The following is a 144179-nucleotide window of genomic DNA, read 5'->3' on the forward strand; positions in this document are numbered from 1 at the left end:
TTAAGGTAGTTGTTCAATTTATAATATATATTGTTTGACAGTTGAATAAAAAGAAAATTTGAATAATTTAGATTCTGTCATTACCTCTCCATTCTCTTCAAAGCCCACATTTATCGCACACATTTATCTGGAAGCTCGATTCTATCATTGAAATGGATGAAAATTGCTTTAAAATTACGACAAAAAAATGGTTCTCCTGCTGCGTTCAGGGAGCATTGTTTACATAAAAATCCCAGATGACAGAGAGAATGCCAGATGGGACCACTGCAATTACTTTTTTTTTTTTTTGCATGCACATGCAAAGGCATGCTCATTTAGACTATTTTTTTATTACACGGGAGGAAGTGCGGAGATCTGCTAATTTGAAGCTTTTTTGATTCCACGTCTATGCCTTTTCAGGAAGAAACCTTTCCTCTACGGCATGATTCACATCAGTGTGCTATTTTCTTTTTTCCTGCAAACTCCCATTCACCCAGCCTATTTTAAGATCCTCCTAATAATGCTGCAAAATATATATATATATATATATAAAAATCAATAAGCCGTGCTTAGTTTATCTCATTATAAACTAAAACAAAAAAAAAGGTGGAATTTCTGAATTGCAACCTTTGAAAGGTGAAGTGTTAAAGAAAAACGAGTGTTTGTTCAGATACCTGCAACAGTTCTGGGGGTTGCTATCTTGTTATTTTGATTAGCAGCAATAGTGTGTAGGAGGCAGAGCGACTCCACTATAGATGTAAACTTTCTGCCTGGAACGGCACAGTCTGCTGTGCTAATTATAAGAAAGAATGTGAATTTGTGTTTAACACTCAGGAGGAAAAAAACCTGTATAAACAGACCTTTTCATCCTGCACTAAATAAGCAGTTTGAAGCTATATTCACAAATGTATGTATGATTCAAAGGAAGGTTGAACTATACGGAAGCTTATTAGGGCCAATTTTGATGGAGAGAATAATTTTGGGAAAATCCAGAATAAAGTCCAAATGTCACGATTGATGCCGAAATTTCAAAAAATGAACTCAAAATACAATATGGTGATAAAAGTCATAGGTCTGCTAATGAAGTCAAATCTACGGAAGCTGACGAAGGCTAATTCACTATATGACAACAAACAGCAGCAGATTGTGGCCATCTACAAAATGCTGTGTATCGATGAATGTGTTATACTTCAAAGCTTGGTTTAATAACAAAGAGATTCTTTGTCTTTTAGCTCATAAACACAGAATTTTAATTTGTTTAAGGTCTTTGAGGAGATATTGTCACAAACTGAATCTGTTAGAAGGAAAAACCAGTTTGGGAGAGGTGAAGCTGCCTGTGGCTATTGAGGAGCTACGGAAACAGATTAGGGCCAGTTTGGATGGAGACTGTCGTATATAGTGAATTAGCAGTAATCCTCTTCCGTAGATTTGACTTTAATAACAAACCTTTGACTTTCATCACAATATTGTACTATGAGTTTATTTTTGAAATTTCGACTTCAACCTTGACATTATATTTCATCTTTATTCTCGAAATTTCAACTTAAATCTCAAGACTTCAACTTTATTCTCGACATTGTAACTTTATTATATATATATATATATATATATATATATATATATATTCATCAAAATTGTCCCTAATCTGCTCCCGTAGAACTAAAACCTCAATACAGAAAAATGGTAGTTTATAAATCCTAATTATAATCCACTTTAACCACTTTACTTTTTCAGTCACTAACGGCCTGTCCCAGAATTTTCATAGACTTAATGCAAATGTGGCCCCTCCCACGGCTACTGGCCCCACACGCCGGGGCGTGGCCTGTGGAAGGGGGCGGGCCCACATGACACACATTTAACTTTTCAAACTGCCAAAGTGCATCTACTGAGCAGGAAACAAGGAAATCACATTGGAATAGGGACACGGGGACTGATTTACAGCATCTGTTGGACTGATCGTGATGAAGTAGTTTTGCCAAAGCTAAAGATAGTCAGAATTAGACGATCAGCGGAAGCTTAAACCAGAGGGCTCAGGTGTATTGGAGGCTGTTTGGGAGACTCAGTATTAATTGATTATTCTGGATTCATTGTGCCAGAGCACAAAGATTTGTCTGTTTCATCTACAGCAGCCCGCCCAGTGGGCTTTCTGCGGAGAGTGATTGTATAGACTCCGGGAATTATCGCGGAAAAAAGCCACAGCAGCTTCGCTCGGACCGTGATTTTTTTTTTTTTTTTTTTTTTTCCCCCTCATCTGAGAGAGGAACGGAAATAATCCTAGACTGAGACCGCACCGGCTTTTTTTTTATCCTGTGTGTGTGTGTGTGTGTGTGCGTCCATCCCCAAAAGACGCGCAAGTCAGCCCTGGACTTCGCGCGAGGGATCCGCACGAGTCTCCTCCGCAGTCTCGGATGCGTAGTAAGCAGGGACTGGTGGGCTGGGTCGCACACGCACACGCACGCACCGTCGGCGAGAAACGCAGAAAGGTGAGGGTGAAAACAACGGCTTTATTTAAACAGAGGGACGCAGGACGAGGGGAAACCCACCACTGGGCTCCCCTGGCTCTGGATCGGACTGTCTAGTCCGGCTGCGTCTCATCATCGCAGGGATTCAAGAGATCTTCTTGTTCTTGTCTGGTTCTGAATCCTGGATTGGAGCCACACTGTTAAGATCTGATCATCAGGGGACACTGAGAGTGAATCTACTGGGATACACACAATGGAAACCGGTGCGCTGCTGCTGGTCGCCTGCGCGCTGCTGGGTAAGTGATCCACATTCACTGATCCAGGGAAGGTTTCATGGGGATAAAAAGATAATCTGTGCATGACACACCTGTGCGAGATGCGTGAATCAGTGGGAAAACTACAACAAGCCTTAGTGAGTCAAGTGAAGGTAGGGCAGCAGCACATTGGTGATCAATGCCATAATAACAGATGACCCTGAACAGTTGCGTGCGCAATGAAGTAGGTTAATGTGATATTTGGACTTTAGTCACAGATTAACCCTCTGCTGCCTGACCTGTGTTCATGTGTCCATCGTGTGCACTGAACCCCCCCCCCCCCATCACCACACACCATGCCACCTGATGAAGGCATGAGACACCCCACCAACACCCTTTGGTGATGTAGTCACCATGTTGGTGTGATGATGACAGCCATCACCTGCTTTGTTGCACTGTTGAGTCATTGCTTTAGGTGGGTGCAATGTCACACGTGTCAAATAATTTGTCAGATTTCACAAACGAACACAAGTCTATTGCATGAATCCCTTAAATCTGCAGCGATAGGCAACTTCAGTCAAAGCGAGGGTCACAAAAGTGTGATTTTTCTGACCCAAGGGCCACATGATCAACATTCATGTCAGCATTCATAGAGTAATGACCAATCTGAGCATTAGTACAGGAAAGAACAAAGGGTCCTTAGTGTGTCTTTGAGTCAATTTGTGTGTTTTTGGTTTTTATTTTGTATACTATATCTCGTTTTGTGTGTTTTTCAACTAATTTTCTGTATTTCTTTTGTCATTTTGCCTCCTTTTGTGTATTTCTATTCTCATTTTGTGTATCTCCATTGCTGCTTCATGTAATTTTTGCATATTTATTTAGTTCTCGTGTGTGTTTGGGAGTAATTTGATTGTTTGAGTTGTCATTTAGTGTATTTTTCTGTAATTTTGCACATGTTTTTAGTAGTCCTTTTGTGTGTTTTTGAAGCCATTTTGTATGTTTCCTTGGAGGGCTGCAAAAAGTTAGTCCGAGGGCCGTGTGTGGCCCCTGAGCCGCCAGTTGCCCATGTCTGCCTTGTCTCACACACTGCACACACACACACACACACACACAGGCACCACAGAGCAGGTCCTGCCAGTGAGCTGTCTCAAACAAACACCAGATGGCTTTTCTGTTTCCGGGATGGGGTGGCCCACTCACACTGCTGGGGGATGGAGAATGAGGAGGAGGAGGGTGTGGGTGTCTCTGGGTGTCGGCAGACCTCAGGGCCCCTTTGGCCAAGAGGATTTCAGATCTGTGCCTTGATTCACATCCCCTCCAACTCCAGCAAAAACACTTTCACCAGTGACCAAGATGTCCACATGTGAAATATTTTGTTCTCCACACATTAATCTATTATTATTATAATTATTTACCATAGCGTTACATAATAATCAATTCAGCCTGAATCATAGCGTCGCTGTATATAAATTCTATGCTGGTTGCGATGGTAATAAAGATATTGGGGGTTGGAAGGCTGTTGGCTGTGTGAGTAGATAATGGCTTCAAGTCCTGCTCTTAAGTGTTAACGTTTTAGTTTTAGTTTTCCTATTATACAAAGTTGATTTTATAAATGCTTTCATTTTTGGAATGAGGTCAAATCAGGGAATCATTTGGATTTTATTGTATTTGTGAGAGAAAAACTGCAAATATTTATGTATTTTCTTCCTTTGCTCAGGAAAAGTGACGTAGTGTGCACTATTTAAAGGTTATCGATTCAGGTTTCCTGATTCGTTTAAGGATATTTCACTCGTAGTATTAACTTTACTTAACTATGGAAGAGATTCTCAGAGATCTAATGCTGTTTACAAAAAAAGTAACTAACTCTTTAACTTGGTGCAGTATTAAAAATATGAATGTTTACATTAAGAATCGAGCCCACAGCACTGCATTACACATCATAAAAAAAAATACATGAAATGATAAATTTTATGAATCAATATCAAGCCATTCAAAGGAAAATCAATTCAAATTGATGGTTCAATTTTATTAACTCAGCCCTATTAAGAGGGAACTCATTTACCATATAGCTAGAATAGATAAATACTGCTGTGTTGGATGTATATTATTGTCTTTTTGATCATCTCAGTTAAATGTTGATATTTATACTCTTCGTTCCCCAGCCCAATCAATAAGAGCGCAGTTTTTCTTTAAATAAAAAATAAATGAGTAACTCCATAAGATGAATACTGTACATCTCGTATTTTTTAAAAGCAAAATTAGAGTTTTGATTCAATTTTCTTTTTTTTCAACGCACTCAAAAATTGACTACAGACATCACATATATTGTCCAAAGTGCAACTTTATTCTTGTGATTGTCGTCAAGAGTTAAAATGCATTGAACAATCCTAAAAATCATTCAACAATTTCTAGCTTTAACCCAGGTTTAAGCAAAAGTGCAACAGCGCCTTCACAGTAGCTTACATTTTCTGATTAAGAAATGAGAAAACAACATATTTTACAACATATAACATTACAATTAAAAAAAATAATAAACTCTTCCCTTAGCATCTCAGCATAGTGTGAATAAAAAATTAAACATGCCTGTGTCACACATATAGCCTACTCAAAGGGTAAACAAATGTAAACAAAGAGGGGGCTGGCTCACATCGTGCAACGGAAACCAACAAGGACGGAACGTGGAAAAGTCCAAAAAACTGTGGTGGGAAAAAATAAAATACATTTAAAAATATATAATATAAAAACTCGAATTTGCAAAATAAAAATCTTTTTTATCTACAAATTTGATAAATCGAGTTTTTTTTTGCCCAGCCCTACTGTACATTGATGCTTAATCTCAGTGGAAGTGTAAAATAACATTTGTATTCCTATGTTTGGTTACAGTGGCATGGGGGGGTTAAATCGTAACAGATTCTGACATTTTGAGATGCTTTGCCATAATGTTTACTTATTCATCCCTCCTGAGTGTGTACAAGCATCTGTGTGAAGTGAGGTGTGTGTTTGTGTGTAATCGGTTGTTTGATATACTTGCCATGTGTCAGCCTGCGCACACGTCTCCACTCGAACTTATTTGTGCAGAAAAAAAAAAAAAATAAGGAAAATGAAGGTGGGAGACAGGCGTGTTACACAGAGACCGTATCATTCGGTCGTTGTTAAACCCAGAAGTGCCACTTAGACAGTGTTTGGGCTGATTTATTTATTTATGCTGCTGAGTTTGCACCCAGGTTCAAGCGAGCTATGCGATATAAAGACTTTAAAAAACAGTCGCCTAAAGCAATGAATGTTTATTAGCTTTACAAGCAGGATGTCTTACATTCTCCCCCCACACAGAGCGAAAAGGAAGCCATAGTTTTTGTGTGTTGTAACAGCGTGGGCTTCCTTTTGGGGTGTGCCTCTGTTCAGGTTACAGTATTATAGAACCAGGGAGCCAATATCAAATACCTGAAGCATCTCCGTTTATGTTACTAAATTGATAGTGTAATATGTGTGGGGTTGGCTAGTTTAACTGTGAAATGCCTCACTGGTTTCCACTTACTGTGCTGACAGGAGAGCAGCCAGCGGTCACACAACTTCTGGTGAGCTGCCACCAGTGCTGCTAATCAGCACGATTAATAACTTGTCACATATCTCTGCAAACTTCTAAACTACCTTTTATATATAAACCGAAAAAAAGAAGTGTCAGTAAGGAGTTTGCACAAATGTGTTGAGCTGTTGCTCATTAAGAAAGTGAAGATGTCTCATACTGGGGTTTTAACAGCTACCACCTCCTCTAATTATTAATGTCATCTATATAATAACCACGTCTCACATCCTATGGAAAGTAAAAGATGCTCCATGCATCCTACAGCATGCACACCTATTTGTATCTTCCATTGCAGCTCTCCTTTTTGCGCATTATTATAATAGTGTATTTATCTTTTTCATTTGATGCTTCTTTTCCTTTAATCTCTTTTCTGACAATTACATGCTGAACTCTTTTTTTTTTTTTTTTAGTAAAGCTCATCCCAGTGCGAGAAACAATGTGTACTTTCCGAGCAAAAGGCAAAACCCCCGAATTAGTCAACGTGGAACATCAATTGTTTTTCAATTCAATGTTTCAGCATTTTTAAGGATGTTTGAAACTTCTGCTTCTGTTCAATGCAAATGATGAACGGTAAATTCAGCAACCAGAATGTTTTTTTATGTAAATCGAAATTTTTTTTAATGTAAATTGAAGCTGTAGTTCCTGTTTTCCTATCTTTTTTACAAAAGCACTACCAAAGTCAAACCAGTACATCAGTAGGTGGTAAGAAAGTCTGCCTTTTTTATTATTACAGTCTCTAGGCAGCTAAACTTTCCTAACATGCAACCACTATAAAGTTTTAGCAAGCACTGTGATAAATAACAGTCTGCTACTTTTAACCCCTCAAGACTAGTTATTATAATTGAATAAATAAATAAAAATAATAATATTACATTGCTTTTTTTTTATTTCGGAAGCCATATTTGAGTCAGTATTGTTATTATTTCAAAGTTAATACATGCATTTGTAACCTATTTCACCCCATGACGGTGTTTATTCTTTGCAATTGGTCCAATCTCAGTGCAATTAAAGCTAATTTTGGGACTATAGCAGGTTAGTCTTTTCTATCAACTTTTCCTCTTAGGGGTCTTCACAGCATTTTCTGTCTTTTACACTATTAAAGGCAACACCAATGACTTTCATATGCTTATTCACAATAACCATAACTCTACTCTTTGGTCTTTAGAGCCTCAGATTTTCCATTACAAGTTTCCCCCAATTTTGTTTCATTTCCATTTCATTGATTTTTCCCAAAACAAATGTCACTGCTGGCTTTCAAACTTCACTAAATCATTCCATACTTGCTTAATAGGAGTATTTGAATTTCATGTTTTTTATGCTTCAGATTGGTAAAGTTAACCTCGTGCTGAAATCACGCAAGATTACGAAACACAAGATTTTGTGTGAGATCTGACACGTCTGACCATTTGATAGACTTTACAGGAAGAAATATCAGGTAAATGTGTGATATTTTCCCATGAAGGTTTGGTCTGTGTGGTTTAGCTCTTTCCATTTCATGTAGTCAGGTCTGGCATTTCACCTCGCAAGATTTTGCGCAAAATTTCCATTTCCATCTCTGTGCAACGCATTCAACCAATATATACCTAATTATCTATTCTTCAAACACCCGTTGATGAGAAAAATAGCATGCAAATGCGTGATATTGTCACAAAACATGCATATGAAGTTGTGTTTTGCGTCATATTTTCATTTTCACCAGATTTTGTTGAAATAATAATAATAATTAAAAAATAGTAAATAACAATTAAAAAAAACTATTTCTATTTCAGGAGGTGGGATCTGTGATTACGTTGAATTTTCTGTGATCATGGGAGATCTGGTCTGTCTGGTGTTTTATGCTAAGAGTGCTTTTGAATTACTTGTTTCCAACCCCGTCCCTTCTTTTTTACTACCCAAAGTAGCCGTAGCATTTTCATCTCTGCCTAGTTAGCTTAGCCTCTGGTCTTTTAGATGAAGCCACTGTCTATACAAACCAAACATCTTCACCACTTACCTCAAGAAAACTCAACCAATTGCCTCAAGAAGCCCTTTCAATGTGGATTCCTTCCTTTCTGCAACACATCCTCTCTCACACATGCTTCCACCCACTCCACTCTTAATGCACGCTCTCTTCACCTCTTTTGAAAACTGTTATTTATACTTTGGATTGAAAGTATTTCAAGTTGTCAACCTTTTTTTTTTTTTTTTTTTTTACCATACCAATGTGAAGAAAGTCAAATGAACAATGACGCAAGTTATAATGAAACTAAAATCTTACTTCACTGCCATATACTGCTCAACAGGAAATGCGATATCCAGCTATACAGGTTTTTAAGAGAACGGCGGGTGGCACTGAACAAGCTACTTAGTCACTTTAAATGGTTTCAACCATATATAGTTACACTGATGTCCTCAAAGGGGACTTTGGGATTTTGTTTTACTTTGTCAGAATTCAGGGCCGCTCCTTGATGCACTTCTGTCTCTCCTCCGTCCCAAATTACAGTGGCAGCTGGTGGTCCACACCCAAGAAATCGCAAAGATTTCAGCATTCGAAGGGTCAAGCCAACGCATCCTTTCACTTAGCACTTTGAGTCAGCTGTTATAGCTCTGGGAATGCTTTTCGTGTTGGTAAGCCTCAGCTGACACACGGGAGAGTGCTGTCTAGACAGTAAGGCAGGATGCAATAACTCACTGTCTGGCTGTTTATGTAGCTGTCGCATGTCCATGGTATGGAGATTTTTAGCATGTGCGAGTGCGACTGTCCTGAGACGTCATCCTTTGCCTGTTGTCACTGCGATCAGAGGACCTACTTCTCTCTGATGGGGAAAATACAGGATGGTGCAGCTGTCTGACTGCAGCACGCTTTGCTTCACTCCACTCCTGTGTAGTTACAAGAATGCTTGTTGGAATCAAAACCATTACTCCCATCTTTGTGTTTACCCATAACTCGTTGCCTTTTGTTCCATTGTTTTCTCATATCGCAGCGTCGTTGTGTCAACCAAAGAAAAACCCCAAACAATAGATAATCAAAACAAGACGTTATCCTCCAATAATTAAATTCTTTTTTTTTGTTTTTTAAATAAACAAACTAAATATTATCGAATTTCAAGTCACGTTAGGTCAGTGTTAATTTTGACTAAAGATTTTCGTCTACCTGACAATAAACGAGACTATGTAGAATTTCATCAACTAATAAAGACTAAACTATAATTTTGTCACATGGGATGAAATCCAATCAGAACTTATGTGATCCATATGGTCTTATGCATTGATCACATCAAATCTGTCTGTGTGTTTTTACAAATAATAATACCATCCCATATCAGGTCGATAATTAGTAATCGGATCTTTGAAAACCTTAATGTAATTTATTGATTAAAGCTACACCAGAACTCAAATAGTCCTGATGACTCGATTTTGACAAAAATCTGTCAGTATATGGTGGGAACAACTGAGGGCGGGAACAAAAACAACACAAACTAATTGAGCGCTTATATCAGAGATTTTAGATGCAGTCCGATAAAATCCGATATTCGTTTATTGGCTGATATCAGACCGATATCCGATATCAATATCGGATCGGGACACCCCTATAAAATATATATCTCTGAGATATGGAAAAATTGTAAAGAAGGACACTGTTTGACTGAACTCCTTTAATAATATTAAATACTTGTATGTGATTTGTACTGTGTGATTGTATGAATAAAAACAAGTAAAAAAAAAAAGAAGATATCTATTCATAGAGGCGATATTGTCATTTTCTATAGCGCCAAAAAAGAAAACTCGATATTTCTTGAATCTCGATATATTGCCCAGCTCTAATTAGATGTACTGTTTGTATCAATAGACACAAGTCACTGGAACACGAGTTGTTTGGCTTTTCCCTTATCACGCCTTATTTTGGTACTCCTGCGTTATGGGGTACTCTAGGGGAAGCCAAATGCTTGTCATTGTCTATCACTCATCCAGCCAGTGATTTCCCTGGTACTACAGAATTCACACACTGCCCCCGAAAGTCACACACAGTTACGACTGCGGTTTTACTACAGCATCCCTCACTGCAGCCTGATTTCAGTCTGAGTGTTTTAGTGTCCTCATGGGAAAACCAGGAATAAAAAAAGTCCTCCTGATACTGTATATACAACAAAAAACTAAAACTCCCTAACACCAAACATGGGAAAAGTCAATCAATTAAGAGAAGTAAATGAAATGGGGGAAAGTTTTTTTTTTTTTTTTTACTTGTGAGGTGTGTTTTGTAGGGGTGTCCTGATTCAAATTTGATTTTTTTAATTTATGTTTTTCCAATTCATTTTTTATTTATTTTATTCAATTGTAGAATACTGTTGAAGGTTAAAATGTATGTAAGCGAATGATTAATAATAAATGGGTCAGTTTTTCTCATACCTACTGTTGCTGACTATTGTTCTCTGTTTGAGTGACATCACTTGATCAAGCCTTTTCTAACATTCCACACTAGGGGTGTCCCGATCCGATATTGATATCAGATATCGGTCCGATATTAGCCTGAAAACATATCCGGATTCTCCGATATTTTTATTTTTTTCCCCCAATTGTTTTTTATTTATTTTATTCAATTGTAGAATACTGTAGATATTATGTTGAAGGTTAAAATGTATGTAACCAATTGGTTAATAATAAATGGGTCAGTTTTTCTCACACCTACTGTTGCTGACTATTGTTCTCTGTTTAACATCACTTGATCAAGCCTTTTCTAACATTCCACTTTACAAAATAAGTAATTATAATTTTTTTATTAAAGAAAGAAAAAAAAAAGTATGTATGATTCATGCTGATATTGGATCAATATCGGTATCGGCCGATATGCAAGGCTATCAGTATCATATTGGAAATGAAAAAGTTGTATCGAGACATCCCTATTCCACTCTACAAAATAAGTATTTTTTTAATTTTTTTATTAAAGAAAAAAAAAAATACTAAAAGTATGTATGATTCATGCTGATATTGGCATTGGCCGATACGCAAGGCTGTAATATCGGTGTCATATCAGAAATGAAAAAGTCCAAGTGTTTTGTAAATGTTGAACTACTCCGTGTGGTGGTGTGGTTTTTCTCGGGTTCAGACGGGGATATGAGTGACTGGTGGGAATCAAAGTTGTTGAGGAAGACTTCCTGCCTGCCATAATGAATCAATAAAGTGGCTGAAGATAGGGACAGAGCTGAGGGAGCGTCTGCTTTGTGTCTGCCTGCCTTCTGTCGGTTGCTACTCCGCAGTAGCACATCTGTTAAAGCGACGTTTTTCTGTCATTTTTAAAGCTACACCTGCATAACTTTGCATCTCAGATTGTATCTCTTGTTTTTTTTTTTTTTAACACAGCGTATCAACTGTTCCTTTTCTTCATACCTTCTAAAGTGTTAATGTAGATTAGTTTTAATGTATGTTGTACTCCAGAGTACTGATATATCCTACTCAAGTAGAAGTACAGTTACTTGATTGAAATTGTACTCAAGTACAAGTACAAGTAAGTCAAATAGTACTCAAAAGAAAAGTTACTAGTTACTTTCAGCCCCAACGTTTATTTTTGGTCATAAATCTTGCCACAGTTCCCTTGCGTACTGTAAACATCTCATGTATAAATTTAAAAAGAAACAGACCAAATCTTGCACAATTGGAACTTCATTTATTTTCCACAAAGGCATCTGTATGAAATAAAAAGTTTGTCGAAATATACTATATATATTAAATTAAATTCAAAGTAAAAAAAATCTGAGACTAAGTATAGATACATTTGTGAACTCTAAGACAGTGCCATGCCAAATGTGCCATGTGGCATAATCGGTAGAAACCCCAACCTGAACCCAAGAAAGTGGTAAAACAACCTTGGCGCCGTGCGTTATGTTTAATCTGATTGGTCGGCTATGATGTGATGTGATGCAGTTGATTGTTGTCTGGTCATTTCATTTTTGGTAGTTTCATTTTAAAAACAAAAAAAAAATTACATTTTACTCCGTAACGGTTGGGTGTAGAAACGGAAGAAATGACTTTAGTTCTTTTAAATTGTACTTAAGTACAAGTAAAATGACTGATTTAGAAAAATATTCAACAAAGTACGCATAAAAGCTACTCAATTACAGTAACGTGAGTACCTTTGTTGTACTGAAGCTGTCCCTACCCCCACTCTTTTACAAACCATACTATGCCCAACACAAGTCCTCTTCAAAGAGAACTAATTACAAGCTGCCCTCCAATGTGATCCAAACCACATATTTTCATCTTCCCTACAGTGTTACGGGAAAGATTTGTGTTTAACAGGCTCATTTACCTACTACTGTTTACAAGCAGCACATCCTGCCCTGTAGGAAAAGGCTCGCCTGCACCCCCCCCCATTGGGAAATTCATCGGCTCCTCCCAGTCAGTTGATCCTTGTTGGTAGTCATGATGACTGGCTTCTAATCTACTCCTACACGCGCACACGGGCACTCAGAGTGCTCGGAGGGCTGTCTTTTCCAGCACTCTCCACTGCTCACTGCTTGATCCTCCACCCGAGCAGATCCCACGCTGGTGGGATGCACACCAGGCGCCGTAACTATGGCAAAAACTCCTCGCTCGCAGTGTCGATCCACACACTGTGACGCACGCTCGGCTCAGTGTGCACATTTAAAAAATTAAAACGTTCTCAACATCAAATGCCTGCCTTATACTGTTTTCCCCCCTAATACAAGTCCCTTTGCCCACCATATAAGCCCCCCCACCACCACCACCCAGCACTCTTCGCTTTTATTCTCTTAATAGACGTGCCTGCCTGTGTTTTTGTGTCTAATTTCTTATGCATGAATGCATATAAATTTCCAAACACATGTGTTCGAATGCCTGAGAGGAGATTGACAATGGCAGGAAAAAAAAAAGTCTGTTTGAAGCTTAATTAATAGTTAATTAGTTTCCTCCATGATCAGCTGCTTAATGGTTAACTGTTAGCAATATACCAGCCTTACAAAAAAAACACACACACCAACTGTACATAAACAAAGCGACAGCTGTCAGAAGTAATTGTGTTCTAGCCTTAGATGGATAATGACTCAAGATAGTGGAGTGTTTTCATGACTTTTGTTTGGTTTTTACAACAATTAACAAAAGCGTTTAACTTCACTTCGGCAGTATTTCATGATGGGATATAAAGCCCTGAGTTGTGTTTTGGGTTCTTTTTTGCCTCATCTATTCTTGTGAGGAGAACTGAGACTGCAGGGCTTTGTCATTCAGAAAGGGTGGGGGATGTGTGAGTGTTTGGGAGGAGGGGGAGTCACTCAGGATGTTTATGGCTGAGGGGGTTGGGAAGAGGAGGATAGTGGGGTAGCAGGTGTCCACATGGAGTTAATGGATTTGGGGATTGGTGTATACGGTGTATGGGCACTTAATGCAGTAAAGATGTGTTGTGTGTGTGTGTGTGTGTGTTTTTGTTATTGTGAGTAGTCCTTTTCAACTTTGTCTCTTCTTTTTGTGTCTCAATAGGATAAAAGAGTAAATGCGGTGATGTTTTTCTATATAAATATAGTCCGTTGGTTTTCACAATCAACGTAAACACACGTCTGTGTGGCACAGACTGTCCCGCTTCAAGTTTCGCTAAACACAGTCGACGCTCACTCTTGCCATCTGTCACACTGTAGATGTTTACCAAGTTCTCAAGAATCCCGTCTGCATAACCCAGGAGCATTACTTTCCAAGGAAATTATTTCACTTTAACTCAAGACTTTTTAGACTTGTGCTCGAGAACTGCAATAGAGGCAATCTAATTTACCCATGGTTCCTTTTGCTCATCTCCCTGATTCATTCAGTCATATTTCAGATTTAAGCTGCTACCACTGATAATCCTGTGTTCCTCATAGATTAATGAATCGGACGTTATTTACTCCAAAAAGAAAGGAAACAGTTGAAATGGCTGCTTGAAAGTTGGTTTTCATCTCCACTGTAAACACTCCATTTGTTGACATTTTTGCACATTGCATTGTGGGATGAGAAGTCATGGAGACGGGTGCACAGAAGTCCAAATCTAAGGTTCTTGCAAACTTCAATCTGACAATGTGCACCTCAGTGTTTGCTGAAGAGCAGCAATAGACGTCATTACATGATGGGTAGCATTATTGTGTGGCATCCATCTGGAGTCTCGACACCATGAACAGTGACTAGTGATTTAACTCACGTCTGAGCAGCATTTGTGTGCTTATAAAAACATAAAGAACAAAAGTGAAATGAATGCAGTCTTGGCTCAGGGACAATATTAAAACGGTTACTTTATAACAGAAGCCAGAGAACGGAGGATCAACTAGCATTTAGCAACGAATGCTACGACTGCGCCGTGAGTTCTCCCAATTGTTCTCTTGCCTTTCAATTAAATAAATCATTATTTTGCTTATATAAATAAAGATATTGTGCGTATTGTTGAGCCTAATGGTCCAAATGATTCCAGTGGTCTATCCAGTGTTTCTCAAATGGGGGTACGCATCCACCTAGGAATACACAATAGCACTACAGGGAGTAAAAACAAAAACATTGAAAATATGGGGATTTTAAAATGTGTATTTTTGACATGATAATCATAATAATGTTGTTGAAAATGATCTTGATTAGAACATAAACTGGAAATACAAGGGTCAGTCTTGGTCCCTCACCAGGTGGGAGATGACCAGAAAAGATAATAACCATAGAAATAAATCTAATTTTTTGATGTTACGGTTATGAAACTGAAATTTGATGACAGTGCTTTGATGTGTTCCTTTGATATCAAGAAAGTGGCTGTATTCTAAATGCGCTCTAACGAATGAGTAACTGTACCTGAATGCAGTTGCCCGGAATGAGTGTTCTAAATACATATTCTGAACACATGTGTTCAGTTACTACACAACACTGTTTTTTTATTGTTATTTTTTTTATTTATTTATGTTTTTTTTTTTTCTTTTGTTTTGTATTTTATTTTTTTCTTTTCGTTCTCTCTCTTTTACTACTTGTCATATCTTTCCATACTCCTCACAAGGATGTTTTATTCATTTTTCTCCTCTGCCCTTGTAACATAAAACAATATATACCGAATAAAAAATTGATCACACAAAAAAAAAATCTATTCATCATGAGGCACTAAATATTGTTTTGTTCCACTTATTTACAAAGTTATAGTCTTTAAAATGTGTGTTAACACTCATTCATTCCATCGTTTTGCTCTATAATTGTTTTTATTTATTATTATTCTGTGCAAAATGTGTATCTGGACAAAGGGGGTACTTCCATTCAGAACTAAGAGAACGGGGGTACTTGAGCCAAAAAAATTCGAGAACCACTGGTCTTCTGTTCCATTGCAAATGTGTGGGATGTTCTCATCCTCTCATCTAGATCTAGGTTGAGTTAGAGCAGATGTAATACAATGATGGTTGTAACATTTTCACTTTGTTTGAAAGGAAACAGTGAGCTCTCTCTGCTCTGAATCTTGCATCACATTGCAACAACTGTGAACCTCTCTCACGGCGAGATGAAAGACCAACGATTTACACCACGTCTTAAACTTTTGTCTGAGATGTCTCTCATTGCAAAAGGGGTTTTAGATGCACATTTTTAGGTTTTAATTAATTGATCTGCGGAGATGTTGCGCCAACAATGGCCGCAGTTACATGCTGTTTTTTTTAATTTGGGATTAGTTATTCTGAATTAAATCATTCAGAATTAAAGTGCTCTGCTTCGTGTTTACTTGGAAATAGTACATTTCCGAACTGAGGGTAACATGGAAAACCAGTTTATTCGGCTTTAGTTAATTCCGCTTTAGGTCTGGGGTTTGGGAAGGCTCTAATTGGACAGGGGGAGAATGTGACGCATCACGTCTATCCGGAAAAACATACAACAAACCTTTTATTGTCGGCTCTAACACAGAACACCACACACGAGAACGGTTTTCACTTTTATTTTGATTGTAGTTTTGAAAAAGCAGCTCGACAATAACACACGGTTTCAGTTTGGACCACGGAGCGGAAAGGAGATAGGAGCTAATCACTGCTAAAAAGCCCAGTAAAACTCTGGAACACAATCACCAGGAATAAATCATTGCTCTCTAGTAAAGATAGTAGCTCTAACAACTGGTAAAATGATACACTTGGTGATATTACAGCCTGTACGCGCAGTACAGGGACGCATTTACTCCGCCTCCGGGTCCTAGTGCCAGCCGTTCGGTGAAACCTGTTCCGTTTACAGAGGTCCGTGAGTGTTCGTGTGAAAGTCTGTATGTTTATGCCTCCGTCCATCCACTCTTTTCATTATATTCATGTCTTTTAGGGCTCTTATGAAATAGTCTCGGCTGGAATCCGGGCCGCCGCCATCTTGGATTAAGTCGTCACCAGCGCAAAATTAACTTAAAGCGGAATTAACCAAGTTAAAAAACAAGAAAGAGGAATTATCTAATTCGGAATTAAAATCGGAATAAACCACTTAATTCGGATTGAAGTTTATTTCGGAATTAATTCAGCATTAGGAATTAAGTGTTTACAAGGTCAGGTTGAAGAGGAATTAACTTTTATTCCGCTTTAAAGAGGAATTAAAGTGTGATATGGCGTTGGAGCAGTAACCAATTAAACCAAAATGCCTGTTGACTTCTGTGGCCGTGTTGCCAAACTAACATGCTTGAAATGTTGCGAGCTAAATTTAATATGCTTGTTGAATAGCATTTCAAAATATCAGAAGATTCATTTTGTGCTCATTAAATGCTTCAAAGACTGTTCCTGGATGGCATAATAAACCTCAAAAGCTTTTCTCCATCACGGTCCAACAGGAAGGCAAAGCAGCTGAGAGTGTAGGAGGCAGGATGAAGAGGCAGCTGTTCCACAGAGAAGGATGGCTTATGATTCTGCTCTTAGCTGTTGACTTTATCGACTTGATTAAACCTTGGAAAGAAGATGAAGAAAAATACGAGTTATTAAATTTCAGTTAAGCATGTGCACTGTAGCCTTTCTGACACAATGCACAGTGTTTTCATCTCAAACACCTACAGTGTCACATAAGGATATAAGTAAGAATTAGTCTTCAAAACCCCCTGCTGCCTCCATCCTGTTTTCTCCAGCTGTTATGAGCAACAGCGCAGGTGGGGTCATGACTGCTGTAGCCCGCGGGGGCCCATAAATTAGGAGTAGTTAGCATAGTGAGAGCAGAGGACAACATGACCCAGGTGTGATTTAAAACCGGAGTCTGAGGGAAATTTCATGCTGGAGGCTTTTTATGTAGTTTGGTGCAAGGCGGAATTGGAACTTCGTCATTCTACACCAACATTGCAGTATTAGAAGGGTGAGAGGTTAGCTTTGCAATTTTGAGAACAAATAAGGTAGTCACAGAGTTTTCAGGGAAGTACCAATATGTGATGCAGTTTAGAGTCAACTGTTTTTGTGTAAAAATGGGTGTAGCTTTATTAGCTTCACCAAGGAGGTCATACTTTCACCGGCGTTTATTTATTTATTTGTTTGTCTGTCTGTCTGTTAGCAGGGTTACGACAAAAGTACTTCGCAGATTTTGAGAAAATTTTAACCCAAGATAGAACTTACGCCATCAAAAATTCAAATACATTTTGGAGGGGATCTGGACCAATATACTGATTCTGTATCAGTTTAAAAATAATTAAATAATAAAATTCCCGATGTCTCATCATTGGCAAAATTGTCGAGTAGTCCTCTGAGTTTCATCTGGATTAGCACATCCACCTCACAGCAAGAAGGTTTTCACCGGGACTCTCCTTGTATTATTCATACAGGTGAGTAGTCTGGAAGCGCTCGCCAGGTGCTTGAGTTCTGGTAGCTGTGTGGGGCGGGAAAAAGACGCGTAGAGTAACCAATCAAACGATGAGTGGACCTGACGACAATAGCGTGACGAGCGTAGTTCTTTTTCCCTAAACGGAGCCAGCAGATAAAAACAGCGTGTAATACGGTGCAGACTTAGGGTTTTAAAACCTCTTCTTGTTGTGGTTTCAACAACATATCATGGTCTTTTAAAACAGAGCAGAGTGCAGTTTCGAACGTCTTCTCCGTGTCGACCACCGTTGTTTGTTTTGATACTGCTCCACTTTCTTACAACAAGTAAGGAAGTGGGTGTGGCTTTGCCAGGATACTGGCTTTGTCCCACAATCGAAAACTGTTAGATTGATTGGAGTCTCTAAATTGGTGGTATACTGTGAGTGAGTGGTTGTTAGTCTGTGTTGCCTTGTGATGGACTGGCCCCCCCGTCCAGGGTGGACCCCCTCTAACCCTCAATGAGACCTGGAGATAGGCACCAACAGACCCCCGTGACCCTAAAAAAAGGAACAAGCTGGTCAGAAAATGGATGGATGGATGGACTTTCATCCGGATAGAATCCGAATTGTGCATTTAATTGGGATTTTTCCAGTATGAATGATCATGATCACTGATCCAGATAACTGTGAATATCTGGCAAAGAGGATATTTAGTGGTTGGTGGAGTTTTGCGCTCCAAGGGCTCTCATTTACATCCTGGCTTGTGTTTGGTTCTGTGTCGATAAAGCACTTGAAGATTGAATTAAGACTTAAACAAGGTTTAACTTTCAAGAACAAAAGAGCAAATAAGTGATTAGCATCGTTCTTGACATAATAATTAGGAGAGACAGCTTTCAGACAATTAATTTGTAGTCTCTAGATATTTATCGACAAGCTTTTTAACAAACCACAGCAAAGTTTACAGACCACTCATCCTATTTGTCACATTCTGTTCAAAAATTAGCTGAAGTTCTGCAGATTAACGTTGTTCTGCTGTCACGCACAGTACACGTATGTGCCTGTGAATCGTCCTTGCCCTCTGGCTTTGTTTTCTTGTCTTTCATGGTTTGCAATGTCAGGGAAGCTTCTACCGAAGTTTGTTGCTGACTGTAACTGTCCTTGGCTTGAAACATTTTCATACATACTCTGATAGGAGCTGTGTGGGAGTAATGGGCAGTTGTTGTTACTGTTTTTCAGCTGTCATGGAGCCCATCCAGGATGTCTTGGTTCCCACATTCCAACAAGGAATATGCCTTATGCTGCTTATGCTGTGGAAACGACAAGGACTGGTAGATGCAGGAGAATGAAAGCTTGTATTGCAGTGTTTGATGTTGTGCAGAGCTTCTCTAAGGGCAAAATCAGGGAAAAAGCTGTGGAAAAAAAAATGAAGGAATTCTCATCAGCCAATTTCAAAGTTTTCCTTCTGATGTCATGATTATTCTGTGCAAAAAAAAAAGGTGAGAAGCCTACTTTTCTCTTTCTTTTTCAAGGACAAAATGAAAAAGGCGGCACCTCCAGCACTTAAGTGTCAGCGCGAGTTAAGGCTGCTCAGTCAAAACAGATTGCATAGAGGCATTTCTGATTTTTTTTTTTAATCCACAAAATAAACATGATGCATACATTGTGCATTGGGGAAAAAAACCTTAAGTTTGTCAGCTGGTCTGTCATGTGACTAGGGATAGGTCAAAGCCTCCTGCAACACTAAACAGGTTAATCAGGTGTCATGTTTGGCAACATTGCTAAAGGCATAGATTAACCCTCCAGTTTTTCCTCATCACATAGTTATATATTATGTTATATATTATGCTTTCTCTGGTAAAAATGGACGGGAAACAAGAAATTCACATTCTGAAACAGAGAAGTAAAGTTATCTGACCAGTTTCTTTATTTCTCTCTCTTCATTTAAAATCAGGACCCAACTTGAAACAGGAATACCTCACATGCATGTTTTGGGACAATATCATGCATTTACATGCTATTTTTCACACAGAAAAGGGTGACTGAATGTCAAGATAGTGTGATATGTCCAAGTCTGTCCAGAATACTGTTTCAAATCTTGCGTGTATTATGGTTAGACTGGTGATCATGTTATCTTGTCCTTTTAATGTGTTGTGCATGAACGAGCAGTTCAGATTATTATGAAAAAGGCACTGGTACAAAGACAAGTTTAGCTGTTGGCAGTAATTAGAGGTTTCACAAATAATGTTTTGGGACCTTATCGTGCATTTACATGGTATTTTTCTCGTAAAACGGGTAGCTGATTGCGTGACTTCACCAAAAACTTTCCTTTTTTATAACCTTTTCTGAAGCATATGAAGTGTAAAGTACTGTAATAACAGTAGTTGACTGTTATTACTGTAAACCCTGTTTAGCAAAAAGAAAACCTATATAATAAATCAGAGCCCCGAGTAATGGTGGTAAAGGTATCAAATGCTTTTGGGACACTGGAAGGAAAATGATGCAGGTGATTTTAAGAAATGGTTAAATAACGAAAACTCATCGCTGTAGTATCGTCTCTCTGTGTAGCACAGACATGCTGCACACTAGACCGTGGCTTACACTGTACTTTTACTTAGATCTGTGTCTATTTGCTCTAAACAGTCCATCATCTTTTGCGGAGCTCCCTGCTGTCATTGACTGTTTCATCTTTAGCTTCCTACCTTTCCATCTGTTTTCCTTCCCGACCAACGTGATCCCTGCTCTTTCCATTACTACTTTTGTTTGCTGAGAATCTTTAGAATTGTAGCTGCAGGATCAGCATGTCATAGCTGCTTTTCTAGTTTTATTCCTCGCTTTGCTCGTTGTAGTTCCTCCCTTTTATTTGATAGACAGATCAAATATCTATATTGGTACAATGCTGCTCAGCGGGGAATACCCCCTACATTATTCACACCCTGCTGTGTTTTAATATACACCTTTTAAAGGTGTGCAATTAGCGTATGTCCTTGTAGAGTGACGATGTGAGAAAAGGTAAAACTGTGAGTGGTCTCTTTACTAAGAATATAACACTGGCCGCAAATGATTGGATTAGTGTTTAAACCCCCCTCATCTCAACTTAATCCTCTTTGTGCGTGTGTGTGTGTGTGTGTGTTTCTATGCATCTGATATTTGACTCTAGCATTAGTCTACATTGTTGTTTCAAATGGTTAGCCAGAATACTAATGTTCAGTGGAATTCCATGGGAAGCATAAGAGCAGAAGATGAAACAAAAAAGTTAAGAAGTCCAATGGTGGGAGGAGGAAGAGAGAAGTAAAGAAAGATATTTGTGATACGCATTAGCCTCCTTGAGCATCTATTGGTGTTTGGAGGTTGAGACAATGCAACTCGAGGTAAGAAACTTGCGTGGAGTTTTTGGGGGGAACTGGATTACGATGGCAGGGTGGTTGAAAAGAGTGATCATTTGAAGGTCTGCAGGGTTTGGTATGTCATTGGTGTCTTTTATAAACAGCCAGCAGAGTGATGGGGACTTTGAAGTTTCACAGAGCTGCTTAAATCCTGTCTGAAAAGATGCAGAGAACCACTAGGCACAGGGAGAGGAGGGGAAGGGAGGTGGGGGGGGGAGAGACAGGAGTAGACCAAGAAAGAAAGGAAAAAAAAGAGGCTGGAGGGCACCAGATGGGGATGGATTGATGATGATGATGGGTAAAACATGCAGAGAGGCAGGAGAGTGATCAGGAAATAGAAGACTTGTTTCATGTGAGGATGACAGGAAAGAGACAAGTGTCGGGAAGCTTTTAGTGCACCTACGGTGTGTGTGCGAGGAGGACATTGTTTTTTTTTTGGGTGCGTATGAGTAATGCGTTTCTTAGAGCTCATGGTGAAAAGCTGCAACATGAGAAGCAGGATTGTGTCGGCTCAGCTTTGAGTTGGTCTGAGTCAGATGTGGGTAGAGCGGGCGCCACCAGATGAGCGCACGCACTGACATCACAGAGGAGAAAAATAGAAAACGTAGGTCTCTGTCAGTATTGATGTCCTCCTCTTCAACCCTCCCTCAATTTCCCATCACAGGCTCAGTCAGCTTTTGGACGCAGTCCTGAAGTAAAGACTTCTTGGCAGACTCAGGTTTTATGTTGTTTGGCGTTGGCTGGGTGTCAAATGGTTTCCTTTGTTTAAACAAGTATTTGAATGCCTGTTGAGCAGGTTATTATAAACATTAGTGACTCTGCTTGAGCCATCCTATTGTATTCATCTTCAGGATGTGAATAAAAACCACAGCTGACTGTTAGATTGTTGTGTAAGGTTTACACCAGGATGGAAAACAGACTAGAAATAGTTCACTTATGGATATGGATTTTTGAGGGCCGATGCCGACATCGATTTTTTTTCCATCAGCCTTAGCCGATGACCGATACGGACTGCTGATTTTTGAGCTCATATTTACATCATAAAAATTACACAATGATGATAACAAATGGTACAAGTCTCAATTTTTAAAAACGCGGATCGGCAAACGCAGCACCCCGCATCAGCCGATGCTGATGTACGTAAAAATCGTCCAATAATATCGGCTGGCCGATGTATCGGTGTATCACTATTTACAACATTAGGAAAGGGCCGATACAAAAGTTACGTGGCACAAAAGTAACACGGTCATTTACTCAGACCCAGCTAAATGTTCACGTCTCTAATGGCATCAATACGTAAAACATGCAAAACTCTCTTGACCCGGGAAAAATCGGGAGGTTTCATCCGCAAGAACATTTTTGCTGCCGGTGAGAAATATTAACTCAAGTGATAAACTTTTTTCATTTCAAGGTTGTGTTTCTTGTTTCGTGTGTCGTATCTATGATAATTTGACAGATTATTTGGCTTTGTGACACTTCCTGAAATGTATTGATTTGCAAACAATCTTTATATCATTGTCATGATTAACTTTTCTGTTGAGAAGCATGTAAAAAAAAAAAAAAAAAAAAAAAAAAATTAAACATAATTCAAAATAATGTATATCTTTTTTAAACTATATTTATTTAATTGAGAGTTCATGGCTTGTTGGCAAAAAAAAAGTAATATATATTTTTTTTAAACTACAGTGTATTTCATTGTCTTACTTTCATTCTGACTGAGGGACGAAAGTAACAACTTCAACTTACGCCATAGTTATTTCTCATTTATTAATGATAATAATAATAATAATAATAATAATAATAATAATAATAATAATAATAATAATAATAATGCATTGGATTCTATATAGTGCTTTTTCATAGACACTCTAAGCTCTTTACATTAATGTGCATTATTCCCTCACTCCATACACTGTGGTGGTAAGCTACTATTGTAGCCACAGCTGCCCTGGGGCAGATTGACGGAAGCGAGGCTGCCATAGTGAACCATCGGTCCCTCCGACCACCACCAACACTCACTCACACACCACATTCGTATGAGGCAATGTGGGTAATGTGCCTTGCCCAAGGACACATTGACAATGACTTGGCTAGAGCGGGATTCAAACCCCCAACCCTTTGTGGCTATTATTGGTATATTACGGCCCACTTTACCACTACCACTTTAACATAACGCTTGTTTGAAAGATTTTACTGTCGTACCGGCTCTGCCCTGTGCTATATCATAGAATAATATAAAATTCAGGTCATTAAATACAGTTGGAGCACCTAATTTATACACTAGCACATAATTACTATTGGGACATATTTGCTGTTATTTTAATAACTTGTGACCATCATTTGTCAGGCTTTCCAACAGTGATTCTGCGTCCAAACACTGGGCTAAACAGTGAGGGAGGCTAATTAGGAATTGAAGCACACCAGAGAGCCAAACAGGAGGACGCCTAATCGCTCACAGCACAGACACACTGACGTGGAGTGATGAGACAACAGGAACCTGAAGACAGATTAGTAAAAACAGCCAAACATGAGACCAGAAGTGAACCCGAACTGATAAAAAGCCCCAGCGGGCCTTTTACCCACATCCTCTCACTTAGACTATGACATCAATAGAATATTTTATAGGTGTGACTGTCAACTTGTAGACAGCAGCAGAGGTCTTTCACTTTAATTTGTTCTACTTCACTCAGGAAAATGTTTTCCTTTGTCTTTTCCTCAAGGACAATGAAGTTTCTGCAGTAATCAGTACATCAGTTAATATGCTATGATGAGTCATATGGGATTTCTCCACTAAGGGAAATCTGCCATTAGAACTGAATATTTCAGTCAGTTTTTAGTTTAATATGTCAATCTGACTGATTTCAAAGGCAGTGTACAGGATTTTGTCACATGTTAATGTTGTCCATTTGTGAGAGGGCTTTGTCTGAATCAGAAAAAAGATGATTCTAGCTGAACCTCGGCTATTAAAAAAGGTTTTAACGACACCCGTGGTTCTCAAACTTTTTTTGGCTATATCTTATTTTTGAATCCAAGTACCCCCTTATGTCCGACTAGAACATTTTGCTTTGAATTCTGTGAAAAAAAAACAACTTTAGAACATAACAATGGAATGAAAACACATTTAAAGAATCACATTTTGTAAATAAGTGAATGAAACAGTATTTAGTGCTGCCTGAATATATTTATTTCTACAGTTTTTATCATTTCATTTTGTCATCTCCCTCCTGATGTGGGACTTTTCAGTTCATTTTCTAATCTAATCTATCATTGTTTTTTGTGTTTTTGGTGTCATTTTGTGTATTTTGTTGTTGTTTGTTGTTTTTATTATTCAGTATATTCTCTTATTTTGTGTGTTGGTATTATTATCCCTCGCCACAAAGTGTGAAGGGAGATATAGGTTTGAGCTCTGTCCGTCCGAGTTAAAGGAGACAGCTTTTCTCAGAAACCTCTCAATACCTTGATGGAGTTCGAAAATGAGAAGCGCACAATTATTTTTTCTGGAGTTATTGTCCTTGTTCCGTTTTTTTTTTTACACTGTTCGAGGTATCTTCAAAGGGGACAGCTTTTCTTAGAAACTGTTTAAGATACGAAAACCAAATTCGGTGTGTGGCTTCAGGGTATCAATACCTTGATTGAGTTCGAAAATGAGAAGCGTGCAATTATTTTAGTTATTGTCCTTGTTCCGTTTTTCTTTCTCTGTTCGAGGCATCTTCAAAGGGGACATTTTTCCTTAGAAATTGTTTAAGATAGGATAACCAAATTCTGCGTGTGGCTTCAGGGTATCAATACCTTGATAGAGTTCGAAAATGAAAAGTGCGCAATTGTTTTTTCTGGAGTTATTGCTCTTGTTCCGTTTTTCTTTATTCTGTCCGAGGTATCTTCAAAGGAAACAGCTTTTCTTACAAACCATTTAAGATAGTTAGTAATGTTATGTTCTGATGTGATATAATTATTTTATGTATACATCTAAGTTCTTAGATTTAGGACATTTAGGAAAAGGTTGTAAGTTATAATGACAACCAATCTGGCGGGGGATGTTGATGACTGTCTTCTTGTTTAAATGATTCTCTCTTAGTGCGTGTATTTGGTGTCATTTTATGTATTTTGTTGTTGTTTGTCTGTTCTTTTTATCATTTAGTACATTTTTCACTTATTTTGTGTGTTTTTGTTGTCGTTTTGTGAGCTGCTGGTAATATTTAGTATAATTATAATTTTTAATTATAATTAACAATTAACATTGTAAACCCTCATAATTTTGATGCTTTCATTTATTAAATTTCCTCTCTTTTTCTCAATCTCAAGTAGCCTACCCCCTGTAGTGCCATCGCGTATCCGTACCCCATTTGAGAAACATTGAACGCCACAATACTTGACGGTAGCTCCACCAAGCTTTTCGTTTCATCGTCTTTTGTAATGCTGGGTTACTGTCCGCACCAACCAAAACGTGCCTGTTGCTTAGCAAAAACCTTTTTTTTATCCCAAAATGCCTTTACAAGCCATGTGTAGACACACTTACCCTGATGTATCAAATTCCTCACTTGAAGGAAAGACGAGGCCTATGTTGTAAAAGCGGGAAAATGTTACCACGAGAGAACTGAGGATGCTAAAGTTAAAAAGTTCTTCTACTGAATTATTAATGCCAAGCATTGTGCCCATAGACACAGTTTTAAACAGACGTTTTAACACCCCTACACACACAAACACACACACACACAGCTGCAAATCCCAGTTGCATCTACAGACAGGAAACAGAGTAATTGCTGCACTGTCTGGATAAAGGGTCTGTATGAATGCTCAGTTGTTTTGGGTCCAAAAGGGAGAGATGTTTGTAGTTGTTCTTTCAATGCTCTGTTCTCCAAATGAATGTTTGAAGTGTGTGCGTGCATTGCTTGAGACGCTGTCGCATATGCTAAATATTTAACCGTAGGCATATTGTAGTAATAATCACAAGTTTTGATTATTTCTTTATTCAATAACGCAAATGTATCAGAATCAGAATTCCTTTATTTATCCCAGGGGGAAATTGCTTTTGTTACAGCTGCTCAAGAAAATATCACAAATAAAAGAATAAATGTTAAACAAAAACGAAAGAAAGAATACACGTTAAATAAGTGTATAATTAAGTAAAAGACTGTTAAAGGATTAGATAATCATAATAATAATACAAATTTGTATACAAATATACAGATAAACAATTAAAACACACATCTAAACACATAAACATAGAACTATTTGGGTTACGTTCACACTGCTTTTTGCCTGTTTTGCCTTTTTTTTTTTTTACCTTGTCTGCATATGCTATCAAAGATTAACACTATAATAGTTTTAATCTTTAAATACTGTCACTCCGATACGTATCTGATGTTTTGCAATGCAACTGCTGACTCAACGGCCAGGTCGCATTTATCAGAACCTTACATTAAAATGCGATAAATGTCACAATTCTGCATCCCAGGAGGAGGCGAGAAAACTCCTTTTCTAACATTCTTATTATAATTAGTTGACCGTTATGGTGCCAACTGTGGTTCTACAACAACTTGTATCAGTACCACACAAGCCGCCATATTTACTTCCGTTAACACAGTGCGTGCCTACGTGGTCATGTATTACCTTAGGGCCTCTTTTGCGCATGTGGGTCACTTCAGGTTCACATTTAGTTCATTCTCTGGACTGATAGAAGTAGCATTTAATGTGTAATGTGAAAAAGCACACAAAAAATTGTATTTCTCCCAAAAAATGAAATAAAATAATCCAAATTGTGCATTAAGACATACTGTCTGTTTGTAGCTATAGAAAAACTGGCATGTGTGATCTAGCCTTAACGTCTTTTTGCTTTGCTTATTAGCTTTAAAAATACATATGCCGCTGAATAAAAAGTGTTATTATCGTTATTATTATTATTATATGTATGAGTTATTGGATATACAGTTAGCCTTCATTCCTTTGTTATAAAGTAGAAAAGAGTGACGGGATGTTTTATTCATGTCCTTCACTCAGGCAGTTTTTTGAGCTGTCACTGCTGCTGTTATGAGGCTTCAGTGCGGCAGATGTAAATATTTCCTTTTGCCATCTTTTTGGCACATTTAAATTGTTCTGTCCATTCATTGGGACTTCTGATCACTTTTTTTTTTCACATTTCCTGGCTGAAGTATGTCGTCTGTCAAAAAGCTATGTACCATTTGGAGTGGTACATGGGTGAGAACTTGGATGCCTTAACACCAATACTTGACCCTGATTTCTGGTGTTTGGAAATGTTTAGATATTAAAACACAAAGTTATTCAAGAAATATCTGGTGTTTTAAAATTCTGATAAAAAGTCAAAATCATAATTACAAACTTTGAAGAAAGCAGTGTAGTTTATGCAGCTTGCCATACTTAACATGCCCCTCAGGCGTGCGTTTCACCACTTCGAGCTGACCTTTCTGCTCACTCTCAGATGGCTTCTTTTCCTCAACACAGAAGTGCAGTAGTAGCAATGCTGCCCTTGTGGTAGAGGTTTATCATGCCAGTGTGTAACAGAGTTTTTCAAGTGGTTTTGGGGTGTACAGAACTCACATGGCTGTGTTTTGGCATCCTCACACCTCATCTCAAGTAAGCACTCCCCAGAATGCTTAGTTGCACATGACAGGCTGTTTGAAAGTTTCTTTAGAGATGTTGACGGGCGCATGAGCTCAAACAATGTTTAATATTTAAACGGCTGTTTTGTAACTTGTGTTTCTCTCTCTGCCTTCACCCCTTCCCTCTCCGTCTTCTTTTTTTGTTCCCCTTTTTCTCTATCTCCAACTGTAGCTGGTGTTGCTGTGGCTCAAAGAGTGGTAACGGTGCAAAGTGGACCTCTGGTAAGAACTGAAGGCTCCCACGTGACCATCTGGTGCAATGTAACGGGCTACAAAGAAGGGGTGGAGCAGGACTTTGAGTGGTCCATGTACCTTCCATCGATACCCGACCAGGAGATCCGCATTGTGAGCACGGCTCAGTCCAACTACGCCTATGCCGTGTATGCCCAGAGGGTGAATAGTAATGAGATCTACGTGGAGAGGCTGAGCATAGACTCCGCAGTGCTCCACATCACCAAGGTCCAAGCCAAGGACCAGGGTCTGTTTGAGTGCTACACACCCAACACCGACGGACGTTACCTTGGTTCGTACAGCGCACGTACCAACCTCACTGGTGAGTCAAAAGTTTTTAGTGTTTTGTTAATATTTCATTACTTCAAGCTCAAATTTATGTTGTATAAATCACGCTGCACACATAGCAGATTCTGTTGGAATGGACAAGACTGAATATCCTGTGCTGCATCTCTTTTCTATTGTGGCGATATAGAAAATAACAATATCGCCTATATTCATATATACATTTTTTATAGCTCATTTTGTATTAAAATATTCACTTTAGGTGTCGCTGCTTTTGCTACTTCTCAGAACAGCATGAAAAGCACAGTTAGATGGATTCCTGAGTGTGTCCTAACCTAGAACAAGCCGCACTACAGAACTCACTCATACATGCTGTCCCTTAAAGGGAAAAAAGCCAAAAGTGGAACATATTGTACAGCTATTTGTTAATAAATGTGCTTATGTGGCATTTTGCGTCAGCAAATTTAACCCAGAACTGTTTTTCTGGTCTTAATTTATTTGAGTTAAAAATATCAAGATTTATATCATATATCACCATTTGGAGAAAAAATATTGAGATATGAGTTTTGGTTCATATTGCCCAGCCCTACTAGGTTGCCACACACAGAGAGGGTATCATAGGACTGCTTAGGATTTATTTCTACATGATTTCCACCAACAGTTTACTGTTACCGCTCCTGTTTTCATGCAGTCAGTGGTTGTTACGGATTTTAAAAACCCTGCTCACTTAATTTTGTTTTGCGGTGTTTTAGTAAGTTATAGCCAATAACAATAGAAGTTAGCAAATTTACAATTAAAGATTTTTACAAAAATAATTACACAGCTTTTGTGAGGGCAGTGAAAAAAGAAAAAAAAATCTATATATATATATATATATATATATATATAATCACATGAAACAAAGGGCATCAGTAGATACATAACACCAACTCTGGTTCCTTTAATCAGATATGTTCAAGTGTTTGTCATAATCTCCAAATTTTATTCAGATTTATTCATGTATTCATAACGTAATGTTTCAAATCACCAGTACACCAGTCATGTGACTTCATGTGTTGTTCCTATTGGCCAACAAGATATTCTACAACACGGATCAGTTCAGAGTGGTCCTACACCCCCAAAAACAGGCAGGATCTGGTCTGAAATGTCACAATTTTCCCGGTTTGCTCTGTGACTGTGCGGCGTGCATTACAAGTGGAGCTTAAACAACAAATCAATCAGTCGACTAGAATCTGCAAGAAAATAATTAATTGCAGTTTTACTAAACTGAAGAATCACTTGAATAATTTCACTCCCTCTAAAATCTGGCTACACTGTTTTGTTTCGCATGCATGCTCATTGGGATACTTTAGTTTTCTAAGTTGTATTTGTTACATCTTGTTGTCTCAGTAGAAGAAAAAAAGGAACCCAACTCCTATACTTCCATGTGTTAGAGATGGATGTTATAATATGCATGTCAGCTTGACCTTAAAGTTAGAACACGCATCAGAAAGTGAGTCTGTCTGACAAAACCAAAATGTGAGGACGAAATATCTAGGTCACTGGTATCTCTTAAAACCCACAGCTCTCATGGGCTGTTCACAGGTGGCAGCAGTCTGTATTTATTCAATGTTTTAAAGGAAAGTAACAGCAGTGAACCAGAACCAGGGTCATTGGCATCAAAGCCTCGTTGATACACAAAGACAGTGACGGTGTGATCCAATTCAAAAGAAGAGCTAATGTTGCTCACCTTTTAGTTAAGGTTAATGGTTCTGGTTAAAAAAAACAAAGCAGAATACAAAGTATATCTCAGTTTGTAGAATATGTACAATTAAATAGTATTAGTAGTAATATTAAGGAGGATAAATGTGGCTTTAACGATAGTTGCTTGGTAAATGCAAAGAATGTGTCCAAATATAAATTTATGGATGTTGGTGTTTAATAGAACTATAGTTGCACGATTCCCCGCTGTGCCAAATTGTAGCGGTTCCTACTGTACTCGAAATTCTACACGACGGCACTAAATAGTGGCTGCCTCTACTCTCCTCCCGGCTTCTCACTGCAGTCTAAGCTCACTACACGCTACTCACTTGAAAACAAACCAACATGACAACTACTGCAATTTGAACTCCACAGCTGCTGAAGGATTGGCTGTTTGCCTGTTACTGGTGACGTCCGGAGATATGATAGGCCGTTTCCGCACGCTGGGTCCGCCCGTCTGTTAGCTGATTGGCTGTTCGTGTGTTTCCCATTTGGTCCCATTTGGAACTATTTTGGCTTTAAACGAGGCAGAGACGGTAAAGCAATAGGAGATCCACTGTGCAGGCGCTGTCACCAGCTATAGGAGCCAAAGGAGGGAACCCTTTTTTAGTTTTTTTTTTCCGCACGGACTCAGAGCAATCTTTTTTTTAAAGTTTTTATTTACAGAGATAGTTACAATATTAACAACTTATATACATACAAAGGAGGGATCACATCCAATCTCATAAAACACCAGTAAGGTCACCCAGAAAAGGCATACAAAGATAGTTTTCACAGGGAATCAGTTGCTGTTTATTGTATTTTATCCTCTATGGTATATTATGTTGGAGAAGAAGCATTATTGTCAAATAGGTTTTTTTAAAAAAAGACAGTGGATTTGTTATCCTAAGTGGATTATTTATATTAGTTAAACATAAATTGATGTGCAAAGGAAACTGAATGATTATTTTTTTTTATTTCAACCATATAAATTCTAACTTCATTTATTAGTTGTTTTTTTTTATTGCTTATATGCTTTTGTTCATGTACTCCTATCATGCACCAAGCAACACTATAAGTAATTAATAAGTATTTCTAACTTGTACAAATACATTGCAGATCATAAAAATAATAATAATAATAAAAAAGGCTTCAGTATCGCGATATTACCCGGAACCGTGATACTTTGTCTGGTATGGTATCGTAGTTAAATGGAACATCGCTAGACACGCTACAAGAATGATTAAATAAATAGGCTTGTAAAAATCTGCTCAACGTAATCAGACTGATAATCATTCTTCACTACCACTAAACCCCCATTTTCTCACAAATCAGAACCCACACACTTTTCTCTCACCCATTTAATCCATACAGAGAGTGTTTCCATGTTATTTTCAGATTCTACCACAAATTATCCCTGTTACAGTCCTTATTGTTTTCAGCCTTACTCCAATCCAACCCAAAGACAACAGTGAAGACAGCTGTCACAGATTGCTATGCCAACCCTTCCATGCTACCACGTGCTAACCTTTTTCTTAAGGTCATAGCACACACACACCAAATGCTCGCCATGGACTGGAATAAAAAAAACAAAAAAAAAAAAACATGCGTTTGGTTTTTTTCCTAGTAGGTCAACATCACATCATCAGGCTGAAGCCAAAGTTAATGAGTGCCAAGCTGATTATTAAACGTTGTTATTTGGACCACGGGGTTTGCAGTTCCTACTATGAGTGGTATGATCAGAATGTGGGCCAGGGCAGTCCTGATAGCACAGTATTTATAGATGTGTGTGTGTGTGTGTGTTCGTCATAGTGTTGGACAGAGTTTGCGAACAAAGGTGTCGTAAGGCTGTTATCTGAGCCTCTTTCTGTGCCTCTAACCTCTTAACCTAGTTCCTAAGGTCAGGGGCAGACAGCACAGCAGGGCCATTTCTTTCACTTTTGCATTGAGCCTCTGTGAGCCACAGACAGCTGCAAGCCTTTTTGACTCTTATGACCAAACAATACCCTCTTCTCCTTCCTCTACTCCCCCTTTTTCCTCTGTCCTTCATACTGTCATTCGTCCGTCTCCATTTGTCAGCTATAGCCTCTTGCTCTAATACGTCGGGATAGGAGCAAATTACAAAACGTCCCTTTGCTAGTGACAGTTTCAAGGATATACATATCAAGGGTAAAGACAAAACGCATGGAGTGTTCTGAAGTAAAAAAAAAAAGGCAAAGGGGAGTCCACAGAGGGATATGTCTGGCAGAAGGAGCGTTTGAGTTGATTATGGGGTGGAAGACGGTGTATCTGTGAGCGTGTGTACTGCGTTACTCAAAGCGATGTGTTGTATCCACTGCTGGCTTTTAAAACAGAGCCAGTCTTTAACGTGAAGCTCAACACCTGCTGCCTGAAGGACAGATTTCAGCCATGCACATGGACTCTGCTCTCCACAGTGCTATGACTCAACATTTTTAAGTGTTCAGGTGTCATATAGTCGGCGTGATTGATTAGCAGAAAAGATCATTGCTCAATGTGTTTGCACGTCTGAGACGCATATTTTTTAGAATAAGAGACAACCAGCCATGAAGCCGTGTGTTATGCCCTCTGTGATACTAAACCTTGATTAATCAAAGGAAAACAGCTCAATTTGGCCCCTAAGCACCAATAAAGCCTTTAACGATGCTGCAATGTATGTGACTAGAATAATTGGCCATCACTGCACACTGCATTCTATAACACCACTAAATTATAGAGTAGAAATGCAGGAAAGTTAGTATTATGTAATACAATGAAATGTTACTTTTGACAGGGTTACTTTTCTACAATTTTGAATAAAGAAGCAGGATGGCTGTTTGAATATTTCCTTCTGTCACTTTCATTTGCTTAACAGAAAATGCTGTGAAAATATTGAACCAAACTCTACATTAATTTATAGTTGCTGCACAGCAATGGTCGTGGCCAGGCAATTTTAGGCAAAAAAGACGGTAGGTTTCAAACGACTAAGAACAATTTAGTTATCGAGACAAAAATCCTAAAATGACACATACAGTTGATATAAAAAAGTCTACACACCCCTGTTATGTAATGTGACCAATAATATGTACAATGTAATTGAAAAACAAACTGAAACCTTTAAAGGGGAAAAATAAAAAAAAAACTTATATAACCTGGTTGCATAATATGCACACCCTTAAACTAATACTTTGTTGCAGCACCTTTGGCATTTATTACAGCACTGTATTTTTGGGTAAGAGTCTATCAGTGTGGCACATCTTGATGAGGCATTAGTTGCCCACTCTTCTTTACAAAACCGATCCAAATCTGACAGATTGCGAGGGCATCTCCTGTGCACAGCCCTCTTCAGATCACCCCACAGATGTTCAATGTGATTCAGGTCTAGACTCTGGCTGGGCCATTCCAAAACCTCAATCTTATTCTGGTGAAGCCATTCTTTTGTTGATTTGGCCGTGTGCTTAGGGTCATTGGCTGTGTGCTTATGGTCATTGTCGTGTTGAAAGATAAAGTTCCTCTTCATCTTCAGCTTTCTAATAGAAGCCCGAAAGGTTTTGTGCCAACACTGCCTGGTATTTGGAACTGTTCATAATTCCCTCCTTCCTGACTAAGGTCCCAGTTCCAGTTGAAGAAGAACAGCCTCAAAGCATGATGCTGCCACCACCATGCTTCACTGTAGGTTTCGTGTTCTTTTGTTGATGAGTAGTGTTGTTTTTGTGCCAAATATACCTTTTGGAATTATGGCCAAAATGTTGGACTATACCACATTTTCCCACAAGCGTTTGGGAGATTTCAAATGCGTTTTTGCAAAATGAAGCTAGGCTTGGATATTTTTCTTCGTAAGATAAGGCTTCCATCTTGCCACCTTACCCCATAGTCCAGACATATGAAGAAGATGAGAGAATGTACTACCAACCAGTACTTGCCAGAAATTCCTGCAGCTCCTTCAATGTTGCTGTCGGCCTCTTGGAAGCTTCCCTGACCAGTTTTCTTCTTGTCTTGTCATCAGTTGTGGACTGACGTCATGTTCTTGGTAAAGTCACTGTTGTGCCATATTTCCTCAACTTGATGATGACTGTCTTCTCTGTGTTCCATGTTTTTTTAATTCCTTGGAAATACTTTTGTACCCTTCATCTGACTGATATCTTTGAACAATGAGATCCCTCTGAAGATTTGGAAGCTCTCTGTCGACCGTGGCTTGTGCTGGAAGATGTGGCTACAAAAATCTCAGGAAATGCCTACTAGAACAGCTTAACTTTATTTGGGGTTAATCAGAGGCACTTTAAATGGTGACAGGTGTGTGCTGACTCCAATTTAACATGAGTTTGAATGTAATTGGTGAAATCCGAACACAGCGTCGTCCCCAGTTATAAGAGGGTGTGCACACTTTTGCAAACTCATTCTCTGTTTTTTTTTTTTTTTTTTTTTACACTTCACCTCCCTGAAAGGTTTCAGTTTGTTATTCAATTGCATTGTACAGGTTATAGGTCACATTAAAGGTGGAAAAAGTTGTGAAATTATTTATCACACAAAAACCTGGCATTTGAACAGGGGAGTGTAGACTTTTTATATCCACTGTATTGCACCTAGATGTTGGAAATTAGTTTTTAACAATGATTTATTGGCTCCATAAGTTCAAAAAATGATGTTTAAAAATGCAATTGTTTTAGCTTTGGCTTCAGTTGTTAACATCATTAACAATGACTCCAAAAAAAATTCATTTTAAAGAAAATGAACAATGAAAACGCATTTGGCAAAAATTTGCAAGTGTATGTATGTTTACAATGCATTTTAAAGTCAAACATTTTTGATGCGCTGTAGGCGTTTGTGTTAGACAGATGTGCTGTACCAAGTTCGGTGTCGACCGAGCAAAAGTTATTGGAGGAGATGAGTTTAACAAGTTACATTTTTTTCTACTTCAGAGGCTGGCTGTAGCTCCACCTTTAGGCCTTTTGGCAGCTGAGGCAATCTGACTCAAGTCTGGACCTTTGTGCAAAATTTGATGGATGTTCGTGCATGGGAAGAAGAAGAAGAAAGAACTACTTGTAAAACAATGAGCTCCTGCAGGAGTTGGTGCTCTCAATATTTTTATTCTGACTGATAATAACTCGAATTGCCAACTCGTAAAAAAAAATAAATAAAAAAAATCACATTTTTTCCTTCTCTCCTATTTTCACCGAAATACCTGATTGTGTGAGTTCAATCTGTTGCACTTGAATGTATGTTTCTTTGTGGCTGTTTGTGTATTTGTGGGCATGTGTGCATGTTTGACTTCCACCTACACATCAGATTGCACATAAAAAGGACAACAGCCTCACATGTCCATCACGGTTGTCCTTATCCTACGCACCAGGCTGTGTGTGAGCGTGTCCAACAGCTAGCAGAAAAACAACACTCCATGAGACACTCTGGTAAAGCTCCCTTCTCCCCTTGCTGTCATAAGATCTAACATTGGAGCTATTGTCCTGGCAGATATACAGATTTTAGCCTCCGCATTTGGCAATGGGACTTCAATTCCCAGTGTTTTTATAACAGAGCAGGAAAAAACAGAGCGAGGAATTGTGGAAGCAAAACATTGTCTCTTTTTTAATGAATGCCATTGAATGACATAAAGAGCCAAGGGGTCCTATTTGGATGTGTAAATGTTCTGTGTGCCAGATGTTTTAAACAAAATTAGGTGAAAAATGGAAACAAGTGACATAAATAGACGTAAATGGCTGCATTGGAAACGTGCGTAGAATTAAGAGTTTGACCAATAAACGAAGAGCTTTTTCTCTCAGAGATCAGTTACTCTCTAAGAGGCAATATCCACATTTCAGTTGATGTAATAGTGCATTTTAAATAGTTTCTTCCTGGTGTAACTCCTAAGAATACCACAGCTACTAACAGCCGTAGTAGTTTCAAATGCAATTAGCCAACACATTGCATGAGACCAGGGAAAGGGGTACCATAAGGAAAACCTTGCAACAGCCAAACTAAACACTTTTCCAGTTTCCGTTTTTTTATTTTCATGGGCTCAGTTTGTTTTCTTCCATCTTGTTCTGGGAAAAGAAATCCCTTCAACAGATAAAACTGTGATCCTCTCTGTGTGCATAAAATCTGTTCATGGAATGAAAAGCAATGGTGTTCCAAGGTCAAAATGCAGTTATCTGTTCTCTGCTAGTGTTTCTGGAGACGCCAAAGAAAGATAGAGGTGTTGTTTTCTTTTCCTAGCATGGCCATGACTGTACACTGCTAAACATACTTAACCAGCCAAAGCGTCTGAATCATTCTTCTGCTGAGCTCAGCGTTGTGTTTGTGTGTGTGTGTTTCTCTCATATGTGTGTCTCTCCTGCCTTTCCTTACATGAGGGAGTCAATGCTGCCAGCCTGCACTTCTCCACTTCACTTAATGAGATAAACCATGCAGGGAGATGTCATCTCACATTCTATCTTTTACACTGCTTGACACAGAGACTCCGCCTTCCCCCTTTTCCTTGCTCTCCAAGCCGCTTCCCATTCCAATTCTGGTCCACTCCATCAACCCAAATCTCTATGTTCGATTCCTAGCTCATTGCCCAAGTTGGCGTTGGTCATGCAGGTATATGGCTTTGTCAATACAGCTGTTCATTAAGCTCCAGCACAGAAGAAAGGCAAGCTTGGAACTGTGGAGGTATCATCGGATCCAATAAAGACAAGGAGGAAGAATGAGGGGAAAGCTGGAAATCTTTGTTAGATCTGTGAGCAGCCAAAAAGATAAAGTGCTGTTGTGCTAAAGAACAATGCACAGGGATGTCTCCGAGCAGAGGTGAATAGAAAAATGAAAGCTTAAATAAATACTGAAGGGAAGTTGAGCCTCTGTGTCTTGGAGTATTGATTGTGAGCAATGGCCTTTCCATTTTAGCTCTTTCACTTTTTTACAGTAAAACTGAATTTGTTCTTTTTTTTTTCTAACTTCACTGACACTGCATCACTTTACAATATCATTCATTATTAAATAGTATTAAATAGTCATTTAGGATGGTTAGAAAGGTTGGCTAACAGCTTCCTCACTCAAAGAATACTGTAACCCAGTGTACGTGGATTCTTTGCAAACCATAGATTAGTGGCACGCAAACATAATTCTTAAAATCAAAAATTTTTGGATATCATTAAAAGGTGCACACCAAACTCCAGCAATTATTATTAAAAAAATCCAAGCCTAATAACACAATTTCCCTTTCCTTTAGCTTTGAACTGATAAAAATTACACCATGAATATTAGTTTGACACATCATGTAAATTTTTAAAGCATCACAATGGAGTCAAATTTAATTGTGCACTCTTGGTCTCGATTAATTTCCATACAAATGTATTGAAAACAATGTCTTTATAATTTAGAGAGGAAAATACACAGCGAAGTGCGTGTAACCAATTTAAACTAAATGAGAACCACTGTTCCAAGTTAAACGTAGGAGTAAATGTATGTAATGTTAGTCCAGTGTTGTACCCAGCCTTGCAGCTTCAATTGGCCCTAATGACCCTTACCAGAAATATAGGTTTTATAACATGCATTCAATGTTTTATGTATTTTTTTTTTCTTTTCTGCTCTTGTGTGCATACATTTTTGATGTTCTGTTTGAATGACAGTTTTATTGCTCAGATTTACCATATTTTTTATTTTATTTTTTTTTTTGGGGGGGGGGGGGGGGGGTTACACACTCAAAAGGCTTTTTAACTTAAAAGTCCCTTATCATGCTATTTTTCACCCATCTCCATTTGTTCTAAGAACCCCAAAAACATAGTATTTCAGGTTTATTTTCCCAAACTCGCCTGTTTTCCAGAGTTTTACCCTCTGAAAAGTCACTTTCTGAGCAACTCTACACAAACAGGCTGATTTGCGGCCTACTTATGCATATTAATGAGTGGGCGTGTCTATTTATAAACACGAGACAAAGCGTGGGGGCTGGGCGTTCACCGGTACATACATAGACTGTAGAAAATACATACATAGCACTGCGTGAAAGACGCTGAAATGCTCACCCTCGTGGGCGTGTCTGTTTACATGTCAATCACGACAGAGAGCTTCCTGGAGGCGCGGCTTCTCCAGCTCAGTTTCTCGTCAAATTCGTCATCAAAGTGGGAACGCGTCATCAAATTGGAGCAAGGTGTTTGGGCTCACCCTGCAGTAAGAAAAGAGCAAATCACCTTCTAACTAACGATTGAGGGAATCATTAAAAAAAACACTTTGGCCATGTGTATGAAGCCTGAATAACACTTTTATGATATTCAAAGCACAGAAAAGTCAATTTAGTGTAACGTGGGCCCTTTGAAAAAAAATCCTTTGTCCACCGTTCAGAGTTTAATCATTAAGTTTGAATGAGAAGTTTGAGTTGCCTTCTGTTTGACTGTCCTCACAAATATAGGCAGACTGGTATGTGTGTGAATGCACAGGCTCTGAGCTGTGGTCCAGGCAGGTTTCCAGATGGAAAGATACTTTATCACCGAATCTGGCTCCCTATTTCTTTGCCCATCTCATCTGCTTTAGTCGCCGAGGCTTCCTGCTCTACAACATTGCCTCCATGCTAACCTGCCATACACAGACTCACAATGGAAGTACAAACGCAGTTACAATCCCACACCACAATGAAATGTCAGTCAGAACAGATGTCGCATACATAATTGAGTCCGAGAAGGACGCTGTTGAAGTGGTCCCATTGGAACACACACTTCCCACAGAACATTGCTGAAGAGGGCTTAAACAACGCAGTGGACAACAGGACTGCAAGTAGGACTGAATAAAACAGTAAGACTGCAAACTAGGCACCTTGTTATTTTCTGGTCCAGTAGGTTAGGTGGAAACATTCATAGTGCGATGATTTGTTAAAACATTTCAATCATTTCGTCTGTAAAATGTAGTTTTCATCCCAATTTCAAAACAATTAGCTTGTACAATGTTAATCCAGTTACTGGAACTACAGATACAATTAAACCTCATATTCAGCACGAAAGAATAAACTCACAATCACATGGTTGGTGATTCCATTACTAAAGTGGAGTTACAATCTTGCCAGGTGCCTGTCCAGGGAACAAAAAGCACACAATGAACAAATTGAAAACAATACCTGGACAATTTTGAAAACAAAGAAAATCAATGCAAAGAGCTTAAAGGGTAAGATTGCTGTTCCAATCCCTGAAGCTCAGTTCTTAGCTTTTCTTTCTCCAACAGTACCAAAGACATATATTCTTGACAAATTTACAATTGTACATCATTTGACCAAAAGGGTGAATATCAATCAGTGCTCCGTGGCCCTAAATACGATAAGCAAGTAAATACGATTGATGGTAATCATACTATTTTTTTTTTTTTAAATCCCGTGGGCCTACTTTATATTTGGATCTGTTCTGATCCTTGACTGGAAACATTATCTGCCCACTTCTTATATAACTTTCCTGCATAACTGAAAGACATTGAGTTATTGATATGTATCCATGTTTATATCAACATGTGTAATTCTTGCTTGCAACCATTGTTTGAACACTATCTCTGCCTAGTAAAACGTGGCTGTTGGCCTCTATTAACTTTAAACAATGTCAACAATGTTCTACATTTAGCACTTCACCTACACCACTAAGGTTAATGAGACAGAAATGATGGTAACAAATGAAGATACTGTATATCACAATGCATGCGTGTGTGTCGGTGTGGGATGTTGAGGAATATATGTTTGAATTTATTTGTTTACAGAGCAGAATATTTCCCACCACCACCACACTGCTGGGTGATTTGATTAGCTTAGCTAAGCACTAACCCTCGGGGGGCCTGCTTCCTAGGATTAACGGCGAACAGCCACATTTTGAATATGAATTTGTCATGAATATGGATGTGAATGAATGTGCTAATCAGTGTTTGTGTTCGTATTGTTAAAATCTGTTAGTAAAGACTGTAACTTGCACTTTAATAGCCACGAGCGGTGGTGTAGCACGACTGCGGTGTAGGACACTTGGGTTGGGGTGGCATTGTTTGATGCTGGCAACTGCTTTGAAGCCTTATCTAAGCACAAAGACGACATTTTATTTTCCTGGGTCAAGCTATACAACTGATAACCGCCTCTGACACGGACACAAACATCCATCAGAATACATTTGTGGTCACATGTGCAAAGCCATGCATACATTAAAGAGAATATTTTAACACATAAGCTGCTTCCACGCTGGTATAGTCCATGACTTGGGTCAAATAGGCAAAGAGCGTTCAACACCGTGGTTTGCGATTTAACCGCTCTGGGATTTGTTGGTGTGACATGTACACTCGTCTTAGCGTTGATGCTAACTTAGGGTGACCAGACGTACCGAATTACCCGAATTAGGGTTGCTCGATTATAGAAAAAATAATAATCACGATTATTTTAGTCATAATTAAAATCACGGTTATTCAAATGATTATTTGTCAACCAAAAAGTTATTTAGTTTTTGTACAAAAGAAAACATAAAATATATTCTTTCAACATAAATAAAATCCTTCAAACACTAAGCTCAGTCCCATTTGTCCCGTTTAAATTGACGTCTGGTTTGTTACCGCTGACGAAAAACACCCTGAAAGCGCATTTAGCTTAAAAACGTGATCTCTGAAAAACTGTGAACTGTCAATCACAAATGTTGCCATAGTAGCGCTTGCAACATAAACCAATTAAAAAAACTCAAAAGTCTTCCACGCGTTGCTGATTGGTCGATGACATTGACAATGTCACCCGTTCATTTCCTTCAACATGCCAATGTTATGTTAAACTTGCTCCAGCCGTTGCAATAATACATTTCATCCAAAAGGAAGAAAAAATACATGTAATTCATGTGACCTTTTTTCATTACAAATAAAAACGTATGCAAATAGTTTCTTTTGAAAATCTGTCGTCTTCTTTGCTTAAATAACTGTCCTGGTTTTGAGTTTTTAAAATATGGTTGCCCGATGCTAACTGTTTGTACCAATGTTAAAACAGCACTGAAGGTAATGGGGTTTATCGGACACATTCACATTATAATAATCACTCTTGGAATGCCAACTTGTGATGGGTGTTGATGTAGCCATAGTGATAAACAACTGGCTTACGGTACATAACTGATAAGCCCAACTAATAGGGCCGTTCCGCTGAGTTAGGGCCGGCTATTGCATAGCATCAAGCATGAAAAACAAACAGTAAGGCTCATATGAGGCTGTGGTGATGCTGAATATCTGAATAAACCAAAACTAACATGAGGTTTTGGCTTTAGAATTGGATTTTGTGGCAGTGCCAGCCACTGCTTTTAAATTATGATATTGTTGCCAGATGTAGCTCTATGTTTCCAGGCCAAAAACAGGAAGAAAAAGCCTTTCTGGCAACGTCAATTCCAAACTTTCAAGGTCATTGACTGTAGACACTTAAAACAATGATATTATTTAACCTTGAGTATGTTTAAAAAAAAAAAAAATGATAATATATATATATATATATATACTAGATTGTTTGTTGGATAAAGATATAAAGAGAAACAGCATTACTCCTGTCCTGACCCACATTTGCATCCCACTTTCTTTATTAGCATGCTCAGCTTTAATATTAGTAAAGAGGGAAATTTAGATTTGTTGCAAGCATCAGATTATATTGGATTCAAATGTAGGCTATTGAAACAGCTGCAGGCTGTTTTTCACTGCTGCTGTGGAAATGAACCACAAGTTATGATGTATGCCGTTGTATCAAAGTGAGCAAAAATAATGACCCTAAAGCGTATTCTCTGACATTCATTTGGCCCATAAAAAGGATTAGAAGGACAAAAAATAAAAGTTTTTACTGATTACCCACAATGTGTAATAATATAAACAACAAAACACAGAAACCATAGCGACTTTTTGAGGATTTTGAGTGCAGACAGAAGACATACTGTATGTATGCTGCCACCTGTGTCCTGGTGCCAGTGAGGCTACCCAAGGATAAGGGCAAAAAGACTGTGTTGTGTTTGCGTCTGCCACCACATTTTTGTTTTGTGTGTATTTAAAGAAAAAAGTGTGGGGTGGGTTTGGCATAGGCTTAATTCCCCTCAGTTCTGGCAGCTCATACGGACAGTTGCTCCCTCATCTGCTGCCCTGCTGGATCAGTGCCTGATCATTGAGCTCTGCTTACCTCTACTAGGGATGCTGCTTCTTATACACTAATAACAAATGTAGATTTATAAATAACCTGCAAAACTAACCAGGTTTACTTTTAACATTTGTGTCTGATAAAGTAGAGCTCTTATTGTGGCCTTATGTTGGACCTAAAAAGCCTTTGATGGATATTTTTTTTGTTTTGTTATTGTGAGCCAGCAATTTTACTTTTGTATGGTAGAAAATGCTCAACTTGCCAAAAAAAGCAAGACTTTGAATCACGATTAAAACATATCGACATATTGTGAAAGGTGTACACACACACACACACACACACACACACACACACACACACACACACACACACACACGGTAGCACGTAGAAATGCTCAGATGGTTGGGGCTATAACTGGTTCTATCCTCAGGGAGGTCTTTAATTGGTCACAGTGCTTTACCATCTGTGGTTGGAGTGACAATGGAGGGAGGAATAAGGGCACTTGGTTGGTTAGAGCTCCTGTTTAGTGGGTTTGAGATGGGGGGGGGGGGGAGATGGTAAGTGCAGCACAGGGATGGAGATTATTACTTTCAATTCTTGCATCTCCAGTGTTATTACAATCATTAAAGACTTTTTTTCTAGAGTTAGTTTGAGCTCCGATACTATTTTTTTTAGTTGAACTTTATATTTCACAAAGTGAAAGTATAGAAATCCAATTGTTTAAGATTGTGTGTTGAAAAACACTGATTTAGTGGCTCCTGAATAGATTTATTTCTATAGTTTTTACCATTTCCGGTCATCTCACACCAAGACTGACACTTTATTTGTTAATATTCCACTCTCTCTCTCTCTTTCTCTCTCTCTCTCAAGTACCCCCTGTAGTGCCATTGCGTACCCCCATTTGAGAAACACTGATTTAGGTAATTAACGCTAGCCTAGGTGGAATCTGCTTTTAAAAGTGAACGTCTGAAATTTAAGAAGATAAACATGAAGGAGAAAAAACAGGAGGGGATATTGACATGGAGGTGAAGGAGTTTTTTCATGTTTAGGCATGATGAGCAAATCTTTGATGCTGTAACGGATTTTAGTCAACGATAGCTTTGCACACAGCTCCTCTCAAAGCTCTTAGTAAGATTTGTCTTTCATACTCCCACCTCTCTCCAGTCTACCCCTCCTCTCACGCCTTGCCTTTTATCTCTCACTTACTCTTCATCTTTCCCCAACATAGTCACTCAGGCTCATCTGCTGGCTGGGCCTCTGTGAGAGAGGTATAGTCTCATTTTGTGTAGACGCTTGTGCATGCATGTGTTTGTATGATTCCAGTTGGTGTCAAATCCTTCACTCTTGCCTTTTGTGTAAACAGCGTCTCATATTTGAAAGCCTCTCCTCACCACGGATTGGTCTCTTATCGCCACATTCAGCCTTTTTTTTTTTTTTTACTCCGCGTCACCATTCTCCTGCTACAATAAAAAGCCCACTCCTTCACTCACTGTTCATATTCCTTCTTTCTCTCACTTTCTGTCCTATGAAGTGTGGAAAAACCTAAACTTGTGCAATAAAGTCATTCAAATTAAAAAACGAGGTAGCACCTTTTGGTTCATTATATTATCTAATATCATTTTTATTATGGCATCACACCTAAATCAGCATGCAAGATATTTAAAGATACAGTATATCAAAATATTCCGGTCAACGAGACTAACATTGCTTTTTATTTTTTCAAGCCCTAAAATCTTTCCAAAAGCATTCAATAAATGTTAATTAATGAAAATAAATAAAATAAGAGAACTTCTACTTGGTGCCAAATCTCCACATTGCAGGATATTGTCAGTTATCTGAATCAGTGATCCTGATCATGGTCCCATGATCATTCCAGAATCAGACCCGGAATCGGAATCGGAATCAGAAAGGATTTTATTCGCCAGGTAAAGTTTAGAACAGTACAAGGAATTTAAATTGGTAGTTGCAGCTGAAAAAACCCATCAACACACCGCGGCTGCCATTTTCAGAGGCACATTTAATTTTTTATTAATTTTTTTTAAATTATAATTTTTCTTCTTTTCACAATTCACAATTTAAAGCAGTGTTTTTCAACCTTGGGGTCGTGGAATTCAAATGGGGTCACCCAAAATGTCTAGTAATTGATGAGAAAAAATTATTACTGATTAAAAATGTATCAACAATTTTTTTATTTTTTTTAAATGTAATTTTTTAAAATTAAAACACAAAACACAACTTAACTGTATTCTATACTTTCATTTTCTCAAATATGAATCTAGTTCAAATAAAATACGGTATAAAATGATCTGAGTTGGCACACCTTGTTTCTAATCCTGGCTACTCTGTTTGTAACAAACATGAGCAAAAACTGATTTTAGAAAAAAAAAAAAAGAATTGTTTTTTGGGTCACAATGGGGTCACGATCCAAAACAGGTTGGGAACCACTGCTCTAAAGGCTTGTAAACAAGTTCTATCCCCATTAATAACAATAAAGTAAGTCCAAATGTATGAGCACCCCATTTAAAAAAATAAAAAAAACTGTGATAAAATGTACAGTAAAATCCAATCTGGATAAAACGCTGATATTTTTTTTTTTTTTTATCTTTGAAGCTGATCCAGAATCAGTATATAGATCTGAATTTCCTCCAAAATGTCAGAGAATCTTCTGTGGTGTAAGGTTGATCTTTGGTTACATTTTGTCAAATATCCGTTAAGTACATTAGTATAAATTCTGGTTAATATAGCGTCTTTAGAGGAGGTAATAATGTTTGTCTGTCAAATAACAATACTTTGGTGCCTAGTGTAAAAAAAAAAAGACAACCGTGCCAGTGTGTTTTGGTTATACACCACTTTAGGACTTTCATTCTCTTTTCTTGAAAGTATACGTTAATTCGCTGCACATCCCTCAGGGTTCCATGGGATTCAGTGAGCCACTTTGGCTGAGTAAAGCAACTCTGCGGGGAAACGTTTTGGAGAGCGGAGGGGAATACCTCAGTCACTTACACTCATCTGTGTGTGTCAAGGAGCAGCTGTTCCCTCAGGCTTCACCATCTCTGTGTTTGGGTGGGTTTGTATGAGAGCGACACACAAAGACATAACTGTCCCCACTCTCATCTGGCTCTCCCTCTACCTTTAGTGATAATTAACAAAACCCCTACAGCAGACATGGGCAACTGGCGGCCTGGGGGCCACATGCGGCCCGAGCTTTAATTTTGAGCGGCCCCTAAAGTAAATGCACAAAATGACTTAAAAAACGTACAAAATTACAGAAATATACACTAGACAACATAAATACACAGAATGACTCCAAAAACAAAGTAGCAACACAAAATTAGAGAAAAATTACGAATTGACGACAAAAACACAGAAAACGAATACATTTCTCCAAAATTACATCAAAAATACACAAATTGACTTATAACACACAAAACAACAACAACGAAAATAATGAAATGAGAGGAAAATACGCTAAATCAGGGGTCTGCAACCTTTACTCTCAAAGGAGCCATTTTGCCGAATCTCGCCTTAAATAAAGTCCTTGTGGGGCCGAAAAAAAATGCCTTCTTATTTATTGAAGACAATACAGTCTATAAAATAATATACAGTTGAAATAATAACGAATCATTTTATGAATTAATGGATTTGAAGGGCTACAAAATATTACTTTGAGAACATGTGATCATGTCATACCTGTGAAAATAAGGGAAATTTTCTGGCGCCCACTACGAGTCGTCCCACCCGCCCAACTTCCCTGTATTAATGCTCAGAACGCTCATTATTCTAAATGCTGACATGAACGTCGATAATGTGGCCCTCAGATCAGAAAAATCACATTTTTGTGGCCCCCACTGTGGTAAAAGTTGCTCACCTCTGCCCTACAGCAAAGCTTCGCTCCATGTCTGTGTTGCACACTTTGGAGTAAATATTGCTTCTTTTTTCTAGTATTATGACCTTTAAAGATGAAGAGAAAAAACTATTTTATTCATTATAATTGTCTTAGAATTGGAGCTTAAGCTGCTGAAAGCAAATCAATAAATACCTTTTGCGTCTTGTCCGACCAAAGCAAAAGCCGGTTGCTAAAAACAGAATGAGTTTTAATTAGTGTGTGACAAACAGCTTGTATAACACAAACGAGCCGCATCAAATAGTGTGGTAGGGAAATGGGCGGTGGCGGATGAAAGCTTTAGTGAGAAGAAAATCGTGAGGGTAAAAAAAAAAAAAAAAAAATCAAAATGGTAGAGCGCCCGTGCATGAATGGCAGTACAAGGAGACAGAACAGGATGCTGGAGACAACCCTTCATTAAATGAAGAGGCCTCTTTTTCCTTTCTGTTGTCATGACTTCTGATACCGCACACGACACACACGCACACCTACACACGAGCGCACACACTGGGAATGACGTTGGGTTTGGCAGGGGACCTCTCAGCTCCTCACCACAAATCTCATAACGGCATCTGTGAGATCGCTCATATCCTCTCACCCCTTTCAGCGACTCCCCCTGCCTTCTATTTTATCTCCTCACATTTTTAGAAGATTTGATCCAGTGTGATATGATAGGACGGTGCAGAAGTGTCTTTGATCTGCCCTGATAACGTGAGACATTCAACCCTTAGTGATTCATTTAGGAAGAATATGATAACTTGATATAATACTTACAGTGGTTTGTGAAAATGAAACTTTTTCTGAGCTTTTTTTTTGTGTGTGTGTGTGTGTGTGATTGAATGTAACACGGGTACTTTTAACATTAGGAAAACACAGATAACCATGGAGTGCTTGAGTTTTAATCTGCAAACAGTTATCTTGGAAAGAGACATTAGTATCTGACCTTTCTTTTATCTGATTGTATTTTCTGTTTAATGCAAAATAAGTAACTGCAAAACAAGATTACAACCATTAGTTTCACTTCACAAACAAGCAATACGTTATGTTCATGACACACCGAGCCACTATTCAATAAATGTAAATGACTAACATTAGCGGAAATCGTGTGCTTTTCAAACAAGTAAAATAGCAAAAACTTCTCCGTAAAAATATTCATAAATTGTTTACAGTACTGAAAAAGCCGAGGCTTATAACTTAAGAGACAAGATGAACTACACGCACGGACAGAAAAAAAAAAAATGTAATTAAAAATTGTCTGAATTTAAAGCAATGTAAACATAAATACATATAATGTATCTTCTCAAAGCACAAGTGTTAAAGGGATAAAATTGTAAAAAAAAGTGTGTATATACTTGGGTATGTGTGGACAGATGAATGTATAGTGGATCACATGAATTGTATAATTATATAGATATATATATATATATTTATAGTGTAAATAGGTGTATATTATAAGAAGATTATATGTATAGTACTAGATATTACAAGGGGTAGGGTCATACAAGTATATACTGTACTGCCTCCTACTCCTTTTCGAACATGTATAGACTTCATGAGCAGGATTTCTGTACCATTTGCTCTCTTTGCCTTGTTTTTTTTTTTTTTTAATTACTCCTATTTTCCCTCATTGTGAGATACTAAATAAAATTAAATCAAATCAAATAAGTTTAAACTTCCCCAAAACAAATACTGACCAACATATTATTCACAAATGGACTCCTACTACTGACATACTTATAATATCCTTTTTCCCTTTGCGTTGTTCCTTTTTTTGACACGTACATGGGTGTGCGTATGAATAAAGTAAATTGGAAAACGGGAAACAAAGATTAATAGCCGAGTCAAGGTCAAATTTAAAGCATTCTATCTCTTGTACATAAAAGACTTTCACTTTCTGCATGGCTGCATTTATCTGCGTACTTGAAGATAACTGACTTATTTTAAAATAAGTATTTTCTTCTGAAGTGACCTTGCTTCCTAAATCTACTGGACGAGGGCAGATCTTGGGTACTTTATCAGTGTTTGGTACCGTTAAATCTAACATTCTTCAAGATAATCTTTTTTACAACTTTAGATAAGTTTCTGCCAGTTGCCAAATGTATCTGATACTGTTTTTGTAGATAAAAGTATCTGAACATATGGTAATTCTGGATGAAGAACAGACCTCACTAAGCTCAAAGTCTAGTAATTACTGTTATTTTTGTTGGTAATGTTTGCCATAGTTTTGGGCAAAAACGGTTTTTATCAGAAAAAAACCAAAACAGATTAATTGTGAAATAAAGGTGGGATGGAAAAAAAATATATAATTAATCCAAGTTGACATTTGCCCCTCAAAATAGTCTAATTATGGTAATTTTAATACATTACTTCTAAATGTAAATGCCTGAAATGATCAGAAACCTAACTTAATGTCAAAAAAATAATGTATTATCATTTGAACTCTGTAAATTAAGCTTTACTTGTTATTCAAAGTAATTAATGACTGACTTTTCAAGTTACATTTTTTTTTTTAATTTCACCTTTATGTACTAATAATGATGTATCCCCAGAACTTTTGACATTTTGGCCATATTGTTTCAGCTTATTTTCTTTAATTGATCATTTCTTTTGTGTAAAGTGAAATGCTGCAAAGAAGAAAAGCAATACGAATAAAAGTTTAATGAATAAAAGAAATACAATTCTTTAAATTAATTTGACCCAGCACAATCATTTTCAGAGAAAATTAGAAAAAGATATTGGAGTTAGACATTAAACCTTAATTAGCTTGTGCCTAAAACCATGCATACTGCATACATTAAATGTAATGTGATAACTTTTAAACAGGAAACTTGCCCGTCATTAAGCTTTGGGGATCTTTCTAAAGCTCGATTAGTGTTTCACCGTACTCCAAGCACAGATACTAGTGCACGTCTGGTGGACTCTAAAACGACGTGTGTATTGGTTGAGCGCGTGGTTGAGCTTAGGGATTGCCATAGCAACGGCTGAGTTGACAGAAAGTGACCTGTGCATGCTGTGTACTAAAGCTAGCGTCCTAATTACCATTTGCTTGTGTCATGTTGCTAAACTTGTGGTTACAATGATGTTTATTATTGGTTACATAACCACTGGTGTCTTTTTAAACAATTACATGATTACCTCTGTTATGCTTTTTTATATTCAACCTGCGCTTATTCACCAGGATTGATTGCACTGAAGCACGGCGCTCGTCTGCATATTCAATATTGAGTATAGTAAAACATAAAGCATCCAAATGACATTAAACTTGCCGTAGTCATAACAGCTCTTTAGTGGCCAGTTGTTCGAAATTCATTAATATAATAATTATTACACACTTTTGAGCATAAATGTATCAAGATTACCTCTTCTAGCGCATAATGCCTTTCAGCCTGTCTTGTACGACACATAACTATTCAGAAAGCGAGCGGGTAGACACGCACAATCAGAGCAGCTCTGATTGTGTGTGTATGTGTGTGTATTGTATTGTATTATGGATGCTCCCCATGCTGTGAAGCCAAATCACTGATGCCAGCCTTCAAACCAGTCATTCTTTTCAAACTTGCAATTTTTCTATGTAAACAAGATCCGCCACATGTCATATTTGTGGCATCCCATTGGGATTCTCACCTAGTTTGCACCATTGTTTAATCCTGCATTCTTTCCTAATCTGAACTGCCTTGTGGAGATGTGGTGTGCACCTAAATTTGGTAAATATCGTTGAATTCCCAAATTCTTGTTCTGTGTGTTTTGAGACATTTGTCTCAGGATGTGCATGAATGTAAGATACTAAGGATGTAACCTAAACAGTCTGTGTTTTGGCTACAAGTTGAGCAAGAATTTCAAAAACTCTTTGTTTAATGTTTTTACGTTATATAAACAACAATATCACAAAACGAAAATGGGGCTCCTTGGAAATATTCAGTCCTTTGTCTTATAGTTCATCCATTTGGTCCAAGGGTTTCCCAAAATGTCTCAACTGGGTTCACAGGTAATAGGTCCATTTTTCCACTGAGTCACTGTTGGTGCGTCAACTTTCAACCAGTTCTTTGTAATGCTCTTTTTTTTTTGCTGCAATTGTCATTATTTTAAAAAGATAAACATCACATTTGGAGATGACATCCACAGGTACAAGACCAAGGTAAACAATCATAGGATCTACAGGAATTTTACAACACAGAACATCTCCGATTACATGTATGACCTCCCTCCAATAGGATTGGATTTACACACCCCATACATTTCTGATGTTTTTATTTTTGTCATTACTCTCACCATTATTTTTCTCCTTCCCTCTCCATTTAAACCACTACAATGCTTATTTAAGAGGGAAGCACAATGTTAATTGACAAAAGTGAGATGGACAGATGTAGGCTTAGTTCTTGTGTTCATTCTTCTACATACAACTTTCATGCCCTGTACGGCAGCCTGTGTTACAGGCATTCTTGGTCAATGAGTGACATGGGCTCAGCATGGGAGCTGATCCCACATTGAGAAGAGCTGAGAATCGCCCACTCGCTCTGTTTTCCTCTCAGCAGTGCTCTTAGTTTTACAGAGTAATTAACAATAATGACCCAACCGGCTTTGCCAAATGGCCATTTGCTCTGCTGCAATACACACACCCACAAACAGACACTTAAGGCCATTATCTGGTGAAACATAGCAACCACTTTAGCTGTGGTTGAACATCTACAGCTCTCGGCAGGACTAATTTCAGCCATACTTTGCCCTTTTATTACTCGTATTCTATTTGGAACATTACATTTAATTTAGGAATGTCCTGATGTCTTGTGATGGACTCGTGCCCTGTCAAGGTTGTACCCCTGAGTTGCAACTGCAGAGAGCTGGAGAAAGGCACCAGCAGACCCCCGTGACCCTGAATAGGAAAAAGCAAGTGCACAGACGAATCAATGAAGTTCTGATATTACAGCACAATAACCATTTGTTTTTTTTTGTCTTTGTTTATACTGAGGCACAATGGTTTGCGCCTCTCCAAGGTTGGCAAGGATGCAAGGCAAGGTTCTCCCTGGAAATTCCATTACAGAACATAAAATTGCCACCTGGTAGAAGTATCACCAATTCACCATAACACATATTTGGGTGGACTTTAGGAAGAAAACATGCCCAGAGAGAGCCAGAAGGTTCAATGCTGTGTTCATTTTGTTGACAAAAAAAAAATTGTCATAGTTTTCATAGACAACATTTTTTCAAGTGACAATATTGCAAAATTGATTACGGGAACAAAAACTATATAAAAATATATTGATACTTTTGTTAACTAATAAAAACAAAACTATACAAATGGAATTCCAATCCAAACTAAATTTCTGTTTGGAAAGTATCCAATCAAAACGAATTTTATTCCGTGTAAGGCGGGACAAGCCGGTAAGTGATTCAATAGGAAGTAAGCTGTGTTTGCAAAAGTTAGACGGCTTTTGTGGTCATACGCATTGATCCAATCAAATGTGTCTTTACAGACATTAATGCCATCTCATATCAGGTTGATAAATGGTAATTCAATCTTTAATAGCTGTATAAACTCTTATTCTGTATATTTTAGTCAACTATATCTGTAAAAAAAATTTTGTTGACTAAAATCTTTGTCATTTAGTTGACTAAATCTACTAGACTATAACTAAAATAGTCCTGATGACTATATTTTGACTAATACTAAGTTGCATCAAAAGACTATAACTGAAGCTAAATCAAAATTGGCTGTAAAAATAACACCTCAGCCATTGGGTGTGAATTGCAGTCAATAATCAAACTTGGCCTTTTTCATTTAATGAGGAAAAGGAAAAGTGTGAGTTATGCTTATAATAAAAGGGCAAAGGGCTTTTAGTGTTGAAACCTGCAAGTTCATCAAAGATCTTAATAGAGCTCATGAAAAGGTCATATGAGGGGAAAAAAAAGGAAATGTTTGGATCCATTTGTTTTGGTTGGTTTCCACCTCACATGTCATAAAGGCCTTTTCAATTTCAGCTGCAAGCAAACAGCACAAATCAAACTTCAAAAACTATCGCCTTTCTCACCCGGTGTCTTCTTTGTCGACATGTTCTTCCTGTTTTGGTATCCTTATGTCTCCTACTCCTATATCCCTGTGACTGAACTTTTTAAAGGCCAACGAGGCCGTCACTCACTTCAGAGGACTGATGGAGTACAGGAAGATCAGGAATAGAAGATGAAAGAAATGGCTGCATATGTGGTGGAGCATCAAGAGAGTAGTTTTAAAGATTTATACAGGATTGACATCATCAGTGTCGGTCAAGAAAGATGAATAACATAGGCAATGTTCTGCACCGTCACACTGAGTGATTACGTTATTCGTTAATGGTTTAAAAAGGATTAAATCATTAACATGTTAATGTTCAACTTTCAACTTTTGGCAAAGTTAAATCTTCTCAAAGCTCTTGGTTTATGAGAGGGGAAGGTTCAGTTGTTTTGAGTCATTTTTACTGCATTAAAATACCTTGACATTTATATCAAAGTAAGTTGAAAGTGTAATGATGCACTGTCATCAACCAGTGAAGTGGGTAAAGCTATGATCCACAGTGAGAACATAATCTAATTTCACAATTCCATGTGTTTTTACTTCAATAGATTTGTGACCCTACATTGGCTGTTCGTGAAAAGATGTTATTTTTCTTTGGTGACCTTGGTGACTTTAGCTCGGGTGGACATAGCCTCATTCTCGATGCTGGTGCAACTTGCGACTCTGGAGCCACATGTGGCTCTTTGACCCTTTCGCAATGGCTCCCTATAGCTTTAAAAAAATATTTTAAAAATTAATTATTTCTTACAGATGGTATTGATGATTATTGATATTAACTTCAACTAAAATTATGGCAAAACAATTTTTCAACCTAAAAATACATCAATTTGTGCAATAAGTCTGCCACCTTCCTACTTCACCTCCTGCAACTTCTACAGACCATCAACTTACCTTTGCACCTGTGGCTAATCTTGAGTTTTAAATCCCTGCTAAGATAACTAAATTAACAAAACGTCTACTATAAAGAAAATAGAGATTGCATTTGTGTGATGAAAGATTTATTTAACTGTCAACATGCCAGCTTAATATGCATGATTAATATGTTGCAAGAAATTAGCAAGTGTTGACCGACATGATCACGTGTTCTCAAATTCAAGTTATATTTTGTAGCCCTTAAAATCTATTAATTCATAAAGTTATTTGTTTTTATTTAACTGTACATTATTTTATACACTGAATTGTCTTCAATGAATAAGAAGGACTTTAATCCAGGTGAAATTCGTCAAAATGGCTCCTTTGAGAGTAAAGGCTGCAGACCCCTGAGCTAGTACAAGAAAAAGAACTACATGGATGTGTGGTCTATTTATTTATTTATTTATTTATTTATTTATTTATTTATTTATTTATATTTTATTTTATTTTATTTTATTTATTTATTTATTTTTTTTTTTTAAACAAAGTGTTGAGTTTATTAGTTCTGGCGGAAAACATGATAGATCAAGCAAGGCTACAGAAGTCAATATGTGCCCCAAAGAGCCATATTTGTGCGTGTTTGTATGTCACAACATTTCATGCTGTTCCTAATCCTTCTCAGATTGAGGTCAATGGCGCTATTGGAGCATCTTGAAGTGTTTACAACCACTGTCAAACCTTCGGAAAATCTGAGATTTGTCTGTGATCTGATTGGTTCTGTCCTCTGGACATAACTACATGTCATGTGCTGATTGGCCTAGAAAACGTGAAACTCATTAAACTGTCTTGTATCTCAACGATGAGTAGGTCATGGGACGGGGAGCAACAGTCCAAATTTTAAGAGGTCCGCAATGGGCATTTGAACAATATCCAGATTTTTTCTTCTATGTCACTGAAGTGGCCAGAAATGCACTGAAGCAGCATTAGCAGCTATGCTACACAGTAGCCGAGCAGACAGACGGTTATTGGACACATGGCGGTGTTCAGTTAACTCAAAATCTTTATTTGTTTATCAGATTTGACAAAAATCTTGCTCTGACCACTCTGTGAACACCTGGATACATACACAAATATTGTGAGCACTAGAAAGGTGTGTCTGTGCCAACAAACAAAGCTACTAATACCAGACTATTGAACTAAATGGGATTTGAGCCCATGGTAGATAACCACCGAGGAAAGAAAAGTTTGGAAAATGAAGACGGATACCTGTGAAGTAGGACTCCCATGTTGGTAGTTCTATAATGCAACCAGCAAAACAAATATATCAGCAGGATAGTTTTATTTCCACCCATGACTACCATTTGCATCCCTTGCTGCTGAGCAGTTTATCAAGTATTCCAAATAATAGAAGAGTGTATAAGAGGTCATTTTCATACAGGCCATATCAGCAGTTTTAAGAATCTGGATAATATGCATGCTTTTCTGGCATCTAGGTGTGCCGAGTGTTTCTGCAGTATGCAGCGTCTCATTAGAGTCTCTCTGAGTTGAACCCACCTGAGTACCTCCATCCTCCCACATTTTTTTTGATCACTGTTCTTTCTCTGAGTGCCTTGTTAAACTCCAGTAAGCAGATGTTGGGCTGTTTCTTTCAGCCTTCTCTATTTCGTCTATTACGTCTTTGTTGCTGTGTTTGTTCTCTCATTCTATTTTCCCATTCTTTTTTATTTTTCTTAGTACCTTAATTGCACTCTCAAGAACTAATGTCTTCGGTGTTTGGGCTTGATATTGTTCATAATATCATGGGAATAAAAGTTCACTGCATTTTTGATTAGTCAACCCAACAAGTGAGGAGGGTTTTTTTTTCTCCATTATGCCCCAGATATTCTTTAAAGTGGATACTGCATCCATCGATTCATCCATATAGGCTTCTGGTTTTAAATAAGCCTTTTCTAGCCCACATAGATCCAAAGTTATGAACAGTTCGTCAATCAAGAATAACACACATTAAGGGCTAAAGAATGAGACTAACACACACACAGCTACGACTAGCCAAGGCTGGAAATTGAGTAGAGCATCTGAGGTAAACAGTGGCAGCTGTAAAAAAAAAAAAAAAAAAAAAAGTCCAAAAAGCAAGCTAGTATTTTCCCTTCAAGGCAAAAACGCAAACCACCATGACGTCCTTAACACTCACAATACAATTTAATCTTTTTCACACAGTCAACATATGGCAAATTCATGACGACTTCATCTTGCATAATTGAGTACTCTGGTTTTATCTCAGCACAGCTTAAGTTATTAGTTCTTAACTATTAGAAAAGTCTGAAAGTCTGACCTCCTATAATACCAACAACTGTTGACCTTTCCTCTTCTACGTTGGGAATTCTGCACTACATCTTTGAATTTTCCAGCTCTGTGGGGTTTGCTCCTAATTTACGTTTGCCTCTCATTCACTCACAGACACACATGTACACTTTCGTTTTTCCTAAAATACTCCTTAAGCGAAGATGAGCAGTTTTTTAATAAGCTCTCCAAGTTTATTTTTGTCAAATCGCTTGACATTTCCATCATGCTTTCTGTAATTATTACATTTTGATGTGTCGTTTGCTTTCTTGCACTTGACTGTCAATCTTACCTTTTAGGATTGCTGCTCTTACCTATCTTGGCTTGGGTTTTATCTTTATTCTTAGTTGTATAATTAAAAAAAAAAGATGATTTGCATCTATTACAGCTTTTCTGAACTTATATTTAGCAGGGCAGAAAACTCCCAAAAGCACCAATCCTCTTTGACAGATATTGGCACTTATCTGGATCAGTGATCATGATTATGGCATTATGATCATTCACACTTTTTAGGCTTGTCAAAAAAAAAAATGCGGTGTATATCCCCGTTAATAACACTACAGTAGGTGAAAATGTATGGGCATTTTTTTGAAAAACTGCAATGAAATGCACAATTCGGAACCGATCCAGATTCAATTCAGTTAGGTGATTGAGGAATCAACCGGACATAACTGGGCCAAATTTCATAAAGATCGAACCGATCGATATGAACCACTTTTTGAAGTTTAACCAGTAAAAATGGGACAGGGATTTTTTTCATTTTTGAAACTGGTCTAAAATCAGTATTTTGGTGTGGATCCCCTTCTAAATTTAATCTCCCATGGCATAAGGTCTATCTTTGAGTTGAATTTCATCAAATTCTATTAAGTACTTTTAACGTAGACCTGCTGACAGACAACCAAATTAATAATTGTCAGGAAAAATGTACCTCCTTGTGTTTGGGATTTGGGATGTAGTAAGTTAAAAATGATTGACAGATGGCTCAATGGAGGTTTCTGACTTAAGAGATGCAAGTACCGTAATCAGAACAAAATGACATGTGACAATTATTGGTGGAGGAAATGTAGGGCAGTCCCCTTATAATATACTGTAGGCTTAAGTGTATTAACACCTTTTCTTGACACATCCTGATTGCACTGTGTTGTCCAGATGAAGAATATTTTTTTCACTTCCTATTCATCAAGAACTTTTTGAACAATGTTCCAAAACAACTTCTATAGAATGAAGTAGCTTTCTCTTTAATATCTGGTCTTCTTCTGTAAGTTCTTTTAAAAATAAAAATAAAACTATTTTAAACCTAAGTGCTAAAGCACTTTGTAAAGTTTGTACCAGTAGTTTGCATTGGTTATCTCTCTCTGATTATTTCTACTCTGTTTTCTATTCCAGTCATTGCTGACTCGTTGACCGTAACAGCTCCAGCTCAGACGTTATCCAAGGTGGAGGGCGACACGCTCCAACTCACCTGTGAGGTGTCCAGGACAACAATGCAACACACTCACTTATCGGTGGGTTGGTACTTGCGTTCCCCAGAGGATGCTGCTGCCGCCCCTCAGGAACTGGTCACCTTGTCAAGGGACTTTGTTCTACGATCGGGAGGACCTTATCGGCAGAGGATGGCTGCAGGGGACCTAAGGCTGGATAAGACCAGTGCAACATCTTACAGGTTGACCATTCACAAGCTTCAGCCAGTCGACCAGGGCCTGCTCTACTGCCAGGCGGCTGAGTGGATTCAAGACGCAGATGGAAGCTGGTTTGCAATGACGCGAAAGCAAAGTGAAAAAACACAGCTCCGTATTCAACCTACAGGTAAGTGAATCATGCACCAACTCTCAATGATACACAAATAGCCTCTTTATTATCACCTCATCCGTGTCCTCCTTCACTGGTATGACTAAGTCAGTAAATTAAGCTGAAATGTATCTCAGCAGTGGCCCTTTGCTGTAGTAAAGCATACTTAAGACATACAGTATATAACTTGAAGTTGAATCACCTGTTGAATACAGTGTTCATTTTGACAGCACATTTCCATCTAGTTTTAGTCTTTTGACTAAAATTTAACTTGGTTTTTAGTCAAAATTGAGTGTCATTTGGATTTTAGTTGACTAAATCTGTTCCAAATAGTCGACTGAAATATAAAGCATTAGTATATGCATATTTTTTTTAAAGATTAAAATACCATTGATTAATCCGATATGGGATGGTATTATGTAGGTAAATACACACAGACAGATTTGATGGGATCATTTGTAAAATAAAAAAAAAAACATGTCACCGGTAATACGTCTGCAAACAAAATCAGCTTACTTCCAATTGGATCACTCACCGGCTTATTTTTTTTCTTTTTTTCTTTAATTGGCCATAGTCTTATTATTGTCACTTTAGATAAAAATGGAATCGACGAAAGCTAAAACTGCAAAACTGGTTGAATGACTCAAAGCACAATCTTTAGCTGACTAACAACTGAACCTCCGCAGAAGTCCTCCTTTTGTTTTTCAGTTTGTTTGATTCAAGCACATCCAAGACTATATGTAACAGGCTACTAATGATGTGGGTGTTGAACATGGGAGAAATTATGACCTCCACGTAAACAGCATCCCCAGGCTACAAGTGGCCCAGGGTTCAGAGGCCAAAAATGTGTTTTTCAATCACATCTTACCAACAGTTACTCTATTTAAATTGGCTTATTTGTAAGTAATCCCCATCGGCCCCATCTCTTGCTAATCAGGAAGAATCCTAATGTTCATTTCACCCAGTTTTTGCCTTATGTCTCCTTTTTTTTTCTCACTTTTTCTTCTTTGTGCTCACACCATCTCTTCTGAAGCATGTCTCATTTCATCTCATCACTGCATCTTTTCACTTTCATACTCTTTTCCATATACACTCACAGTCAAAAGAAACACATCAAGTCATTCTGATAATATAGTGTATTTTTTACCTGAAAATTGATTTTTACATTCTGTTCCTCCAGATAATGCACAGTGTGTCGAGCTGCATGTGGACGTGCATTATTTTTGCTGTATTGTGCCGATACCACGTTTATCTCTGCATGGCATTGTGCTATCTTGCAATCTTCATGTTGTTGTATTTTGCAATTGCTGATAGACCTAACTGCCCATCCAATTTTGTACAAACTACAAAATCTATTTTCTGCCAAATTTAACTGTCATTTAATTTTTCCAATTGAATTCCTCAAAATTACTCAAGCGCAACTTTATTGTATTGGACATGCAGCCTGAATGACATTGGTCCAAATAAACACATTTACATATACTTAAAAGCAGACACAATAATACCACCCCAACTCAAAAATAATCATTTTTGGTACTTGATGCATTTATTTTGCCTGAGGTGTATACATTATATTGTTGTTATGTTTTCCACTAGTCTGTAACCAGTAGGGATGTCCCGATACAACTTTTTCACTTCCGATATGATACCAATATTGCAGCCTTGCGTATCGGCCGATACCGATATTAATCCGATATGATATCAGCATGAATCATATATACTTTTATTACTTATTTTGTAGTGTGGAATGTTAGAAAAGGCTTGATCAGTTACTCAGACAGAGAACAATAGATAGCAACAGTAGGTTACTTTGTTGGACTGTGTGTAAATTAATCAAATGACTCAATATCACAGAGAATTACAGGAACAAACAAGAACAAAAATGCTGTCAAGTAAACCCCTGTCCGCTTGTATGGCAAAAAAAAAATAAATCAAAATGAGAATGAAGTGAAAACACTTCTATGCATCTGTTTAAGGGACTCTACATCCCACATTGCAATTAGCCTACTGAAGGATAAACAAAAGTTTTCTATGCAAATACTGTATATAGAACAATGCATTTAGGCTTAGTCTTTGTCACAATAAATGCTAACACACAGACACTTAGCATATGAATAGACAGTTGCATGTTTTGCATCGCTTCATCTTGCACAACGTTGTTTTCTAAATGAAAAATTGTCTTTTGCCCCCTATATTTTGTTCTTGTAAATTAAATGATATTGTTTGTCATCACTTTCTACAGTGTTATATTTATATACTTGTTGGTAGCAATTTATTTTCGCCTTTTAATCATGAAAAGTGTTTCTGTTTAATTCAAAATTGAGGATGTTTGCGTTCACGTTTGATGTGGACTTTTAAAAATATCTGGTCCCATTATAATGTTTCTTTTCATAATGAGCTCTTTTCTGAGGGCAAGCTTTGAACTTTTCCACACGAGTGTGTTTGCCTGTTTTAAGTTGTTGTAATTGCGTCTTAGGGCGATCACCACCTCAATGAGATGCAAAGCAGCTGGTTCTGATGCACACTGTGCTAATCATTTGGAAATTAAAACGGCAAATAAAAGTGGACCCATTGTCGCACGCACACAGATGTAAACACAGGAACCCATGCAGGCACTGAGCCTAAATTAGCCTAAAGAAAGTTTATTCTTTATTTAGTCTTAGGTGTTCAAGTGAAGAAAAAAAGAATGTGCCTCACTCCTTCTTTTAGACAGCTGAAGAAAATGTTAATTCATTGGTTTTTTATTGCTTAGGTGAAAAGTGTGGGCAGAGCTGTCTGACAGATCACATTTTTACTGGAGCGGTGCACTGTGTGACCCCAGCCTCCTCTCTGTATTATGTCTCCTCTTTTCAGCTCTGACTGAATGCTGTGATTGCCCCAAATCCAAGGCTATGAACTCAGACCCACCCCCCCAACCACTCTCTCCCACCACCCACAGTTCAATCTGCTCACTCACTCTGACTTTTAAATTGCAGGGTTAGCATACCAAATTCTAGATATAATAATGAAAAAGTGTTTTGCATTTCGGTTTTACCACACACGCATATGGATATGTGGGAAAATTATCCTTGTTGAGGACATGATGAGATGCTAATAACAAGCCCACAAAGAGCTCATCAACATCATTCAAACATCACTATGAATTTTGCTCTCTTGTTTAATCAGTTTGAAAACTGCTTAATGGATGCGAGACAAAAATACTAAATAAGTCTAGTCAGCACCACTTGTTACAATAACTTATCAAAATAAGTTTTCCATGCTCCTGCATTTGTATCCAATGTTTGTTGTATTTTCTCATTTCTAAACCTTTTTTCTATCTCCATTCTTGCCATTCAGACCGTGACTTCAGCATCCAGGTGAGCACGGAGCGGCGGTCCTTCACTGCCGGTGAGCCGCTGGAGCTTCGTTGCACCATTGAGGCGCAAAACGTCCCCGAGCGATTCTTCTCGGTGTCGTGGGTCTTCAGCAGCTCACCGGTGGCCGTGGTGGGCCCCAGTGCCGTGCCTGTCCTGGGCCCTGAGTACGTAGCCCGTGAGGCAGCCGGTCAAATGACCATACGAAAGGAGAGCAACAATGTTCACCTGCTTAAGCTGCAGCGCCTGCGCTCCGGGGATGCTGGGAAGTATATCTGCCGTGTAACCGAGCGAGAAAAGACACCCACGGGAGACTTCATCGACCGAAGCAAGAGATCCCGCAATGTCCAGATCACAGTCCAGCCATTCAGTGAGTAATAATCTGTTCACAATGCCGCCGGCTTACTTGTTCTGTCCTTACTTCTCATCCACAATGACAAGCATTTCATAATAGTGATTTTTATCTTCATACAAGTCATTTGGAAAGTCACTCTCTATTCTGTCTATAACCTTTCTGGTGGTATATGGTCAGTGGCCTATAACAGATTGCTGTATAGCTTCCCTTGTTAACTGTGAGTGAGAGGGCAAGCAATAATGCTACTTTTATCCATGATGTATTTTCTGTTGGAGTGGATTGCTGAGGATTGATAATGCTGCATTATGGCCCTTCCCATAGGCGAGCTATGGCGGGGGTAACACTATAGTGGGATAATGGAGAGCTGAAGAGCTAAGGCTGAAAGAGGCTGGGCTAAAAGCCATGAAATGAAAGTGTGGCCAAAGAAAAGAAGCAAAACACCCAGCTTCCCGGGCCCATCTGAATGCCCCCCCCTCCAACCTAAATTAATGTGTTGTGCTGTAGCAGCTCTCTCAGCTGGGTTAAGTAGGGCTGACCAGTAGGGTGGTGTCAAACTCACAGGTAATTGATACAAATATGCAGTCAAGCCTTTAAAGCACGCTCTCACTTCTCAATATCTCATTAGGATTTTTATTTTTTTTCTCCCAGTCACGACATTTGGGGCACTACAGTCGCTGTAAGTATCTGAGGATAGGAGAGCACATGAATCCAGCTGCTGCCAACATTAAAGGCATCATATCTGTAGAGTTGTATCTTCTCTACAGCAGACGATCCTAGCTCATGTTGACCATCCGGCAACCCCCAACACGCCCAACCCCCCACCCCCTCCCTCCGGACCATATCAGCCAAAAACAATGGCCCAGAGCCTACAGCACACTCCAGGGAATTACCTCTGTTTGCAAGCTTTTGTTTTTCCTACAAAAGACCTTTATGCCACGAGAAAGATTTGTATGGGGTTGACACACGACAATAGCTACGTTAATTGAGGGGGAAGTTGCCTTAAACATGGAAGTAATGGTCACACAGCATCTGTTTCATACACAAACATTCAGTCATTTTATGCTTGATTTCGCGCATACTTTTGAGGATTTGCTTTATCACCAATTAATGGATTTGGTTGCATTTCAATAATATGGAATAACAAAGAACAGAGCTGATGAGTCAGGAAGAGACAGAGGTGACGGGAAAAAAAAGTATGGAGTGCTGATGAATGACTTTTCTTTTGATATGAGACCAAGTGCCCTGCTTGCCAAACTGATTCCCCATCCTATGAACGTTAATGGCATCTCCTTAGAATTTACCCACAACTACCTCTCAGGTCTGAGTGAGTTTGTGTGGGTGTTCAAAGATCGTCTATACACTGTAAACTCATACGTCTGGTGTCGCATTCACAAGGAAGGCTCACAAAAAACACAAATTACCTACTCTATGCACAATTGTTGTGTGTCAGAATCAGTTGTCTGGTTATTCAGCTGGAAAAATGTGTCAATTTGATGTGGAAAAAATGTCAGCAATTTTGTTCAACTTGTTACTTAAAGCTCAAATTAGATGCAGTTACCAAAACTGTTAGAATTAAAAAAAAAAAAAAAAAAAACTCGTTGGAATTGAGTGCAGTGAAATAGGACCTTGGTGCCATTGTAGGAAATAAAAATCTTTTGCGCTTTGCACTTGTTTACTGTTTTGACTGAGATATATTTACAAGACAAAGAAGACTAATTCAATTAATGCAAATGTACTATTGATAATAATAACCTAAAGATAGAGATAAAAGCCTTACAGTTGAGAATGGACTCTTTATTGCATCAGATGCATTAGATGCATGATTGCCAGCAATTATATCCTTTGAGTGTCTCAGTGAGGAAAGGCGATAAAGTAGCTGTGAACCTCTTACAATTAAAGACAATGAAAGAAAAATGTTAAGTTTTTTTTTTCCTATTCTCCTTGGTGTGATTTAAATGAGAAGCAAATCATGTCGTGTTCAAAAGATAGTGCTTTTAAGGATGGTTGGCTGGTGAAGAGGGGAGTAGTGCAGCTTGGCCCGAGGGGAAGTACCGACCTTAAGAAAGGATGACACAAAACGGGCCGCGGATGATTATGGGTCACGGTGAGCTCTGTTTTATTTTAAAGTAGTGATTAAACTGACATGAATCAAAGATACAGCAGAAGACGAGGGAAAAAACAAAGCTGGAGAGTTGATAATTATTCATGAAATCGCTTCTTCTGAAGGTGACATTGTGCTTTGTGATTTCTACCGTACTTCCTGTACGTATGTGAACTTGGTGACCCAGCTTGATGTTTTCACACAGAAAATCCTTCGCACACAACAATGTCTCCTCTGGCTGTCACTCTGATGCACCCAAGGCCAGTAACAAAACTGCAGTACTATCGTGCAAACAAACACACATGCTCAGTACTGCCTCAACACTGATTTTCTCTAGAGAAAAGGCTCAGTGGTTTCTTGCCCCTGGCCTCCTCTACTTTGAAAAAGTTTTGACACACAAAGTGTAATTCTTCTCTTCTGGGGCTTGGTGAAAAGTTCAGTTATCAGGAAACTTTTCAACTTTGTATTTGTTGTAATTTTTTAATAATAATTTTTTTTTTTAATCATAATGAATAAAACGAAAAACTTACTGAATGAGCTACAGCAAATGCAGGGAATACGGTTAATTAGAAACATTCTTTAAAACCTCTTAAGTGTAACTCCTGGAAATATGCAAGCTTTGTTAATCAAATTGTGCGAGGCATAATTGTAATTTACATTGAATTACCTTTGAAATTATATATCGCATATCTATGTTCCCATGAATTTGGAAATTACCCCTGGCACCCCCGTGACACGTAATGGGCTACATTTATATATTAGTATATGCTAATGATTCGGTACCACCAACCGTCACAATATTTGACTGGCAAATAAATAAAAAAATCAACTTTCATTTTTTTTTCTTCTTTTGGAGCCGAAAATCGGGCTCCGAGCTTCGATGTGTACACATCCATAAATTATACCTACCAAATTCCAGCCCGATCCGTTCACAAAGAACAGAGTAGTAGCGATTTTAACGAGTGTACACAACAACAACAAGAACAACAACAACAAAGTGAGTGGTGTTTTGAGACCGGTAGCCCGGCCTAAAAACCTATATATGCGGAAAACATGCAAATTTCACACAAATGGGTGCCAGGAGAACTGACTATGTGTTAAAATTAGGTCTTCTTTTGCTTAGAGGCAGAAGTCCTATACCACTAGACCATCATTCTGCTTTACAATAGTACTGGTTTAAGAAATGCTGAGGCAAACCTCATTACTCATTTAAGTGATGAACATTTGAGCACGATAAACAAAATGTATCAAATGGAAACGTGAATGTCAGTCCTGTTGGTATTAACTGTTTTTCTTTCTATGTATTTCTTTTCCAACCCAGAGAGCAACATCACAGTGACACTAGCCAGTAATGCCTCAGAAGTCCTCGAGGGTAACGCGATCCAGCTCATTTGCTCAGTCCAGTCCGCTACAGGGCCCGTATCTGTTGTCTGGCAGTGGACAGACAAAGACGCAGCTGAAATGACTCAGGAAGTGGCGTCTGTTGATCGGGATGGGACAGTGAGGCACAGCCCATTCTACAGAGAGCGATCCAGTTATGGAGAAATACGGGTGGAAAAATTGCAAATGGACACTTTCTCTCTCTCGCTGTACAATTCCTTACCTGGAGATGAGGGCGAGTACCAATGTGTAGCCACGGAGTGGCATCAGAATGGCACTGAACCAGAACTATCCTGGGCAAAGATGGAAGAAAAGTCAGCGTCGAAGACAGTCACCATCAAAACAGTTGGTATGTTGTTGTTTTTTATTATCCCTCAGTACAACCTGCTTTCAGAGTGTTCAAGCCCCTAAAGTAATTAGAATCTGACACGTAAAGCATTTCTGCAACATCTGCAAGCTGCACCAAAGAGGAATATGTTTTATGATTTACTTAACTGTGATTAGGAGCTTGAAATAAAGTCTACACACTAAAACGTAGCTACCATGATTTATTTATGCACTGCTCAGAGGAAAGACCTATAAAACAAACCAAAAAGCCACCACCTGCCCCAATGTCAGCAGCAGCACTTCCATGACACCTTTGATAAACGATGCATACTCACTCACACGCACGATCTTATGACTTAGCCAGAATCATTAGAATGGAAATGTAGCAGCAATGTGTTCCGAGGTCTGTGGTTCTCCTCTGTCATCGCTGAGTTAAGCTGAACATCCTCAGTACAGGATGAAAAAGCAAGTGGAGCGGAGCCGCTGAGAGCTGGCAGGCCAGGAGCACACACACACAAACACACACAACTAACGGATTAGCTCCCTGCAGCAGCACGCAGCAGTGCTGCTGAGAGGAGATGTCAGTTTTTAAGTGGTCATTTGTTAAGTTTGCCAACAACAAAAACATTAGTTTGAGGAACAAGGGATGCATTATTCAAATGAAGTAAAAGAAGTCCAAAGTTGCTCATCTTCTTGCGGTTTCACTCCTTGACAATGAGTCTTATTTTTCGGCATGATTCTTGATCAAGAAAACTTACCAAAATGTGCACTGTTGCGTTTACTTTCTCTTGAATTTTGTGCTGGCCCTTGTTTATCTGAATTAAGTGTCCAACAGTGCTTTGCTTCTTTCGGTTCACATCCTCACATCTTTACAAAGAAACCAAAAAACTCCTCATTGTTTCACATTGACCTGTCCTCTAAAGACTGCAGTAATGGCCACACAGCCTCAATTTAGTAGCTAACCTCCTTATTCAAATCTGTTTGCGTGCGTTAAAGGCCTGAAGGGAATGGAAGGGTGATGTCCTCTGGGAATGGTGTGTATTTGTTGCCATGGCGAAGACGAGAAGTTCAGTCGAGTTTTCATTTGAGGTGTTTACAGAGCACTTTCGTTGTCTGCCCAAGCAATTATCAGTAGATGGGTGAGCCTAGATATACACACACATGCCAATGCATGGTAGACGTTCATAAGGGAGTGAAACAAGCTTTCTCCATTTGGCGTGGATTTCTCTGAGGCAGACACACAGTGAAGAAAATAGATGGATGGAAGTGGGGGTACAGCAAGATACAAGATAAGTGAGAGGAGAGAGTTATTGTCTGTTCAAGAATTACGGCCTCAGGCAGCTGTCCCAGCATATCCAAGTCTGAACAGATAGTAGCCATTGATTACACACCCTGAAGGACATTGAGGATGATGGCTGTCAGAGGACGAGCGGCGGGCAAAGGGGGGGGGGGGGGGGGACATGGGGCCCGTTGACACAAACATGGACATGAAGAATCCGCAATTTCTTAAGATGGATTTTTCAGCCTCGCAAATATCAGACTTTATTCATCGCAATAACCATCTCCCTCCTTTTTTAATGATAACCAAAAGCTTAATTTTCAAAAGTGATCTTCCACATTCAATGAAACACCTTAGAAAAGTCCCAACTGCTAAATAACCTCAGATAATAAGATACATTTGTGTTGCCTATTTCTTTGACTCCCTTGCATTCCACTCTAGGTGTGTCTTGGCACTAACATATGGAGCTGGGTAAGTGTTTTTTAGCTTAATGAGGATCATTTAGACTTGGCAAAGAACTGGGCTTACTTAGATCGAACATTGGCGCTTCCAGGGAATTTCTCCCTTGGGTTCTCATTGGTCCAGTACCACTCGTTTTTTTTAAGGTACAATTTAGGCTTTGCAAAAGCTTAAAACATTCACTTATACAGCAACAGCACAGCAAAGGAGACATTTAGACCATCATTGATGCAGGAAAATAGTAATAGCAAAGGTCCATCTACCTTAGAATATGTATATCATTCCTGTGTGTGTTTGTTCCAGCAGCACACATTTTTCCTTTGAGTTGATGAAAAGGAATGAGGTTGAATTCCCACAATGATTGCTACAGCTTTACAAATTGATTTTACCTCATTGCATGTTTTTTTTTTCTTCCCTTAACCTATACATGTTTACTTTTCCTCCATTCAGAGTCTTCCTTCATGGTGTCGGCCTCATCACGTACACCGTCCATAACGTTTGGAGACTCCTTTGATCTGCTCTGCTTGGTCAAGCCCCGTCATAACGCCCGTGTACCTACGTCTGTCACCTGGCGCTTCATGCCCGCTGGCACCGAAGCTGAAGATGACGATGACGAGCAGGGTGGCTTTAAAGACCTGGTGACTTTTACACGAGAGGGCACGCTACAGTGGGGGGAGCAGCTGCTGGGGCTGGGAACCCGAACCACAGTGGACCGCTCCCACTCCAACACAAACTTCCGACTGTCGGTGACCAGAGCTGGACGTCGCGAGGCGGGCAAATACCAGTGCACGGCTATCCTGTGGAGGAAAAACTACGACAACAGCTGGAGCCGAGTCGCCAATCGCACTTCCAACCTGCTCGGCATCAGTGTCCTACAACCAGGTAAAATGACTTGGCAGATTGCCAGTCAACCACACACCTGATTAGACAAGACGCAGCAGCACACAAGCAGATTGTGTCGCAGACAAAAATTCAGATCTGACATTTTGTGTCTAGATCAGCGACACCACGTAGAAGCCGTTATTAAGTCTGTAATACTCAACATGTGGCTTTTTATGTCTTCATTTTAATTATTATTCTCCCAGAAAACCTTAAAAGGGGGAAACTTTTTAACTGCTTTTTATCTTTTTCCTTTGATCATTTTGCAACTTCCCTTGTCCCATTTTTTCAGACTTAAGTTAACTTTTGCCAATAAATACCTCTTTTTCGTTTTTTGTACATTGTACACAAGTTATTTTTGAAAATGTAATACATTTTTTGTCATTTATTTATGTTTTGCCACTTTTCATCCCAATGAGCTAACTTTTGCCCAATAAATACCACTTGTTTCCTTTTTTTCCTACATTTTGTCTTTTTTTGTTCCACATTTTTGCCCTTTCACTATTGTTTGCCACAATTTGCCCGATTAAGCTACCATTTACCATTACATATTACTTAGTTCTTCTTTATTTGGTCATTTTTTGGCCATTTGTGACTGCTTTCGGCCCATTATAGTCACTTTACACTCTTTTCTTGCCACATTTTTGCCACTTTTGGACAATTTTTGGCCACCCATTACCATGTCTGCCTCCACTCGCTTGTAAAAAAAAAAAAAAAAAAAAAAAAAAACGTAGCGGACCGGACTGGACCGGCCCACTTTAGGTCAACGGCCCACCGGGATGATGCCTGGTTTGCCCGATGGCCAGTCCACCCCTGCACACATGCAATCACACACACACAGGACCAATTCACTAGAGCAAAGAGGATTTCTGCCTGCTCTAATTGCTGTTCGTCTCTGCTTTAGCTGCTAATTGGTTTGTGTCTATGAGTTGGTACGTGTTGTATAAGAGACTAAAGCAGGGTGGAGTCTCCTAATGGAGCGCAGTGAATGGATTGCTAAATATCCCACAGGAAGGGAAAACCGAGTGAAAGTAGCCGAAGAGAGAAAGGCAGGGGTTGATGGAGAGTGAGAGCGTGCTAAGGAGAGCGAGAGCGATCTGTCCTTGAACCTGTCTCAGCGGAGGCATTAAACTGTCTGAACTGCCCTCATTGGTCTTCACACACAAACACACACCTGTACATGTGCAAAAATAATCTGACACAATTTGTTAAAAGTGGGTTTCAACTCAAAACTATTGGTATTTGAGCATATTGAAAGGCCAGCTGTCTGTCTGCAGCGTTTCCATCTTCCCTACTCAAGGGGAGGATAAATAAGACAGTTTATTGAAGTCCTTTGAGCGCTTTAATGATCAATAACACTTTCAAAGTGAGTCAGTGGAACATAGTTACATGCACTATATAGATAGTACCCTGTTCGATGCTAATATCGATTCATATACGCGCATGTGAAAGCAGAAGATGTTATGGGTAGATGTAAACACACACACACTGTGGCCTGACCTTACCCATTCATGCAGAACACGCACCATCCCAAGTCCCTTCACAAGTTATTTGAAAACCAACTTATCATGCTGAATTACCAAGCTTTACTTTATATTCCTTGAGTGAAAAATCTAGAATTCACACACTCAGGAGTTCTGCAACAACAAGCTGACGACTTCTTTTGCGTGTGTCTCCATGACAAAGTTATCAGTTACCTGGGCAATGCCATTCGTAACTGTGACACTTTGATCAGTTGGTGACTGAAATCCAATCAGTAACCATAACGGCGTGATCATTGTGTGTGTGTGTGTGTAAGGGCACTATCTCACAGGAGAGTGTCAATGAGTAATTCCTTTATGTCACCAAGTTCTAAGAACGACCTCTGTCTCTTCCCCTCGTCTCCTTTTTATGTGTGTGTGGGTTTTTGGGTTTATTTATTGGTTGTGTGGTCAGACCTTGATTTAAAATGAAGATTTATACCCAAGCTTCTCCTACTGTTCTTGCTTTTACCCACTCCATGCATGCGCTCTGTAAAAGATGTAGGATAAAAGGGATTGTGTGTAATCAGGTGTTAGAAAATACAGCATCTGACCAGATACATTATTGAGGGACTGAAAATCCTTCTTCTAGATGTACCTTCTGTATATGAGCTGCCTTCCCAGCATTATGTGTGCAATCCACATACATTCTTATGCCTATGTCGAACTTATTGCATGACTGCCCCAATCCCTCGTTTTGTGCTTCTCAGAGCCTTTTTTATATGCTTACTTTGCATCTATACAGAATCCTTTCTCACCCCTTGACAGCCACAAACAGAGCTACTACATTAGCTGTGCTGCTTCTGAGGGCTCATATAGTCCATTTTACCCCTATCTGGTATTCAGAAGGCTGATGAATGGCTTAACATATTTGGGCAACTGGCAGCCCGGGGGCTACTTTTATGCAGCCCCCAAAACTACATTTTAATTCACGAAGTTGGAAGTCACATAAAGGCCAATATAATACACAAAAGTCAACAACACACAGAAGAACAGCACAAAAGACACAGAAATACACAAAAAGACACACAAAACAACCACTTAAACACACAAACTGACTTACAAAAAACAAAAACATATTCAACATGACTCTGAAGACTAAGAAATTCAAGGTTAAGGGTTGTTTATTGTCAATACAACATAAACACAGTAGAAAGAAAGTACACAAAAGTCCAGTAAAAATAAGAGAGCAGTGTCAACAAAATTACACAAAATGACCGAAAAATTCACCAATTCAACAACAAAAATTCAGATAATGACTCCATGAATGCACACAAGTTTATAAAATTACAGAAAATACACAAAATGACAACAATAACACAAAAATAATAACAAAACACACAAAATGACAACAAAAATTCCCCATAATGACAAGAAAATAGATAGAAATAAATCCAAAAACTCAAAATGACAAAACCCTTTCTTTTTCACTGTATTAACGGTCAGATTGGTCATTATTCTTTATTCTCCCATCCCTGGTCTAACATAAGACGGATTTCAAATGCAAAACGACGCTCCTCATTAAGTTGCTGTGCGAAGATTTTGAATGCACAAATGGAAAAGCAGCCTCAGAAAAACACCCTCACATCTTTAAACAGCAAACAAGCAGAATAGCAATGTGTTGGAAGTGGATAAAACCTGACCAAAGTGTCACTGTAATGTCTCATAAGTCCAGTGTGTGCCTGTGGCCCAGCCCGACCTTACTTCCTGCTTCAGATTGCATTAGCGTAGCATGTGTGTTAGTCCCACAGGTCAGAACAACTGGATTCACTGCATCTGCACATGGACACACATCCAATGATTAATGTTCATTATGAGGGCAAGTCTGCACAGCAGTTGGTTTAAATTTGTTCACTGTAGGTTACAAACAGACGCACAAATGGCATTAATCCTACGCATTCATTCACTGTGTGCACACACCAGGGGGGTTACTTACCAGATCAAAAGTGTAATTATCTTCTAAAGCAACATAATTCAATACTCGCCCTCGCTGCAAAGTCTATCCTCACAAACGTAAAATACCATAAACACACTACGTACATCCCCAGTATAGCTGCAGCAGTATTAGATTTCTTTTGATTGAGTTTTCTCTTTGTCTCTCTGAAATGCAATAATCGAGAACACATGTTATGCATGGCACATCACCAGGGAAGACCCAGTAACACAATCTAATATCATCCTCTCATAACTCTGACTCGTGCACACGGCGAAAACATGGAAAACTAATTACACGGAATCTTTCCTAATGGAACTGGAGTTCAGATTAATGATAGTTTAGGGAGATCAATACATTTCTATCATCATTCAATGGCGCACGTGCACATTTATGTGTTGCAGGAGAAGAATATTAAGACAGTTTGGTTATTGGCTGAGCCAGACTGGAAATGGCAATGATGAAGGGAGGGGGGGGTGGCCCACTTAGAGACTTTCCTCTTTCTTTCTCACCCACCTACGCTCGCCTGGTTACCTTTTCCCCATATTATCAGACCTCACGATGCACAAATGTGGGTCTTCCCCTGCTTACTCGTTTTGTCCTTTTACGTTTTTTTAGCTGTCGACTCGAGCTTTGAGCCAGAGAATGTATTCCTCCTCCTCCTCCTCCTTTCTTGTCCGGCGTTGTGTGCTCTCATTAATGTCTTCTCATTTATTATGGGCTTTAATATGGGTGTGCTCCCTATTCTCCTTACTGATGTAGCTCCCTCTCTGCTTTTATTAATGGTGTTGCCATCATTGCTGTGATTGGAGATTTCTGCTCATCTGGGCAGGGTTATTAACCGTCCATCTTCATTAGAGCCCAGGCTATCAAGCTCGGGTCTTTTTTTTTTTAATATATAATATTTTGTGCTCTTTCCGTAAGGCTCCAGTGCCTTCTTTCCCCTTCACTCTCACTTAGGTACATGGTTCCCTCCACACACGCCCCCGGCTTCTTTCTCACGCCTGTGAATTTTCAATTTTTTATAATTCCCTCCTCCCCTCCTCCTCCTCCCCTCCTCCTCCTCATGATTCTCTCGATTATATTTACATTTTTTTCTTCAAATAGCTTCTTCACTTTCGTCAGTGTTCCATGAATAATAAGGCGCTGCCAGCTGTTCTTGTTTGCACTCAATAGTTGCTTTATCGCAGTGGTATTTTGGGCGATAGGGTTGTAAATCTTTCTCGTGCCCTCGTTTTTTTTTTTGTTTTTTTTTTTTGAGCTCCGGTGGATGTAGTTTGGAAGTCCTACGTGCTCACCTGAGGCAGGATTGTGTGCATCAGATTTGTTTTTTTTTCTTTAAAGCTGTAGTGTGTACCTGTCGGCTTGTTTTTGTAAACTGTATAAGCGCATAATCAGTTTGAACTTGTAGGTGGTCTGTCACAGTTTAAGATAGATTGGAAGGCCTCCAGAGATGCAGTGAAACAGAAATGAATATCATAAATTCTTCTGGATTAATCCCGTGTGCTCGTAACACGTGTACTCTTGCGCACACACACACACACACACACACACACACACTAGACCTGAGCAATATATCAAGTTTCTAGACATATTGAGATTTCTATTTTGATGATATAGAAAATTACAATATCGCCTATAGCTATATATTTAATTAAAGTCAAGTTTTTATTTTTTTCAACACGTCCTTTTACCCTCTCTCACACACACACACACACACACACACACACACTCACTAGGCCTAGGTAATATATCGAGTTTCAAGATATATCAATATTTCTATTTTGACTAGATAGAAAATTAAAGCTCTCTACTTCTCAAAACAGCATGAAAAGCACAGTTAGATGGATTTCTCAGTGCGTCCTAACCCAGACTTTTCCCTAGACAAGCCACTCTACAGAACTCACTCACACGTGCTGTCCCTTAGTGGAGAAAAAGCCCAAAGTGGCACATATTGTGCAGCTGTTTGTTAATAATTGTGGCTGTGAGGCACTTAGCATCAGCAAATGTAACCTACAATTATCTTTCTGGTAAGACTTTATCGAGTTAAAAATATTCTGCATTACCATTTTGAGAAAAAATATTGCAATATGAATTTTGGTGCATACCGCTCAGCACTAACTCACACATACTTGCACATGCACCAGGGTTAGGGTCAATTACATTTTGCAATTACAATTAGGTCTTCAATTATTCATGTTCATTTACAACTCAACTACGATAAAAGGTGACATTTTTTCCAGCGACAATTAAAATTACAGATATTTTTCCCCTTGGCTGAAAGTCAATTACAATTGTGTTCTCAATTACTAAAGTTAAACTACAATTAATCACAATTACTGAACCTGAAATAAACAACCTCATAAGACATTTTTATGTTTTTATATATTACGTCTAGGTCTTTAATTGCAATAAGAAAACATGGACTGAGGTCGTAAAAAGATTGCACTTCATGTAGTGTTGACCTTCAACAGCATGTGCAGACAAGGTTAAAAAAAAAAAAAACAATTCTATTTTTTATTTTTTGCCTTGCCTTCGAAATCTGGGTGTCATTTTTCATGCCTTACTGTATTTTCACCCCAGTTTAAGCGTGCTCATCATATTTAAGTAGTTTTTAAATTCTTGTGATAACTTATCTCAGAAAAAAAAAATTTTTTTCATTTGTATGCCTTATTATAGCCTTACCTCCCCATATTTGGGTGTTTTTTTTAAACATATTTCTAATTTGTCATGTCGTACTGCATTTTTTCACCCCAGTTTAAGTGTGCTCATCATATTTGAACTAGACTTTAGGGTAAAATATTTACATATTAATGCCTTGGCACTGACAGTTTTTATAGAATTTCCATGACAATTACAAAAGTCAATTATCTGAACTCAATTACAACTTCATTATGATTACCACAGCAACAGATTCTTTCAAACACAATTACAATTACAGCATGTCATAATTTTATTTAATTAATAATTACGTGATTACAATTATAATTGGCTCCAACCCTGGCGCGCACTCACACATTCTCTTCTCTGTCCAAAGCAATACACTCTGGTCTTGTTGCCCTGTTCCACCCAATCTGCAGACACAATGAGATTCTTTGTGTTGGGTTTCTCCATCTTAAGCACCTGTGTGTGTGTGTGTGTGTGTGTGTGTGTGTGTGTGTGTGTGTGTGTGTGTGTGTGTGTGTGCGTGTGCGTGTGCGTGTGCATTCATGCGTGTACACCAGCGCTTGTGTGTCCTGCTGCTGCTGTAATTGAAGTCATAACTTGGAGCGAGATCCAGTGCTGCTGCTCCCCATGTAAATCAGTGGCTAATAGTAGCGTCAAGAAGGAAACGGCTCAGCAGTGCTGCATCCTGGATGTGCACACACGCACACACACACACACACACGGAAAGTGTCTCTCCAGGCTGCACTCACTGAATGACCACTGTTTTCTAGGATTTAATGAGCATCATCTGTGTAATGCTGGTCAACAGACCCTCCTTTTCAAACGCACAATGGCCGTCACACACACACGCATATCTCCATCTGATATGTTCCTCCTCCTCCGTGCCAGCTTCCCGTGGCTCATTCACTTCCCTCAGCTGTTAGCATGAATCTCTTCCCCTATGTGCGTGTGCTGCCATGTTTCTGCCGTCTTTCCTGATAAAGGCATTCTTTCAGACGGGCAGGACAAGGGAAAGTTTTCAGTTTTCAGTGTTTTTTTACGACAAGCGAAAGGAAATGAAAGACAACATGTATGGTCATTCCTAGTAAGGCTGAACGCAATATCATAAAACGCGATTTTCTAATCGCAAAGGCTGCAATTTTTATTAATTTTTAATTTTTTTCTTGTTCTGCCTTGTATTGTCCTGTTAAGTTCAGAGTGTTTAAGAAGTGTAGTCCACGTTTTTACACGTGAAGTTAGTTAGATATGTTGAAGAGGTAAAGCCACAGATTTGTTTGCTTTATTGTTGTAATCTGTGCTTTCAAATTTATATTCTATATTTATCTATTTAAGTTTAAATAACTCATTGTTTATTATGAAACAGATGGATTTTTTGCTTGTGTTCACTGAAAAATACATGACAAGTGGCCCTTGAAAAAATAATCGCAATCGCAATATTGAGGTAAAAAAATCGCAATTAGATTATTTCCCAAAATCGTTCAGCCCTAATTCATAGGGGTGTGCATTGCCATGAATCTGACGATACGATACAATTCACGATTTGCCACGATACGATATATCTCGATACTAAACACAATGATATACATTGCGATATATATTACGATATCAATAATTAGGGATGTCCCGATACAACTTTTTCACTTCCGATACGATGTCGATATTGCAGCCTTGGGTGTTGACCGATACCATCGTAGAATCGATACGATACCAGCACGAACCATACATACTTATATTACTTATTTTTTAGTGATCAGGTGATGTTACTCAAACAGAAAACAATAGTCAGCAACAGTAGGTATGAGGAAAAATCCTAACCATGTATTATTAACCAAGTGGTTACCTACATTTTAACCTTCAACATAATATCTATAGTATTCTACAATTAAATAAAATCAATACAAAATAAATTACAAGACCCTGATTAAACAACATAAATAAATCCAATAAAACATTTTAAAGTGCAAACAATTCAAGTTCACTTCAGTTATTTTTTACTATCAGTAAATGGTGGGAACAAATTGGGGACAAAACAACAACGCAATATTGTCCACTGCTCAAACTTAAGAGTTCACAGCTCCAGTTTCTCTGACTGAGCCCAAAACAATGTGATCCATGCATAGTTTTCACTAAAATATCAGAGCTTTTTAGATGTAGTCTGACAAAATCCGATATTCGTTTTCTGGCTGATATCGGGCCGATAACAATATCAGATTGGGACACCCCTATCAATGATTACAAATTTCACCTTTACAAGTACAAAACGGTATAAAATGCAATTTATTATTTTTTTTTAACTTGTGAAAACAAGTAAATGATAACTAACTGTAGTCCAGTTCAAATATAAAAACAACTAGTAAGTTCATCAAACTGTCAAATTACATTTTTCAAACAGATTCTTAAAGTATTTAAATTCTTAAATAAATTAAAAAAAAAAGTAGCCCAAGATGTTTTATGAAAAAAAAAAAAAAGTCCACTCAAGGTAGTTTAACAAGGTCTTATGTGGTTCACTGACACCTGGTAACCGGGCATTTCTGTGCTATGCATATGTTTGCACAATTAAATGTTTTTTATTTTTTTTAATTATTTTTTGGATTAATTCAATAATCGCACGGTGAAATATCGCGATATATCGCCGAATCGATTTTTTTCTTCCACCCTTAGTCATTCAATGAGTGTGCTAAAAGCATGAGATTATGCTGAGATCACAATTATCTCTAATGATATTAAAGGGGGAACTACAGGAAGGATGAGAAGTGGTAATATATTACTGACACAATGGGATCATAGATGCATCACAACCATTAGCATAGAAATTAAGCTCCCGGTTCTGCCGAGCAGCCACTTCTCAGTCAGAGGAGCAGCAGCCCTCACCGCCTCTGACTGATCTTTGCCCCCAGTGACAGAGGTCCTGGCATTGGATGTGCAGCATTCTGATTTGGGTGTTTGTGCGTGAAGAAGAAGAAGAAGAAGAAGTATCCGCTGGCCGAAGTGAGCAGTCCTGCAGGGGATCAAGGGTGCATCTACAGCCCTGGTTCCTGCCTATGTTTGGTGTTCTGAATATGGATGAGCCCCGGGCTGTGCTAATGCTAAAGGCGGAGTAAGCAGCCATTAAAACTATAAGTCCTCTGGAGTGCAGCTGGAGAGACTGCCTGCTGCTTTCCAAATCCCCCCGAGAGCATGTTCTCACTTTTCTGTCTTTTACATCTCTCTCATCTTCTCAAGACTTTCTCGCTCTGCACCCTCACTCCACCTTGTCTCTCACCCTGTTAGTGAGAAGAAAAAAATACCATTCTGTGCCTGTCCTTATGTCCACTTTTAATTATTAATATTCATCCCTATTGTTATGTCTCTATCTCTTTAGTAATTGTAACAGAAAATGTTACATTTTTGCTGTTACCGATGAAACTCAGCCGTCATCTTCATTTAGGCCTCATTATTATTTATAAACCCACAGGTTCAACTGTTGAATATTCATGCAGCATCAGGTTGATTAGACTGGAGTGAGTAAGATCATGGTAACTCAGGATGAAGGAGACATTTATTGATTGGTCACAAACAGGCCCGTGAGCCACAGGATATGAGAGTTGAATGAAATGTCTGTGTGAAAAAAAAAAAAAAAATGCTTCACCTGAAGCAGGAGCTCAGAATACAAAAGGAAAATGAATTGAATTCCCCTTCTGGACAAAGAATAAAGGATAATAGTCTTTGATTTACAATCTCCAGCTGTACGCTGTTCTTTTGAACATTGGGCCGGCAGATTTGTAGCTGCTCTGAAGTAATCTTGAAATTTAGTTGCACAAGCTTGGATTGTGTATGGGAGTGAAAGCAGTGGTTAGTGTGCTCTGATACTAGGCTGTATGTTTCTCCTCTCCCTGGACGCAAATTGGATTTTGGTGTTTTGGGGCCACTTTCCTCTCCTTGTTGTTGTGCTACTGTTTTTAAGCTTTGGTTTACTCACCTCGGCTGATAAACAGGAATGAAGACAGCTTTGTCTCAGTTGTGTGACTCGCTGTAGCTATTAAACCAGACAAATTAGCCACACATGGAAAAGGGGTGAGTCGGTAGTTCAATGAGCCAATTAGTGAGTGGGCTGTGTGGATTTGTGTGAGTTTGCCTGTTCTGTAATGGTGCCCAGTAAACATCTGAAGCAAGTGCTGCAGCGTTTCTGGGGCACCCATTGATCTCCGTTCCACCAGGCCTTTGTAAAAAGCACTATAATAAGATTTTTACTCAATGTTAGCAGTTAGCTATAATCTACATATTTTTTATATTAATTTCATTTCTATTACTAGGATATCATCAAAACTATTATATCCACATCTATGAGGCGCGATTGTAAAGTGCATGCTAAAATAAATAGCAACTTTTTGCAACATTTAGCAACAAACCACATTTAAAAAACATCAATAAGCTTTTATTTTGGTACTTCCGGTGAATTTGCATATTGGCTAAATATTTAGTTTAACCTGTGATATTTAGTTTACCAAATTAACATTTAGATTTAGTTTTAGCATTTAGATTCAACATTTAACATTTATATTTAAGATTTAGGTTTTAGATTTAACAACTAGATTTAGATTTACCCCGTGACCCTGAAAGTAGGAACAAGCGGGTCAGAAAATGGTTGGATTTACATTTAACATTCAACATTTAGATTTAGATTTAAGAGTTACGTTTTAAATATTTAACATTTAGATTTAGATTTAAGAGTTATGTTTTAAATATTCAACATTTAGATTTAGATTTAAGAGTTACGTTTTAAATATTTAACATTTAGATTTAAGAGTTACGTTTTAAATATTTCACATTTCGATTTAACATTCAATATTTACATTTAGATTTAAGCTTTGCATTTTAGATTTAACATTGAAATTTAGATTTACCTTGTAACTCTTAAAACAGGAACCAGCGGGTCAGAAAATGGATGGCGTTATACTTAACATTTAGATTTAATATTTAACATTTAAATTTAACATTTAGATATAGATTTACCCCGTGACCCTAAAATAGGAACAAGTGGGTCAGAAAATGAATGGATTTCGATTTAACATTGAGATTTAATATTTAACATTTAAATTTAACATTTGGATTTGGATTTTCCCCGTTAACCTAAAATAGGAACAAGTGGGTCAGAAAATTGATGGATCTAGAGTTAACATTTAGATTTAATATTTATCATTTAGATTTAACATTCAACATTTAGATTTGGATTTACGTTTTAGATTTAACATTGAGATTTAGATTTACCCCGTGACCCTAATTACAGCAAAATGGATAGCTTTAAATTCAACATTGTGGTTTAATATTTAACATTTAGATTTAACATTTAGATTTAGATTTAAGATTTAAGTTTTAGAATTAACATTGAGATTTAGATTTACCGCATAACCCTAAAAACAGGAACAAGCGGGTCAGAAAATGGATGGATTTAATATTTTACATTTAGGTTTAATATTTAACATTTAGATTTAACAATGACAGAGAAAAGTCAATATGACAAATTTCACAAATATTGCTGTAAATCTGTTCAAAATTAACATTAAAAAAAAACTAACCCTAACCCACGTACATTATTTAAACCTGGTTTGTTGCTAAATGTTTCAAAATGTTGCTGTTTATTTTAGCATGTGCAACGTTACAATCAGCGCCCACACATCCAGTCAATCTCAGACCCTTTATTGCTCTTAAAATTACATAGAAAAAACCGTAACACTGTCCACATCAAAGCTAAGGCTGAAATTAAAAGGAATATGATTGTTTGAATTACTATAATACAGATAGTTGGAGTTGAGAGCTCGTACGTTTGAAATGCAAGTCGTTCTCACATGACTGACACTTTGAATGACGCATGAAATAACACAGAGCTATGTAAACAAGCATTTCCAATTATGGATTTGTTTAACTTTTATGGATGAACCCTTGAGTCTTATTAAAGGAACACACACTGAGAGAGTATGTGATGATACTTAAAATAGGTATTGGCACAAAATATCACAAGGCTTCATTCACCATTCGGGAAATACATATACATATATTATAGCTTTAGCTGAGTTTGGTCTGTGGGGTATTTCACCGTGTCAATAAATAAATAAAACACTGCATATAGTATGCACGTTGTGTTGAGGTTTCAGCCTGTCAGATCCTGTGTCAGCAGCTGAATCTGATTAGATGGCAATACTGTAGCTGAAAAATAAATGCTCCTCCCTCTGAGGGAATAGACATGTGTCAAAGATGTGTTCAAATATATGGCCGTTGGCTGTGTGAAGTCCTCTATTGGGAAGATGATTTGGCTGCATTAAAAGTAGTTTTTAAGACAATTTCTTGCTGCTTGAATCTATGGTAAGAATAATCTAGCAAGGCTCAGGATGCTCTCTGTAGCTGTATGAAACCACAAATGTGCAACGATATGTTCAACCATTTTCATTTCTAGCTGCCAGTTTAAACTTCAGATGGGAATAGCTGAAAAGTGCTTTGTCTAGTGCCAATCTAATCCTGCATGGTTCCACTTCACCAAGTTCAGAGGTAATTCACCTGCAAAAAAAATGGCAAAAAAAAAACGATTGAAGCTTAGAAAAAAAGGTCCGCACAACTGCGTGGTTAGCTCCCAATTTCAGTTTTAATTGACACCAAAAATTTGGTGTAAATTAAAACTGAAATTGGGAGCTGACCTTTTTTCTTAGCATCTTTGGACCTTTTGATCCATCACACTGCCTCAAAAAAAAAAAAAGGGAAGTGCGTGTTTTTTGATTGTGCTACAAAAAAAAAAAAAAACAATTGCCAAACTTCCATGGAGCGCTGCAGTGATTCCATATGGGACCATCGCCAGACTTCCTTCCACGTCTAGTGGGCCCAGAGGTAATGATGATGACTAATTAGGAATGTTAGCACAAAATGCAGCTCGACAGTATAATGATGGTTTGATGCTTTTAGTTGAGCATTTTGTGAATGCAACTACAAACAAGTACACTCAATGTATAATGCAGATAAAGGGAGTCTCTTAAAGCATGCATGCCAATTTGTGGATAGGATGCTAGTTTTAAACAGATGGCTAAGACCTTAGGCAGGCTGGTTAGTCAGTTATAGCATTGGCATTGGTGTGCAAGGAAGTGCGGGAATTGGACGCTTTCAACACTCAATGTTTGTGGTTCTAGAGAGAGACCTAAATAATAGATTGTTTGTTGAGTAGATACATCAAGTTCCGCTATTTCTAATCCAAACCAAGGGATAAAATTGGCTTTAAAGCTGCTTAACCACTAAAACTCACATTTATTAAAATGTACCTGTATGTTATCCAAAAGTTGCTCTCAGTTGTTCTCCTCTAATAGGGATTTAGAAGTAGAAAAGTAGAAATTGCAGCTTAAAAGTTAGTATTTCACTACACAATAGGGCTGGGCGGTATGACCAAAAATGTATATCACTGTATTTTTCTAAATTCTAAATTTATTTTTTTTCATGCATAATCAGGTATTCACAACATTTTCATCTGGTTGAGAGAGGAATTTCTGCAGCAGATTGACTTATGATACTCTAGCTTAGCTTAGCTTTAGCATTAGCTTGATTTCTAGCTTTAAACGCTTCATACTCAGTGGTGTGGTGGTTTCTTATGGTGAATAAGGTCGCGTTTTGTTTGCAGCTACACCAGGACTTATTTCCGCGTTATAGGAATTACAAATTGCGATTTTTTACTCTCTTTTTTTGCGTATTACTGCCTCGACATGCTAAGCTAACCGTGCCTACGTGTCCGTGAGTGTTGTTCTCCGGTAGCAAAGGCATGTGCACGCAGGCACATACATGCTCACATGCAGCTTCAGAGCTTTCAATTGTGTCTTTCTTATCATTTACACATACGATTTACACAGTAGCTAACACCAGAGCGCTACTGTTTACCTTCCTATTTAGAAGTGCAACGTTAAAAAGGGTCCGGTCTGAAACGCGGCGCAGCGTAGCATTCCGAAATTTGTGTAATCAAATACACCGGTACAGCGGTATAATTAAAAATTTATATCATAACGAAAATATATACCGGTATTCGGTATGAACAGGTATACCGCTCAGTCCTACTCCACAATAAACAAATGGCTTGTAAATTACATTTTGAAAAAGCTTCACGCATTGCGTTGTGGGATTCAGCGTCCAATAGAAGAAACTAAAAAAAAGTTCCTTTAAGAAATTAGCTGGGTTTCCATTACAGATTTCGCAAAATAAAAAGTTATGTTTCTAAATGTTGACAAAGTATAATTGCCCCTTGAACGTTGTGTTGGGCTGGAGCCTCGTAACTCCCGTGAAATCTCATCCCGCGAGACTTTGCCTCAGGAAGATGAATGCTCAGAACCTCCTTATAACTCTACGTATTCCTTTTGTTGTTTCATGTCTAATGTGGCACTAATGAATTTTAATATCGAATGGCCTGAAATTTGTCCTCGTGAAAGCGTAAACACCTTTGAGCAATATTTGAGTGCTTTTTTTCTATATTCAGGTGTTTCCATTATCAGTTTTTATTGCGCTATTTAGATTTTCCGCATTTCCAAGGGTCGTGGAAACGCAGCTACTCTTTTCACTTCATTCTTCCTGTGACTTCCTGTTTTTCTCTGCCAGACAACACAGTGATGCGCTTGACGTCATTTTTATCCTGTTTTCTTTCCAGTGGAAAGGTTTTAATTAGTTGCCTATTGTAACTGTTGCACAGTCTGCAGTCCTTGAGTGGACTGATATACACTGTTTATAACACATTGTCCTTAGATTATGAGCTCAATGCACTCACTGGCTCACTCTGAAATGTCGTTCACAACTTTTGCACTGGTTCCTTTTTTTTTTCCTCCAAAACAAACATTTTGTAAATGTTCCTTAATACAAATTTACTTAAACTTTAAAGAAAAAGAAGGGGGAAAACTGTTGTGGGATTTAGTGTCAGTATGTTATTTCAGACTGTTTTTAAACATAATTTAGTTGTTTTTTTGCTCATAATTTATAACCCAGGGGCCTCATGTTACAATCCAGAGATGCCAGGTGCCCTCGGGTGTCTTAGGTGTTTATTCTGTCACCTGAAATATGAGGTTCATTGTGTATACGTCTCAATCCGTATTTTTATTCACTTCTCGTCTTCACGCAAATCACCTCTGTTGCTGCTGAATATATGGCAGTTGTCAGTTCTTTGAATCAAAAATAGTTCCTCTACTCTCTTCTTTTCGGGAGGAAGAAAAGATTTCCACTCTTCAGAACAGGTTCAGCTCGCAAACAGCGACATCACTTGCTCCTAAAGCTGGAGAACACAGGCACATTCATAGATATATGGACAGTGACAGATCGGAAATGACACAATCGAGGTGTGCTTAAGAGGAAGACTTTTATCCTATTTTGAGGATGTTTGCATCTGCTCCCACAAAGCAAATCCTACATTGGAATGCTAGGCCTTTTATGTTCTGTGGATTATAACACACACCTTGCCTGCAATTAAGTAGCTGAGCAGCCACGTCTAGCCCCGTAAAAAACGCTACGCATAAATCTTACACCAGACACATAATTTAGATTGGTTAGCGTCATAATGACAAACATCTGCGCTTTCTTTTCTTTCTTTTTTCTTTTTAGTGTGGAGTTAAAGGTATTAAATAGTTTCACTTAATGGACCAGAATTTAAATATATATATATATATATATATATATATATATACAGAGGTGTAAAGAGTACTGATATAATCTACTGAAGTAGAAGTGCTGTTACTTGATTGAAATTGTTCACAAGTACAAGTAAGTCATACATAAAATACTTAAGTATGTGTAAAAAGTAGTTCAATTAAATAGTACTCAAAATAAAAGTTACTAGTTACTTCCATCCCCCACATTTATTCTTGAGAATCCATCGAGCCATGGTTGCCTTGCATACAGTAAACACCTCATATAGAAACAAAATCTGGCACAATTAGAACTGAATCTATTTTCCACAAAGGCATCTGTATAAAAAAAACACCAAAAAAAATAAATTCTGAGGCTTAAAGTATAGATACTTTTATGAACTCTAAAACTGAGGGAAATAACCTCCATTCAATGCTATTTTATGTTTATTCTGATTGGTCGGCTGTGAATGCTGTCTGGTCATTTCATTTTATGTAGTTTCACAATGTCTGTTGATCGTTTTAAAACAAAAAAAAAATGATAATTTACTCAGTAACGGTTTGGTGCTGAAATGAAACAAATGACTTTACTTCTTGTAAAAGGTCCTTTAGTACAAGTAAAATTACTGATTTAGAAATATACTAAAAAAAGTACATGTACCCATAAAAGCAACTAAATTACAGTAACGTGAGTTCTTGTAATCGGTTCTTTCACCTCTGTATACATATAGTGATGTATAATAATTTGAGTTTGATTGAACTGGAGTGAGTTTTCATATCTCGTCATGTTATTTCAAATGTAAATCCCTGCAGACAATAGTACATTGCACTCAAATGTTTTGCTTAAGATAAATGGAAGATTTATCTTTTTTTTTTGCCGTTTATTGCAGTGTTGTGCTACATCCTCTGCTGCATGACGTTGGCTCTGTGAGCTTTTGTGTGTGTTTTCACATGCTTGGCACTGATTTAATCCTCCCCCAAGCATTTGACAGGAGGGCTCTGGTGGCGGTCACACCTGATGTACCTGCAGCTAATCCTATCCCGCAACCGATGTCACTGTAACCAATCCTGTCACAGCACTCGGGGCAGCCATGCTTCCTTGGTGACATCTCAGTTACACCTATCTCATCGTCTCTTCCCTCTTCTCCTCCTGCTTTCTTCCTTCCGCGCTTGACTTTATAAATGATCCCTAGTTTGTATTCGCTCTGACAGCTTGACAGGACCTCCTGGCCTGCTTTTGTCTTGTACCTTTGCTAATAATATCCGTTACTACCCCCCCCCCCCCCCCCCCCCCCGTTCGCCCTTATCTTTTGGGTTGTTATGGATCCAACCTTACAAATGTACTTTGATAACAACAACATGTCCCGTCCCCCTCGGATTTGATTTGTTGGCACTTCCTTCCCCTTCCCTCTTCCCCTCATCTTTCCATCTTTTTGTCTCCTGCTTCTTCCTCCTACGCCTCACTATCTTTTTCTGCCCTGCTGCCACCAGAAATAAATCGAACAAGAGATTGTGTGTAGCAAAAAAAAGGAGTTGTGTTATGTACCTGTCACCTGCTTTCATAATTCCCCAATCCTAATAGAAACATCTGTTCTAGCCTGCCTGTTAGGGCAACACCTTACTACTATCAGAATGCCTCCCTAGAAAAGTGTTGAACTCTTTTTTTTTTATTGTATTCCATTTATTATTATCATTATTATTATTAATGTTTTATATTATTATTATTATTACTACTAATTGTGCAGTGCCAGTAGGAAGTATGTATTGCTATAGAAAAGTGGGAGGTTAAGTAGCTTTTTCATGGATGGCCAAATGTGTTTGTGATAACTATTATGTTTTCATGTATTGAAATGAATAAATAGGGAAAAAGCAATGCACCAGTATGAAGTTATGGCTGGAGACACTCACGTATATATTAACTTTAATTCCTCTTTAATTCAGAATAAAAATGAAATCCGTACAGTAGTATTGAGGTCTTTCTGTTTTAAAATGGCTGTTTTACAACAAAGATGTACAGCAACTAATACAGATGTGAAATGTATTAAATCCATATTCATAATGAGCACTTTTCATACTTTTCATACAAGCATTCATCTAATAATTGCAAAAATTCTATAATTAGAAAGGAAATTATATTCATCCTTTTGTAAACGGATGAATTTGTATGAATGCAGATTTGATGGTAGTATGACATGCTGTTAGGATGTTGAATAATGTTCTGTTTTAGATGATGTTTAATCGGTGAAAGATTTAACTTGTTTTATTTTTATTTTTTGAAGGACAATGTTTTAATTTTCTTGTGATATTTGTTGGGACCCCAGGAAGAATAGTCTTCAGCAGGTGAAGACTAATGGGGATCCTATTTCAATAAGCAATAAACACAGAATGTACAGTAGCTCAAAGTGCATTTCTTATGTATGTGTGCAATACAAAAACATCTGTTCTTAACCCATTTCTCCTTTATTTTTTTTTTTGCAGAGAGCAAGCTTAAAGTACAGAAAAACAACCAGTCCAGAAAGTATCTGGAGGACAGTCGCGTAAGGATCAACTGCTCCATCACTTCCCAGACCAGCCCAGATTCCCAGCATGCCGTGCTGTGGTACGTGAGACGAGCAGCTGGGTCAGAAGCCGACGAGCTCCTTCTGAGGATTGAACGCTCGGGGGCTTTTGAGTACGGAGCCTACGCAGACGAGGAGAGGCTGAGGAGGAGGGTCCAGGCTGAGAGGCTGTCCCCGCGGCTCTACGTGCTGACTCTGAACCGGGCGGAAAGCAGTGATTCTGGGACGTACTACTGCCTGGTGGAGGAGTGGCTGAGTGACCCAGATGGAGCTTGGTACCGCCTCTCCCGGGAGTCTTCAGGGTTCACGCAGGTCTTGGTCAGACAACCAGGTGAGAAATTCTCCCTCCAGTGATGCCCAAGCTGCCCCTTTAGCCACACATGTTGTCATGCCTTTCACAGGTTGAACATCGCTAACCTAATTCATCCAATGAATTGCTTTTGCCCACACTGTGCCTCCCTCCACCACATACAGTTCAACCTGATGGCCGTCACACTCTAATGACCTTACACCAGTGGGAAGTGTGGACTGAAGTCACGCCAGCTGACACACAACCAAAATCCTTTCGTCCTGTATTCAAATAGGAAAACTCAATGCAATAGTGTAGTTTCTGCTGCTGCACGACTATTTTTTTTTTCCTCCTTTTATTCTTTGTCTCATACTTCACAACAGAATCAACATCAAAACAATAAAAACAAAACATGGAATACTAATGTTATAATCACTATACAACGACAAATCAACAATAAATAGATGTAACACAAATTGTACATATGTATCCTTCAGTTTGACAATTAGCAGAATGAAGCAAAGTCCTGTGACCCTCCTTGCTATCAGTATCTCTCAGCATAACGTGGTTAACTCATGTCCATTCCAGCCAAATGCATTCTAGCACATACAGTGAAGAATATCGTAACACAGATATTAGACTACGGTCTAATATTTACATTTCTTTCTTTTTTTAAATGAGTTTTTTACGACATGAAGATAAACAAACGGCAACAACCACAGCAATAATATCAATTATATACAAAGGATGATAAAAAGAAAAGAAAACAATCACAGCAGAAACAATAACAGCTGTAATAAATACCCACCTTAGCAACAACGATAATAAAAACAACTGCAGCGGTGAAACATCACAAATTACTTCACATAATGAAAGTGATTGATTATGACATCGCTCTATAAATCAAGGAAGTTCTGTGTGTGCTTGTGTGGAGAGAATTTCTCCCCGACGCGGTGTCTGTTCGACCTGACACTTTTTTGACTGCTTGTACTCAGGTTGAGTGTGTGCATCCATTATTTTGGACTTATTTGGTGATTTTGAAACATTTATTTTCGTTTTAGTTTCACCGCGAGTTAGACCGGACGGACGGGACCCGGAAGTTATTAGCGGGCGGCTGTGCTCAAAGCGAACAGCGAAACATGCACATTTCTCCGCGCACACGGCATTATAAGCGTGGATATTTTCACCACGTGTTTATAACCTACGATGGCACCTTGGCTGTACATGACGTGTTTGTGTAATTGATTTTCCCACTGGGTTTTTTTTGTTTTTTCTTGCCGAAGGAGGGTCTAAGGACAGGGGATGCTCCGGGACCTTTATTATCATTTGCTTAAGTCCAGCAAACTTTGGTGCAAACTTTTTTTTTATCAATTTATCATGCGCATGTCCCATAGAATTAAACCAAGGAAATTGCACACGCTATTTTACTTTGCACCCGCAAATATACCCCTTTATACCACTACAGAGTACAGAGTATGTACAGTACACCTCTTTGTACATCCAACCTTTAAACACATACTCATTTGCACATAATTGACAACTGTACTTAAGCTCCCACTATATGAATACATACTTCCAACAGGCACTGTACTAGTACAGTAAATGATTACATTTCATAGATAAACAATCTCTACTTTAAAACATTTTCCTCACAGAATAAAGATTGTCTAAACTATCCATTTATGTAAAGACACAATCAGGTCTAAATCCTAATTTGGTCACTTTTTCCTGACATTTAAACAATACATATCCTGTTTACGGCTTGGCTAGATTGTAAATATCAATGCATTATTATCTGTGTTAGTTTTTGGACAAAGTTTTAGTAGCGCACTTTTAAGTGAGCGCCACTTTATAAATCGCACACAATAATTTAGAATGATGTGATTTAGCCTTTTCTTACAAATGCAAAATGTTGTATACAACATTTCCTGGTTAATTTTGCACCCACAATGTTTTGTTTATTTACAATTATTGGCAAACTGTAAAAAATAAATAAATGAATGAGTAAAGTAATATATACTTTAGCAATGAAAACACTGTGGCTCATTTATAAGTAACCATGTTACAATTTTTTTTGCTCAAATCAGCCCCGGTGCTAAAGGATTGTTGTCACCCTTGGATTTACTTTAGAAATCTGTTCATTGACAATGATGTATCCGACCTCTAACTTACTTCCTGCTTACCTCGTGGTTAACACGAGGACAATTCCCAACTGTGTCCAAGAAGAGCTGAAGCAAGCCAAAGCTTTACTGCCACTGTTGTGGAGCTGCATTGGAACTGGGTCATAGTATCTCTCACTCTCACACACACACACACACGCGCACACGCACACACATGCACACACACACACGCACACACACAGATATACACAGACACACACACACACACGCTGCCCTCAGGGTGGGATGAAACCCTGCTGGGAAGCTGAACAACTGGCAACTGCCTTCGGCAATAATGTTGGATTTATTTGTTTTCGTGGTTTTTGTTTGGTCATTTCAGAAGTTCGATGCCCTGTTCTCAGGGTTTTCTGGGCAGTGTTTTAATTTTTAATGTCTTCATATTTTGGGCTGCCACCATTTTGAGCATTGAAACTAACATGACCAGTTTCTAATCCATGGAGAATGAGTGCCTGACATTTCTATTTAATCCATGATCCGAGCTGATGTTTTAGGGCAATGCAATGAAGTGCCATTTTATTCATCAATAATATGAAAAATTCTATTATTTTGATTGTAACATGACAATCAATACATCTCTCCATTAGTCCATTTGTTTTACTCCTTTAGTTTCAGTAATTAATGACTTGCTCTGTTATTTTTTTGCCAACATAATGAAAGTGGGAGTAATTAAAATGCCAATCTATCGTCTAATTGGCCAAATGTTGTTTTTAAAGTTAAATAGGGAATTTATTTTTTAAAGCCGTCTGTTTGTGTAACCTTCAGTCACCTCTCATAGCGATTAGAAAATTACCCGTAATTTAAAGCGCATTAACTTTTCTCCCTTTTACATCCTGTTTCTCTGCAGAGGTGCGACTGCAGGTAGAGGAAACCGAATCAAACGTGACGGTGGAGGAGTCGAGCTCGATCCGACTGGGCTGCAGCATTCCGTCGCAGTCATCCAAAGACTCCCGCTTCTCTGTGTCCTGGTACGTGGAGCGTCCTGAGGACGAGGAGAACGAGGACCAGCCGGGAGAGGAAGGCAGAGAACGCGAGTGTGTCTTCTCTATCGGCCACGACGCCGTGTTTGGAAATGGAAACTGCAGCCCCAGAGAGGAGGCTGGTCCCAGTTCCCGCTTACAGTTTGACAGAACAACATCTGACCAGTACAGCCTCACCATCCAAGGGGCCCGGCCCACTGATGCAGGGCGCTATTACTGTCATGTAGAAGAATGGCTTCTTAACCCCCGCAACGCCTGGTACCGCCTGGCCACCAACAATTCGGGATTCATTTATGTCAGCGTTCTACAGAGAGGTACGTTTGGATGATAAAATCCTTGAATAATTTTGAAAGCAGCCAAACCAAACCTTTTCAACCAAATACTCCAAAACATACTTTGAGTGATAACCCAGGATCTAAACATAGCATTATTTTGTTCGAGAATTACTGATTAGGAGAACAACAATCCCTGTATTCCTGGAGCCAAACACCATATTGTTTCAAATGAATTATGTTTTGAATTGTTATTTAATTTGAAAAATAAATTAGGTAAATATTAGAAATCCTATCCATGAACCAACAGTTGTGTTACTTGTCGTGAAGACACCAGTTTTATAGCATTTCAAATATTTATGCAGAATTATGACGCAAGGCTTTGTGCTTGACATTGACATTACATTTTTGTTGAATAAAGAGTCGGAAAAATATCTGACAAACAGTTAACCAATTTGGATTGACATGTTTTTATAACGTCTACTATTAGAATCAACAGCAAATGTAAACAAAGCTTAAATATTCTACATTAAAAAAAATAAAATAAATACAATAGTATATTATGCATTCATCATGTCCCAGATTTATTATTTTGTTCCACTATGGGTTTAAATTATTTAAGCTGACCATAGGATGATTGTGCAATTGTTGTCGCTGACTGTGCAGTTATTTACAATTTTACTGAACACAAATATTTCTTATGTATGATCAGTAAAGTGCATTAAGCATTCAATCTGATGATTAACTGTACTTTTTAATCAATCAAACTGTATTTCTAGAGCGCTTTTCATACATAGTGTTGCTCAAAGTGCTTTACATAGTTAAAACCACAAACCACATTAACCACACACACACACACACACACGTGGTTTTTTTTAGGTCCAAACATATTACAATTTTGGCATTGAGGGTTGGATGGAGGTACCTTAAACTGTAATAATTCAAAAATACAGCAAGATATGTGCAAAGATCATCCAAGAATGAATTATCATATCATAGATGTACATTTTTCCATAAAAATGTTATTTTTTTTGCCAGTCAAAATTTAGATCTGCTTTATTCTTCTCCGACAGTGTCCACAGTGCATTCGGTGGTGTGTGCCAACGAGTCCCTCTTCTACTTTGTCTTCTTCTACCCATTCCCGATTTTCGGCATCCTCCTCATCGCGGTGCTGCTGGTGCGCTACAAGAGTCGCAACAACGGCAAAAGCCAGGAGGGCAAGAATGGCGCACCCCTTCTTTGGATTAAAGAGCCGCACCTCAGTTACTCTCCCACCTGCCTGGACCCCCCCGCGCTCAGCCTGCACCCTGGCTCTGTTGACTAAGCCGGGAGGAGGAGAACTTCCACTCGTGCCTAGTTAGCATCTAGGATTCTGCCAACACAATGCTATAGGGTACAGATCGGACTTCACCCTGAGACTTAACCCGTCTTTCACTGCTGTGTTGAGTTATCCAGTCAGTTTAATGAAGTCCTATGCTGTTGGATTAAGTTTTCTGTTTTATGTTACATACCACATGTGTGTGTGCATGGATGTGTGGACTGAGTGAGTCTACCATATTGGCACAAATTGTTGTGTACAAACCGAAGGACGAACAAGTATTGCAAGCTTCTTTTTATTTCTGTTTACCGCCAAACTCGATCTTATAGCTGCATTTAGATTTTAAATATTCATCTATTTTTCAAAAAGACACTTTCACCCTGTGCACATGTAGATCACTAGTCAATCTGAGGATTATATCTAGGTGGAGAACACAGTTTAAGTGAATGCCAAAAAAAAAAAGACGTCTGTGCACTGATCAAAAAGCAGCCATGGCCTAGTCCCACTATGATGGTTTCCATAGCGATGCTCTGCGCCCACTGACTTTGTAGCTGCTTGACTTTGTTGCCAGGCTTCGTGGAGACAAAGGCTGGGGGGGGACACACACACACACACACACACAAAGCTTTGTCCTGAGAGTGGATACGTGCGCATGTGTGTCGGCCCACCTGCCTTCACAATGGGTTTGCTTTGGAAGACGGAGGCCGGTCGTGGTGTGCGACCCAAACACTGCCAGACACACTGGGCCAAGAAAGAGACCGTCCAACCCCCCCCACCCCCCCACCCTCCTCCTCTCCAAAAAACAGACAGCAAGGGAATGCAAAGGAGGATGAAATGATGGAGGATATATAGACTCTACTTTCTCTGAGGATATATGGACTCTAACACTTTGGGGTTTTTTTTCAGTGCCAGGTCCTACTTATTTCAATGCTGTCTTCTGCTGTTAGTACCTAATGTTTTAGAGAGAGGAGAGGACGGCTGACTGTAAATATACCTTCTTAGCAATCGCTGTGGTTTGTGGGCTTTGTTGGAAAAAGGCCCATTTTTTTACACATAATGTTAAATCATAAAATACACAGCTAGTTATACTGACTAAGATCAAATTATTGCACATTAGCCTAATTTTGCCCATCTCCAACACTCCTCCCTGTCTTAGTTATTCAATTACAGAGTTCAAAGCCACATTGGATATGTCCAATGTGTAGATGCATAACAAAACGCCAAAGTATCATCTGCATATTATGAGAAAAACAAACCTGTAAGGACTGAAGTATGAAGTTTTGTGTTTACGGTTGATGTTTTTTTTCTATTTATTATAATTTTTTTAACTTTTTTGCATAGCTTTGTTTAGAGTTCCTTCTTTTTATTGCTTTGAAATCCTAAAAAAAGGACCGTTGCTGCTGCTTGTGTTGCCAGGCAACTGCACCAAGTACAGTATGTCAATAGGCTGTGTGTTGACAATGTGGTAGATGTAGAAATGCTAGATTTGTCCTGCGAGTTGGAGTCTGTAGCATTTCATACCAGGTTGTCGAGTTTGATTAGTGTTAAAACACTGTATATTCTATACCTGTGATAAGATTTTACCGTGGCTTTAATGTACAATAGTTGAACAGGCAAGTCACAAAAATGGATCGTCCTCAAGTTTTCTGACAAAGACGCATATATTTGTTGATTTTAGTGAAATGTGAACAGATCGGTGAGATGTTTTATAAAATGAAACGAACGTGTCCACAAATTGTGGAGTCGTGCTCTGGGTTTCTAGAAGGGTTTTCTTCTCTGGAGGGCAGTAGTTTGAAATCCTCTATTCGGCCTAGCCAATTCACTGCCAGACTGGATGTGAGAACTCATGAGAAACTTGTTGTGTTGAACTGTATATTGCATGACAATATCGCAGGAAGAATTTTTTGATGTTTTTGTAAAACTTTAACACTCTTTGAGCCTTGTGTTTGTGTGACAGAGCCCCAGAACCTCCTACCCACACCCCCCGATCCAACCACCTGAGCCAAAGGTCAACACAGAGCCCACACCCTAAACATTTATAATACCTGACTGCCACTTCCAGATGGCCTATAAACCTGTGAAGTACTTACTTTGAAGAGTGGAACTTGTGCAGATTGTGTTTGATATTATTGCTCCTATTTGTCTTTTTAATGCTTTGCTTTTATGCAGCACTTCATTAAACAGATTTATGTCAATATTGTTAAATTGTTTTCCTCAATTACGCGTCTTCTGGCATTTTAAAATGAATTAAAATGCAACATCACCACAATTAATAATAAAAGTTGAGTCTACTGATGTTGAAAATCAAATGAAGCGATCTGATGCATGTATGTGTAACTGCAGGAAGCTAATCAATCAACTATATTTACATTATCGCCCAGTCATTTTGCATAAATAAAGAGTAAATACACCATGATGCCCTTTATTATGGGCATGGCTCCTGGAGCAGTTAAGACAATGCCATTAATCAATCCAGTTGTTCCCAAACTGAAGTATACGTACCCTTAGGGGTACAGGAGCACATTATCGGGGGTACTCAAAACAATTCTTTTAAAAGTAATTGGAAAATGTTCCTATGTCCTTTTAAGGCTATTTTTGGACAAATTCACCACAAACTAACAGGAGACTATTTACTTACTATTGAAGCAATCACATGAAAGTTGCATGGTATTTTTTTTATGAATTCCACTTTTAATTCCACTTATTGTTTGGAATTTGTAGATTAAGCCTTAGGGAACCTATGTTCGAGACACAGTTAGGGGTTTAGGAGAGTCCGCTGTTCCACAAATGAAAAAGCATATGAAATTATGGAGGTGTACTTATGATATGAAGAGGGTACACATGTTTTGGCAAAAATGCAAAGGAGGTACACGGGACAAAAAAGATTGGGAACCACTGATCTATGCTATGCCAACTAGCTAATACTCACTATACCTCTTTATTCATAATTCTAAATCCAACCTACTTGCCACAGACTGCAGAGTCCACAGGTGCTAGTTTTATAGAAGGGGCGGGGCCAACAGTGGTAGTTTGTGATGTAAAAAGCCACCAAAATATCACAAACCACTATTATCAGCCAATAGCAAAATTAAATTGTAATAGCCAGGTTTCAACCCATAGAGGGCAGTCACAAGCCGTTTTTACACTGGGCAATAAGCCGCCAATAGGTCGGCTTCATTCGTGACATTTGTTGATTGATTCAACAAATGTCGTGGATGCATTCGCGATTGAAGAGATCCAAGAATGCGCAGCGCAGTCTATATTGCTTGTTCTTCCGCCATTGTTGTTTTGAAACGGAGGCTGAGACACGGTTAAATATTCTTCCGGTGCATACTTTATACATCACGTCACATGTTTACGCCTACCCCAGTGGGGGCTTTTGGAAAAGTAGGAACATTACAGCTCGTTTTTACACAGACAAGGCGTCAATTTGCCGGCCTTACATTGGAGCAAATGTGCCACTTTCTCTGTGTAAAAACGCTGCACATACATCTTTACTACAAATTCTTCCAAATTGAAATACTGTGACTGAAATGTCAAGAGTCAGACAAGAAATCAATGAACAAATGTACTTTTGCTTACCCGGAAAAAAGGGTGTTTGGGGGTTTAGTTACTCTTTAATGATATATATAACTAGCAGAGTAGGGTTAGTGCACAAAGTATCTCAGTGTAACACGAAAGTTCTGGAAGAAAGTCAAAGTCCACGTATTAAAAAATAGCACACATTAATGAGCAAACATTTGACTTGTTAATTAATGGAAATCTTTTAGCGTGGTCCCGTGAAGAAAATTAAAACATTAATATTTCAGAAAGGTTTCTCTAAAGCAACACAAAGGGGGGAAACGTGGTCAGTGTTTTTTGAAAAGGTACAAGTATAAAAAACATAAACATATTAACCTCCTGTATGAAACGAGACAGGTTGTATGTTATCCAAATGAATACTTGTTCTTGTTTTGTGTAAAGTTTAACGAAGCAGTGCAAAAAAAAGATGATTATTTTTGTCTGTTGCGTTAAGTGATCTTTTTCCTTTTTTTTCCCACGTGCATGCATGATTTAGGCGGTCAGGCTGAGATTGCATTAAGATGCTAATTTATGGTTTGACAATGACAGCATTTGGAAAAGATCTGAAACAACAACAAAGTGACAGTATACTGTTTCTTGCTACAGTTACTCAGGAAGTGGAGAGTGAAGTTTCAAAGACATTTATTTACAGATGCTAATGGCCTAGATTTGATTTGAAAACATAACATGAGCCTTTCTGTTTTATTACTGACTTCAATGCCTCATAATAAGCCATCCCACGCATGTAATTAGTTTATGCTCCATTGTTGGGATTTGTCCGTATAACTTTTTTTTTTTTTTTTTTAAATCAAACCACCAGGTTGTGATTGTGGTCTTGAGTTGAAGGTCACTTTTTCATCAATGTGATTAAATCCATTCAGAATGAGAAATACAATTTTTCTAATTAAAAACACAGGGTTTATTTCCATCAGATAGGCTCAATTTAATCAAATAGCAGTTGCCGCTGTTTGTTATTTATTAGCCTCATTCATCATTCATAAGGCAGGATCCTTTGTGACAGCCCCAAATTGGTGCCAGACATTTTTATGGGCTGTAAAAGAAAAAACCTGAGGACATGGGGGAGGAAAAAAAAACACACGAACCCAACTTAAATAATCTAGAAATTAAACTATTGTCTGCAAAAGTTGTAGGCATCATTAACCATTATGCACAGTGTCCCATCACAGGTTGGTTATAAAGTTTTTTTTTTTAGTCAAGTGGTTTTATTTTGAAAGGCTAAATTAGCATGTTCAGCCTTTAAAATTTGTGTAAAATCTAATCTATTAACATAATTAATAATAAGGCAAGTTTTATCCCTCCTATTATCCTTGGGGCCAATTTGACCCTATTCAATGTTTATCATTCAAATGAAATTATCATCATGATATTTTTCAATGTGCTTACTGCAAGCATTGGTGTTCCTTTGGGGTCAATTTGACCCCAAGTTGTTTTAGCTGTGTAAAACTTGTCTGTCTGTGCATGACCTTAAATCGCCACACCTGCAGGTTCAGAGTATATACTTTTGAGTTTATACATGACGTGTGTATGACCTACTACTCACACCTGCCAAAGTATAACTGATAAACCCCAGAAAAATCATAAAAATCAATCAATATTGTTAATTCTGTGATGTCATGAATGTGCACCCCAAATTAGAAAATATTTGGATGAAAGATTTTCAAGATACACCAAAAGTTTGACCTGATGGTGGCGCTGCAGGAAAGGTCATCATCACCGCAACCAATAGGGTTCATACTATCGTGGTCATTAATGTTGTCGGTGAATTTCAGAAAATTTGGATGAAAACTATTCAAGATGAATTAATTCTAATTTAAAAAAGGTTTGGCCTGATGGTGGCGCTAGAGAACAATTCAATGTTTCATTACCATGGGGTTATTTATGTATTCAACAAATAAACAAAGTGCCTGACACAAAAACTTGGTCAAATATTTTCTGAAAATCATTTTCTGGCAGCAAATATCCCTGGGGTCAGATTGACCACAAGGGTAAAATGTGTTAGTAATATTTAAGGATAATAGGAGGGTTAATCAAACTCCTCCCCCTTTTATTTTTCACCATCAGCTTTTGATTTGCTGCTTAATCAGTATGCCAAACACCCTTCAGGTCTGCTTTGACTGTAATATCAAGGTTAATACATCACAAACAGCAGCCTTGTTAGGTCGGCGAGAGTTTTTGACCTTAAGCAACTGAGCAGTTTATATGCTGCGCATGTTGAGTTTGGTTTGGTGTATGAATGTGCAGTGAGCTGGGAGGAGATAGACGGATCGGGTCAGCGAGTGAAAAGATAAATGATGTTCACTGTGCCCTCTGCAAGTTCACCTGAAACTTTTCTGACAGCCTCAGCCATCACGTCTCAGCATCCATCACTCACGTTTATTCTTGGTAATAAATCTTGCCACGGTTGCCTTGCATACAGTAAACATCTCACGTATAAACTTAAAAAGGAAATTAAAAGTTTGTCAAAATGTACAATTATTATTTTTATATAAAACACCACCAATTAATTCAATTTAAAAAAAAAAAAAATGGCTCTAAGTATAGATACGTTTATGAACTCTAAGAATGAGAAATCATCATTAATCTGGTTGGTCGACTATGGTGTGATGCATTTGATTGTTTTCTGTCATTTCAAGTCACAATGTTTGTTGATCACTTTAAAACAAAAATATATATAATTCACTCAGTAACGTTTCGGTGTAGGAATGTAAATAATTACTTTACTTCTTTTAAAATGTACTTATGTATGAGTACAATTACTGATTTAGAAATATACTCAAAAAAATAGTAGCCATAAAAGCTACTCAATTACAGTAGTGTGAGTACTTGTAATCCGCTACTTTTACCTCTGTACTCAAGTACATTTTATACAATTTCAATCAGGTAACGGTACTTCTACTTGAGGAGGATATATCAGTACTCTTTAGACCTCTGCCGATTTATATTTGCAGTAGACAACCTTGTCTCACACATTCACATTCACTCATTATAAATCACATAACTCAATAAAGCCATCAGGAGAAAACCATTTATCATCTTGGCAAAAAAAAAGGACAACCTTTACCATGACAAAAATCCGACTGTTGTTCTCCTGACTACATTTTTTCTTGGTACCTGAACGTGGTGACCTGTCTCAAAAATCAGCTGCTGCTGCTGCTGCCTATAATGGGAGGCACACTGTTAACATGCTGCTGTGGTTTCTGTCGGCAAACTGTCAAAACTTCACACTCTGGATAAAGTCCAAATGTTCTCGTTTCGCTTGCCTGTTCCTCTGTCCCACTTTTTTCCCCCCTTTTATATTTCTGTTCTCTTTCTGTAAGCAATACTTAAGTGAGTAAAGTGTGTTTTCCAGAGAATTAAGTACCTCTCAACTCCAAAAGCGCTTGCTGAGAAACCCAGACACCAGAGGGCACAGTTGGGCAGACGGTGCTGAAACATTCAGAGCTGCAGGGCAGCAGTCAGACATACACGTTATGATGTATTACCAATGAGAGAAAGTGTGAGGAGAGAGAGAAGCAGTGCTGAGGAGAATACATAAATAGGACATTTTTTCCCAGCTTACACTGGGGTGCCATGCATCATCATCACAAGGACAAAGATAACGTCCTATGAAAATGCATACCAGGCAAGTGTGAATCTGTGCATTAGTGAAATGCCATAAAACAGGTGGAAATCGGAGCATCTTCTTATATATATTTATATTTATATACATGAGCAGCGTGGGCTTGTTCTGTTCTCAGGGATGAGACATAGAGGCACAAGGAGGATAGATACAAAACCAACGCCTTGAGTGTGAAAGGTATAGTTTGCCTGCATGTGCACAGCTTGTTGCATGATGTGTTCAATACCCACTCATCCTGCTAAGGGCACAATGGAGCTGATCCAAGATAAATGATGGCAGAAGGTGAAGTGCACGGGGACGGATCACTAATTTATCAAAGAGCTAACATACACTCACATTAGAGTAGATTTAGGAGCTCTAATTAACCAAAAAAAACATGTTTTTACAAAAAGGCTAATGGTTTTGAACCCATGATTACAGAAAACTGTATTTACATTACATTAATTTGACACTATTTGAAGTTTTATACATAAGGCTGACATTACGCTGTCACTATTTGTCAATAGCATGAAAAGGGTTGTCATGAAGGCTGTTGTTCGCTAAATTATGACACCGTTGGAGCAATGTTGGCATTTTCTGGGATTAGGTACGGTTAGGCTTAGGGTTAAAGTTAGGATTTGGGGTTAGGATTTAGGGAAACAAAGAGTTAGGGTTAGGGTAAGGTGACCAGATTTTTTTAAAACTCAAAGCCAGGACAGTAATTGTACCAAAGAAGACGAAAGCATATGCTTTTATTTGTAATGAAAAAAGGTCACAGAAATATCATTTATTTTTTCTTCCTTTTGGATGAAATGTATTATTGCAACAGCAGAACCAAATTTGAAGCGGCCATCAGTCAAAAAAAAAGCTAAATTTTAAGTTAACATAAAATAGTTTTGAATAATAAAAAAAAGGAGAAAGCATGAGAGGAAGTGAACAAGTGATATTGTCATTGCCATCGACCAATCAGCATCGAGTTGCAAAGGTGTGGAACATTTTTGAGCTTTTTAATAGGTGCTATAAGTGCTATTATGGCAACTGACTGTCGTCAACTGACTAAAAACTGTTTTTACCACCTGAGAAGTATCTCTAAAGTGAGGCATCTGTTCATACACGCGTTTATATCATCACGCATTGACTATTGTAATTCTGTTTTCATTCTTGTTTTAATAAGTCGACCCTAAACAGAAGTGGCCCCCAGACTCTGGAATAACCTGCACCAGTCTCTCAGCGAGTTCAACTGTGTGGACACTTTTAAAAAACTGTTGAAGACTTTTCAGTAAAACTTTTAGTTACCTGGATTTTAAATAATTTTTATCCTTTTATGATGCTGCTCCTATGATGTATATGCACCCATGTTTTATTATTCTATTATGATGTTGCACTTGTATTTTCACCACAGCTCTGTACAGCATTTTGTGATTTTATCTGCAAAAAGCCTGGAGACTCTAATGTGGAGCTAATTAACTACTGCAGCTTTTATTGTTTGTTTTAGTGATATTTTAGATGAACATTTATTATCCACTGGGTCAGATGACTGCAAAATACAATTGGTTTTTAAAACATGTTGATTAAGGCCTGTAAAGTATCTCTTGTTGTAAGCAAGGTTGTGGTCAATTACATTTTTCAGTTACAATTACGTTTTCAATTACCCTTGTGCCTTTACAATTCAATTATGATTACAATTAACAGAATATTTCCCAATTACAATTAAATTGCAATTATTTTTCATCTTCAGAAAGTCAATTACAATTACATTCTCAGTTGCTAAAGTCATGACAATGGTCATCATGAAGCGCTATCAAAATATAAAATTATTTCAAAAAAATGCAACAAATCGACATGAACAAGCATAAGCTACAGTTCAATTACAATTAATCACAATTACTGAGCCTGAAATAAATAACCTGATAAAAGTTAACCTTCCTCTTGTGTTAGCTTCCTGTTAGCATCTGTCTTAAATCAACTGTAAAATACACTAAAAACAAACATTTGTCACCTAAATTATTTCCTATCTCTTACCATGTTAGGCTTCCTAATCAATGAAAATATTGGTATTAATGTTTTTGATGCAGGGCGTCTGAGCCTTTTTTGTGTCAGTGTACCCCTAGATTTATATTTTTATTTTTTTTTAATGGTAAAATGTGGGGAAGCTTGAAATAAACACATTTGAATAATGATTCTATTTCAAATATTTTGTGAGATGTCTCGCTGTGGAATATACACTCCCTGTAGCCCTCAGACGCACTTTTCTCTATCCGCCAAGCCCTGATTGGCTGGAAAGAACTTTCCATCTGCCAGGGACACTCCCACCCTCTATAAGAGGGAGGGCGGATGTACAGTTCCTCATTCAAACATCTCTTCTCTCTCTCATGTACATCTCGCGTTCTTATCAGCTAAACTGTCCACAGGCGGATTCCTTTGGGTTTTCTAGTCGCTGGGCGCTGGCAAGTATAAATGCATTGCGTGGACCACAACAGGCCTAGAAGCAATCAGCGCTTACCTTGCTCTGCTCGGTAAGTGCTGCTCCTTCACAGGTAAGTGAAATTCAGAGCCCCAGCTCCAGCTGTCGGCTCTCCCCCGACAACTCCTTCAACGTCGTCGCACGTTGGTCCTCGAGCGGCTCTCTCATTCACGTTGTCTGTTAGCCACTCCGAGCTGTGCACCGACAGGCCCAGAGCTCCCGGTTATCACCACTTGACGCCTTTGGGCTCGTGTGTGCTGTCCTTCATTGCTGCAAGGCGTGAAAACCCCGAGCCTCAGATCCGGCATGCATGTTGGCCTCCGCTGATAGCTCAGTGCCACAAGGCCAGAGCTCACGGACCCCAGCACATCTGCTGCTGAAACAGACACGGCTCTTAACGCCCTGCGGGTTCCTGCGTGTGTAGGTCTCTCTCCCGAGCCTTCACCACCGTGTAAGGCCTGGTTCCAGCTCCTTACCACTGTACCCGAGCTCCCAAAATCCAGCGATCCAGCTGCCGTTCAAAAAGAGTCAACACTGTTTCCGGCATCTCGGATGTCCGGCGCATGTTGTCCTGCATTCCTGCTAGCACCTGCGTTAGCCGTCACGTGGTAGCATAAAAGCTAATCCACCTGCTTTTCCTGCTTGTGTCAAGCGGCGATGGAAACCGAAGCTCCTCTCACCAAGTTGACGAGATGCACTGCGGCTCGTTTGCTTGGTCTCAGGTCCCAGGGACAGTGGAGAACATTTTCATCCATGGCAGGTATGTGTCTCACCCAGCGCCTTCTCCGGGTTGGATACTGCAGAGCTCCTGTTACCACGCTGTTCCCGGAAACGAGCGGTACGGCACGTTTGTTCCTGGGGGTATGGCTCTGCTCCACCGGCAGAGGGTGCCGCTGTGACAGTGTCGGCTCCTCTGCTGTTGGGCAGGCTGCCGCTGACGGAGGACTCCACCGCCTTCCGGTTGGGCCTTCTGGCAGTGGAAACTGTCTTCTCGTACTGTCTCTGCGATCGATGCCTCTCACCGCGCACCTGTCGGTGCAGCGGGTGGAGACGTTTAGGGGATGCCTCGCGCTGTTTCAACCGGGCAAATCTGTTCACTTCAGATTATGTCTCTGGTTACTCGGATTGATGGCTTGATGACGTCATCTGCCTCGGCCGCCTCCACATGAGGGAATCGCAGCTGTGGGTGGGCTCTCATGGGCTCAGCCCTGTGCGTCATGGTGCACGGAGGGTTCTGGTTATGCCAGAGTGCAGCGCAGCTCTGCGCCGCTGGCGGGCCTCGGTGAGTGATTTTATCATCCCTGCAGGGCCTGATTGACAAGTACGTAGCCTGGTCCACTGTGAAAGTGTATTTGGCGGTGATCGCAGCCTGTCATGTCGGCTTTGGGGAGAAAACGGTGAGTCAGCTCCCGCTGATTGGCCTTTTTTTATGAAGGGAGCACACCCCCACCCCCACTACCGGTCAAGTTCAGTCCGTGCGTTATGCACATACATGAACATGTAGGGGGCCTCAGTTCGTCTCCTGGGCTAATTCCCACAGGGGGAAGCTTGTTCGCTAAGCAACACCTGTCACAGGTCTTGCTTATAAGGCAATGGGGGCCGTTGCTTTGGCAATGGTTCCCCATTACCAAAAACAATGGGGGTCATTGTTTTGGCCTACGAGGGTTGGGGTCTGCGGCTGCCTGAGTGCCTGTACGCACACTCAACTCGATGTCCCGCCACGTCCTGGGCCTTATTCAGGGGAGTGTCTGTTCAGGACATTAGTGCAGTGGCGAGTTGGTCCTCGCCCGTCACCTTTGTCCGACTGTTTGCTGTCCTTATGTATAACGGACTCTGCCTTGGGGTCTGGTTTTTTCGCTCGATAAAAGCATGTCTGCACTACGGGAGCTGCCATATCCCATAGTGAGACATCTCACATGTTAGTTCATGTTAGTACATTAATGGAATTCGTCCTCAGCATTTAACCCTGAGGAGCAATGGGCAGCCATTTTGCGGTGCCTGGGGAGCAGTTCGGGGTTAGGGGACTTGCTCATCATCCCACAGTGACGGCCCAGGTGAGGCTTGAACCGGCAACCCTCCGATTGCAAGCCCAGCGTCCTTAACCACTAGGCCACCACAAAGTCAATTATAATTTAATTACGATAGCAACAGCAACTATGCCACAATTATGGCATAATTGTAATTAATTATCATTGACGCGATTACAATTATAATTATCGAGTTTTTGACTGATATGGTAGTGCATACCAGGGCCGGTCCAACATAAGATACTGGCAAACAGGAAGATATCGAGGTGAAATAGTATCTCCATTGTGTCTTTTTACAAAAACTAGTGTTACAGCCATAATAGCACTTCTAGGCTCTGAGCACGGTGGTGCTTTTCAGCAAATAATTGCCATTTCTGACACAAATTGAAAGCATTTGATGGGTAATACATGAACTGCAGTGACACAAAACCGAGCAACAATAGGTAATAATAATTACAAAGCGCCCTTGAGGTTGGTTTGAGTGTGTTCTGTAAGACTTTTCTCAGGATTCATCACCACTTAAATAGTTTGGAAAACATTATGTCGGACGGGAATCGATTCCGTTGCCATAATTGTTGTAATTCTTTTAAAGCAGCCTGTTCTTAAGAATAGATGGTATCTATGAAGCTCCACGATCAGCGTGTCTTTTGCTCAGTGATGAATTAACTCCACCTTCCCCCCCCCCCTTGACATTCCTGTTTTAGCAGCAATGCTGCAAACGTGGCCGAACCTCGGCTTTGATTTAATGTTCTTAAGTAACAGACTTGTGGCTTTGCCTTGAGACATCCCAGAGCTGGCAGAAAGCGAAACTGCAGCCACGGAAAAAAGATATCCATCCAAGCAAATCACCTTCTTCAAGTAAAGATAAGCTCATAATAAAACCCGCAGAGCCTTTGGGTATTTCACACATCATTATCGTAAACAGGAGCTGAAGCCCCCCCTACACACACACAACCCCCCACCTCCCTCCTTATGCAATAAGGTGCATGGTTAGGTTATCCATCATATTTTACAGTATGCACTGTATACATGTAGCCAAGCATGCTCCAGGGCAAAGCAAAGACATCTTTTTGTACCGTTATCTTAAGCAAGCTGTGTTTAATTGTTAATACAATGATGCAGACTCAGATGAGGCATTTATGCATAAGTAAAGTTGGGAACAACAGCAAGCTAATCAGCAATGTGCATCTTGTACTCCTGTGGGAATCCTAGTAATTATGAATGAGGGGAGCCGGCGAAGCAAGTTTGCTAATGTGCCTTTAGTGCTGAGGATGAGGAAAGAAGTAGAAAGATGGAACCGTGCAACGTAATGATCCCAGGAAGGAGTGGAGAGTGAGTCGTGGAGGCAAAAAGATGGCACATGGTAAACAACACAAGAGAGGGGTGAAGGTAGTAGCAGAATAGAAAGAAACTATTCCCTGCACACAAATGGTTTCTATGACTAATTAAAAAAAGGCATGTGAACAACTACATAAAAAAATATTGATATTTTTGTCAACTAATAAAATCTACACTATAATTATATCACAGTGGATGATATCCAATCAGAACTGATGTGATCATGTGGTCTTACACATCACATCTGTCTGTGTGTATTTACAAACTATATTACATTCCATAACAGATTGATAAATGTAAAATCAATCTTTAAAAAATGCATGAACTCTAATCCTGTATATTTGAGGCTATAACAGGGGTGTCAAACTTATTTTAATTCAGTGGCCAGTTTAATCTTAAGTGGGCCACAGATTTTAGGTGGGAAAACAAGTGATTTCAACATTTTTGTGCTTGAGTTTGCACTTCCACGTATAATTGACACCTAAAGTACATAAGACACTGACAATATCCAAGCAATAAGTGACATATTATCAGTCCCTGCAGGATTTTTACTTTAAATTTCGATCATTTTGAGACAAATTTGTATATAATTTGGGGAAAATTTTAGAAAATGTGCAAGATTTTGGAAGAGTTCTTTCAACAATTTCAGATTAAAATATGAAAGATGATAAAATTTGTGTTTGTTTTTTGTTTGATTTGTTTTCAACACACTTTGATGAGAATTACTGCGTATTGTAAATTGCACTTTTTTTATTTGAAAAACGAAATGTGAAAAATGATAATAGATTTTGTTGAAAAATAATCGTATATTGTTAATATAGGCTTCAAAGTCTAACCTTAACCCGGTCATTAAACCATGACATGCTTTTTTTTTTTTTTTTTTAGAATTCAACCAAAAAAATATAGGTTTTCAAAAATAGCTGTTGAAAACACACATTTATAATATTTTTTAAAACATGAATTTATGTATTTTCCTGTGAAACATACATTTCACAGCATGTCTGTCACAAGAAGTTTCTTTAAAAAAAAAAGAAAAGAGAAGTCCAATATGGGCGAGACATTAAGTGTTCATTTATTTTTGACCAGCTGTCCGCGACCCTTCCAGTACAGGTCGGGACCCACAATTGTGTCCCGACCTGCCAGTTGAGAATCGCTGGTCTAGACTATATGTCATATATGACTATATGGTTTTTTCTCTCCTGAAAATGAATGCTGGATAACACGTGACTGATCGCACTCATCCAGATCAGGGTTAGATGCCAATGACACAAACAGAAGGTTTTAGCCTATTAAACCCCAATCTGAGAAACAATGTCAAGTCCTACACACTCAGACCTGCTTTGTTTTGGATTAAAAAGTTTGCAGACCATTGTTAAGAGCTCAGAAATTCCCCTATAGCAGTTTTATAAAAATCAAAAGCTCTGACACCTTCTCCTCTAAAATCCTATACAATATCTACCGTCTCCACTCCATCATTTCCAATGTGTGTGTCAAGACTCAACACACGACCAGCAGGAAAAGCCCAATGCTGACAGATCTCCAGCAGCTCGTCTGCCATCCTTCTCCCAGCGCTGCCTCTAAGCACCGAATGACGGCACCTGTGGATGCAGTTGTCATGGCATCGGCGCAGGAGGTCTCTGATGTCTGGCTTTGATGCATAAGTTAAAAGCAGGCATGTGAAGTATGTTTGTGACCGAGTGTGAGCCGTGATGCATCAGCTCCCTGCTGTCATAAACACACACATTTTTAATAATGCCATTATTCTTTCCTGCAGTGGATTTACGTGGAGAAGGGGAATCAACAAATGGTGTGCAGTGTATTGTTAAGAAATGTCTGTCAGTCATCGGATGATGAGACGTCACCATGAATTAAAGGCTGAGGAGCATGTGTATAAGTGCTGACAGCACCAAAACACATCCTTTGTAGTATGACTCGTGCACAAAACGCTTGTCACCATCTATTAGGAAACCAACGTGTAACACGAGATTCCCTCCTGATCTACAAATGCACGTTACGTTAAACAAAAATGGATGCAGCCTCCATAGGAACCTCTGTAGATACAGGAATACGCAATGATCCAACAAGCCAAATATGATGCTAACAAACCTCACGTTTACAATGAAATTACAGATTTCCTGCATCAATATTTCAGTCAGGCTGTGAATTGCCTCCAAGACATGTGCTGCATTATTGAAAGCGAGCTGCTTGCAGTTTTGAAGTATGTCAAGAGTGATTCTCGCCAACAGGAAGTATTCTTTCAGCAGACGAATCAATGGAATGTGCCTCACTTAGCATGTCTCTGCTCTTTGTGTCCTCATCAAAAAGAAGAAAAAAACGTTTTACAAATGCATCAGATTTATCAAAAGCACATCTATTCCAGAAAAACAACACATCTACAACGCTTTACTGTATGTTAGAATTATTCCCACGGCTGTATATAACTTAGACAAGCAGCAACATTGTGATCAATCTATTGATTAACACGTCTGGAATGTAGATTTAAGAGGTTAGAGGTTAACTCAGCATTTATCCAGACACCAACGTATGCTATAGATTTAATTATAAATGCATTGTTTTTCTCCCTGCAGTCCCTCATTAACATTAAACTTAAAATTACTAATGTTTAAAAAGTCTGAATTTTGATCCTTTTTTAAAAAAAATAAAAAATCTGGTTTATCGGTTTTCTACTTGAGCACCCAAAGCAAATTGATGATCCTAAGCAGGGGATTTCATCTACTGGCACTGCAAATATTTAGTGGTATTACAGTATTTCTCTTTGAGCTTTTTTAATCACATTTAAGATGAAACGTGTGAGCGAAATTTCCATTTCTTGCAAAACACATTCATCATCCCGCTGTAAATCAAGACACGTACGTTTATCTTTGTTTGAAAACTTTCTTTAATGCATAGTACCATCATTTTATACATTTTGTAGTGCTCAACCCTTTTTTTCTTCCTCAGTGATTATCTTTAGATTGAAACAAAATAGCAAAATTTATTTCACATGATGACAGAAACAAAATAAGTTTAGATTTTCTTTCCATGGGTTATTTACACCTCAATCATTCAGCGCGAGTGGAAATATTATTCAGGAATGTTTAATGAGTTCAGGTACTTTAACTCCAGTCCTAAAAAGATTATTCCCGAGCAGATTTGGCTTCATGATGGTTCAGGGAGGAGAGGAAGTCATTCAAATGCTCAGTTGAGGCCTGACGCAGCTTCACTCACATCAAAGCCATGTGAAATTTCCAATAAGCCCACTGCGGCCCCCTGCTCTGATGACGGATCATGACCTCTAACCCAGAAAATGTCCATATTGAGTGCTTTCCTCTGGCTGCTGTGGCGTGGCGTTGGAACGGGCAGGTGACAGATGTATTCCTTAAAAAAAATGGGACATCTCAACGGTCCAGGGAGCGTTTCTGAATGGCTTCAGATACTGCGGTGCGTAGGAGGGCGATGACAGAGCGAGGGTCGTCACTGCCAATCACAGCGCTGCCCGACACGATCATGTTTGCCCCTGCCTACACACACACACACCAAATGAGAAGCGCTGTCGTGGTCACACAGGATGGATGGTTTCTAACCAGGTTTGGGGTTATTTACATTTTTCAATTACAATTAGAGGTGTCCCGATCCGATATTGATATGGGACCGATATCAGCCAGAAAACGGATATCAGATTTTATCGGACTGCATCTAAAATCTCCGATATAAGCACTCTTAAGTTTTAGTCCCCGCCCTCAGTTGCTCCCACCATATACTGAAAGTAGAAAATAACTGAAGTGAACTTGAATTATGACTATTGTTCTCTGTTTGAGTGACATCACATGATCAAGCCTTTTCTAACATTCCACACTATAAAATAAGTAATAAAAGTATGTATGATTCGTGATGATATTGTATCGAATCGGTATCGGCCAATACTTAAGGCTGCAATATCTGTATCGTATCGGAAGTGAAAAAAAGTTGTATCGGGACATCCCTAATTACAATTATTCATGTTCACTTTCAACTCAGTTTTTTCCAATTAAAATTGTTAATTTTCCCCTGAAAGTCATTTACAATTATGTTCTCAATTATTATTATTATTAATAAAGTTTAAAAGTTCAGACAAGAGAAACAAACAAAGGGTCGACAGTATGTCACCCAGTTCTTCCATAGCCAAGGTGGGTCTGTTAGTGGTTTTATACGTCTGACTAATATTTAAAATATGCGTGGTCAATGTGAACTATACATTTTATGCATCATTCTGTAATTCTTCCTTTTTCAGTTATTAGGTGTTTCATTTTAGTGAAAAACAAATAGTTCCAAAGTTATTTGCAGGAGTTTATTGCTCAGATTCATTTCAATTGCTCCTAATTACAAAGGTGGGGGTGGACACTAAATATGAAACATATTTTAATAACTGTTAACTACGTGTGTGTAAGCCAGGTTTTTGTTTAATTAATTATAAATGACAGTTTTTATAGAATTTCCATGCCAATTACAATTACAAAGTCAATTATATTTAAAATACAATTTTAAGAGCAACAAATGGTTTCAATTGCAATTACAATTATAATTGACTGTTACTAACTCCTACCTCTGCACACTTGTGAATGGTGTCAGGACCGACACCTCCGTCAACTTCAATGTCTAACGAAGGAAACTGACTCCGCAGCCAGCTCACCTAGAGAACGAACACGAACACACACACACACACACTTTTAATTGCATCATCTGTGCTCTGAATATTTAAGCAGATCTACTGACCCCAGACCAGAGTGGAACGAGACAAGACAGAGACAATGAGGAACAAGAGAGCAGAAAAAAAAGTGCTCGAAACAAAGTCTTATACAATACAAAGTCGACTGTTGTAGTCGTTCTACAGAAACTTCTGTACGACTTAATAACTACTTTACTAATCATTTATGTAACTCAACCCGTAGAGTTGAACAAAAAAGTAAAATAACAAAACAAACAACTTTGGTGGTTCATTTTACATCACCCGATATACTGTACAGCAACGTAATTATCCTCTTTTTAAAGTACAATTTATGATTCAGCTGTTTTTTTATTATCTTTACAGTGCCTTGGTGTGTTGTTACACATTAACGTTATTTACATTACATTTATTCTGCCATGAAGCGAAACGTCTGCTTTTACACAAGTATGAGAAAGAAAAAAACACTTTAAATCACAATAACATCCATTTATATCAGCATGTAGGGCTGAACCAATCAGGACAAAGACTTGAGTAACTGACACAGGTAATGAATAAATAATGAAATATAAAGCAGGTTAAATACACATCTAAATGTATTGAATTTTAAAGGTAATGGGTTATATTTAAATATATTTAAACAGTTTACATTACAGGATGCTAATGTAAAACATTGTTGTAAGCATTTTCCATTGCTTGCCACTGCTTATTAGGCACTTTACGTTGATGCTACTACGTAAAGTTGTTAACACTACATTACATGCTGCATGTAAAGCTGCAGTATGCATTTTTCTTTGTAATTATTTTTGATTGTTTTTAACATATTGTATTGTAACTGTACTGTCAATAAGTTTGTGTTAACTTGCTTTTATTTTTGTTGAGAATGGACTCTATGGGGACTCTGGATGGAGATTAGCTCAAGTGCTAAATCTGACGTATTTATGTACGTTCATTAATATGCAAATATATAAGTATGATAAAATCAGTTAAGAAATTAAAATGTAAAATCATAATGCAGACATTGAAACAAGACTGTGCCATTACTTTTTATTATGATTGTTTATTAACTATAGGGTGATGATGATGATGATAAATTACTTAGTGTCACAGCTATGACACAATCATCCATCACGTTCTATTGCAGAAGCTCAAAGGCACAAGTTCAGCTTTGCAGGTTTGTTTACTTTTCCTCTATTATCTCAGCATGTTAGTGGTTTGTTTAAAGATCATTTGTGTTCAAATAATGTCCTCACAAGCTTCCACAGGTTAAGTTGAAAGCCTCAAGATCATTTTAGCTTCCACTGTGACTTCAACCTGGCCCATCAAGTTGTTTTTGTCTTTTTTTGTTTCACGCATTGCATGAAATTATACGTAAAAAATTATAGAATGCACAACCTACAGCTGGGTGACACAAACCAAAATCATATATTCATATTCTTTTCAAAAAATTGCAAAAATAATATGTATGTATGTATAAAAATAATACATATGTATTAAAAACAAGCTGCACAATATGAACATGTGAATATAAGTTCCTTCCTGCTTTAGTTACAGTATGTGTCACTATTTTAGCCTTTTCTCAAACAAGGGACAGCACGTGTGAGTGAGGAAGTGTGGCTCATTTCAGTGCAGGATGCAGTTTATCAGTAACACACACTTTATATTGTACATTATGCTGCTGTTGTAGATGTTGGACGTAATGAGTAGATTTAAAATGTAGTGCCTAAAATTAAAACTATAAAGATATAAAATATATTGTGTATGAAATATTCTGGATTGATATCATTGTATCGCCCAACTTTAGCACAGCCTATGTTGTCCCACTTACACATATAATAGGGCTGCACCATTATGGCCGAAATGATAATCACCATTATTTTGATGAATATTGGAATCACAATTATAATCACAATTATTTATCATATTTGGTTAAAAAAAATGTTTTTATGTTTACCCTTTGTTAAATTATTGTTTTTGTTTATTTTACTACACTTGTAAGTTGTTTACAATAAATAAAATAAATGATTAAAAAACTGTTTTTATTACGCTACTTTTAAACAAACAACATGAGTACAGTTTTCAATGCAAAATTAAGCTTTAAATGAGAATTAAATTAAAAAAAAAACAACCTAAGAATTTAAAATGTATTACAAACTAACTGTATAAATATAATATACATATACTGCCGACAATCAGGTTTATTTATTCATGGCAATCAAATTCCTGATCACGATTAAAATTCCATTAATTGCGCAGCCCTGACGTATAGTTATTAATTTTTCCACACCTTTGGCATCATGTCGTCCATGAACTTCTGTCCTCCAAAGCCAGGTTCCACCGTCATGACTAGAGCCATATCGATGTGGTTGGCCCATGGAGCCAGTTCTTCTACAGTGGTTCCAGGCTTGATGGCCAAACCCACCTGCAACACTCACTGGGTGTTAACAACGTCATCATAACCACAATAATGAGTGTGAATCACCGCCAAAATAATCAGCCAAGCGTCTGTATTCCATCTGTGACCGTGCTACTGTCAATCTCAATCAGACTTCCTGATTGCATAATGACTAAATGCTATAAGGAAGTTTCCAACTGTTTTCACTGATGAAAGCAGAACATTAATTATAAAAAGCCTACTCAGCCCACCTGTAGGACTTCCTCCCCCACAATGCATTCTGATTAGTTGTGGGCGATATGGGAAAAAATTCATATCACATTTAATTCTTTGTAAAATCACTATCTTATCGCAATTTTTTTTCATTCAGATAATTTAGATTATTTTCAAGTTATTTACCAGTAAAACAAACCAATTCACCTACTTACAACAGTGGCCCTAAATGGGAAAAAGGGATCAAAGATAATTACATTTCAAACATTTATGTAAGCAAATTATAAAACTGGTTCCAAGTACAATTAAGATCAAACTACACGTTTGTTTTTGAGGAAACGCACTTATGTTAATAAAATCTGACTTTAAGCAGCCTTTTGAACCCCTCATTTCCCACAGTTTGGACAATCATATATTTACTACAATGTTTCTCAAATAGGGGTATGTGTACCCCTTGGGGTACGTGATGGCACTACAGGGGGGTACTTAAGAGAGAGAGAGAGAGAAAGAGGAAAATTAACAAATAAAGTGTCAGTCAGCGAGGCGTGAGATGACCAGAAATGATAAAATCTATAAAAATACATCAGAAGCCATTAAATCAATGTTTTTCAACCTTGGGGTCGGGACCCCATGTGGGGTCACCTGAAATTTCTGAAAATGTGAATAGATTTTTTTAACTCTTTTTATTATTATTATTATTCAAGATTATTATTACAAGATAAAACATTACTGCTTTGGTTACATTAGGCCTGGGACTCGTCATCATGTTTTAATCCTTCACAATCTAATCTAGTCAAATGGCACACCCCTAATTCTGATCTTTGGTTTTGCCTTTAAAACACTAGCTGGAACGTTTCTATTGTTTACATCAATGTGCAGCACTGGCCCCTTACCTTCATGCCACTCTCTCTGATCTCCTTGATGAGGTTTCCTGGGTTGGTGGTGGCCTCTAAGTGGAACGTATACTGGTTTGCTCCTGCGGCAGCCATGGGTTTCACCCACTGCTCGGGACGGGACACCATCATGTGCATGTCTGCAGAGCAAAACACTGTAACATCACCACCACACATGTACACAACATGGCTGTTTGAAACAACAGAGTGAATACGAAGGGGCTTCCTCACCAAAAAAAGGCTCCAGGCCCACTGACTTCCTCAGGCACTCCACCATGGGATGCCCAAATGTGAGGTTGGGGACAAAGTGCCTTTAAAACACAGATATCACACATTTTGATCATGGCTGCACAGATGCATGTTGATGTTTTTGCAGCAGCAGAAATGAGGAAGATGGAAACAAGAAAGTCAACCAGGAAGAAGGAAGATGTCCTGAAACTTGTAAGACAGTACTGCATTGTTTACAGGGTTGTGAAATCTTTCAATTTGCCCAGAAATGCACAACTTCGTTCATTTTTTACAACCAAAAATCTACTTGTTTTTTTAATCATACAACTTGATGTAAACCAACTTTAAGCGCTGAAGGTAATAACAGTGATTAGCCTGCTAGCAGCTAGCTGTGTGGTAAACAAACCCGTCCATGACGTCCAGGTGAAGGTAATCAGCTCCACACTCCATCATTCGCACACACTCAGTGCCCAGACAGGACAGGTCACTGCTGAGGATGGAAGGACCGATCTTTGCGCTGTAAGCCATGCTGCAGTGCTGCTATTGTATCTGCAAGCATGCAGCTAACACACTACTGATTAGTGCACACGCTGGGAAGGAAACAGGAAGCTCACATCAAAGACATCCGGTGACACCTTTCTAAATAAAAGAACCACAGTTCATAGGGTCATGATTTGCAATGTTTTTTTGTTTTTTTAAAAAATAATATTATATTATATTATTATTTTTGTATATAGTTTTGATAGTTGGCTAAAACTAAAATAAAATATCCATGACTAAATAATTAGTTAAATGTTATTTGTTTGGGGCTTTTGTTTTGATTAATTACGTTTCAAATATTGTGTCATTATATTGATGCTAAGTTACATTTTTTATAGATGTTTTGTGTTATATTTTCTGTTACATTTTGTGTCATATACATATGTTTTTTTTGTTGTGTGTTTTTCATGCATATCTATAATGTTACATATGTATTTGTAAGGTTTAATTTATGGTTTGATTTTGTACAATATTTGGGTATTTACAGACACTTTAACACACACAGGACTGATTTCAGTCAATGTACCAGTAATAGATATAGGCATTTGTAGATTGTGTTAAAATTATATAATTATATCCAGCTGTATAGATTACACTTCTGATAATAGTGCATACTAGTGTAGATAAACCTAATGTAAATTCAGATTGATATGATTGTATAATTATAAAAGAGTTGTCGGATAAATGTTGTGTTCATTATATTTTCCAGATGTTCTGATATCCAAAAACCTCACTAGAATGAGGTCAGCATTTATTTGTAGTATTATTTATTTGATAATAGCACATAGATTTACTAATTGAATAAATACCATCAATATTTATACACATCAACCTACTTAAATAAAACAAAATGACACCGTACTCATAAGTGGGCTGCATCTAAATTATTTGTACATTACGTACATTATTATTATTATTATAAGAATGACAGTAAAGTTGAATGATACCTAAAGAAAACAGGCTATTTATTATAGTTTCAAAATCACTTTTTACAAATGAACATAATCCCAAATAGTATATATATATATATATATATATATATATATATATTTTTTTTTTTTTTTTTTTTTTTTTTAAATTTTTTTTTTTTTTTGGTTAATTTTGGTGAAATTGTTTGCACAGTTTACGTTTTATTTGATGTATCAAAGCGTGTCATGATTATCTCTGCAGCCAATGGGCAGTTTGCTTTTATATCAGACCATGACTTCATTTCAACACTAGATGGCGCATCACTCATGCAGCACAACTTCAGGATTGAAGAACTCAGTGCTGGTTGAGGTCAAACGTACAAATAAAAGCAGTTAAGATAAATATCAGTGTCTTTATGCTGTACGTATAGCACATTTCATTGGAGCCACTTGTGTCTTTGGATTATTCCAAGACTATTATGTGCACCAACAATATAAGATATGCTCGTTTTTTGTCTTTTTTTTAAACTTTTAAGGAGCATCTGCATCTTTGGTGCAGTAAACACTTCATAGATCTTCATATATATGCATATATATATATATATACACCTATGTATGCTCAATATTCATTTTCCCTTTGATGACTGTGAATATGTGTGTAATTATTATGCTAATCCTGTGATGGACTAGCTACCTGTACAATGTGTACCTGCCTGGGACGGGCTCCAGTGGCCCAGCACCATTTTGATAAGACTGTAGAGAAGATGGGTGAATGATTATGTAACACATTTAGAAAACACATGAGGATTTGTCCTTCACGTTAGAAGTGTTTAAAGCGTCCTCCGTGCCATTTCCTATCTCTCGCTGCAGCTTGCTTCACAGATTTCCTCTAATCCGCCGCTTCATTTCATCTGTTCTTGTACAGGTGTGCTTATTTCCAAAGAAACGTTACTCTGACCAATCCTGTTGAATCTGCTTTCAGTTTGAAATATGTATTTTAATCAGACGCAGCGACATTACTCATGCTATTTTGTTCTCTATACTTGTCTGTCTTGATAGCTCTTCTCTATGGGATTTGTTTGTCACCTTCATCATGGTGAAAAGCAGCCCACTGAGATTGTTTGAGTGCGTCTCAGACAAATGTGCGCGCTGGTGTGATTTATTCCGAGCAAAATGCTGGGACTTTAAAAAAAAAAAAAAAAAAAAAGCCTCTCTGGAGAAGTCTGTTGGCGCTCAGCTTATAAAGAGCAACACTCATACAGCCACACAGGCTCAACAAGATGTGACATTAATGAGGCCGGGCCCCCATGGCGTGGCGCACGTTGGTAAACACTCAGACATGGTGCATACGCCAATTTCGAGTCGAGCAGAGAGAAGTCATTTGGCGCCACTGGTGGAATGGCGACTCAAAGGAAAGCAGGAGAACTTTCTCCTCCACTGGATTTGTCTTTTATGAACAATCTTTGTGGTTCCACTCAGTCCAAAAGGTTTCACTCCTAAAGAGCAGGAGGTGATTCAGTGGAGCTTTACTGAGGGACTTTCATTACAAATGGGGACATTAGGAAGGGTTGCTGTTGATGCATTTGCTTTCTGCAGCTGACAAGAAGTCACATTCTTTACCTTTAGTGTAAACAGCCATTCACATCATTCCAGCCAACTGTAGGCTTCTGTTTACACGAGGTCACCATTAAAGGCACCTTCTGTGGAGTTTAAGGGGAAAATAGCAGCTCAGGAATGTCACTTCAAATGGGTTTTTTTTCCTGGAGCTGAAAAACTCCATTCAAGCAAGAACACATGGAGTGTTTTTATCTATTTATTTATTTTCTAATACTGTCACACTAATTTGATAATACAAAAAGAAAATGTATAAAAAAAACAAGATTAAATATATATTTTTGATCCGCTTTTCCTTTAACAAAAGTTAGGCCCATGTTGTCATAAGGTGAAGAAACCAAGTATCTTTACAAACTGAAGCACCTCGTTGCTCAATGTTGACATCATTGTTTGTTTTACTCAAGGAGTGGTTTAAAGGGCTTTGGAGAATCATTCTCTCTTGGTTTGTTCATATTTGGGCCAAAATATATATTTTTAAAGTCAAAATTTTTCAGAACTTAAAAGCTTTAATGACTGGCTACTTGTAATTTTAAAGTGCTATATTAATTCAGTTTATTTTTAAATAATCCCTATTTGAAACAATAGGACTTTCATTGTGTTTTCAGGTTTTGCTTACTTATAAATAAATATAATTACATTTACTCAAAAATTATTAGTTAAAGTTACTCATAAAATGATCAACATGTTACACCAACTTGACACAATTAAGTTAGTAGAACTTTTTCTATAACTTTGAGTATAAACTACTTTTAATTACTTTGAACGTTCGGGTTTACAGTGATAACAAAACATTTTTAAACTACATTGCTGGTGCTGAGAAATTAGCAATCTCGAAAACAAGGAAAGATGAGACTTTGCGCAGAGGGAGTATTAAAATTGTCCCAGTCTTAAAAGGTTTACTTACAGCAAGACAAATGGTTGACCATAGTTGCTATAAAACAATGATGTGCACACTTTGTTGAGTTTGGGTGTTCTACGGGTGAAACTGAGCTCATACTGAACTGGTGATGTAAAAATGTTTTGTTTGACACTGATGCTGTGCAAATCAAATGTTAAAGGGGAGGAAAGATGAAAAAATCACTTTGTAATGGTTTTGCTACAGTGATATACATTCCTTTAGCCTCATTCAGAGGGCCAAAGTTGAAAAAGTTGTATTTCCTCCCTCCCTTGTTATTCTACATTTGGTCAAAAGTCAGCTCCAAACGGATGAGTTTGATTTTGCCCGGCAGGTGACATCACCTGCCGGAAACTCCTCCTCCTGACAATCCTCTCTCCTCCCACCATGGACATAATACACCCCTCCTAGAATGTGAGCTCCTCCCTCTCAAGGAACAAGGACCTCAACAAGGTCTTTTTTTCTTTTGTCATTTGCTGAATGCGTTTAAGAAAGATTGTAATTATCTGAAGAATGATCTAAAAAAGTTTGTTATATATCTCTGTCAAAGACACAGGACTACTACACATCAATGTTGCCTGCTGTAATTAAACTACAGTTTAAACAAATAATACTGTATATTTCCTCGATGCTAAGTAAGTAGTGAGAATATTTTTAAGTTACTTTGAAATATTTTAAGTGTCTTCCTACTACATTATCTTTTCACTTTGTTTGCAGTGTTCTTTTCAATCCAACTAAATTCTCTGCTGAGCTGCTGTAAAAGCAGAATATTCCCCTTGGAGGTTCAATAAAGCCTTATTTTCTCTTACTGAGTTTTATTTACAAACTTTTAAATCCTTTTTTTTCTGATGACCATACCTTCTTCCTCCTACAAAGCAAGTCACGACTGTGAAAGTAAAGGTGAAACCCATCTTCAAATTCATACATCTGCACAGGGAGAAGTATTCCTCGTGATCCTAATAAGCAAGGAGTGAAAGTTTCCTGATTATGTATGCGTTCCTGCAGACCAGTCATCTGTGGAGACACTTTGGATTATTTCCTTTTTAGCAACACACCGACACAGGAATGAGCTTATGTGGATAACAGCTCAAGCTCAATCGACCCCATTCCCCAGGCGAGCGAATAAGTGTGTGTGTTATTAGTGGTAAATGTCACAGTTATTGCAAGTTTACTATTGATGGATAGCACGAGCGTTACAGTTTCTATGTTTTTGTTCGTTCTTATTTTCTTTCTCATTGTGTGCTTCTTGCAGGTTATTGGCATTGAGGTATTTTGCTACAGTTAGTTACCACGTGGCACCATCATTTTTCACTTGGTCACAAAGTGAGTATTGACAGGATCTCACGAGGCATTAAAACAGTTGTTTTATTGGTTTTATGGAAAGTAGGACCTTAAATGACATTAAAACAGTTCAGTAGCTTTATTTTTCAAAATAAAGGCTCTTTTTAGTAACTCTTAAGAAGAAAAAAAAGTAATTTGCGTGTTATGTGCATTTGTTTTGATGGAAAAAAGAAATGGAGGAATTGGGAATTGCACAATAGAGGTTTTAAAGAGGTTAAAAACAATTTATACTTTTAAAAGGTAAAACAATTAAAAAAACAAAAAAACACTGTTATTTCATTGTTAATAGCAATAAAACATCATTGTTCATCAATGATATAATCAAATGATAATAGTTTACAAATGTATCAGTGCTTACGTCAGATATGATGAAGAGTTTAATGGAACAAACATTTCACAACTTTAATGACTGGAAAAGGAAAAAGGTGTGTGTGGAAATCACTGGACAGAATTCCTGTTCCTGCCTTAAGTCTTCTTAAAGATGAAATTGTTTGTAAGAAAATCTGGGACTTAACCTTGGACATGTGACCTTTGACCTGTACAATAAAAGACAGGAACACAGATAAAGAGGCCGTCGCTCGGCTTTTGTTTCTTCCTGTGCGACGGATAATTATGAGGAACTCAGTGAAACTCAGAATCTCTCATGTTTTTATCTTGATTGAAACCTTCCTCTCTCTTCTCATCAGCTGTTGACTTTAAGCGCCTGAACAAACAAATAGCGATAAGGCAGTGTCATGTGATGCTCTTTTAAAGTGTTGTGGAACGTGTCCGTTCAGACGGTCGGCGTTACAACGTGGAAAGGGAAAAGGGCGTGGTGTGTGTGCGAGCCCCTGAAAGGTTAACGCTACTGGTCAAGTTTGTTTCCTTTTGTGCAGATGCTTAAGCAGGATCAAGTACGAGCACAGCAGGATTGTCCTCCTGTTCCTGTAAATAAAACCTTTACTTGCATACCAAGCAATGATCTTATCTGCTAGGTATGCTGGATGAAGTATGTATACAAAGATTCACCCAAAACCACAAATTGTGGCAGAAAGGCATCAAAACATGTATTTACAAGACATGTGCATGAGGTTAGCATTCTTGTAGTAAAATAATGCTTCACAGCTCTGATGAGGAGGAAAAGACAAGAGACAGTAACAGAGATGAAAGCCATTATTGAAGCTTAGACCACACTTGGAATGAAGTATTTCGCTACGAGCCGTCCCACCACCCCAACCAAGCTCCAGTATCCCTTATTTTAAGAGCTATACAAGAAATCTAATCTAAATCTAAAATAGCCAATCGTCAACCACTTACTAAATACAGTTAGATGATTAGAATGTGGTAAACCTACCTTTGTTGACATTGAAATGCTGTGAACATTCCTACGTTATATAATACAGCCTAAATGAAAACATAAATGGATATATGAAGCACATTTTTTTGGTTAATTTACTTTCACTTCATATGCGAATCAACACATTGCATGTTTACTGTTAATTTAATGTTGCTTGTCTTTACATTTTATTTATTTATTAGTCTTTTAGTTGTTATTATAATACAGGATATTTACGTGATAATACTAATATGGGAGGATGGTGGGGAACAGGGTTAAAATACAGTAGTTTCCCGGCCATAACGGGAGACGTGACAGATATGGAGTTGCTATTCCTGTGTCTAGAAGCTCATGTTGGTTTTGGTTAAGGTTAGTTTAGGTTTAGCAATTTCTGGAGTTTATTAAAGCTAGGGTAGACGATTTTCCCCAGATACACTTTTCAAGTTTTTGGTTGAAAAGGTCTTCATGTCCTGACAGAAATTATGATCTTATGTGCTCTGCCAAAAGGAATGAAGACAATGTGTCAACTGTAGTAGCTGTAAACCTGTAACGAACCATTTTTTTAAACCAATCACGTCTCCCTGTCTCCCTTCTCGTTCTTGACCCCTTGCGTGCACGAGCTCACACTGAAAGCGCGTCACCGCTGACAGAGTCAAAACAGAGTTTTTGGTCATGTTTTTTAACATATATAATGGTAAAGTTTATGGTTTACTTACTGCTGAATGAGACAATGAAGTTTCTACACAATACAAACGATGAGCTGAGCTTTTCTTCTGCAGCAGCTGTGCACATGCATGTGAGTGAGACGGAGCGCAGAGGGGAGGGGGGAGGGGGGTGAAGGCGGAGCCATCAGGGAGGCTACATTCAAATGCTAGCTTTTGAAAATTGTCTACCCTGCCTTTAACAATTTTAATTTAGTTAAACTTCCACTAAATGTGTGGTCTCCACACTTTGTCTAGTGCCTGGAACTTCATATCAAGTAAAATTGTGATAGTTCTTCTTCACCTTGGCTTTAAATGACAAGGTGCCATCTTTACTTATTGCTCCTGTTTTCAATCTTTGCATCATATTTCTAAATTATGAATCCAATGAGGGGTGTGGCCTGGCAAATGTTTGTTATCATGCCTTCCTGTCGATTGTTCTTAGGAACATGTGTTTTAAAATAAAGTGTCACGTTACAAAACAAAAGCAAAGAACAGCTTTACGTTTACTTCGTAATGTTTTACTCAACACCAGGCATAGTTAGGCATAGTTTATGACAGATGACAAGAGTAGTACTATTTTAATGTGGTTTATTGCAGTTACAGTCACAAGCAAAATACACACACAGGTGGCTAGCAGAAGACGCCTATGTCTCTCTATGTCTGTGTGTCTCTATGTGTATATTAATCTGTTCAAAAGTTAAAAAGCAAGCACAGTTATCTTCTGGGCTGGGCCCTGCTTACACCGTACATAACAAAGTCTGCAGGTACAACAGTGATGGAGCCATTTATCACGGGGCAGTCTAGCTCTGCTCCGCTCAGTGACCTTGAGGTCATGTAGAAACAGTGCACAACTTGTGTGAGTGTTCAAACGCAATCAAGACACAGACATTACAAAAATGTAGAAATAAAATAAATGTCTTTCAGTTACATCATGAATTTTGAGCAACGTTCTGCAACTTAACAGATGGTGACCACAGCTTATAAAGACACATTCCAGCACACACACACACATATTGTTTTCATGAAGTTAAAACTGAAAAAAATAAAAATAAAAGTCATCTCTATCTTCCAGTTCTCTGCAGAGGAATCTGCTCTCATTCCTCACACAGGCTAAACTGTAAATCCTGACTGTGTTCTACTCCATTAGTTAAGCCATAAGAGGTAAGACAGTGTGGAATATAAAATATCAGCTGCTGAATGTTGCTGAGATATGAAGGGATATCACATGGGATTCTCTTTGGCTCTGCCGTTCTGCCTTCTTAAAGGAAAGTATCATTTCTGGTAAAAAAAAAGAAATAATGGGGAGAACTTTCACCCTCATACGTCTTGCACATGAGTTCCAATCCTGACCTGTTGAACTCACAGAACATCACAGAGTCTTACCCAGTTTCAACAAATCTCACACAATCCTCGTCCACTGTGTGGATGAACTCGAAAACAGTTTTGCGCGAAACAGCTAAAATTTGGCACGTGTTCATGTCTGGAACAAACGCAAACACTAACTCTGCGTGACATTTTCTCATGCCGTCTTTGAGGTCACCTGACACCATTTGACCAGAATGGCTCTCAAGGGAGGAGAATCCTACGTGAACCACATCAGACTGCCTATAACTATAATTTGTGCCAGTTGTGCTTAAAATTGAAAACCCTCTAACTCGACAATCATGGTGAGCATTTAGCAAGTTGTGGTGAACCGAGAAAGATCTTGGAAAGTCTTCAAGAGATTTAAGCCTCAATCATTCTGAGGGGAAGTTGCATTTTCTCATTTGTGGTTTTTTTCTGGGTACGCTTTCAGGGAGTGTACACTGTTCTGTACTGTGAGTGAGGAAGATTTTTTGAACTATTATTATCATTATTATTATTATTATTATTATTATTATTATAATGATTGTCCAATATACAGTCGTTACATTCTTGCAAATGTAATTTTGGATTCTGGATAAAAACAAGTTGAAAATGATATGTTGCATGTATACTTTTAAAGAACATCATCTCAGCATTTAGAATAATGATTACTCTGAAGATCAATACAGGGAACCATAGAGGGTCAATTTTATTATTATTATTATTATTATTATTTTGTATATTTTTCTTTCTTTTTTGTGTGTCTTTGTGTTTGTTTTGAGTGTTATTGAAGTCACTGTTTGACCTTTTTTTGGTCCTTTTGTCACTCATTTTGTGTATTTTTTGTTGTTGTTTTGCATGTCCAGTCATTTTGTGTATTCTGTTGCCTTTTTTGTGTTTCAGAGTCACTTTTTCTGTGTATTTATTGTCGTCTTGTGTTTTTTTTTTGAGTAAATTTGTGCATTTTCGTTGTCCTGTTGTGCAATTTATTAGAATTTTGTGCATTTTTCAAGTAATTTTGTGTATTCTTACTATTATGTGTGTTTTTGGAGTCATTTTGTGCATTTACTTTGGGACACACAAAATCAAACCACTGGACTTGGGGTGCCAGTTTCCATGTCTGAGCTAAACCATAAACTGTTACTGTTATTTGGGGTTCATTTCATACTAGTGGGGTTGAGCTACATCTGTAGCCGACATTGGAAAGTCTAATTTATACATGGCCGCCAATCAGCACCAAATACCCAAGAATTTTGGTTTTTATAAGATGACATACATACGCTTTGTCTGTTAAATAATGAAATTAGGAGTGTTGTACAAATTAAACTGTGTAAAACTGTCCAAGTGTATACTTTCGGGAAGAAAAACTGCTTTTTAATTAGATGATAAAGGCTTCTAAAGCTTCTTATCTTACAGTGTTGTTCTTAGATGAAAAGACTAAATAGGGAGAATGTCTGCGTAGTTCAGCTTCATTTGAACGGGTATTCAAGCAATAAATGTCATGTTTGTTGAGTTAGTTATGAATCAAAAATCTAGGTTACATCACAAAATGAATCAACCAAAGACACATTATTTCCTTTCTTTTTGCTTCTGTGGAAAACACAAAGTATTTGTTTTGTGTTGCTTGCTTCTTCTTTTTTGTTAATAAGGGTTGTATCAAGATGTGGACCGATAAGTGTTGAACCGCTCTCTAACCTCACTCTGAGACTGAATGGAAACAAATACCTCTGAGAGCTATTTACCTACACGTCTACCCTCCAAGCCTTTCAGGCAATTCTATGGCCATTATTCTTGTTTTTCTCTTGCTCATTGAGAGCTTGAATGACTGTTATTGACTTTTGTCTGTTTTTCTTTGACATGGAAAAGCTTGAGGTTGTAGCTTTATGGCATTAGAATACATGAGGAAAGCAAAATTTGTTGAAGGTTTATGGCCATTTGTGATTATTTCTAGTGCTATTCTTTATTTTTGTAAAAAAAAAAAAAAATGTTGTCATAAGCCCTATTCGCACGGGATTAGTTTTACCTAGGGACCACATGTAATAAATTAATGACCCCCCAACGTCTGCTTTTTATGTGGCGCATTCGCACGGGATAACCGAAGCCTGAAATTTTGCTGACATTTATGGACATCTGAAAAACGTGAAACAGTGTGTGACAACCACTTTGCAGGTTTTTGACCACAGCTCGGTGCTGTGTTACTGCTAGCGCTAGCCAGCTGTATTAAATAGAAGGCTACAAACAGAAAAAAAAAAAAAGATTCTTACCGCACAGTGTAAAGCAGGACGTGATCTATCATTTGCTTCTGATATTGCTCCTTAAGTTACGGTCCGATAAGGTTTTGCTGGCCCGGGACCCAAAAACACTCCAATGCAGCCTCCATTCTTTGCCAAAAGTAAATAAACAGGCATATACTGTATGCTTATAATCAATCTCAGTACGAGGTAAACTCAGATCGTGACACCGGAAACAAAACAATCATCATTTCAGATCCCGCCCATTTTTGTCCAAATCACAGAGATGCCTATTCGCATTGGATTAGTGTTATCAGCAAAATATAGTAGGTAATTTTTACTTATCAAATTACTCACATGGCCGATTTGCACGAGATTAACATCACAGACATTCTCCGCAATTATTACAAATCACATGTGGTCCCTAGGTAAAACCAATCCCGTGCCAATAGAGCTATAGATTACATTTTTTGGTATCTTTCCTACAAACCACACTTCTTATAGACAAACCTTGAGAGATCCATTTCACAAATGAATTATTTTCTAGACAAATGGAAAAGCTGGCACCTCTGGAGGAAATCCAGCCACCAATGAAGTTCAACAATAAATCCAATCCCTGCCATTTTTCAGGCGTATCCAGGGCGTTCTCTCATTAGGTTAGATAAGGTCCAGATCTGAAAAGCCAAAGCTGATGGATTAGGGTCGATTTCCCTGGAGTGCAATAACCAGTCCCACAGGGAGCCGATTAATCAGCCTTCTTAGCTGAGTCAGGGCGATTGTTTGCCTTTTTTATGGTCAATTCAGTTCACCCTCAGGTTGTTGCATAAGCCTTGAAGTCTGTATTTTAAGTGCCAGGATCTATATTTTCCTACATTTGCATGAAACAAAATATGTGGGTGAATAGACACAAAATAGCCGACTAATATAGTTGCACCAGCCTTTGTGCAGACTTCCTGAAATATTCCTAATTAAAATGATCATTTTACCAACAAAACTATGATTATTAAACTCATTATTTTCTCGACTTTGATTTAGCTTTCAAGGAATGCGATCAAATTAATATTTCTGTATTTGTGTGACAATATTGGGCGAGACATGTCTGAAGGCCACACATGATGTTGTAATCCCCTAAAAGGCTTAATCTGTGTAAACAAACGTACCTCAGTCTTAATGATGAATGAGATGAAGCTAATGCCCCATTCTGCTCACGAAGACACAACACAAAAAAAGACAACAGACAGCAAAGGCAGGCACGCTTTGAGCTGATCCAGCTTTATCTGCTCCATATCTGCAGTTGTCACGGCACACATGTAAATGTCTATCCTACATTCCTGTGGTATTAAGACACTCGTGGATCCCTGGCAGGAATTTCCCCTGGTTCTCTCTTTATGCTTTTTTTTTTTTCTGCTGCGCCCCTGCCCAGCCCCCCAAAAGGTTAGGGAAAGTTCAACCACATATTATATGGAATCTCAAGCATTGTCATTAATATTATGTATTATTTGCATTTTTTATCCGTACATTTTGATTTGCTTTTCCTAACCAATGAAGAAACAGCATGGCCCAAGGTCTCGAGACAATTTATCATTTGCATAATTATAGTAATTTTCCAAAGAGCAAAATGTTAAGCTCACTAATATCCAGTAAAGGCATGAGGTGATTAAATAACTGCTACCAAGGTGACCTTTAGGAGTACAAGTCTACTTCCAGGCAAGTAATTAAAGGAGCCTGTGGAAAAAAATAGCGTCGATTGAAATACCTCAAAAACAAGATGAATTTATGGCTAAGTATTGACCACTTCCGGACGCTGACATGTGTTTTTCAAGAAAAGAAACATCCCACTGCCAATAAAGCCTATGTTTCATTGTTTTGTCAAAATCCCTGGCTCGGCAGGTATCAGTTATTTAAACAGAGACAACAAGAGCACTCAGAGAAATTTCTATCGTCATTAATAACAATAAAGTAGGTCCAAATACTGTGGACACAAAAATTGTGATGAAATACGCAATCTCGATCCGATTCGGATAAAACTCAGTGAGGTAATTAAGGAATCAACCCACAAGATTGCGTCCAATTTCAGGAAGATCAATAAATCATGCACTGAGATGTGAGGGAGGAAATTTTTGATTTTTGAAACTGATCCAAATTTAATGGAATCTGCCATGGCGCAAGGTCTCTTTTTGGTTAAAACAACCTCTTTAGTACTTTTGATTTAATCTCGCTAACATACAAACCAGTAAATAAATGCGGGCGAAAATATGAGCTCCTTGGTGGAGGTAATAATCGAAGTAATCAATAGGTGAGACAAGGGCCTTGAACAAATGGCACCCTTTATTAACACTATCTGAAAAGTGATACATATTATAACCAGATGGTGTTGGTTAAAGTGAGCATCTTCCCACTGAGTGTAGCACCTCCCCCGATGTCTGTGCTAAACAGGATCATACTTCTATAGAAAAAATAGGAATCCATCTGCTTGTAATGGGAAAGACATTGTTTGTACAAGGTGTCTTTTGCAGATTTGTGGCATTAACTTTCTTATCGCCGTTGCTTTTTAAGAAAGGAAAACAAAATTAAAACAAAGATGAAAAGAGTTCAAATAGCCTAGCTAGGTGACCACTGAACTTCTCCAAGAACCAGAAGTACAACTCCAAATAAGTGCAAATGTTGTTCCGTGTATGCTGGATTCTGAAAGAGAGAGGAATCTACAAACAAGTTAGCCACTTAAACTTTATTAGGTGATTACCCTGGTATGTCAGCGTATCATCCACAGTGCTGTTGGAACAGATCCTGCAGGGCGTCAATGTTGTTGATAAAAAGGGAAGGCACACAAAGGCTTCTCCTCACTTATAGTCACGGAATGGGTGTGAAAAGTAAAGTCGTGATGGGGATTATAGGGAAATCAAAGACATATACTTTCTCCTGCACAGTCATGTACCGGTAATTCAATTCAATTCAAACTGTGTAACTAGCCAGAGATTAAAAATACAATGACGTCCTATTGACGCAAATATTACCTGAGCTGAACTCAGAGACAGTGTTTGTCTAGCTTCGTATTGAAAGACAAATGTATAAATGGGGAGAGAAGCCTGGAATGGACCACCTTTTTAATATATTTATTTACAATTTCTTCACACTGAAATTCCCTGGCCAAAACGAAAGAACTTACTAGTAAATTGTGCATTAAATCTCACCCTTGAGAAACACTACTCTGCTCCTCTAAGGACCCAAATTATCCAGGGACCTTTGTACCAGATACCAAAAACAGGCATTTGCTGTTATTTATTTGTTTTAACTGAATCAATGGCTGCAGGTGGTGTAAAATTACTTAAGAACAAGGTGTGATTTTCCTGCTATGTCCAAAATATAAGACAATATAAGAAAGAAAACAGAAACCATCAAAGGAACCTCATTGGTTCCCCAAATCCAAACCCATGAGGCTGATGGGTCGGGAATCAAAAACCAGTTCTTTCTGAGAACCGTTTCCCAGGTATCCAATTCCTAGGAATCATTTGTTTGCTTGCCTGTCATTTCCACTTATCGGTTCCTCTTGTGTCGCAAATACGTAACGATAAACTCCTTCAGGTCCTGTATATAGTGTTTATGCTAGCACCAAGTGGAGCTCCTTCTACCATTCAGTTGTTTGATGTCCACTGCGGAGAATCCACCTCTTCCACCCGCAGCTGTGCTGTCCTCCATGCTGTGTTTATAGCGTCTCTGTTGCTACACTACTCATTTCCGTGTTCTGTACACTCATGCAAAAGTTGATTCTTGCACTGACTTTTCATCCGAAAACAACAAACTTCAGCAAGAACACACACCTCGTAGCCAGTTTATGTCCTTATAACAAGTAATCAGACACGGGAGACGGACTGGTACTGATCGTTGTCTTTAGTTTGCTCTTTCATCCTGGTACACACACACACACACACACGCGCGGCTGATGACGTCACATGTAACAACGGGGACGGCGTCTCTGAAGGTCCATTTATAGAAATGTAAACAAAGGCAAAACTAAAGCTTTACCGTTTAAATACATAACAGTAAGTGCAGTTGTTTTTTTGGTTAGAATATTCTTTTTTGCAGAAGAATTATTTGTTTTATGTATGAATTAGTTTTGGATCAAATTGTTCAAGTTCAAAAGGAGCACTGTAAATATTATCAAATGTTTGTAGCCAAAATGTGTCATATGTTATAATAATAATTCATCAATCTTATACAACGCTTTTGTATATATTATTATCCAGTGAAAATAATTTATACCTGGTGGATTAAAAGAAATCTGATTTCCCTGTGGGAAATTAAACATACAAAAGTAATATAATAAAGACTTAAAGCAAACAAATACATTTGTATTATTTAATTCCCTCACCCAATGAGAATTGATAAGAGAATTGCTAGGGAATTGAATCAATAAGCAGTATCGATAAAGGAATTGGAATTGCTAAATTCTTATCAATTCCCGTCCCTAGTCACTGTACTTCAGAATTAGCATCACCACCCCTCATTAGTGGCCCCACTCAAGTCTTGCCCACTCTTGGGCAAACCCCTAAAATAAGTTAAATTCCCTCTCTACTAAGTAAAGTCTATGCTTGAAGGGAAAAGCCTTCCTATTCAATAGTTGATTTGGCAGAGAGTCATAACATTATAGCTGATAGGTTTGTAATGCCATTGAATAAAGTTCAAGTGAATGCTTTTACGGACAGGTTCCTTGGCAGGATAGACCCTGGACGGGTGCCCAGTCCATACTGACGCTCATTCACAGAGGACATATTGCTCAGGACAATTTAGAAATGACAATAAACCTAACATGCAAAGGGGTAAAGTACAACCATTGGTCTAAATACAATTACGTGCTATTGGATAGAATATTACATGTACTGTAGATATATACATCTAGAAATACAAAGGTAAAATAAAGGCCAAAATGGGGGACTTGAACAAACACATTACATTTAAAGTCCTTGAAAATGGGGCACAACTACAAAAATTTTGTTGACTTTACTGTTTTAAAGGCATTGAGTTTTTGCAGTATAATATTTATACAGAGAATGTGTGTCACATTGAAATAATTTATTAAAAAGCAGAACCAATTTAACTATGGTGTTTCTAATTTGGCGTGTGTGTGTGTGTGTGTGTGTGTGTGTGTGTGTGTGAGTGCGTGCGTGCGTGTGATGTCTTTTCACTTCTTCAACAGTGGATTTTATTCCTCTCCAGTGGCTGGATTGGGTTATTTCAACATGTCTGCTTCTGATTTACCGACCATGCGTGGAGCTCAGCACAGCCACTGCACTGTGACGCCACTTCGGTCACCCCAGGGTTGAAAGCATTTACTGCTGTCACCCGCTGCTCCCGTCATGAGCTCATGTCAGAAGAAAAGATCTCAAATCCAACTTTTCTTGTCCCAGAGCAAAAGCTAAGAATTACTACACTTGTTTTCATTTCCTAAGCATCGTTCCACACCACAGCTTCAGAGTTCTTGAACTCTTCCAAACTCTCTCCATTAGCAACCCTTACCAGGCCAATAGGACATCTTTTACTTTTCACTTCTTCCCAAGACATGAGTGTAGTATTGAGAGCTGAGAATGGCTTAGTTACTTATTCCCTCTTTGACCTGAATAGCACTACATTGGTCTGCTTTGAACATTTGTTTTCTTTACACCAAACACAGCAAAGCTTTAACTGTGTTTTAAAGAGTAACTAACACCCAAGTTTTTGGTTGACCTGCCAAAAATGCCTTGATTATGGGCGGGGCTCTTGGAGCAGTTAAGACACGCCCAGTCTATCTATTAAATCTCCAAAAAACACTATGCGAACTAGCTACTCAATATACATTTCTTTTCACAATTATCTCACTCGAACCTACTCGCCACAGCTTACAGAGTACACAGGTGCTAGTTATTATAGGAGGGGCGGAGCCAGCCGTGCTTGTTTGTGATGCTTGATGGTTCAATGACGTCACAGAATCTTGTTCTCAGCCAATAGCAAAAAATCTATGCAAAACTGAAATACTTTGATTAAACTGTTGAGAGTTGGACCAGGATGAATCAACAAACACTACTTACAGTTTTTCTCGATTGTTTACACACATTTTTTGAAAGCATGCCTCATACTCTCAGAACTCCAAAATATCACACACAATGGGCAAAACACCTCAATTCTCCTGCAAAATTTAAACAAAACTTTACACTCAAAATGATGTCATTTTGTCTCAAAATGATAATTTGTTTTCAAATGCCACACACAAACCCTCATATGAATAGACGTTAATAAGAACCAGTTGAACACTGATGCGCTCAATGTAAAACACTATGAGGAATGGAAAACACTTCTTCTCCGTTCATTATTATGACTTAGGCCTTTTTTTGGTCAGTGTTAGACTTTCTACAGACAATTCATGCATATGTGTGTTGTGAAATATTTCAGAATGTTGTTTTTATACTCAGAACACACAAGTACACAATCAAATATATTTTATTTTTCCCACAAAAACAATTTACAATGTGCATCCCAACCAACAGAAACTTGCACATACAAAACAAAATAATTGACTGTATACAGTTACAGTAAATATACAGTAAAATCTTCTATTTTGGTCTGGCAACAGCACCTACCTCATCCACATCGCAAGCAATGTTGGCTCTGCCTCTGCCTCTGTTATCATTGTTGGTATCCATTGCTCTAAAACAGAAGAGCTCACCTGTTGCCCTTTTATGCTAATAATAAAACTGTGTGACAGGTGTTTGCTCACGTGATGAGTCAGTATGCGTAGTTAGGCAATTCATTTTATCATTTTGAATGACAGTGTGAAAACAAGATATTTTCTTCATGAAAATTGTCAAATGCACAGAAGTGTGTTTTTTAACCGCAAATTGAGTGTAAAGCAGGAATTGTGTCTGTAGTTTAGCAGAATCGGTTCAGGGCGTTGGCGCATTAGTTACATGTTGTGGTCATTGTGTCTCAAGTATCAGTAATTGTGTGTAAACAATTGAGAAAAAGTGGTTTTGGGGTTTAGTTGTCCTTTAAGAGTTCATAGGAAAATATGCTATTAGAACTAGGGGTGTAAAAGACCAAAGGTGTATACTTGTACCCAGAAAACATAATCGAATACCACTGATGTAATTCTAGCAGCCTTAACCAATTGGATTTGATTTATCAATGAGGGAGTTTAGTTGTGAAAAAACGTGTTGGCTGAACGGAAATACTTGTGAGAGCGATGATACAAGTGAAACAAAAGAACAACATGAGTTTTATTCAATGAATCGTAATGTCTGTAATGTTTATGCATCAATAGAGGTCATAGGTAATTTGCTACTAAATTTGAAAAAGAAAACTAGGAATAGTTGGTAATCCTACAGAGGATAACCACATCTGGTAATCCCATCCTTGCTTCTGTATTGACGACAATAGCAGATCAAATGTTGCTTACATGAGCTGTAAGTAGGACCTCAACATAAGGGTGTCTTATTCTTTCTCTCAGTACATTCCCCTTCTTTGTTGGTTTTATTTGACAACTCTTTGCATTGCTCCACATCGTCTTTCTGATTATGCATGCTCATTCTACAGCCGCATTTGGTTTTTGTTTTTTTCAGCTTCATTTCTTAGATGTTTGCCTTCGTTGTTACCATTGGGGGACTATGAAAATTGTCCATAATTGGTAATGCATGTTTCCCTTTGTACACATGCACTTCTGACCTTGGTATATAGCTAACGTAGCTACGAAAGAATATTTTTCTTGTTGTACATTACTATAGCCTCTAGCATTTTAAGACTCAGAGGGTCATGGGAATAGGATTAGATGATGGTGAATAAATATACATTTCAAGTGGAAAGACCGACTCTAAAGTAACATTGTTTTGCGTGGGCGCACAAGTCAGTGAGTCTATAAAACAGCTCATTTAAAACCTTGAAATCAAGCTCAACGACTTTATTCTGTTGCCGTATGAAAGTTGTAAACCATGCCACCATATGTTCTCACCTGCTGCACAACACGTATGCACATGTTTCCAAGGAGACACGGGTGATTGCCTCCCGCGTATGTACGGACTCACATATGCAGACACGCATGTGCTCAGACGCATCTGTGAAACTCAGTTATAGAACGATGTGAGTGGAATCTACAAAGAAAAGAGGGGGGAGGGGGGGGGCAAAGCCTTTGATTTCTGTATATCTGTGTTTCCATTACCAGGCCACCTACTCAGCTCTATTTATACACTGTACAGCAAAACATGATGCGCACAGCAGGAGACGCAGCAAGGGGAAGATTGCTGGGATTAGAAAGAGTAGGAAGCAATCGAAAAAGATTCAGGGATTGATTCAGGAACCACGCGATCGAATTAGACAGAAAAAAGGAAACGGTTTATATATTTTGCTGTGCAACATGCTTTTCTACAGTATGCCTGACAAAAGAAGAGTTTCTTTCAAAATACAAGCCAAGTCACACATGACAGACATCAAGTTTTTTTTTTTTTTTTTTGGCCAGCTTTCCACGACCCACCCAGTACAGATCCGCGACCCACTTTTGGGTCCTGACCCACCAGTTGAGAATCGCCGGTTTAGGGCATAATGTATGGGGCACCTGTGTGTGCCGGCTGTGCTGTTTTACGACTGTTTGCATTTGTCTGCTCTTAGTTCTATTTGTGTTTAAATAAGTCTATGGCTGCCTGTTTGTCCCCCCCACATTGAGCCCCTTTGGTGGGCCCGAATGATGGATGATGCCTGTTTGTTCTAAAGCTTCTTCTAAGCACGTGAGCACCGAGCGGCTACCAGACAGTCGTGGCTGATGGATGTACTTAAGTTTGTGAGCATGTGCCGAAAAAATTGGGTGTAAATGAGCGACAGGTAATTGATGGTTGGTGTGTTTCAGGTGTTGTTTTAACGATATGGATTACAAGGTGACAAGCATGTGAGTGGGAGCCATTTAATACTGCCGCAGAGAGGGATGTAACACACACCTACACTGCCTCCTTTCTTAAAACGGTGTTTGTTCAAACCCCCTTCTTCTCATATAGGGTTACAAACTACATATATATGAGTGTTGGCTGGGATGGAAGGCCCAGTTAGGGTTGCCGTCTTTAGTTGTGGCATTTCAACCTCAATGAAAATGTTCATCCATCAATCTGAAACTTTGTCAGGTTTAAGTTTACACACCAGAGACTAAAAACAAATCAACCATTTTGGAAGAATTGAGCAATCTTCAGAGCACGAAAAAGAGACTGCTTGATACACTGACAATATTTCTAGAGACAATATTTACTTTTTATCAGATAATGATTTAGTAGAGGCCTCATAGATCAATAAATCAAAGATCATTTGCTCACTAAAAAGATGTTAAAGGTTGAAACTGCCGCTTGAATGTTTGGTTTGATCACCACTGTAAACACTTGGTTTGTTGACATTGCCGTAAAACACTTGCGCATTGCATTGTGGGGATGTGGAGTCCCGTAGACGAATGCATGGAAGTGTTGTTACTTCATTCTTACCATTATTTCTTGTGTTTGCCCCAAAACTCTGCCAAAGTGACTGAAAGTTGTTGCAAAACAATAGTGTATATTTTCAGGTTTACACGAAAAAATCAGAATCTGGCCGAAATGAAACGTCTCGTGGAGTGAGGTGATACCGCAGGAAACACCAGGAACAAACTCTGAGAATGAAGTGCAAACACTTTTATGTATCAGTTTATGGGACTCCACATCCCACAATGCAATGCACAAAACTTTTCTGACAATGACAATTACAGTGTTTTTATAGTGGAGATCAATATGCACTTTCGAGTTGCCATTTCAATCTTTTACATATTTTAGTAGCAAATGATCTTCAATTTATTGATCTATGAGGCTTATATTATGTCTCTATCTGATTAAAAAATATTGTCTCCAGGAGTTTTGATGTTTATTGATTTAGCTTTTTTCATTCATATGAATATTTTTTCTCATTAAAGCACAAAGTCACGTTTGAAATCTTTACCTACAGAAACTCTCTGTTATATTCAGTTTTAACAAATCAAATAAGGCTGCAGCTTGTGACAGATTGAGCCAATTGCAAGCATCATAAATCAATGAAAACAATAATTTGACCTCCATGTTTCTAATTTTATCTACATAAATCCATTTTCAGAGGAAAATGAACAGATCCTTGTTTTCTTTTGACTTTTCTTCTTTTTTTTTCTTATATTTTCACCTATCTTCAATACACCTATCCACACCTGTATCATACTTTATAGTCAAAGTAGAAGAAAATCACTTTAAGGGTCCAGTCAGATGGGAATGAGAGGATGTGAAAGGATTGGGAATGTTCGTTTTATTTATTTATTTTTAAAATCTACTTTGAACATTTTAATAGGCTAGTGTTATGGCAATTATTATGAGTCTTCTGAATGGGTCGTCTTCGGGGGCTGACATGAGGCGCACTGTGGAAAGACGATTCATTAGTGAGTGCATATTGTTCAGGTGTTGCTTTTGTCCAGGGGCTCTGCTTTTCTGGGCCCATTAATCCAACATGCCCACAAATACACTAAATCTTGTGAAAAAATACCTTCCCACACAAGTTGGAACTGTTAGACATGCAACGGGTGAGACAACTGTGTAATCAATGTAAAAGTAAAAAAAGATAAATCATCTTAATGTTCATGTGCCCTTGGACTTTCCTGTTGTAAATCTGATCTTAATAGTGAATATGTCTCTTCTCTTATCTGATATTAAGCACACGTGTGCATTATTGGGAGACACTGTGCGAGCCCTGTGATCTACTTTGAGAATCTATTCTGCCTAATACTTGAACAGGCACGGAGAGACACCAGTTTTCCACAGCCCAACCGTGGATGAAAAGATAATGGAAGGCAGATTTAAGATTTTTGGTCATAAATCAAATTATTGAAGCAAATGGCATTTTGACACATTCAAAGTCATAAAAAATGAAACGAGAGGAAGACCTCAAAATGAAATGTCACTCTGATGAATTACAGTCCCACATTTTCTTTTGTTTTTTTTCTTTTTTCTCTTTCAAAAAAAGTGTCATCATTTTTTTTACCAAGGGGATTTCCTATGAATTCAGTAAATTAGACACAGGTGTCTTGAATTCCTTGATGCCCACCATCTTTCCTGTTATCTCTCTGGCATGTTCGGCTCTAAGCCCCACATTATGGCCCTTTGATGTTCACTGTGACTGCAGTAAGTTTAATTGGACAATCCTACCAATGATCGAGATCAAACATTTGTAGTCAGTGAAATTAACCGTTGCATAAGAACGCGGTTCCTGTTGCATCTTTGTGTAGTTCCCTGCTGCTAAAGCCAGCTTGTTATCTTATGTTTACCTGGTTCAATATCTGTTGTGGTTTAAATGGAGCCAATCTAGGATGAATAGATCAATAGATGTTCTCCTTTAACCCTCCTATTATCCTTGGGGTCAATTTGACCCCCATTCAATGTTCATCATTAAAAAAATATTGTTTCTTTTGCTTCATATTTCATGACTTTTTGTAATTTGATGAGTACAATTAATTAAGCATAAAATCATCATGGTAATATATTTTTCAATGAGCTGAACGCATATTGCACGCATTCGTGTTCATCTGGGGTCAAATTGACTGCAAGATGTTTCAACTGTGTAAAACTTGTCTTTCTGTGTGTGACTCATATGTGAACTTAAATCCATACACCTGGATGCAGAGTTGATAGTTTTGAGTTGATACATGACATGGGAAAAAGAAGGTTTACTGTCAATGAGGTTTTGGAACAGCTCTTTCACAGTGAAAGTGACGTAGAGGAGGATGTGTCTGAGACAGAGGACTTCATAGTGAATAACCCCAAATATGTTACATAAAAATAAGCAAATATATATGTTTAAGAGAGGAAAGGCGGGGTCACCAACATCAATCAATGTGGTTCATTCTGTGAGAGTCATGAGTGTGCACCCCAAGTTAAAAGACATTTGGATGAAATATTTTCAAGATACACTAACTCTAACCTGATGGTGGCGCTGCAGGAAAGGTCATATCAATTCGTCACCACAACCTACAGGGTTAATACTCTTGTGGTCATTAATGTTGCCAGTAAATTTGAGAAGGATTAAAACTATCCAAGATAAATTAATTCTAATTAAAAAAGGTTTGGCCTGATGGTGGCGCTAGAGAACAGGTCAGGATTTCATTATCAAGGGGTTATTTATGTATTCAAGAAATAAACAAAGTGCCTGACATAAAAACTTGGTCAACAATTTTCTGAAAATCATTTTCTGGAGGCAAATATCTATGGGGTCAGATTGACCCCATGGATCAAATGTGTTCGTATTATTTGAGGATGTAAGGAGGATTAAGGTAACCCGCTGACAGCTTTAATTCTAACGTAGGACACCTGTGTGTGCCGTAACACGTGGATCTGTCAGTGTGCGGGCCTTGATTTTGGGTGGTACTTTGTATGTTCCCTCTATGAGGATCTTTTCACATAATCTTAGCATTTCACCAACAAAAAGTGCTGCAGCTGTGGCAATTGATACACACGGGAGACTCTAAACCTCTCCAGGGGTGAAAGGGGGGATAAGCCTTGGAGCACAGCCGCTGAACATGTTCTATTCATAACTGAATGCTGAGAGGGAAAGGCAATCCGTGTCATGTTTTCATCCAGTCAATTGTGAGGTAAATACAGAGATTTGGTGTCACGCTATAGGCGTGTCATTGTTTGCTACAGTTCACCACACAAAACCAGCCTCACCCCAAACCCGGGAACTACAACTTCCTCTCCCATTCATCTCAGTCTAATTTTGTTTTATTTCACAGGAAGCTGTTTTACAAACTCATTTGTCAAGCCACATAAAAAAATTTATTGAGGGCTGTGAAACCATAGCTTCGGAAAAATGGTAGCTCAGAAACTTTCCTTTTTGATAAACAAAGAGAAGAATTACAGAACAGCCAATGAGTCAGGCGTCACATTTACAGCAGAGGTTTTAAGTTTTGGGATTTTATGGGGCACTGATTGTAAAGTTGCGCATGTTAAAACAAACAGCAACTTTTCGCAACATTTAGTAACAAACCACATTTAAAAACGTGTGATTTAAAAAAAAAAAAATATTATTACTGACCAGATTTACAGCAATATTTGTTAAATTTGTGATATTTATTTTTTAATGAAAATATAATGTCAACAATAAATGTGATTTTTTTTTTTTGTTATGTTACTTTAGAACAGATTAACAGCAAAACTGAAATTTGCGAAGAAAAAAATTTCCTCGTAAAAATATAATGCCAATGTTAAATGTTAAATCTAAATCTAAATGTTAAATCTAAATCTAAATGTTAAATCTAAATCTAAATGTTAAATCTAAATGTTACATCTAAATGTTAAATGTAAATGTCATGAGTGAAACTATATATTTGGCAAATATGCAAATTCACCATTGTGAGCTTGGTACTTCCGGTGAATTTGCATATTAGCTAAATATTTAGTTTCACTCATGACATTTAGATTTAACATTTAGACTTAGATTTAACATTTATATTTTAGATTTACATTTAGCATTTAGATTTAACATTTAGATTTAGCATTTAGATTTAACATTTAGATTTAGATTTAACATTTAACATTGGCATTATATTTTCATGAGGAAAAAAAAATCGCAAATTTCACAAGTATTGCTGTAAATCTGTTCAAAAGTAACATAAAAAAAAAATCATATTTATTTTTTAAACATGGTTTGTTGCTAAATGTCGCAAAAAAAGTTGCTGTTTTTAGCATGCATAACTTTACAATCGGCGCCCCATAGGAACCCAGTTGGTTTGTATTAGAAAAACAGTCAAATGTGGTTGAGTGTGTTTGAGTAGGTGTATACATGAGTGCTTAAAACAAACTCCATCTTATCGCAGCAGGTTGCACAGCAAATAAATCACAGGTGGTTGGTGCTAAAAGCAACCTGCAGCCAAAACAACATAATGGAGGACGAGTTGAGTGAGCTCCAGGGAAGCAGTGGAAGTTTCACTCCTGTGAGGGCAGTAACCGGGGCGTTATGAAGGATGACGAGCTCTTCTTGTCTCAGCCAAGTCTCTCCAAGTGGTTGCTGAATGACAGGAAGAGGTGTGTTTTTACCTCAGTGTGTGTGTGTGTGTGCGTGTGTGCGTGTGTGTGCGTGTGCGTGTGTGTGTCAGTGATGGTTACAGAAACTCCCTGTAACTGAAACCTTCCAGAGTGAATCTGTCCAGATATTCAGAAAAGAAAGAAAAAAGGGGAAACTATGTTTTTCTCTTCTTCTCGGGGACAGGCAGACATAAACACATCATCAGGGACAATAATTGTTGAACAAACATTCTGTATATTAAAGATCCTGCCTGTAACCCACTGTGGTAATAATGAGAAAAACACCACCAAACTGCTTTTACGAGAACATTATTTCCAGAGGCCCTAAAAAACTCAGACAGAAATTATGTTGTATCGGGCGTCGATTGTAAAATTGCGCATGCTCAAATAAAGCGTAACTTTTATTGCAATATTTAGCGACAAACCACATTTAAAAAATTACTTTTGACAAGATTTACAGCAATATTTGTAGAATTTGTTATATTTTTTTCTCTTAAAAATACAATGTCAATGTCAAATCAAAATATTAAATCTAAATGTTAAGTGTAAATCTAAATGTTAAACCTAATTGTTACATTCAAATCTAAATGTTAAATCTAAATGCTAAATGCTAAATGCTAAATGCTAAATGCTAAATGTTAAATCTAAATCTAAATCTAAATCTAAATCTAAATGCTAAATGCTAAATGCTAAATGTTCAATCTAAATCTAAATGTGAAATGCTAAATGTTAAATCTAAATCTAAATGTTAAATCTAAATCTAAATGTTAAATCTAAATTTTAAATGGTAAATCCAAATTTACACCAAGTATCATAATAAAAGCTCATAGCTTTAATGAGATTTTATTTTTGTGCATCCAGTGAATTAGCTAAATATTTAGATTCACCTGTGACATTTGGATTTAACATTTAACACTTATATTTAACATTTAACATTTTGATTTAACATTCAGATTTTGATTTTACATTTACATTTAACATTCAGCATTTACATTTAACAGCATTTAGATTCAGATTTAACATTTATATTTAAATGTAACATTTAGATTCAACATTTAGATTTAAACCTAATATTCAACATTTAGATTTAACATTGACCTTATAATCTTATGAAAAATGTCACAAATAATTGCTATAAATCTAGTCAAAAGTAACATAAAAAAAAGTCATATATGTGTTTTAAACATAGTTTGTTGTTAAATGTTGCAAAAAGTTGCTATTCATTTTAGCACATGCAACTTTACATTCAGCGCCCTATAGTTTCCATACCAAAGTGATAAAGACATACATTCTCAAAGTTAAATATTTAATAATGGTAAGGCTGAGGTATTTAATTCAAAGGACCCTTGTCAACACCTTCCATAAAGCAATGTAATGTATTACCGTACGCATTGTCCTTCACCCTGTAATGGAAACAGCAAATGCACCGTCAAATTGCAGTTATTAATTCCATCTCCTCTGCCCTGCAGTGATTTAACTTAAAGTCTGGCTGGGGGTTATTGCTTTACTTAGAGAAAGAATTCAGGTGTGTTATTTCCCAAGCAAAACTCCACATAGTTGAAGCCTATTTTGGTAACACACACGTCTGCTCTCTGTCGACTCCTGTGCTGTGATGAATCGGTGGGTGTTGGCACATGTTCAAAAACACACTGCGTCTATGGTTAGCATGGTGTGATGAGAATATTACTGCGATGAAATACAGAATTGCTTTTTTGTGTGCTGCATGAGTAAAGGCAAGTTTGCAGAGATCTTTCATGCATCCTTTCTGGTTTAACTGCCTCACCATGGCGAGGAAACTTCAGTTTGTGGTAATAATTTCCATTGTGTGGGATGTCAAATAAAGTCTTGTGAGCGGTATTTCTTAACACAGTAATGGTTATAACATTAGCGCCAGTTACAAAAATTAAAAAAGTGTTTTTTTTTTGATTGAACTTCCAAATAATCAAGGCACAAAATAATATTTCTTCTACAGTTTGCTGCATCACAAATACTGTTGTTGCCATCATCAATAGACTTTACTTATATGTCATATTTAATACAGTTTGTCGCACAGTTTTACAGTCATAGCAGATCAAATGCTAAAACGCACAATCTGTGAGGGCATGGAACAGCTGATTTTCTGCACTATTTGGTCATTGTAGATATTTTATTTCACATTGTAAAGTGCCTTGTCTCTTTACTTCATGTGTAGATGATCACATGATCTAAAACTTCAAAACAAATTGCTACGGCTACGGCTGGTTTAAAACGTTTGTATTCATGTAATTGATTGTGATGTATCTTTTTAGGGTAAAACATTTTTTTCAAAATGGGCATTCTTCAGTCAAAAAGAATATATTATAAAATAAAGTGTTTTATATGCAAAACATGTTTAAAATATACAAATAAAAATAACTTTGAAGTAACACATAAACCTCTCAGGATACATGTGTTTTATCAACAGATATCTCAGATTGAAATGTGTAATTTAGCATTTTGATACACCCAAACGCCAAATTACAAGACCATCAATAATAATAATAATAAAAATAATGAATTTATTTATTAATTTTGAAAACCAGTGCCTTTCAGGTCACCCAAAGTCACTAGAAAGGTGTTTTAAGATACACCACTGTGCGTCCTGCGCTTTATTTCATTTTATTTATTTATTTATTTTTTTTATTGGCACATAGGTAAAAACTAAATGAACAATAGAGAATAAATCAATTAAACTACTGAAAGTATACTATATATTGAAAAAAATTTAAAACACTATCTATACGAACGTGCAAGAGGGACAAAAACAATACCCATCGGGGTTTGTCAAGTGGCCCTCTTAAAATACAGGCATTCAACATAAACAATTAATCAAATAACACAAACTAAATGAATTGTGCATCTGTCTTATAGATCACTGTCACACATTAGATTCCCTTACAAATGAAAACGTGTTTTAAAGTGAACTAGCTTTTAGACATCAGTGCAAAGACCCAGTTTGAGGAATGTGGCATGTTTGTCAGTTTGTGAGGCTAAATAAAAAGGCTTCTGCTGTGTTGACGTGAATGGGACAAACTGCTTTAGTCTAAAGGACTGGCATGTTTATCCAGACAGATGCCGGGGTCTGACCCTTAGGCACAAACCAATAGAAAACATTTGCCTGTTCAAACAGTGTCGCAGACAAAACAACAATCACAGCCAAAAGTTTGCTGTGTTTCTGTCACTTCGGAGACAAATGAATCATTCTTTTGATATGGGCTGTGCCGCTGTCAGTAAAGATATAAGTTTGTCAGCACCTTCATTCCGGCATCTTCCCTCGGCAAAGGAAAACATTTTACAACAACAAAAGCCCAGCCAAAAAGTCATTTATTATCCACCCATTGAACCTAAAATACTTTGAAAATCCTGTGTTTGTCACAAGAAAGATTATCAGGTTTGTCAAAGTGGTTTTGTCTTGTTTTGTTAAATCATACGTCTGAGATCCTATTATTGTCTTGGCACCGGTACAAACAACTAATCTGCAACAAAAAAAAAGGACAGATCAGTTTAATAAACCATATTCAGCTAAAAACTATCGAATGAAGTTATAATTACACTTCACTAGGCGTGTCTCACCCGTGGGGGGATTCATTTAATGGTGATCAAGCCCATCACAGCCAGCCATTTGACAAAGCAAAGGGACAAAAAAATGAGTAACAGGTGGCAAAAAAAAATGGTCCGAAAGTGACAGAAACGTGGCAAGAATAGAGCGAAAAGGAATTGAAATTGGCCGAACGCGGTCAAGAGTGGCCAACAATAGTGAAAATGGGCAAAAATGTGGAACAAAAAGATGCAAAATGTAGGGCAAAAAAGGTTTCAAGTGAGATGCTGCACTATGGCAGCCTCACCTCTGTCAGTCTGCCCCAGGGCAGTAGTAGTTAACCACCACTAAGTGTGGAGTGAAAGAATAATCCCTTAATTCTGTAAAGCGACTTTGAGTGTCCAAAAAAGCGCTATATAAAATTGATGCATTATTATTATTATTATTTATTGGGCAAAAGGTTTGGATGAAAAGTGGCAGAAAATGGTTAAAGAATCGACAAAAAATTGGATAAAAGTGTCAAAAAGAACTTTCAAAAATGGGCAGCAATAAGACGAAAATTTATTTTTTTGGCAAAAGGAGTTAAAATCTGAAAAAAAACAATAAAGTGTCAAATTTTTTGGGAAATGGGGCAAAAATGGGGCAAAGGAATTTGCAAAATGGCCAGAGAAAAAAGGTAAAAAGCAGTACAAACATTTCCCCTTTTAAGGTTTTCTAGGGGAACAATAATTAAAATGAAGACAAAGAGCTACATGTTGAGTATCACTGACTTAATAAAAGCTTTGTCATAGTTTTAGTAAATTAATTTAATAAGCTAAATTGGTAGTCAACGCTTGGCCTACCCTCAGAACACCCTCACTTCACCCCTGCAACATGTGACAGATCGTTGTTTAATAACAACGCCCCATGTTTGGAAAGGATTTGTGTGCCTCCATAAGCTGTAAAGCAGCTGACTTTTCCTCGCTGACACGTCTCGGAAGTTTTATGACCAGCAGTGACGTGAGCGTGCTGCGGGGACGACCGAGCAAAAGCCAACTCAGAGCTGCACATCATGCTCAGCTCCTAAAGCCGACAGGTTGGAGGATGAATTAGGTGACGTCTAAACACTGCATCCACTGCTCGGGCACGAAGTGTAGAATAAATCAGTCCACCAAATATCAAGAGTTCACAGCCATGTGTGTCCTGCCTATACGGTTACATTTGTGGATCTGGAAGAGATTAGAGCTTTCACACTAGAAAAAACCACAAGATGGTTTATGAGGGGAAGAAGTGGTAGGCATTAGGGTAGAAGGGAACAATAATCCATCTATTTATTTATAATATACTCAAAAAGTGTGTGTTTACGCTATGCTGGCTTTAGAAATAAGAGTATGGGGCCACCAATCGTAACAAGCCACGTTTAAAAATCACGCGTGAATTGCTGTTTCTTACCAGCAATATTTGTGAAATTTGTGATATTTCTTTTCTCGTAAAATTATAATGTCAATGTTAAATCTAAATCTAAATCTTAAATGTCAAATCTATCTAAATCTAAATGTTAAATCTAAGTCTAAATGTTAAATCTAAATGTCAAATCTAAACCTAAATGTAAAATTTAAATCTAAATGTTAAATCTAAATGTTTAATCTAAATGTCACGGGTGAAATGAAATATTTAGCTAATATGCAAATTCACCAAAAGTACCATCATAAAAGCTCATTTCAGTGAATTTGCATATTAGCTAAACATTTAGTTTCACTCGTGACATTTAGATTTACATTTAACTTTTTGATTTAAATGTGACGTTTAGATTTAGATTTAAACATTTAGCATTTAGATTTAACATGTACATTTAACATTGACATTATATTTTCAAGAGAAAACAAATATCACAAATATTCAAGTATTGCTGTAAATCTGGTCAATAGTAACATTAAAAGATTCACATAATTTTTTTTAAATGTGGTTTGTTGCTAAATGTTGTGGAAAAAATGGTTGTTTATTTTAGCAACTTTACGATTGGCGCCCCATATAAGAGGGGTACATTTAGCAAATGAGCATACAGCAAATAAAAAGATATTATTTTATCTACTCAAGACTTTATACATTCATATAAACATTAACTAAAAAAACTATTTTGACTGACAGAATAAAGCTTTTGTTTTATTATCCTGTTAAAAAAGTGTTGTAAGTTTTATTGTTTCAGTTTTTTTTTTTAGCTTGCTGATTTTTTTTGGAAAATAAGCAACATTTCTCTGGTTTAATTTGGTCTCAGTGCTCACATCAAAAGCCGAGCGCAGCTGTTTTTTAACAAGATAACTTGTAAACGCCTGCTGTACAATAACCACACAACACCAATTACACACACACACAGAAAAATAATAGCCAGGAAGTATTTGGGGACATTTAGGGAACTGTAATTAAATAAGGGTGAATTTTTAGTTCCAAAGCACCAGTGGGTGACGACATGTGACAAGAAATGTCATCATTTCTGTAGATTAGTTAAAGTACAAAGATGCACAAATTTGACCAAACAGAGTGTAACTGAAAGTTTGGTTGTCATTTCTCATCCCTTTCTTTACGTTTGCTTGTATCAATAGGTCATATTTGGGGATTTGATCATTGATTGATCTGAGACGTGATCTTAACTTTATCTGCATGATCTCTCGTGTTTACCCCCGAAAACATTCCCAAAATGACTTTGGGTGACTCTGGTGTTTCCACCAACTGAAAGTTGAGGCAAAATCGTGGTGTAATTTGTTGGGGGGGGGTATACAAGGAAAGATCCAAATCTGTCCCAAATTGAATGTCTCGCATATTAAGATAATATCAAGGGGAACAAACTAGAACATAAATGGTGTTCATCTTGTCTGGCATAGAAACACAAGAAATCACAATAAGGAGGAAATCAAAACATGTCTATGAATCCGTCTGCAGGACTCCATAGCCCACAATGCAATGCGCAGAACTTTTCCTGCAACGAGAATACGAGAGTGTTTACACCGAAGACCAAAAGACACTTTCAAGTGGCAATTTCAACCTTTTACTTTATTTTTCAAGCAAATGGTATTCAATGTATTGATCTATGAGGCCTACAATGTCTTTAGCTGAAAAATCTCAAGCAACTTTAAAGATGATATCCTTTCTGAGAAATCTATGTTCATGTATGATGTGAACCAGTAACCGTAAAGTCAACTGCTAACCACAACAACACTAACTGCCTACACCGCTGACTGAAAACATACCATCCTATACACAAAGAGTCAACCCTCAAACCAACGCTGTGTGAATCAGTGTGTAACAGTTCTTTTCCTTGAATCCATCCGACTCCATACAATAATCCTGCTTCCCTCTCCTGATGTTGAGTCATGACGTGTTAAAGAAATTAGTTTCTAAATCTCAGACCAAACACTTCTGAGCACGAACAGCAGCTGCTTTTCATAAATAACCAAAAGGAAATCCCTGTTTACTGGCAAGCTGTTTCAAGTGAGTTCAGATGAGACTAATACAAATGTTTGTCTTGCTTTATTTACACCTATTTATCCTCATGTAACCCTCTCATCATATGCTTGTTATAAGAAACACACTTTAGAACTCCATTAAT

The 144179-nt window shown here is 38.0% G+C and overlaps 2 protein-coding genes across 2 annotated transcripts; one reads left to right on the forward strand and one right to left on the reverse strand.

The window, feature by feature from the left end:
• The first annotated feature begins 1860 nt into the window (after window positions 1–1860).
• On the forward strand, window positions 1861–92843 carry igsf3 (immunoglobulin superfamily, member 3). The gene is made up of 9 exons (XM_028435440.1): window positions 1861–2737; window positions 28158–28538; window positions 56792–57211; window positions 60530–60916; window positions 64324–64731; window positions 66898–67329; window positions 85533–85943; window positions 88926–89372; window positions 90404–92843. The coding sequence occupies exons 1-9, from the start codon at window positions 2695–2697 to the stop codon at window positions 90652–90654; spliced, it is 3180 nt and encodes a 1059-aa protein (XP_028291241.1). The 5' UTR covers window positions 1861–2694; the 3' UTR covers window positions 90655–92843.
• Window positions 92844–106602: 13759 nt separating this feature from the next.
• rpe (ribulose-5-phosphate-3-epimerase) lies at window positions 106603–112616 on the reverse strand. The gene is made up of 6 exons (XM_028436257.1): window positions 112495–112616; window positions 112092–112171; window positions 111861–112000; window positions 110647–110781; window positions 108240–108326; window positions 106603–107178 (listed from the first exon to the last, which is right to left on the reverse strand). Exons 1-6 carry the CDS (start codon window positions 112614–112616, stop codon window positions 107056–107058), a joined length of 687 nt encoding a protein of 228 aa, XP_028292058.1. The 3' UTR covers window positions 106603–107055.
• Between the last annotated feature and the right edge of the window lie 31563 nt (window positions 112617–144179).

The sequence above is a fragment of the Gouania willdenowi genome, chromosome 21 (assembly GCF_900634775.1).
Source record: "Gouania willdenowi chromosome 21, fGouWil2.1, whole genome shotgun sequence".
Taxonomy (NCBI): Eukaryota; Metazoa; Chordata; class Actinopteri; order Blenniiformes; family Gobiesocidae; genus Gouania; species Gouania willdenowi.

What these genes read in the sequence shown, in the direction of transcription:
- igsf3 (XM_028435440.1), top strand. Translation starts at nt 2,695, where the DNA reads ATGGAAACCGGTGCGCTGCTGCTGGTCGCCTGCGCGCTGCTGG. An exon ending in GGTCGCCTGCGCGCTGCTGG is followed by an intron (nt 2,738 to 28,157) that starts GTAAGTGATCCA and finishes CTCCAACTGTAG; the next exon opens with CTGGTGTTGCTGTGGCTCAA. An exon ending in GGTCTTGGTCAGACAACCAG is followed by an intron (nt 85,944 to 88,925) that starts GTGAGAAATTCT and finishes GTTTCTCTGCAG; the next exon opens with AGGTGCGACTGCAGGTAGAG.
- rpe (XM_028436257.1), bottom strand. Translation starts at nt 112,616, where the DNA reads ATGGCTTACAGCGCAAAGATCGGTCCTTCCATCCTCAGCAGTGACCTG. An exon ending in GGGCCTGGAGCCTTTTTTTG is followed by an intron (nt 112,001 to 112,091) that starts GTGAGGAAGCCC and finishes TTTGCTCTGCAG; the next exon opens with ACATGCACATGATGGTGTCC. An exon ending in TCAGAGAGAGTGGCATGAAG is followed by an intron (nt 110,782 to 111,860) that starts GTAAGGGGCCAG and finishes TGAGTGTTGCAG; the next exon opens with GTGGGTTTGGCCATCAAGCC.